General features: G+C 52.2%; 4 protein-coding genes and 1 long non-coding RNA gene across 8 annotated transcripts; 3 read left to right on the top strand and 2 right to left on the bottom strand.

Moving 5' to 3' along the window:
- The first annotated feature begins 339 nt into the window (after positions 1 to 339).
- On the top strand, positions 340 to 46754 carry IPO9 (importin 9). Of its 3 annotated transcripts, XM_081256170.1 has the most exons (25): positions 340 to 514; positions 4200 to 4308; positions 18072 to 18133; positions 18356 to 18442; positions 19174 to 19375; positions 21314 to 21402; positions 22106 to 22192; positions 22700 to 22819; positions 22932 to 23032; positions 23222 to 23280; positions 23887 to 24038; positions 24722 to 24820; positions 25701 to 25807; positions 26179 to 26318; positions 28566 to 28725; positions 38979 to 39205; positions 41094 to 41242; positions 41698 to 41826; positions 42437 to 42712; positions 42822 to 42988; positions 43538 to 43671; positions 44655 to 44777; positions 45098 to 45202; positions 45382 to 45458; positions 45805 to 46754. In XM_081256170.1, the coding sequence occupies exons 1-25, from the start codon at positions 371 to 373 to the stop codon at positions 45913 to 45915; spliced, it is 3216 nt and encodes a 1071-aa protein (XP_081112296.1). In that variant the 5' UTR covers positions 340 to 370; the 3' UTR covers positions 45916 to 46754. The 3 variants fall into 3 exon arrangements, with proteins under 3 accessions (XP_081112296.1, XP_081112294.1, XP_081112295.1); XM_081256168.1 differs by lacking the exon at positions 4200 to 4308 and having other exon boundaries at positions 340 to 533; XM_081256169.1 differs by lacking the exon at positions 340 to 514 and having other exon boundaries at positions 4201 to 4308.
- Positions 46755 to 57314: 10560 nt separating this feature from the next.
- On the top strand, positions 57315 to 60007 carry SHISA4 (shisa family member 4). The gene is made up of 5 exons (XM_081254434.1): positions 57315 to 57443; positions 57684 to 57855; positions 58582 to 58715; positions 59415 to 59582; positions 59756 to 60007. The coding sequence occupies exons 1-5, from the start codon at positions 57371 to 57373 to the stop codon at positions 59800 to 59802; spliced, it is 594 nt and encodes a 197-aa protein (XP_081110560.1). The 5' UTR covers positions 57315 to 57370; the 3' UTR covers positions 59803 to 60007.
- A 3914-nt stretch (positions 60008 to 63921) lies between these two features.
- LMOD1 (leiomodin 1) lies at positions 63922 to 96856 on the bottom strand. The gene is made up of 3 exons (XM_081226428.1): positions 96425 to 96856; positions 65243 to 66688; positions 63922 to 64662 (listed from the first exon to the last, which is right to left on the bottom strand). Exons 1-3 carry the CDS (start codon positions 96683 to 96685, stop codon positions 64636 to 64638), a joined length of 1734 nt encoding a protein of 577 aa, XP_081082554.1. The 5' UTR covers positions 96686 to 96856; the 3' UTR covers positions 63922 to 64635.
- A 1481-nt stretch (positions 96857 to 98337) lies between these two features.
- Positions 98338 to 103405, bottom strand: LOC308612384. The gene is made up of 4 exons (XR_014015104.1): positions 100708 to 103405; positions 99908 to 100194; positions 99289 to 99423; positions 98338 to 98513 (listed from the first exon to the last, which is right to left on the bottom strand). It is a non-coding gene; the product is annotated as an uncharacterized lncRNA (long non-coding RNA).
- Positions 103406 to 103560: 155 nt separating this feature from the next.
- Positions 103561 to 116398, top strand: TIMM17A (translocase of inner mitochondrial membrane 17A). 2 transcript variants are annotated; one of them, XM_081218769.1, is made up of 6 exons: positions 103561 to 103632; positions 106619 to 106718; positions 106852 to 106915; positions 111317 to 111445; positions 112175 to 112285; positions 114413 to 116398. In XM_081218769.1, the coding sequence occupies exons 1-6, from the start codon at positions 103607 to 103609 to the stop codon at positions 114496 to 114498; spliced, it is 516 nt and encodes a 171-aa protein (XP_081074895.1). In that variant the 5' UTR covers positions 103561 to 103606; the 3' UTR covers positions 114499 to 116398. The 2 variants fall into 2 exon arrangements, with proteins under 2 accessions (XP_081074895.1, XP_081074894.1); XM_081218768.1 differs by having other exon boundaries at positions 112148 to 112285.
- The last annotated feature ends 206 nt before the right edge of the window (positions 116399 to 116604 follow it).

Genomic DNA, 116604 nt, shown 5'->3' with positions numbered 1-116604 from the left:
TTCCGACCCTCTCCTTAAAGCCTCGTCCACCCATCCCCATCCCACCCTCTCCTGACTTGGTACCTTACGCGTGAAGGACCCGTGCATGTGGAGTCACAGGTCACGAGCTGCGCTCCCGGCAAGGCTGCCCAGCCGCCGTTAAGCCGCAGGAGAAACCCCACCTCCTGGCCCCCCGGCCAGGTTCCTGCGGAGACGGTGCAGTTCTCGTCCCCGCGGCAGGTGGCGCTGTCTCCGGAGGCTCGGGCCGCGGCCCCGCCCGCGCGCGCTTGCCCGGCCAGTGCGCAGGCACGGCCTCGCGGATTGGCCGCGCGCAGGAGCCGTCCGGCGGCGGCGGGTTGGGCCGCGGGGCTGGCGCGCGGCGCGGAGCAAGATGGCGGCGGCGGCGGCAGCTGGTGCGGCCTCCGGGCTGCCGGGGCCGGTGGCCCAGGGGCTGAAGGAGGCATTGGTGGACACGCTCACCGGGATCCTGTCCCCGGTGCAGGAGGTGCGGGCGGCCGCCGAGGAGCAGATTAAGGTGCTGGAGGTGACGGAGGGTGAGTGAGGCGGGCCGTCGCGAGGGCGGCGGGTCTGGGCCGCGCTGACCACTGGCCGCGCTTCGGCTGGAGGCTGGACCCGGGGAGGTCGGGGGCCGGGGAGGCCTGGGGCCGCTGGGGCCCGGCCGGGCGGAGCGCGGGGCCGGGGGCGCCGGGCCGGGGCGCGAGGCCGGAGTGGGGGCGGGGGCTGAGGCGGGGGCGCGTTCTCCGCCGGACGGCGGGCCTGGGCGAGGCTGTCAGCTGGGGGCCTGGCGGGGCCTCCGCACGTTTCCCCGGGAATCAGTCACGCCTGTGCGGCCGCCTCCCCTCCCCGCCGCGCCCCCGCCGGTTTTCGGAGCGGCCGGCACTGTTCGGAGGAGCCGATCGTCCTTTGTCTTTGTGTCTTTGTCCCCCTCCTCCTATTGGAAGCTTGAAAGTGATGGAGGAGAAAACAAGCCGTTGGCTTGAGGTTGTCCTTCAGTTCCTGCCGAGCGGGCCTTTCTCCAGGCCCAGGGCAGCCACGCTCCGAAGAGCATTAGATCCTGAAACAGGAGGAGGGAAATCCGCTCGGGGTTTATGTCAGGAATACGTCTGGCCTGTCGGGGCTTCGCTGGCAGAACTCCAAACCTGCGGACTCCTCCAGCTCAGCAGGACGGTCCCACCACCTCTCAGAGTGTCCGTAGGACTTGGCCCGCCTATGGACTGAGGGTTTTTATTGAAAAGAACTTAAGACAAAGCTCACTTAAATTTAATTTTATATTCTCCCGCAGCATGAGAGAGTTCTTGAAGAACTAAATTATCTCTGTTGGAAATACGTTGAGATTTGGGCTCTGGCAGGTTAAGGACCATTGTGAAGGCCCAGTTGTACTTGTCATTGTCTTGTGAAATGTCAGATCCTGTAAGAGGAGCTGTGCACAGATTGACCTGTAGGAGTTATTACAGCCTAGTAGGTGAAATTCCTTTATTCTCGCTGCCGTCCCTGCCTCCCTTGGGTGTGAAGGAGCAAGGGTGACAGAGCAGAGGAACCTCATCACATTCAAGTTGCTACTAGAATAAAGTTGAAGGTCCGGTACCTTCCCTGAGTGACACCCAGGGTTCCCGGTGCCCCAGGCATCGGTCTGGTGCTTTCCTACAAAAGGTGAACCTTCGCTCGTGTTTCAACTGTCCAGCAGCAGCTCCGATTGGGCTCTGATCCCTTTGACACTAGCCAACACCATGGTCTCATCTAGGCAAAGTCAGTTATCATCTTCTTGAGATCTTCTTGAAGTTCTACTCTCCTGCTTCATCTTTTTGGGTCTCAAAATAAGAAATTAAACAGAAGTACAGAATTTTGCATTTGATCTAGGCCACTGATGGGAATAGATTCTCTCTCTCCCTCTCACACACAGACACACACACCCCCCACACACACCCCATAACTTACCGGGAACCTGCTACCAGTGTGCTGTGAGCCGTGGAGAGGCTTTGACACAGCAGCCTGCTGTTGGTGACCCAGTAGGAAGGCATGTGACTCACAGGTTTGGGATGTGATGTGCAGGGTTGGATCAAGTCTGTGGAGTTGAATGTGGTACTTGGGACCCTTTGGGGGTTGTTTGTGTTTTTAAATAGTCTAATTTCTTTTGTTTATTGAAAAACTGTAGAAATCCACCCCTTTCAGTAACCTCTTTTTGAGATGGCGGACGGTGATCCGTTCCTCAGATACAGTACCTTGCTTCTCTCCTGTCCTCTTCTTGTGGCCTTTCACAAGTTGTTTTTTGCCATGGGGTCCAGAGTACCTCCTGTCTTCTCTTCAGTCTGAATGTCACACATTTCCTTTGCGCGGCCCGTTTCTTCTCCTTTAATGAAAGCAGAGCACGTGCCTCCCCAGCCCGGCTTTCGCCAGCAGTCTGGCCTGAGGAAGCACGCAGGGCATTGCTCCCACTGTTAGAACACCCTGCAGGCCTAGGCGAGCAGCCGTTCTTGCAAGTGAATGAATCTTTTCCACTCCTTTGGAGTTGCTTCGTGTTTTCATTTTATCCTAGTAGAAGAAACCTTGCTTTCTGGTCCTAGGAAACACACTTCCTTAAAACTTGGAGTTGATGGGGAATCTGGGAGTTGGTGTCTATTATTATGTGTGTTCTTCCGATCCTTTTTTGGTTCCGAGAGGCCCAAGATTGGATGACAACCAGATCTGGTTGTTTCTAGTCCCTCTGTCTCCTCAAATAACCACACTGTCTTTATGAGCCGTATTATTGCCTCGCGTGGGAGACTGGTCCCAGCCGATCCTTCAGATTAACCCGTCTATTCCCTTTGACAAAGGGAACAATTTCTAATTTAATTTGGGGGGAAAGACACAGGTCGGCTGTCAACTCTGTTAAGTGGACAGATAAGAGAGGTTACCGTGCTCTGACCAGATTCTGGAGTAGGGGAGATTTTAAGAAGCAGTTATCTTAGAAAACTGAGGTGCTGGAGCCCAAAGGACATCCAGGTCATTCGGTCTGCCAGCTGGTATTTTCCGGGAAATAACTTGCCTATTGTCAGTTACCATGTTTTCCAGAATGGGAACCTGTCCTCTTAAGCCAAGAAACGGTATGTATGTCAGAGATCCATCTGACTCGTATAGTGGGCTAATTCTGAAAGGATGAAGATAGGCTATGCCCACCAGCCTGGTGTCCTGGGATGGTTTTCTTAAGTCCCTGTGCTTGCTGTTTTCCCTAGTCACGTGGAATCTGAGGGAAACCCAGCAAACCTTTCTGACTAGTGAAAGCCTATTTCACAGGGCTAAGTGGCAGAGGAGATGGTGCCACTAGCCACCTTCTTCAGACAGCACTCACATCCTGAACTGAGAAACTTATTACTTGAAAGTTGGAGGTTCCTCTGCTATACAGTTTTCCAGCAGATAATTGGTACCCTTTTGTTTCCTTAGGAAGACTGAGATTTTGAGTTTTATCAACAGGGTTTGTAGGAGTTTAGTTCTACCTCAGTAAAGTAAGAATTAGTCTTTCTGATCTCTTAGAGCATTCTTCTAATTCCATTTTATTTAGTAGGTGGGATCATATCAAGCATCTTATAAACACGGTAATTAAAGAGGATAGTTTGTGAACTGCCGAAGGTCTCTTACGTCAAAGTCTAATGTTCTCTACTCAGCTTTATGAGCTCTTTTTTGGCGACTTATTACAAGATCATGATTTTTGACAATGTCAGCTCTTTTTTTTTTTTGTGGAGTATTTATGCTTGACTTTTTTATAGCTTAGAATGAAGTTATTTCCTTTTTTTTTCTTCTCTGTTTACTGTCCTCTGAGAGCAGCATCACCGGAGTGGTGGGATGTGTTGCTTTCGTTCTGAAGCTTTAATTCTCCAGGCCAGCCAGTGTAGCAGAGACTTTCTTATATGACTAGATTTAGACCCTAGGTCATTTTCTTCTTTTACTTATTTCTTTTGTCTGTTAGAAGTGAAGACATTTGGCCTTGACTTAGTCTTTTCTGTCTTGCTCCCAGCAGATATGTCACAGAAGATACATTTTTTCTTTCCTCCCACCACCATTATATTGAGCTGGGGAGGGGGGATTATCTCTCCCTCGCTTTTCCTGACATCCGACGCTGCCGAGATATCTGTGTTGATTCCCCGTCTTAGGTGCCTAGAGAGATGATCCTGCTGGTGGAAGTTTGCTTTCTGCTTCTCATGGGCGCTTTTCTGGCTCTCTTCCAGTGTAGCGTAAGCACTGTCACCTGCGAAGGGAGCCCTCCAGGATCCAGACGCACTCCTGGGCGTGTGGCGGGCACTGAGCCGAGCGGAAGGCGGCCACGCTCGGAAAAAGGCCAGTGGTGCAGTTTTCTTTTTCCTTTCAGCTGTGGTTTTGTGAAAAACCCTGTGAGAAAGGGGGACTTCTCCAGAGCTCTCCTCAGAACTCCCTCCTTCCTTGCCAGTCCCTGTCCCCAATTCTTCCTAGTAGGAGCCTTCCTGACTGTCCAAGCCTCATGTCTCCAGTCGACCCTTAAGACCAGGAGCATGTATTTCTCAGCTTATCCTTTCTCCTCCATGCTCTCCTTTGGATCTTCCCTTCCCAGCCAAGTTATAGAAGGATCGTGTTTTTGCCAAGTGGGGTGAAATGAGAGAAAGAGGAGCGAGGAAAACCAGAGAGGCGGCAGAGACTAAAAGGCCAGAGGATGATTAAGGAGACAGGCAAAAGATTCCTTAGGAAGTCAGAGGCTACCATTTTGGGTTGGATTAAAGGTTAATCCAGAACCACTTAGAGTCAGGGTACAAACCCAGGGTACAGGGTACAAATCGAACAGGTCTGTCTTTATTCACCTTGGGAAAGGGAACTAGAGAAGTTAAAGTTCTTAACGAAAATGGCTTTAGAAAGCTAACTTCATACAGCCCACTTGAGAATGTCCCCCTTTGGCCTAACTTCATAGATTGAATCTTAGTTTAATCTGGAATTGGTCCTTTTCAAGCAAGACAGAATAAAACAGCTCTGTCTGTCTATGTCTCTTGTATTTTCCCTCCCTTAATCATCCCAAAGTAAGTTATTCAGCTGTTCTTTCTAATGCTTTCTAAAGAAATTGTTCATTTCAGAAAAACTGGAAATCCCCCAACACACACTAAAATATAAGTACTTTTTTCTTTATGGATATACTTAGTTATACTTCATCAAAAAATATTGTATGATCTCTGTTAAGTGAATATCTGTATATAGGATTTTTCCTCCTTCACAGAAGTCATCAGTGCATAAGGCAGTGGTGTTGATCAGAGTTAAAGTAAGTCAGAGAACTTGAGGGTTTTTTCTGGCTTTTCATCCTGTGAGTTTTACAGAGCACAGAGTTCATCACCCGCACACCACCGTGTCACGTCTCGTCAGTGATGCTTCATATAGCCTTTAAGTAAATTAAAATTAAACTAACTAAAAATAAAATTGAATTTTATGATATGAAACTCTTTTATGGTGACTGATATCCTGTACTTCTAATGGGTATATGGTCTAGACAGACTAAATTAGGTTAAATAAAATAATAATTGATATTTTCCCTCATATCTCTCTATAACCTAATGCACATGAGCTCTTTGTCTTTGAATTTGGGGGGTTTCCAACCCAGAGTTGATCATGTCACTGTTTTTGAAACTCCGGGAGCCTGTAGGGAAGAAAATCTACTCTGTTTATCCATTCTGTTTTAAAAATTTGTCTTTAGATGATACTCTTTGAAGGTTTTCTTGCCCATTAAACCTTTTGAACAGAGAATCATGTTTTTCGAACTTTCGAGCTTGTAGTTTCCTACGTGGAGGAAATAAACTTTCAGAGAAAATCCATTCTGTAATGCTTGTTGTGGGTATGAATCCCCTGGCTGACTTAGGTTTCTGGGCTCCCACATGGATCTTAATCTTCTGATGATCTCTCCCTCTCACCATCTTTTACAGTCTCAGTGATGTGTGAAGCACGGTGATTGGTGGAAATTGGGGTGTGATCTCTGATAGGTTCCTGACAAGAGGAATTTAAACATTATGTTATAGAATGAAGAGCTCCCAGTTATTGTGAGATCCTCACCAGAGCACGACCACCTCCTGGCGCTCAGATGGAAAACACGTATTCACACTAAGCTTTTCTTTAAAAAGAGTGAACTTGAAGTTCTCAGGTTGATGAGAAAGGACCCCTGTGTAGAGTTTGCCCGGTCTTCCTGCTGTAACGACTCTTGTGGTCGGTGGGAGTGTGGGCTGACGGAGAAGGCCTGCTTCCTCCTCCCTTCTCTGAGCCTCGGCGCGGGCCCGACAGCAGCGTCTGTGCTTACTGGGAGGAAATTATTCAGATTTGGTTTAAGCTTTATAGTTTCCACTCATGTTTCAAACCTTCCTCAAAAAACTCCTATTTTATACCTCAGTATCTTTTTCGCACCTTATGATTAAAGATTTTGTTTATCTTGATCTCCTTACTTTGTCCCTGTAGTGGTGATCCAGAAATTGTACTCTTGGCAGGAACGTTAAAAATGCATATCAGAGTGCTCCATGCAAAAATTATTGAAACAGTGCTGTAAAAGAAAACACTGCGTGGCCTAGGTAATTGGTGAATATGTTGATAGTCATTCTGAAGGACCTCATATAGGCTCACCAGAATTGGTTGACAGTACCCAGGGAGCTGAGGCTCGGTAGACAATGACATTCTTAGCAGACTTAGGGCCATAAAGTTAGCATCCATTGTCACATCAAGTATCTGAAGTCAGAGGAAGTCTGGGAGCCTTACAGAGCATTACAAGTGCTCTTTCTCTCTCTCTGTTTTTTTGGGTTTTTGTTTTGTTTTGTTTTGTTTTTTTTGGCCACGACATGCTGGGATCTTAGTTCCCTGACCAGGGATGAAACCCATGCCCCCTGCAGTGGAAACTCGGAGTCTTAACCGCTGGACCGCCAGGGAAAACCCCACACATGCATTTTAGAGTGCTTTTTCCCATTAAACTTGAACATTGGTTGGTATCCAAGACGTCTTCCTAAATTATGTCTGACTCATCTGTGTTTTAGTCCATTTGGAAAGTTGATTCCCCTATCTTTGGGTTGTAGGCACCTACTGTTTATTCTGTTAAAAATGGGTTTTTTAGACTTACCAGAGGCTGAAGTAGCCAGATTAACCCTAAGAATTAGAATGGATTTCAGTATCTTTAGAGGTAATTCTGCAGGTGTGAAGTGTTTGCTTGCGATTTAATCGCTTAATAAATGCTTTAGAAAGAATGTGGCGGCTTTTTCGGTGGTCTTGCGAAAATTCTCCTCTGCTGAGTGACATGATAGGTGCCGTAAGGTTGTATCAGTAACTGAAGCTTAAAATAAGGGTGTAATAAGAAAGAGTTAAGAATCTTAAGAATTCAGTAAGGTAGCATAAGTTAAAAATACAAAAAATTAAAATATAAAAAACAATAGCCTTCATATACACAAACAGTGAAAGGTTAGAGAATATAATGGTGGTTTTTTAAAAAACGTTTACAATAGCAACAAAAAGATTAAATACTTAGGAACAAAATTAACAGGAAACGTGCAAAAACCTATTAGGGGAATCTTTTTAAACATTCCTGAAAGCCTTAAAAGCAGACATGAAATGGAAAGGTGTGCGCTGTCCTTGGATAGGACAACTCAGCCTTCTAGATGAGTGAGAAAGGTTGATTCTGAAGTTCATAGAGAAATAAGCTTGGAAGAAATAGCTCCAAAAACACCAAAAAAGGAAAACTGTGAGGAGGGACTAGTTCTACCAGACATTAAACCGTTATGTAAAGCCTCTATAATTAAAATAAGCAGTGCGGCACTGGCACACAAATAGGCAGATAGAACTGTGGAATAAAATAGAAAGTCCAGAAGTAGACACGAGTAACTATGGAAATGCAGTATTGATAAAGGTGGCATCTCATATCATTGGGGTAGAGATGGACCTTTTAATAAAGGTGCTGGGACAATTGGGTAGCCGTTTGGAATTAGATCAGTATCTCACACCATACAAAAAAATTAGCTTCAGGGCTTCCCTGGTGGCGCAGTGGTTGAGAGTCCACCTGCTGGTGCAGGGGACACGGGTTCGTGCCCCGGTCCGGGAAGATCCCACATGCCGCGGAGCGGCTGGGCCCGTGAGCCATGGCTGCTGAGCCTGCGCGTCTGGAGCTTGTGCTCCGCAACGGGAAAGGCCACAACAGTGAGAGGCCCGCGTACCGCAAAAAAAAAAAAAAAAAAAAAAAATTAGCTTCAAATGATTAGGAATCTAAATATTTAAAACATGAAACCATAAAAGTTTTAGAAGAAAGTATGGGTGAATTTTTCCTTATCCTTGGCATAAAGAAATGCTCTCTAACTATGACTCAAAATCCGGAGGCAGTAAAAGATTGATAAATTTGACTACATTAAAATTTTAATTTTCGTGACAAAAAACACCATATAAAAAGTCAGTACCAACAAACAAAATTACACCTAGGCCTATCATATTCAAACTGCAGAAGACCAAAGACAAAGAGAGTATCTTGAAAGGAGTCAGAGGAAAATAGTACCTTACCCATAGAGGAACAAGAATTAACAATTACATTGGACCGCTCTTCAGAAGCCATTATAAGCGAGAGAAGAGTAGAGTGAGATATCTCAAGTGATGATAGAAAAATATTACCACCTAGAATTCTGTATCCTCTGAAATCAGCCTTCAAAACTGAAGACTTTCTCAGACAAACAAAAATTGAGGGACTTCATTACTAGCAGACCTGCCCTGCAAGAGATGTGAACAGGAGTTCCTGAGAGAGAAGGGAAATTATACATTAGAAACTTGGATCTCAAAACAAGCTCAGAAGAAATAGAGATGAAATTTTTTTCAGTCAGAAGACAGCTGACAAAGTGAGAGATTTTCACAGCATATACCACAGACAAAAGGATAATATCCTTAATATATAAAGAACTCTTAAAAATTGGGAAACAAAGGACCAAAACCTCAATAGAACAGTGAGGGGGTGGGGCATGGACAGAGAACTCACCCCTCCTCCTAAGTGTCATTAAGAAGGCATCAAACACACACAAATAGTGTAAAGTCCCTCAGGATTTAGAGAAATACAAATTAAACAACATCAAGATATCATTTCTCCTCCATCAGACTGGCAAAATTTTTAAAGCATGTTCTGTTGGTGAGGTGGTGGAGAAACACTTTTTTTTCTTTTTTTTCTTTTTTAAACTTATTTATTTATTTATTTTTGGCTGCGTTGGGTCTGCGTTGCTGCGTGCGGGCTTTCTCTAGTTGCGGCGAGCCGGGGCTACCCGTCATTGCAGTGCGTGGGCTTCTCATCGCGGTGGCTTCTCTTTGTTGCAGAGTATGGGCTCTAGGCGTGCAGGCTTCAGTAGCTGTGGCTTGCAGGCTCTAGAGTTCAGGCTCAGATTCTTAACCACTGTGCCACCAGGGAAGTCCTGGAGAAACACTCTTTAACAGTGCTAGTGGGCATGCACATTGGTGCAGTCCTTCTGGAGGGAAGTTTGGCCACACCTGACAACACTACAAATGACTTACTTTTGACCCAGCAGTCCCACTTCTGGGAAAATACCCTGAAGATACACATTTAACAATATAAAAATACATACTGAACACTATTATTTACTGCAACATTGTTTATAAAAGCAAAATAATTGGAATTGCCCATATACAGGAAGATGGCTGAAAAAAGTATGTGTATCCATACAGTATATTATGCAGCCGTAAAAAAGAATAAGGAATCTTGAGGAACTGTTTTGGAATGGTTTCCAGATTATAATGTTTTTTTGTTTTCTTTGTTTTTTTTTTTTTGCGGTACACGGGCCTCTCACTGTTGTGGCCTCTCCCGTTGCGGAGCACAGGCTCCAGACGCGCAGGCTCAGCGGCCATGACTCACAGGCCCAGCCGCTCCGCGGCATGTGGGATCTTCCCGGACCAGGGCACGAACCCGTGTCCCCTGCATCGACAGGCGGACTCTCAACCACTGCGCCACCGCGGAAGCCCCCAGATTATAATGTTAACTGAAAAAAAGCAAAGTGCAAAAGAGTGTAATATACTACTTTTCATGTAAACAAGAGGATACAAGAAAATACACATGTATCTGCTTGTTTATGCAAAAGAAATACAGAAAAGATAAACCAGAAACTGATTGGTCACCTACGTGGAGCTGCTGGGGAAAGGATGGAAGGAAGTTAGTAGGGATGAGGAGGGAGCATATGCCTTTTTGTGTAGCTTTAACTCTGGAATCATAATAGAGTTTTACATACCCCCCAAAATAAGTAAATAATTAAAACCAAACAATGGAAGGGTGCAATTAGTAACAAATGAACCTAACTGTATTACAGATGAACAGTGTAACTACTACTAGGCATTGTGGGAGGAAAGAACTAACCTAAGTAACTGTGGAAAACAGTATTTTGGTTTTTGGTTTTTAAAATTTTCTTTATCTTTGGCTGCGTTGGGTCTTCGTTACTGCTCACGGGCTTCCTCTAGTTGTGAACAGGGGCTATTCTTCATTGCAGTGTCTGGGCTTCTCATTGCGGTGGCTTCTCTTGTTGCAGAGCACGGGCTCTAGGTGCACGGGCTTCAGGAGTTGCAACGCACAGGCTCAGTAGTTATGATGCACGGGCTTAGCTGCTCCGCGGCATGTGGGATCTTCCTGGACCAGGGCTCGAACCCGTGTACCCTGCATTGGCAGGTGGATTCTTAACCACTGCACCACCAGGGAAGTCCCTGGAAAATAGTATTTTGACTGCATATTGTAAGACTCAAGTCAAAAAGGACTGTACACAAAAATTGTACTCCAGTTAATATATCTGTTTTTCACAGGAGTGTTAATAGTTCTGTAATTAGCTTCTGTGTATACTAAGATTGAACAAATAAGTAATTTTACTGTAGATAATGAGAGCCAGATTTATCACTATCAGAGAAAGCATTACAAATAAGGAGGACAAGCAGGGTGAATCTTGAGATATTGGATTGGCATTTGCGTTATCAGTAGATAGATGGATGGATTGGCAGGCGGATGGACGGACAGATGTATGTGTAAGCGTAGGTTAGTATGCATACATATATGTCGTAGTGCTGTTCTCTGAGAGGGCCTAGGAGCAGTGACATCCCAGAAGCAGTGAGCACACGTAGCGCCCAGATCTTGATCTCTAAATAGCATTCTCCACTAAAAAGCACCAGGGCTCCTTGGAGGAATAGTTGATTCCAGGGTTTAGGCAGAGAAAATACAGGGTGAGCCTAGAATATCCTGTGATAACAGCATGTAAGGAAGGGCTTGAAAAACGATGGGAACATGTGGAAAGGCCTGTAAGAAGGTGTGCTGGTGGCCACAGTGGAACAGCTGGGCAACAGAACAAATAATGAGAGTGTTGGGTTAAAACTCATGGAGTGGGGCTTCCCTGGTGGCGCAGTGGTTGGGAGTCCGCCTGCCGATGCAGGGGACACAGGTTCGTGCCTCGGTCCGGGAAGGTCCCTCATGCTGTGGAGCGGCTGGGCCTGTGAGCTATGGCTGCTGAGCCTGCGCGTCCGGAGCCTGTGCTCCGCAACAGGTGAGGCCGCAACAGTGAGAGGCCTGCGTACTGCTAAAAAAAACAAAAAACAAAAAAAACTCATGGAGTGAAATGAACAAGCATGGGTCCACATGGGTCGAAATAAATGAAGGAGACAGGACAGTGCTTCCTTACAAAAGAATTGGAAGTAAGTAGTAAGTGTAAAGAGAATAAGAAATACAAAAGCACCACAGGACAAACAACACAGTAATAATTGTTGCAGGCAGGATCCACAGATGGATGCTAAAATCAATCAGTGAGTGTTTGAAGAGAAACAGGATATGAACATAATCTCAAAGTATCTCTCTGAAGATTTTTGTCATTTGTAAAGGGAGAGACAGTACCTTTATAGTGGAAAATCCAGCAGACCCCACATTACGAAGTGGTCATGGTTAACATTACCAATAAGAAAATTTATCAACATTATGATACGCTAAGGACACAGCATCACTTCCCTGATATTCTTTTTTTTTTAGCAGTACGCGGGCCTTTCACTGTTGTGGCCTCTCCTGTTGTGGAGCACAGGCTCCGGAAGCGCAGGCTCAGCTGCCATGGCTCACGGGCCCAGCCGCTCCGCGGCATGTGGGATCCTCCTGGACCGGGGCAGGAACCCGTGTCCCCTGAATCGGCAGGCGGACTCTCAACCACTGTGCCACCAGGGAAGCCCTTCCCTGATATTCTTGCCGAAAATGAATGACCTCAATCTGATCATGAGGAGACGTCAGTCGAATGAACATCAAGATGTGTTCTACAAAATACTGACCATTACTTACCAAAAGTGGTCGGGTCATAAAAAACAAGGAAAGAATAAGACTGTCACGCATTGGAGGAAACTACTTTAAGTCTAAAAATTATTTCAAAATTAAACATTAAAAAAAATAGGCATAGGGATTTCCCTGGTGGCGCAGTGGTTAAGAATCTTCCTGCCAATGCAGGGCACACGGGTTTGAGCCCTGTTCCGGGAAGATCCCACGTGCCACAGAGCAACTAAGCCCGTGCACCACAACTACTGAGCCTGTGCTCTAGAGCCCATGAGCCATAACTACTGAGCCCGTGTGCCACAACTACTGAAATCCGTGTGCTTAGAGCCCGTGCTCCACAACAAGAGAAGCCACCACAGTGAGAAGCCTCTGCACTGCAATGAAGAGTAGCCTCCTCTCGCCGCAACTAGAGAAAGCCCGCACGCAGCAATGAAGACCCAGCGCAGCCAAAAATTAATTAATTAATTAATTATTTTAAAAGGCATAGATTATTTTCAGTAGTTTTTCACCTGCTTACCTGGATAAGCCTTGAACATGGAACATTGCCTGGAACAACTTTTTCCTGATATTAAGCTTTTGTATTGCATAAATACCCTTTGGATGGCTATTTCAGTGGAATCTAGTTGTGATAGTTAGCACTTACCATGGAAAGTAACTTTAGTTACATCGATAAGAAAGCCAAACAATGTACTCATGATGGAACAATGTACTCATGATGGGCAATAAAAATAATAGCACAACAACTGATTTTTTTTTTTACGGAATTTTTGTTTTTCTTGTGATGAAAACTTTTAAGATCTAGTCTCAGCAACTTTTCAAATATGCGACACGGTATTATTAGCTGTAGTTGACATGCTGCATGTTACTTCCCCATGACTTATTTATTTTATAACTGGAAATTTATACCTTTTGACTCTCTTCACCCATTTTGCCCACCCCCCATCTCCAGCTTCTGGCAACCACCAGTGTGTTCTCTTCGTCTGTGAGCTTGTTTGTTTTGTTTGTTTGTTTGTTTTAAATTCCACATATAAGTGAGATCATATGGTGTTCGTCTTTCTCTGTCTGACTTACTTTACTTAGCATAATGCCCTCAAGGTCCATCCGTAGTGTTGTAAGTGGCAAGATTTCATTCTTCTTTATGGTTGACTAATATCCTATTTTGTGTGTGTGTGTGTGTATCTGTACTCATACATATACATACATACCACGTACGTATTCTTTATCCATTCACCTATCGGTGGACACTTGGGTTGTTTCCACATCTTGGCTATTATAAATAGTACTGCGATGAACATGAGTTGGACATATCTTTTTGAGTTAGTGTTTTCATTTTCTTTGGATAAACACCCAGAAGTGGAATTGCTGCCTTAAATGGGAGCTCTATTTTTAATTTTTTGAGGAACCTCCATACTGTTTTCCATAGTGGCTGCACCATTTTGCATTTCCATCAACAATGCACAAAGGTTCCCTTTTCTCCACATTCTTGTCAACACTTGTTATCGCTTAATCCTTTTTTTTTTTAATACTTATTTGGTTGTGCTGGGTGTTAGTTGTGGCAAGCAGGCTCCTTAGTTGTGGCTCCAGGGCTACTTAGTTGTGGCATGCGAACTCTTAGTTATGGCATGCATGTGGGATCTAGTTCCCTGACCAGGGATCGAACCGGCACCCCCTGTCTTATCCCCTGCACCTTCACGGAAGTCCCCTTATTGCTTATCTTTTTGATAATAGCCATTGTGACAGGTGTGAGTTTATCTCATTGTGATTTTGATTTGCATTTCCCTGATAATTAGTGTTGTTCAGCATCTTTTTCATGTGTCTGTTGGCCATCTCTAGGTCTTTAGAACAGTGTATATGCAGGTCCTCTGCCCATTTTAAAATCCAGTTGTTTTATTTGCTATTGAATTGTATGAGTTCTTCATATATTTTGTATATTAAACCCTTAACAGATACATGATTTGCAGATATGTTCTCCCATTCGGTAGGTTGCCTTTGTTTTTGGTTGATGGTTTCCTTTGTTGTGCAGAGCTTTTTAGTTTGATGTGGTCCCACTTGTTTTTGTTTTTGTTGCCTTTAATCTTGGTGTCAAATGAAAAAAAAATCACCAAAACCAATGTCAAGGAACTTACTGCCTATGGTTCCTTCAAGGAGTTTTATGATTTCAGGTCTTTTACATTCAAATCTTTAATCTATTTTGAATTGATTTTTGTGTATGGTGTGAGATAGTGGTCCAGTTTCATTCTTTTACATGTGGCTGTTCAGTTTTCCCAGCACCATTTGTTGAAGAGTCTCTCCTTTCCCCATTGTATATTTTTGGCTCCTTTGTCATAAATTAATTGACTATGTATGTGTGGGTTTATTTTTACGCTCTCTATTCTGTTCCATTGATCTGTATGTCTGTTTCTATGGCAATACTACACTGTTTTGATTACTACAGTTTTGTAATACAATTTAAAATCAGGGAGCATGGTGCCTCTAACTTTATTCTTTCTCAGGATTGCTTTGCCTGTTTGGGTCATTTGCGGTTCCATGCTGATTTTATTTTTTATTTTTTAAATTTTTTTTTTTTTTTTTTTTTTGTTACACGGGCCTGTCACTGTTGTGGCCTCTCCCCTTGCGGAGCACAGGCTCCGGACGCATAGGCTCAGCGGCCATGGCTTACGGGCCCAGCCGCTCCGCGGCATGTGGGATCTTCCCGGACCGGGGCACGAACTCGTGTCCCCTGCATCGGCAGGCGGACTCTCAACCACTGCGCCACCAGGGAAGCCCTAAATTTTTTTTTTAGAAGTGGGAATTTTTAATGTAATGGTAAAATTGTAAATAGTCACAATATTTACAGGAACAATTTGGCTGTACACAACCATAAAAAGCATTTATCGATTGCTTGCTATGTATCAAACACTCTTGTTAGTATATATATTAGCTCACATAATCTCATACCAATTCTGCGGTAGATACTACTACAGATGATATACAAATGAGAAAAATGACGTAGAGGATTTGTGACATGGTTAGTGAGGGGCAAAACCGGCTTTCTAACTGAAGCAGCCTGACCTCATCGTCCCACTTCAACATTAGTAGTCTGTTGCCCTGATGGGAGACGTTATTTATTTATTTATTTATTTATTTTTATTAGTTTCTTCTTTATAACAAAGTGAATCAGTCATACATATACATCTGTTCCCCCATCCCTTCCCTCGTGCTGATTTTAGAATTGTTTGTTTTGTTTCTGTGGAAAACGCCATTGGAATTTGGATAGGGATTGCCACGGCAGCTCAGGGCCCAGGCTTTAACCCCACTGATCACAGCTCTCAGGTGGGATGGTGAGCCTGTTGTAACCTGTGCACCTGCCATGACCAAGCAGTTCTGAAAGCTGCTGTGTCTGTTCTCAAAAAAGTGCTGTCCAGTAGGAAGAATGTGAGTCACATGAACGTTTTGATCATCTAGTAGCTAAAGGGTAAAAAAGAAACAGGTAAAATTCATTTTTAATACTGTAATCATTTAACCAAATGTATGCAGTGTATTATTTCAATATGTAATCGATACAGACTTCACTAAAATATTCCACAGAATTGGGTTTCATACTGCGTTTGCAGTCTGGTGCAAGTCTTACATTTCCAGCACATATCAGTTCTTGGAGGCCGCATTTCAGGTCCTCAGTAGCCACTTGTAGCTGATGGCTGCCATACTGGATCACGCAGCCCTGGAAGGCAAGATGCGAAAATTAGGGTGCGCTCTCGGTCTTACATTCTGCTTCCTCTTTTCACAAATATATATTTGATAATTTACTTCTTTGCAAGTATAAATTAGATCTAAATTCAAACTTTTTTTTCTTGTGGTAAAATACACTTAATATAAAATTTATCATCTTAACCTTCTTGAAGTGCATAGTTCAGTGGTATTAAATACATTCACACTGTTGTACAGCCCTCGCTGCCAACTATCCCCATTTCTTCTTGTAAAACTGAAACTCTATACTCGTTAAATAGTAACTTTCCAATTCCCTGTCCCCCAGCCTCTGGCAGTCACCATTCTACTCTCTGTCTTTATGATTTTCACTACTGTAAGTACCTCATGTAACTGGGTATGTACGTACTTGTCTTTTTGTGACTGGCTTGTTCCATTTCGTGTACTGTCCTCAGGGTTCATCCATCATAGCAGTTGTTTTAGCCTATTGCAGAATTTCCTTCCTTTTAAAGGCTGAGTAGTATTCCATTGTACATATAGACCACATTTTGCTTATCCATTCATCTGTCGATGGTCACTTGGGTTGCTTCCACATTTTAGCTATTATGAAATATGCTGCCGTGAACATGGCATACAAATAAATATCTCTTCAAGACACTGCTTGCCTGTCTTTCGGGTATATACCCATAAGTGGAATTTGCTGGATCATATGGTAATTCTATTTAAAAAATTTTAAGGAGCCACCACTGTACTGTTCTCCACAGCGGCTGTACCCTTTTGCATTCTCACTAACAGTGCACAAGGGTTCCAGTTTCTCCACATCCTCTCCAATGGCAGTTTTCTGTTTTTTGGATGGTAGCCATCCTAACGTATGTGAGGTGGTCCCTCAGTTTTGCTTTTCATTTCCCTAATGATTAGTGATGTTGAGCATCGTTTCATGTGCTTATTGGCCTTCATGTATCTTTGGAGAAATGTCTGTTCAAGTCTTATGACCATCATTTAATTGGGTCATTTTGTTGTTGTTGAGTGGTAGAATTTCTTTATGTAACTGGATGTTAATGACTTATTACATACCTATTTGCAAGTTTTCCCCTTCTGTGGGTAGCTGCTTTTACTCTGTGATAGTGTCCTGTGATGCACAACATTTTTTAATTTTGATGAAGTCTAATTTGTCTAGTTTTTCTTTTGTTACCCATGCCTTTGGCGTCACATCCAAGAAATGATTGCCATATCTAATGTCATGATGTCACGAAGCTTTTGTCCTATGTTTTCTTCTAAGAGTTTCATTGTTTTAGGCCTTATTAGGTCCTTGACCCGTTTTGAGTTAATTTTTGTTATGGTGTGAGGTAAGGGTCCCACTTTCTCCTTTCGCACATGGATATCCAGTTGTCCCAGCACCATTTGTTGAAAAGACTGTTCTTTCCGCATTGAGTGATCTATTCCATTGATCTATATGACCGTCTTTATGTCAGTACTGCACTGTATTGATTGCTGTAGATTTGTGTGAGTCCTCCAGTTCTGGTCTTCTTTTTCAAGATTATTTTGGCTATTTGGGGTCCCTTGAGATTCCATATGAATTTCAGGATGAGTTTTTCTGTTTCTGCAAAAAGATGTCATTGGGATTTTGATAGGGATTGCATTGAAGGATCTAAATTTTAATTTGGGAGTCGGAGTTGTTTGTAGCCTCCCAGTATGCATTTGTTGCTTGTTAGAAACTGCACACTTATGACAGTTGCATTTTTAGGACTAAGCCTGTGAAGCCAGATTTTCTTAGACTTCATCATCTCTTCTCTGGTGGTGTATATCTGGACAACTCCTGAAGTCTCACCTTTTAATTTTCCTTTGGGGTTAGATAGCAGCGGTGTTCGGTTAGATACTACGGGAGGCAAGACGGCTGTGCAGCGATTGGAGGAAGTGCGAGGTGCTGGACCATGCCTCGCGAGCAGCCCTGCCCCGCGCCTCCTGCTTGGAGGAGCCGGTCTGAGCAGCCATCGGCGCTCTTGCAGCCACTGAATCAGGCTCCTCTGAAGTCTTTCCTGTGGCATCAGGGTTAGAGCTCAGTAAACCGTTATGGCTTTCCTGGGAGCCCTTGGACTCACAGTAGACTTTTCCCTTCCAGAATTTGGTGTTCACCTGGCAGAGCTGACCGTAGATCCCCAGGGGGCGTTGGCAATCCGTCAGGTAAGTCGAGACTGATTGGCCCAGTTTATAAGTAATTTCCCTGTACTTGGTGGTGAAACTTTCTTATGGGAAAGTGAAAGAATAAGGCCACTTTATAAATAACTTAGAATTTTATACCAGATTTAGATAGACTTCAGATGAATATATCGGGCAGTGTGTATGGTTTGTATGTGGGAAGAGAGTCTTTTTCTTGCTGTGCTACTTGGCTTACTCTTTTCACAGCTGGCATCAGTCATCTTGAAGCAGTACGTGGAGACTCACTGGTGTGCCCAGTCGGAGAGGTTCAGGCCTCCTGAGACCACAGAAAGGGTGAGGAGAGGTACTCGATTTGTCTGCCTGTGGAGATGTGAGGGCTGTTCTCTGACCACAAGGAGCTATCAGAAGGCCGTGGGGTGACTGGTAGCTGGCATTGCGGGAGCCATGCTACAGTTGAGAGAGCTCGAGTGCCAGGCGGACCTGGGTGCAGATGCCAGTGTGCCTTTTCCTGGCTATGAAATACTCAAAAAATATTTTAACTTCTAAGCTTCAATTTCCTAAATATCTAAAATTCCAACTTTAAAGAGTTGTTTGAGGGTTACATGAAATAATATTTCTAGTTAGTCCAGTGCTGTGCAACCATGCTGGGCCCCCAGGAAATTTTGAGGTATAAGGTCTAGAGCAGCCCTGTCCATTGGAGCTTCCTGCCGTTATGCAAACGTTCTGTGTCCGTGCTGTCCAGTACAGCCGCTAGTCACGTATGGGTGCTGAGCACTTAGAATGTGGCTAGGGCAACTGATGAGCTGAATTTTTAACTTCATTTAATTTTAATTAATTTACATTGAAATGGCCGCATGTAGCTGGTGGCTACCATAATGGACAGCATAAGTTTAGAGACCATAGTTAGACTCTCTGGATGAATTACTTGTCCAGCTGGCGTACTGGAGTTTTCCATAGATATGTGGTGTCTTGTACACATTGCTTTTCCAGCACATGAACTGGATAGGACTCTGCCACTCACTTATAACCTGGTCTAATGGCAGGTGGGCTTTTCTCCTCTCCAGGCAAAAATCGTCATCCGGGAGCTATTGCCCAATGGCTTAAGAGAGTCGATAAGCAAGGTGCGCTCCAGCGTGGCCTATGCGGTGTCAGCCATTGCTCACTGGGACTGGCCCGAAGCCTGGCCCCAGCTCTTCAACCTGCTCATGGGGATGCTGGTGAGCGGAGACTTAAACGCAGTCCACGGCGCCATGCGAGTGCTTACAGGTATTGGAGACCATCCCCTGGTTTTGCCCCCTGCGTCCCACGCGTCACCCTCCCTGCTGCTCCTCCCAGCTGGCACGTCCATCGTACTGATCTGTTAGAAACCACATTGCTTTCTGTTTATATGAGTGTGCGGAAGTCTCACCCCGTCTTACCTCCTTCTCCGTGATCTGCTACCTTACCTGAAAGGTATTCTTACATCGTTAGGAATGTTTCTACCTTTTCTGAGTGTCAGTCAGTTTACGAAACTTGGCATTTGGGCCCAATTTTACTAGTCCATCTAATATTGATAGTAGATAATACCAGTTCTATGTCCAAAAGCAAATCACCCCTCTCCTTTTGTTTCAAACCCCCTCTTCCCGTGCCCCAGCTGCCTTTTTGCACCACCCAGTGTATTTTTATTGATTACATGTGACAGGTGCTCAGGGCATAGAGCTGACCTACTGAAAAGGTCAAACGCTCCTTGCTCAGATGTTCCCTGCCCTGCTTATCGCCCTTGTTTCTCTTGTACGGCATATTATTCAGGTGACTCCTCCTACCCCTCTCCGTGGAATGAGCCTTCTAGGATTCTTTACAAGCTCATGATGCCAAAATATCAATTAACAGACCCATTTTCTACTAAGGAAAGGAAGCCTATTCCCTTCCAGTCTTCCAACACAAAGTTCAGCTTCTTTTTTAAAAACCTGGAGAAAAGAATAGTTGTACATTTGTATATACAGTTGGCTTGCTCAAGAGCCCTTGTTGTGTTTGACTAAGGAAATCATTGTTCAGTGAGATGACTTTTCTGTCGGCCACAGGGAAAGAGCTAGGGGAAGTGTGCGTTCTTCTGCAAGTGGGTCGCTGCCAGCCTGCACTCCCGAATAGCTGCTTGACACGCCTTCACTTGAGGCTGGGCCGCGCTCCGGCAGCTACAGCTCAGGTGTGCGTGCGGGGAGCAGGGCACTGGTGTGGGGGCAGGAGCCCGGCAGGAGAGCGGGCCTGACTCTCGTCAGGGCTGTTTAAGGTGCTGTCCCAGTCTCTCCAATTTAATAAGGCTTCCCATTAAACTTCGCTGTTTATAAATGACAGCCAAGGCTAATGGTGTGAAGGAAATGCAAACACAGCCGCCAGGGGTTGAAATGAGTGATCCATGAGCCTCAGCTTTCTCTTCGCTTTCAAAGAACTTTGAAGACTGATGTCGCTGGCATCCCGTGCTTTTTCTGACCTAATGAGTGACTTCAGAAAACTTACTTTGGACTTAAGCTTGTAAAGTGTTGATAAATTGAGACTATCCAGAGTGATCATGAGAGTAAAGCAGCAGATAGACGAGAGGACACTGAGGCTCGAGGACTGTAGTCCACGCTCAGTGACACCGTCCAGAGCCCTGCTTGCTGTCTCGGTGCCTCGTGAGGTTTTGGAAGTGAAGGGAAAGCCAGGGCCCACATTTGCCTCACCTTCCTCAAGTCTCATTCCGCAGCCAGGGTGCTCTTTGCCGCCTTCATGCGGTATAAACCCCCTTCTCTTCCTCTGAGCAGTGGCCTGACCTCTAGGTCAGTAGACCCCGTGCCCATCTGCAGGGTGGAGCTCAAGCCAGGTAAGCCTGCACAGACTTTACTGTGTGCGTCAGAACAGCTTCTTGGGCGGGGTATTGAAAGTGGGACAAAGGTGAGACGCCTCCAGGTGCACCTGGATGGTGACAGTGGGCACAGACTAGATTAATTCCGAATTTTCCTAAGGCAGCCTCACAGGGATTTTTACACAGTTCCGTTACAGGTTTTCTTTCTTAATCTCGTGTATTCTCCTTTATCTCTGTGGTCTCTTTCCCTTCTGACCAATAATTGGCACTGCTTCCGTACGCCCAGGTACGTCTCCCAACCAGCGTCTCTCCCTGTGTGCTGCCTAGAAGCAGTTCAACAGTTTTCACACGGAATGTCTTTTTAAAGCAGGGCTTTCTTCTCGTAGAATTCACTCGGGAAGTCACGGACACCCAGATGCCGCTGGTTGCTCCTGTCATCCTCCCAGAGATGTACAAGATCTTCACCATGGCCGAGGTATGGGTCTCAGCCGCGCCATCCAGCAGGCAGAGCTGCTCGGGCTCTGGCCAGCTGCCCCACTCGGGGAGCCCGTGTGCTGGCTGCTGATCCCCAAACCTGAAGACAAGAACTGACAAAGGCTGAGTTGGGATGATGCTTAGGCGTTCACTTACAACTGCGAGGACAAGCCTGTGATGAGAGAGTGAAGTAGCTGCAGTCTCCCCTCACATCTCAGCCCTGCTGCCTTGGTGCTGCCTTGGCCTCGCATGGGGCAGTCCACCCGAGCTTGCTCGCCTCAGCCGAGTACTTGGGAACAATTCTATCCCTGCACTGTGCCTGATAAGCCCTTGCTTTACTCTGTATGTGTTTGGTTAACCTCCCTACTCCTCTCCGGCCCCAGCCAAGGGCTGTGTTTTGAAAGAAATATGTTGACTGTGTTGGGATTTCAGGCAGTACCCAGCTTCATATTTTTGTCAAATTAACCCACAGAGGCCTCTATGTAAGGCTGGTTCTAATAAGTTCTAACATCGTGTTGCCTTCCATTCTCTGGATTACGGAAGAAGTCTGTCTCCTGGACATGAGTGATTGACATTTCCTGTCTCTCTAGGGGATCCAGTCCCATGTCAGGATTGAGTAATCACAGTTTAGTCACACACGCGCACGCACGCACGCACGAATGCACACCCACCAGTCTCATAGCGACACTGTAACTTGTTTCCAGGTGTATGGTATTCGAACCCGTTCCCGAGCCGTGGAGATTTTTACCACTTGTGCCCATATGATCTGTAACATGGAGGAGCTGGAGAAGGTGAGTGAGCCTTTAGGTTGGTAACAGATGGCCTGCCTAGAGGTCTTCGGCACAGCAATGCCAGGTTGGACACTCGCTGTGTTGTGGATGCAGTGAATGTTCTGGTTAAATTCCTCATCTGCGTGTAGCTTAGTTTCCTTTCGTCTGAGCCTTATTTTTTCTAACACCTCCTCCTGCATCTTTTTCACGCTAGTCATCACCCAGAACTTCACTGCTCTTTTACCTCTCTCCCATGTGGAGCCAGCCTAGCTGAAAAATACCAGTCCCTGGGATTGAGAAGCTGGTCTTATGTAATAGCTTCGAAGAAGCTCCTGGTGAGGAGCTGCCAGTGTTGGATAAGGACACAGCAGGCCTTGGGGACACCTCCAGTGACCTTGTGGCCACACCCTTCTGATTGAGGCCCGAGCCTGAAGGGGTCTGGAGACAGCGCGGGTCTCGGTGTTTGGTGCGTGCACTGAGCCCTTGATTCGGGCTGCGTCCAGTACTGACTTTGGTTTCTGCCGCCAGGGTGCGGCCAAAGTCCTGATCTTCCCTGTGGTGCAGCAGTTCACAGAGGCTTTCGTCCAGGCCCTCCAGATACCAGACGGCCCCACGTCTGACAGCGGGTTTAAGATGGAAGTCCTGAAGGTAAATATTTACTGCGATGGAGATGCTGGGGGTTTGAAGAGTGGTCTGAAATCAGTGATTTTTCTCCCATATCACTTGTAACTCTTGGGGTTTTCTCTCTTTAACTTCTCAGGCAGTGACAGCCCTGGTGAAAAACTTCCCAAAGCACATGGTGTCCTCCATGCAGCAAATTCTGCCTATTGTTTGGAACACCCTCACTGAAAGTGCAGCTTTATATCCTTTCCAGAAGGTCGAAGGGGCCTGCCACCCCCATAGTTGGGAATCTAGCCTTGGGTCTTAACGTTCACGTGGTTCCACTTTCTTAAAACGCCTGCTCCTGGTGTTGGGGTGTGTACGGCATATGCCCTTGTAGAGCGTGTCTAGAGCAGCCTCCAGATTCTGTTTCTTTACTCTTCATTGTACTTATGTGAGGACAGAAGTAAACTACACAGAGGAAGTAGAAGACCCTGTGGATTCTGATGGTACGTGGCGTGTCTCATCTCGACAGGTGTACCCCTTAGTGGGAAAGGGAGCCAGGAAAAGACAGAACAGAGGCGGGAACTCAGAGGCTTCATGCTCTTAAGAGAGTGTTCTCACCGAGTTTCCTCTGAGTGTATTAGATGTGGGGAAATGAGAAGTGGAAAATCATTGAACTGTTCCTCATAGGCATTTGCGTGAGTCTCATGAATTGTAGAATTTCTGAGTAGAAAATATGTTCAGTGTTTCTGATTCCTTTTTTTGGGGGGCGGGGGCTGGGTGGGGGGGTGTGCCTCGCTGCACGGCTTTTGGGATTTTAGTTCCCCGACCAGGGATTGAACCCATGCCCTCGGCAGTGAAAGCGCTGAGTCCTAACCACTGGACCACCAGGGCATTCCCTGATTCTTTTCCTTGAAAAACCAAAGAGTCCTTAATGGCCTCAAGTCCCTTTCTTTGACTCCTCAGCCCCTTCTTCCATTCCCTGGAGAATAATAATTAGCAAGTGCTTTCACTATTCATTAACTTACAGAGATGACGTAGTTCCTTTCCAGCATCTGTGCTTTCCTGTTGCTTTCTTGTCATTAAAAGCTTCTCTTGTGTGTTTCCTGTAGGCGAAGTCCTGGGCTTTGAAAATCTCGTCTTTAGCATTTTTGAATTTGTCCACGCTCTCCTAGAAAATAGCAAATTCAAAAGCACTGTCAAGAAGGCCTTGCCTGAGTTGATTTACTATCTCATCCTATACATGCAGATCACCGAGGAGCAGGTAACAGCCTGTGGGCGACAGTGACCGGCTTGCATTCACAGAGTGCAGCCTGCATGTGGGGTCTAAGTCAGGTGACCAACTGATTTTGAAAGAGAGACACCTGAAGAGTAACTTCATGGGAAGTTCTAGAAAGCTTTGATGTCATTATGTTGCCGAATCCCTGGGTGTTGGGGTTTTATCAACTCCTGTACTAGGTAATTGGGCTTTCAGAGTACTAATACTTTTACATCTATAGGACCGCCAGCCAAAGGCCCAGATATCCAGAAGAGCCTACCTTTTCTCTATAAGTAGTGAGATATAATAGAGTTCAGATCATTAGCCTGGTTGGTGAATCATTAGACCAGAAAAGAGCATTAAAAAAATATGATAATGCCTGTCTCGTGTGAACAACACAAGGATGGACATGATTTTCCATTAAATACCCATCAGACCTACTAGACTCCGCAAATTGACGTATCTGGGGGTAACAGCCAACTACAGTAGGAGGGGCCAGCAGTCAGCCACCTTCTGCAGCGGCCTTTGCTGCTCAGCTTGTTAAAGGGTTCACTTCTCTGCACCAAAAAGAATAGCATTCTGTTCAAGATAAAAACAAAAGGCTGAACGATTCCAGTGTGTAGATGAAAAGAGGGAACATACGGAGCAAATGGGAGCCTCAGAGAGACCTGACTTCCTCATCCTTTCAGATTAAAGTGTGGACAGCCAACCCCCAGCAGTTTGTGGAAGATGAAGATGATGACACTTTCTCCTATACTGTTAGGATCGCAGCCCAAGACTTGTTGCTGGTAAGAGGGCCACCTTGATACTTCAGCCAAATGATCCTGAGCTATTCCTCTTCTTTCTAGATCTCTAACCCAAGCTGAGCAGTGTTGTTGGGTGACTTTGTCTTAGGCTTTTGGGGGATAAGAAGAGCATCTCGAGTGACGTCTGAGACTCCGGAGCTCCAAAGTCACTGCTCCCGGTTCTTATTTACGTGTAAATATCAGGTGTAAGAATTGTGCAGAGGATAGTGTTCTAATGGGTAAGGGTGGTTGAATCAGGGACTTCTCAGTTTAATTCACTCTTCAGCAAGAAGCTGTACCACCAACTAGAGGTTGGCAAATTTAAAAAACTTAGATGGCTGAGAGGTTGAACACCCAGATGGCTGCTCATGTTCCTTTGGCTCTGACTGGAGCCCAGGACTGTCTCTAGGCTGAGGGTCTGTGAAGAAGCTGCCACCTGCCGCCTGTCAGGGGCGAGGCTTGTTCTTGTTGTTTCCTTGTTGGTGAGCACTCCTTGTTATCCTGCGGTGTTTCTAAGGCACCTAGGAAAGACCACACCAAGTTTCAGCTAGTAGATGAGCCTTGTATTTCCACGGTCAGGCTCCCAGAGAATAAATATCTGGTCCCCTGCCATTCAAAGCTGAATCTCTCATTGACCCCTTAGGCTCTGCTGAATGTAGCCAAAGGGAGCTGTCCATTTTGTGAGCTTCACAGTGCTTGGGCACTGCGGAAATATGGATACTACTTTAACATAGAGACCTTAATACAATTAGGGGCTGTATTTTGAATGTACCTAATTGGGCTTAGCCGTGTATATGTGAAGGAGTTGGAACCATTCAGTGTGCAATGAAGCTTGCAGTTTAATTTGCACAGAAACATTTGTTAGCGCCTCTCCTCCCACCAGGCTGTGGCCACTGATTTCCAGAATGAGAGCGCAGCAGCCCTGGCCGCCGCAGCAACTCGGCATTTACAGGAAGCTGAGCACACCAAGAATGGCAGCACCGGACATTGGTGAGAGTGGGCAGCGGGCGTCCCACTGAGGGACGTGCTCTGGGCATCAGGTCGGAGGCAGGCGCGTCCTTGCTTTGCATTATCTGTTTTAAAGCACTTCTTCCCATCCTTAAAACAGTTGGCTAAGATGCTTTTATTTTACCCCGTTTTAAAAAGGTTTGAAAGGAAGGACTTTTGCTTTGTTTTTAATTAGGAAAACCTGTTATTATTAAATTACACTGTTTTCAGTTATAGGTTTAGATCGGAAGAGCAGCTCAATGCACTTTGGGGTCAGGCTGTGCTGAAATGCCCTTTCCTGAATTGGCTTCCCTCAAGCGTCTGTCTCTTTGACCGTGGGTCTGTGTGACCAGGCTGTGGTGTCCCTTTGGCAGGTGGAAGATCCATGAGGCGTGCATGTTGGCCCTCGGCTCGGTGAAGTCCATCATCACCGACAGCGTGAAGAATGGCAGGATCCCCTTCGACATGCATGGCTTCCTGACCAACGTTGTGCTTGCAGACCTCAACCTCTCAGGTAGGTTTCAGCACCGTGCATAGGCCCACCATCAGCTCAGTTCTGTTGTTCACTTAGGCAGGTAAACCTCGGGGTGAACATTCTTCTTCCACCCTAGAGCTTGAGCTCGTCTGAACCTCTAAACTGCCCAGAGACCTTGACTCAAGCTTCACCAACTGAGAGACTAGGATTGCCTCGTTCATAGTTCTTCCGTGCTGTTCTCTCACACTGTTCTCCCAATCAGCGCTCGAGTCCTGGATGTTTTCTGGCATCTGAATAGAGTGCAGATTTGGCTGCTCTGCCTTGAGACCTCTGGTGCAAGCTCTGTCGTTGCAAAATCCCCATGCCCTCAGGCAGCCTGTGTGTGGTTCATCCTTTCTGTGTGCTTCTTGTCAGTTTTCTCAAGCTCTTCTGTCTACATGATTAAAGTTTCCGTTCTCAGGTCCACGTTCACTACTAGCCTTAAAAAGTAGCCTCGACTACGTGAGCCTGATTTCTCAGCAGCGCAGGTCAGCGGCTGAGAGACGGCGTTGTCTCTGTGCGACGATCTCCGTGCCTTGTTCTCACCCTCAGAGCCCGCAGTGCTGTCTCTGCTTCCTCCCTGAGTACTTAAGTCGTGGGACCCCTGCGTCGTCGATGCCGTGTCAGTCCACTCACTGCTTCCTCTCCATAGGATGCCCTCTGGGTAGCTTAAGCCATTGGAAAATGTTCTCCACCTCTCCTTAGGCCAGCTGTTACAGGGCATCTCGGGCCTGAGTCACAGAATTAAAATGGTTGAGCGTCCAGAGCTCAGGACCCACTGAGCATGTTCCTATTTATTCTGCATTTACCACGTGCTGCATTATGTTGTGGTTGACAAATATGTTTTCTTTCTCCTACTAGAATGTAAGATATTTGAGTACAAGCCATGTCTAATATGTCCTTTTGCCCCACAGTGCCTGGCACCTAATGGACATAGTGTAATTACGTGTTAAATGACAGTGTTGGAATTTCTCAAACTCACCAGCATATTTTTTGTAGAACTTGCCCTAGCAAAGTTTTTCTGTACAAGCCATTCTCAAACTTTTTAGTCTCAGGACCCCTTTACACTTTAAAAAATTATCAGTGATCCCAAGGAGATTTTTTTGTGAGTCACATGTAGCAGTATTTAACATAATAGAAATTAAAACTGAGAAGCTTTCAAAATATAAGAAATACAAGCATACGTTCCATTAGCTGTCAGAACCATGGTGTCACACATCAGTAACCTCTGGAAAATTCCACTGTATACTCGAGAAGGAATGAGAATGAAAAAAGACAAATAATGTCTTGGTATTGCTATGAAAATAGTTTTAACTTTTGGGACTTCCAGGCGTTCCTGGATGGTACTCTCCATTATATGAATTAGTATGTAGTTATTTGGCACCGTTTGCTGGGTTCTGTTGAATAGGTCCCATCAACTAAATGTTTATTGTACAGGTAACTAAGTTAAGCCCTATGACAGCTGAATAAGTATAGTCTCTGTCCTCAAGCATCTTATAATAGGCAGGGGGTAGTAATCCTTACACCAGTGCCTAGAATATCAAAAAATATATTTGTATCCTGTTAGAAAGCTAAAGACATGGGCTTAAAGTGGCAGAGATAGTTAGGATTACTTCAGCCCAAGAGATCGGTTAGATAATGCAAGGAGAGGTGAGTGTGTTGGCTTATAAACAAAGCACAGAAATGGCAAAGTAAGATGTTGACTTCCTAGGGAGGGGTGTGTGCCTGAGTTTGGAAGGCACAAAGGGAAATGAGAGGTAATGCTAGAGTCACTGATCTGAGGGGGCCTCGAATGCCGTGCGAATTTAGATGGGCTTTATTTGGTAGGCTATGGAATTTGCTGACATTTTAAATAAAAGCATGACAGAGCTATAATTTATAGTATTCCAATAGTGGTCCAAGAGTAGGAAAAAACTGGCAGTGGAGAAGACATCTAGAGGACTGACTAGCAGTGTGGTAAGGGGTGGTGAGAGCTGTGGTGGGAACAAGGGTGGGGGGCTTTGTAGTCTAGGAATATTCAAAATGTACTTTGAAAATAGTGAAAAGTGAAACTAGGGAAATGATTCTGTGCCATAGGTCATACATTTGCTTTTATCTTTTAAGATCATGCTTTTTCTCTCCATTACGTTATGTATGTTAGGTGGTATCCAGTTACTGCAACTAACTGAGGAATAGAGGTGGGGAGGAGGGCGGGCAGTAGCAGAAACTTGTATTATCCAGCCCCTAACTGCTCTCTCTTCCTCCCAGTGTCTCCTTTCCTCTTGGGCCGGGCCCTTTGGGCTGCCAGTCGGTTCACTGTTGCTATGTCCCCTGAATTGATCCAGCAGTTTCTTCAGGCAACAGTTAGTGGTCTTCATGAGACACAACCCCCATCAGTTCGAATTTCTGCAGTGAGAGCCATCTGGGGGTGAGTACGCCACCTTAGGACAATGGAAACTGTTGTAAGAGAAAGTTGCTCAGGGTAGAAGTCCCAAACAGCAGTTGTCCAGTGGATTATGTTGCTTGGAAATTTCTGAAGATCTCCTGCAGAATGGATGTTGGAAGGACAGGGAAAGAAACCATACCAGAAACATGGCTTCTGTGAGTCCCGGATACATCCTGTCCCCTTTTACTCCTCGTTCCTTTTCAATTCACTCCCGCTCTGGAATCATCTCGACCAACTCTCTGTCTTACAGAGAAGCAGAACCTGAGGCTCCGAGAGATAACTAACTTGCCTCGGGTCACACAGCAGCGGGTCTTAGAAGCAGGCTTAGAGTCATTTGGTTGATTGATTGCCTGTGTATTGGAAACCAAATTTGGGAGAATGTAGCCTGGGAACACTGCTTGTTTTTCCCCAATTTCACCTCTCTTTGTCGCAGCTCGTGTACCAGTGGCTCTCTTAGTTCTTTATTTATATTCCTTCTCAGACCACAGGGAGTATTGATGTTTTCAAGAGTATTTTCAAGTCCAAACTTACAGAGTCTCAGTTGAATCCTAAGAATTGCTTGAAACCCTAAACACGCGGAGTTCACCTTCCACCTGCCTGCGCTACCTCCTTACCTTTTGAAGCAGAGATTGAGGTGCTGGCATTACCATGTGTCTTTAGAAACCATTGCTGGGTGGGGGGAGCGGGGGGGGCGTGTCGGCAAGATGTCTGAATAAGATGTCCCTCGCTCTTATCCCTCCCACAACAACAATTTGGCATCTGTCCAAGTGAGGAGAGTGTCAAACTCAGTGACATCTAAGGACAAGGAGAGCTGTTTTGAGAAGGCAGGCCCACATCCCAGCCACTGACTTCCGACCATAGTCCCGGCTACAGCCCCACTTGGCTTTGGTTCTGTCATCGGCACGGTACACCAAGGGACCCAGGGGGAATCTCACCCACCTGTATGTCAGATAATAGAAACACAGACCTCGGTCCCAGCTGTGGATCTTGACGCGGTCCAGGACCTCCTGGAGAACACTGACTGAGACAGTTACCCACAGATGAGAGAGCCTTTGTCGAAGTCCAAAGCCCAGTGGAGAAGTTCTAGCACACCACTGGAGCAAAAAAAAATCCAAGATTGGACACTTGGAAGAGGTCAGTCAGTAAAGCCTGGAGGAGGCGACTGCTACTTCAGATGTGCAGACAGCAGTGCAAGACATAAAGGAACATGAAAAACCAAGGAAGCGTGACATCACAAAAGAAACACAATAATGTTCCAGTAACCAACCCCAAAGACGTGGAGATCTGTGATTTATCTGATAAAGAATTTCAAAACAGCCATTTTTAAGGAGCTCAGTGAGCTACAAGAAAACACAGAAAGACAATTCCATGAAATCAGAAAAACAACTCACAGACAAAATGAGAAGTTCAACAAAGAGAGAAATTATAAAAAAAGAACCAAACAGGGCTTCCCTGGTGGCACAGTGGTTGAGAGTCCGCCTGCCAATGCAGGGGACACAGGTTCGTGCCCCGGTCCGGGAAGATCCCACATGCCGCGGAGCGGCTGGGCCCGTGAGCCATGGCCGCTGAGCCTGCGCGTCCGGAGCCTGTGCTCCGCAACGGGAGAGGCCACAACAGTGAGAGGCTCATGTACCGCAAAAAAAAAAAAAAAGAACCAAACAAATTCTGGAGCTGAAGGATACAGAGAATGAAATAGAAAATGCAGTAGAGAGCATCAGTAGCAGAATGGATCAGGCAGAAGAAAAAGCCTGTGAAGTAGAAGACGGAACCTTCAAAATTATCCAGTCAGAGGAGGATAGAGAATAAAGAATGGAAAAGAAGGAAGAAAATGTGAACTATGGGATATCTTCAGGAGAAGCAGTCTACAAATTATTGGAGTCCCAGGAGAAGAGAGGGAGAAGGGGCAAAAAGCTTTTTAAAGAAATAATGTCTGAGAACTTTCCAAATCTGAGGAGAGATTTTACCTCCTAGTTATAAAGCTAATATATCACCCCAAAATTTCAATCCAGGGTGATCTCCAAGACAAAATGTAGTAAAAACTATCTAAAATCAAAGACAAAGAGGGAATTTTCAAAGCAGCAAGAGGAAAAAACTTTTCTCTCATACAAGGGAACTCCCATAAGGCTAGAAACAGATTTCTCAGCAGAAACTTTGCAGGCCAGGAGACAGTGGGATGATGTGTTCTAGGTGCTGAAAGAAAAAACTGCCAACCAAGAGTGCTTTAGCTAGGAAAGTTGTCCTTCAGAACTGAAGACAAGATAAAGACTTTCCCAGACGACAAAGCTGAAGGGGTTCTTCACCACTAGACCTGCCTTACAAGAAATGCTAAGAGGAGTTCTTCAAGCTGAAATGAAAGGGTGCTAATTAATAATGTGAAAATATATAACACACTGGTACAGCTGAGTATACAATCGATTCGGAATACTCTGATACTGTAATATGGTGGTGTGTTAACCACTTTAGTATAAAGGTTAAAGCATGAAAGTGTTAAAAATAACTAGCTAAAGGGCTTCCCTGGTGGCTCAGTGGTTGAGAGTCCGCCTGCCGATGCAGGGGACACGGGTTCGTGCCCCAGTCCGGGAAGATCCCACATGCCGCGGAGCGGCTGGGCCCATGAGCCATGGCCGCTGAGCCTGCGCGTCAGGAGCCTGTGCTCCACAGCGGGAGAGGCCACAACAGTGAGACACCTGCGTACTTCAAAAATAAATAAATAAATAAATTAAAACTAGCTAAATACTTTGTGATTATTATTATGAATACACAGTATAAAAGGAGTTAAATCATGACATCAGAAACATTAAAGGAAGAGAATAAAGGGGTAGAATTTTTGTATGCAGCCCAAGTTAAGTTGTCAGTGTGAAATAGACTATCATATCTATAAAATGTCTTATGGTAGCCACAAAGCAAACATCTATGATAGACGCACAAAAGATAAAGATAAAGGAGTCAAAGCATTCCACCATGGAAGATCACCATTCACAAAGGAAGACAGCCAGAGAGAAAGGTCGGGGGAACAGGGGACTACAGGAGAGCCAGAAAACAATAAAATGGCAGTTAATAAAATGGGCTCACTTATCAAAAATTACTTTAAATGGATTAAATTCTCCAATTAAAAGTCAAAGTAGCTGAATGGATTGAAAAAGAAGACCCAACTATATGCTGCCTAAAAGAGACTATGGGTTTTAGTACACACATAGGCTCAAAGTAAAGGGATGGAAAAAGATATTCCGTGTAAGTAGAAACCAAAAGAGAGTGAGGGTATCTATACTTTTATCCGACAAAGTAGACTTTAATTCAAAAGCTGTAACAAGAAACAAAGGTCATTATATGATAAGGGGGTTAATTCATCAGGAAGATACAACAATTATAAATATATGTGCACCTGCCATCAGAGCACCTAAACATATTAAGCAGATATCAATATCTGAAAGGAGAAATAGACAACAGTACAATAATAGCAGGAGATTTATATCCCACCCTTAACAATGGATATGCTCATCCAAACAGAAAATCAATAGGGGAACATTGGACTTAAACTATACTTTCAACCAAATGGACCCAATAGACATACAGAACATTCCATCCAACAGCAGCAGAACATACATCCTTCCCAAGCATGCAGGGAGCATTCTCCAGGATAAGTCATGAAGCAGGTTTTAGTGAATTTAAGATTAAAATAATACCAAGTATCTTTTCTGATCACGTTGAGATGAAACTAGAAATCAATTACAGTAGGAAAACTGGAAAAATCACAAATATATGGAAATCAAACAACACACTTCTAAATAACCCGTGGATCAAAGAACTCAAAAGAGTGATCTAAGGATATTCTGAGGGACTTCCCTGGTGGCGCAGCAGTTAAGAATCTGCCTGCCAATGCAGGGGACACGGGTTCGAGCCCTGGTCTGGGAAGATCCCACAAGCTGCAGAGCACGTAGGCCCATGAGCCACAGCTACTGAAGCCTGTGCGCCTAGAGCCCGTGCTCCACAACAAGAGAAGCCACTGCAATGAGAAGCCCACACACTGCAATGAAGAGTAGCCCCCACTCACTGCAACTAGAGAGAGGCCGTGCACAGCAGTGAAGACCCAACACGACCAAAAATAAATAAATAAATAAATAAATAAATGATTTTAAAAAATAATAAAAGATATTCTAAAACACACGAAAATGGAAAATACAAATACCAAAACTTATGGGATGCAGCAAAAGGAGTTTTAAGAAGGAAGTTTATAGATAAAAACACCTACATTGAGAAAAAAGAAAGATCTCAAACAACCTAACTTTATACCTCAGGAATTAGAGAACAAACTAAGCCCAAAGGTAGCAGTAGGAAGATGAGAGCAGCAATAAATAAAATAAAGAGCAGAAAAATATTAGAAAAATTTAGTGAGACTAAGAGCTGGTTTTTGAAAAGATAAACAAAATTGACAGACTTTAGCCAGACTAAAAAGAAGAGAGAGAAGACTCAAGTACAGAATCAGAAATGAAAAGGGAAACCGTACAACTGATAACACAGAAAGACAAAGGTTCATAAGAGACGACTATGAACAGGTGTATGCCAACAAATTGGATAACCTAAAAGAAATGTATAAATTCCTAGAAACATACAGCCTAACAAAACTGAATCATAAAGAAATTGAAAATCTGAACAGACCAATAACTAACAAGGAGAGCGAGTCAGTAATCAAAAACCTCCCATAAGAGAAAAGCCCAGGACCAGATGGTTTCACTGGTAAGTTCTACAAACATTTAAAGAAGAATTAATACCAGTCCTTCTCAAACTCTTTCCAAAAAAATTGAAGAGGTGGGAACATTTCCAAACTCATTTTACTAGGCCAGCATTCCCTGATAACAAAGCCATACAAGGACACTACAGGAAAAGAAAACTACAGGCCAGTATGCCTGATGAATATAGACGCAGAGATTTTCAACACAATACTAGCAGACTGAATTCAACAACACAGTAAGAGGATCACACACCACTATCAAGTGGGATTTATCCCTGGGATGCAAGGATGGTTCAACATACATAAATCAATAAATGTCACACACCTGTTAATAGAATGAAAAATAAAAAATCACATGAATATCTTAATAGATGCAGAAAAAGCATTTGACAACATTCAATACTCATTCATGACAAAAACTTTCAACAAAGTGTATAGAAGGAACATATCCCAACACAATAAAGGCCATATATGACAACCCCCCCAGCTAACATCATATTCAACAGTGAAAGGCTGCAAGAAAGCTTTTTCTCTAAGATGAAGAACAAGGTAAGGGTAGCCACTCTTAGCACTCCTATTCAACATAGTACTGGAAGTCCCAGCCAGAGCAATTAGAAGAGAAAAGAAGAAGTAATGAACTATCACAAAGAGAAATTTAAAAAACAATCTCCTGTACAATTGCATCAAAAACAATAAAATGCCTAAGCATAAATTTAACCAAGATGGTGAAAGATCTATACACAGAAAACTATAAGACATCAATGAAAGATTGAAGAAGACACAAATAGAAAGATGTTTCATGTTCATGGATTGGAATAATGAATATTTTTCAGATGTCCAAACTACCCAAAGCAATGTACAGATTCAGTGCAACCCCATCATAATTCCAGTGGCATTTTTCATAGAAGAACAAACAATTCTAACATTTGTGTGGAATCACAAGAGACCCTGAATAGCCAAAGCAATCTTGAGAAAGGTAAACAAAGCTGGAGGCATCAGACGTCCTGATTTTAAACTATATTACAAAGCTACAGTAATCTAAACAGTGTGGTATTGGCATAAAAACAGACACAGAGATCAGTGGAGCAGAACAGAGAGCCCAGCTATAAACCCACACTTATATGGTCAGTTATTTTATGACAGAGGAGCCAAGAATATACAGTGGGGGAAGGACAGTCTCTTCAATAAATGGTGTTCGGAAAACTGGACCCTTATCTTACACCATGTACTTAGGTCAACTCAAAATAAATGAAAGACTTGAACCTAAGACCTGAAACCATAAGACTCCTGGAGAAAAACATAAAAGTTAAACTCCTTGACATTTGTCTTGGCAATGATTTTTTGTATTTGGCAACAAAAGCAAAAGTAAACAAGTGGGACTACATCAAACTAAAAAAGCACAGCAAAGGAAACCATCAGCCAAATGAAAAGGCAACCTACTGAATGGGAGAAAATATTTGCAAACCATTTATCTGATAAGCAGTTAATATGCAAAATATATGAAAAACTCATACAACTCAATAGCAACTAATCTGATTTTTTTAAATGGCAGAGGACTTGAATAGACACTTTTTCGAAAGAAGACATACAGATAGCCAACCGGTACATGAAAGGGTGCTCAACATCACTAGTTATCAGGAAAATGCACATCATAACCGCAATGAGCTACCACCTCAAACGTGTTAGAATGGCTATCGTCAAAAAGACAAGAAATAACAAGGTTGGTGAGGGTGTGGAGAAAAGGGAGCCCTTGTGCACTGCTGGTGGGATTGTAAATTGGTGCAGCCACTGTGGAAAACAGTATGGAAACAGTCCTAAAAAAAATTAAAAATAGAACTACCATTTGATCCAGCAGTCCCATTTCTGGGTATATATCCAAACGAAATGAAAACAGGATCTCGAAGAGGTGTCTGCACTCCTGTGTTTATTGTAGTAGTATTCACATTGGCCGAGATATGGAAACAACCTGAGTGTGCATCGGTGGTTGAGTGGATGAAGGAGATGTGTGCATGTTCAGTGGACCATAATATAACTCAGCTGCGAGAACGAGGGAAAGCCTGCCATTTGCAGCAGCTTGGATCTACCTTGAGGGCACGGTGCTGAGTGAAATAAGCCTCACAGAGGAAGACAAATACTGCATGGTATCACTTATATGTGGAATCTTTTAAAAAGCCTAACTCAGGGCTTCCCTGGTGGCGCAGTGGTTGAGAGTCCGCCTGCCAATGCAGGGGACACGGGTTCGTGCCCCGGTCCAGGAAGATCCCACATCCCGCGGAGCGGCTGGGCCCGTGAGCCATGGCCGCTGAGCCTGCGCGTCCAAAGCCCGTGCTCCGCAACGGGAGAGGCCACAACAGTGAGAGGCCCGTGTACCGCAAAAATAAATAAATAAATAAAAAATAAAAAGCCTAACTCATTGTAAAGGAGAGCAGGAAGGTGGTTGCTGAGGGTGGGGAACATGGAGAGACTGATAAAAGGGTACATGCTGTCGTTGGTCAGATGACCAAGAGCTGAGGATCTAACGTGAGATATGGTGACTGCATCGTTTAACGGGACCTAGAAATTAGTGTTCTCACCCAGAAGAAGGTAAATCTGAGATGATGGACCGTCAATGACCTGGATGTGGGAAATCTTTCACGCTGTGCATGTACGTCCAGTCATCTCAGTGGACATAGCTAACCATTTTATAGGTCGGTCACGCCGCAATAAAGCTGAAAAGAATTTAAATTTAGTTTAAATTTTATATTACTCTTATAATCAGAAAAAATATGTGAAGAGAACTCTTTTTTTTGTAATAGTTTTCAGTTCTCTGACTACATGGGCATTGGTTTTCTGGAAAGGTGTAATGGCTGTCTCTGGAAAAGTGACAAAAGCCATGAACATGCACAGCAAAGAAATGGACACTCATACCTGTTTATAAAATTTTACATCATGTGTGGAAGAGTGGACCCCAGGTTAAAAGCTTCCTGTGAAGGGGTGCTAGCTGTGCTTTCTTTCACAGCCAGGATTCTCCATTTGGCCATTTCCCTCTTCAGTTTTCCAGCCAGTTTCAATCTGGCTTATATTCTCATCATGTCATTGAAACTGCTCATTCTCATGTCACTAGCAACCCTTTCCTGGTCATCGTACCACCTTGGCTTTTCTTTCTTTTACCCCAGTTTTAATATATTCATTCATGTCGTGGTGTATGTATTATTGCAAACTGCCTTAAACCATTTCTGAAACAAGATATTTATTGACAGATACTTCCACTTGTGTCTCATTTCTCTAATCATATTTATGCCAGCCTTTCTCCAGAGCTCCAAATTAATGTATGTGCTTACCGGCTATGCCAGGATGGGTATCTTACAAGCACCTGAAAACTAACACATCCACTACTGAGCTTACTGTTTACCACCTCCAGGCCTACCCTACCTGTAGCCCCTGTGATAGTAAAAGTACAGATCTTGTACCTTTAGATCTTATACCTAAAGACAGAGGTCTGTACTCCCAGAGATGCCAGCTCTCTGCCAGGGCTTGGTTCCTTCGCCTCTCCTCCCTTCCTCCCTCTCCCACTGTGGCTGCCCTGGCTCGTGTGCTCAGCTTCTTGTGCCTGAAAATTAAAACTCATGGCTCTGGTTGTGCTCTTCGAACTCTGGGATACAGGTACCCAGAAGAAAGTCAGAGTATACCGGACAGTCCATGAGGCCACAGGAGAAATATAGAGCATTTTCCTGGGATGTCGGTTTTCCCTGAAGACTGTGGGGTAGGGCAAAGAAGAGATTAGGTGTTAGGAGTAATTTGTAAAAAAAAAAAAAACTTTGATATACACTGGCTTCCAGGATAAAGTCTAACCTCCTTAGCTTGGCATAGAAGATCCCATATGATCTGGCCAGATGATGCACTCTGTGGTCTCCCGGACTCTGTAAACCCTTAAAATGAGAAGCCACGGGAAGAGGTAGGGCACAGCCCAGTCCCAGTGGAGGCGGATGCAGAATCCAGTCTGACGAGCCAAGAGCTGCCCACGGCCAGATGCTGGGCCAGCCCTTAAGGAGGAGTTAGGTTAGAGCACGGTGGCATTGAACACAGAGATGTTAGAGATGAGGGACTCCCTGACAATCCAGTGGTTAGGACTTGGCACTTCCACTGCCAAGGGCCTGGGTTCGATCCCTGGTTGGGGAGCTAAGATCCCACAAGCTGCGCAGTGTGGCTTAAAAAAAAAAGATGTTATGGACCAAAAAACAAAGAATCTGAACAAATCTGAGATCTAAGCCCACAGGTTTACTAGTCACTGTGGATCTTTGAACCCAGCAGCTGACACAAATAATATGGTTGTAAGACACTTAAAAATTAAGTTAAGAAAAACCATTTATTGAGAACCTGGGGTCGGGGGGCCTTGTTTCTGCACTAGGTTTTTTTAACATAGAGAAACAATGTTTTTATTGACTTTTATTACTGTTCTGAAAATAACAGAAGTAAAGACTTAGATGATATATTTTTAATAATTGTATCCCATTGGACATGGTAAGCAGCACCCAGTAAATATTTATTGATTGAATTAAGAGGCGAATAAGATAGAACTATGAATAGAAAACAAACTTTTTTTAAGAAATAAAATTTCCTTTTTTAAAATTTAAAAATTTTTATTTTGTATTGGAGAATAGTTGATTAACAATGTTGTGTTGGTTTCAGGTGTACAGCAAAGTGATCCAGTTATACATCTACCTGTATCTATTGTTTTTCAAATTCTTTTCCCATCTTGGGTATTAAAGAGTATTGAGCAGAGTTCCCTGTGCCATACAGTAGGTCGTTGTTGGTTATCGATTTTAAATATAACAGTGTGTACATGTCAATCCCAAACTCCCAGTGTATCCCTCCCACCCCCCCGTAACCAGAAGTTCGTACTCTTAAGTCAGTGAGTCTGTTTCTGTTTTGAAAACAAACTTTTAAACCCTGCAAATAGTACACCAGTTTTGTAAGTATGTGTAAAATGTTTATATACATTGATCTCATCTTAGGATGCAAAAAAACTCCAAAAAGTATAAAATCTTTATAACATGGAAGTTAAAAAATAGTCTCTTACTAAGTAACAGTTGTATTGGAAAAGATTTTAAAACACTGTTTGGAAAATTATATATATATATAATATATATTATATATATATATATATATATATCTTAGGAATGTGACTAAAACAATAGTCTGAGGAATCATAATCACTTAATCACTTAATATCTTAATAATTTGGATGTAACCATGACTGGGATTTGCTTCAAAACGAAATAGAGGGATGAAAGAAATTTTAAAGGAAATAACAAAGACCAAAGCAGAAATAAATTAGAAAACATAGAAATGGTGGTGGTGATAGTTCTAAAAAAAAAAGCCACAGAAAGATGTAAAAACTTAATGGGCTCTAGAAGTAGCTTCATAAAGCTTCCCATGTAAATGCCGTCACACGTGATGCTGACTGGAAACACCAGGAACTGAGGGACCACTGGTGAGCCGTGCTTGCTTCTTTCTTGCCCTCCAGTTACTGTGACCAGCTGAAGGTCTCGGAGAGCACCCACGTGCTGCAGCCCTTCCTCCCCAGCATCCTGGATGGCTTAATGCACCTGGCGGCTCAGTTCAGCTCCGAGGTCCTCAACCTGGTGATGGAGACCCTGTGCATCGTGTGTACGGTGGACCCAGAGTTCACGGCGAGCATGGAGAGCAGGATCTGCCCGTTCACCATCGCCATCTTCCTGAAGTACAGCAACGGTACGCGCGCGGCGGCGGGGGGCGGGGTGGGGGGGCGCACGAGCCCTGCCCTGGCTCTGGTGGTCTCAGCAGTAGAAGCGAAGAGTGTGACTTTGAGTCAGCGAGAGTAGGGTCGCACTGTAGATCCAGCAGCACAAACAGCAGAGAACCTGTGCCTGTAACAGTCGCCGTCTGGTCATAACTGGGAAGAAAGCTAACCAGCAAGATATGCATAATCTAGGACTTTGACAGGAAAGTAAGGGGATTGAGCAGCTAAATCAAAAGCTTCCTAAAAGAAGCGGCCTAGAACTCTAACTAGAAAAGGAAAAGTGAAGGAGGAGATACATGCAAAGGTTTATGAATAAGGTGTTCATTGCGTGTTTTTTATAGTAGCAAAAATTTGGAAATAATGAGAGGTTAATTAATTATGTCCATAAAATGGAATGCTTTGCAGCCGTTAATAATCAAACCTCAAAGGAATTGTTAAAGCCACGAGGAAGCGCTCACCTTGTAGTAAGTGAATAGATTGTTTTCCAAAATGCGTAGAATATAACCCCAAGTTTTGGTTTTGCTTTAGAAAAGGATGTTTGTGTGGTTATGTATATAGAAAAAACACCAGAAGAAAATGCATCAAAATGTTAAGAGTAGTTATCTCTAGGTGGTGGAATTACAGGTGTATTTTTTCCTTTAATACTTCTCTGCATTTTAAGTTTTTCTGCAGTGAGTGTGTATTAGAAATATTAAGGACATTTGTATCTGAAGAGCGAGTGTTGAAGCTTGGAAGGGGGTTGGTTATGTAACGTGATGTCGTACTAAACATTTTATTCAATTCGTTTTTTCACTTAAAAATGTGTCCTAAGGAGGGTTCCACACTGCACTCTTAGATAGTCCTCATTTTCTCTGCCCATCACATAGTATTTATTCCATAAATATCATTTATTTACCCATTCTGTTCATGAACCTCTGGGTTGTTTACAGTTTTTGTCTATTATGGACAATGCTGCAGTGAACTTTTAATGTGTGTCTTAGTGCCCTGCACACTGCATACGTTGTCTCATGCTAGATAGAGGAGGGCATTTGTATTTTTCTTACACAAAGCAGGTCGAGCTGAAGTTGCATTTCTTCACGAGGCTCTGCTTTTGGAAGGCTTTACCTCTTGCCCTCCAGTGGCTGTGGGAGTTCTCGGGCATGGTGACCACCCCCAGGAGATGTACGTGGTCCTCGTCGACACGTGGGAACCTGGGACGAGGCAGTGCTTGGGCAGTTTCTGAGACTGATGTCGTCTTAACACAGTATCAGTGGGGGCTTTTTTTCCCCCTTAAGCATTTGTTTTCATAATCAGTCCAAGTTTCACAAGAATACAGACGTTAAAGGTTTGTCCCAGAAAAAGAGGCAGGTTTTGTTTTAGGGATCGCTGTTGCTGACTCGTCCCTGACTTCGTGTGATCACACACATGCTGTCTCCCAGACAGCTAGCGGCTCTCCCTGCTTTTCAGGTTACTCAGGTGGCCCCAGTAGGTCCCGGGTCAGTGATGTGTAATCAAAGCAGAAGTTGTAAACGTATGGACACCAAGGGGGGAAAACCGTGGTGGGGCGGGGATGGTGGTGTGCTGAACTGGGTGATTGGGATTGACATGTATACACTGAAGTGTATAAACTTGATGACTAATAAGAACCTGCAGTATAAAAAAACAAACAAACAAACAAAAAATAACTAATACTAAACTCTCTTTGGGTTATTTGTATGGAAATATGTTAATATAAATGTTTCAGACATTACATGAAATTTCTAAAAAAAAAAAAAAGCAGGAGTTGTTCACTTCGGTTAGGGCCAAACAACAGGCAGCACTAAGGCAGAAGCACACACAGACCACCAGGCGGGGGGACTCGTGTTGCCTTCTCCACTTCAGATCCTGTGGTCGCCTCGCTGGCTCAGGACATCTTCAAGGAGCTGTCCCAGATTGAAGCCTGCCAGGGCCCCATGCAGATGAGGCTGATTCCCACCCTGGTCAGCATCATGCAGGCACCAGCAGACAAGATCCCTGCGGGGCTCTGTGCGGTATGGCAGTCGTTACGGGGCCAGGGTGGGGATGAGAGAGCGCGAGCGAGCCCCGCACGAGCCCCCCGAGATCCCACCCCGCTGACGCCGACCAGCAGCGTGATATGTTCACGGGGTGATGTTCCTGGGCTACTTCACCCACAAGGACAGTGGGTGGTTCTCGAGGCTTTCAGAAGGGAGCTCTTGTTCCCAAGGTGCCCTCGGTGATTGGACAGTCCCGTGATGACACTGTCCCTGGCTGTCCAGTCAGCCTCCGCCCCCGCCCACCCCTGTGGCTTCTCAAGTGATGAGCTGCCGCCAGGAGACTGAGAGTACCCTCTGCTGTCTTCTTCTTCCAGAAACGTGCCTTTCATGATGAGTGTCTCTGGGTTGGTGGGTGGGCTCCTCACAGTGAGGATCTTGTTGTTGGGCCCCCTCCGCCCACCCCGGAGGCAAGCCCGACTTCTCTCCTGCAGACGGCCATTGACATCCTGACCACCGTCGTGCGGAACACGAAGCCCCCCCTCTCCCAGCTGCTTATCTGCCAGGCTTTCCCTGCTGTGGCCCAGTGCACCCTCCACACGGACGACAACGCCACCATGCAGGTATCTCCGTGCAGGTATCACCACGCAGGTGTCTGAGCCGCGGTGCGTGTGCAGCAGGCTGAGAAGTCGGACACCATTTCCTGCCTTTGAAATAGAAACCCCTCAAATCCGTATTTTACCCAGAGGACCCAGGAAGGGTTCCGACTGCTAAAACCAAGACGTCCTGTGCGTCTCAAAGGTGTGAGTGCCAGCCATCCTACTGTCTGTGTCTGGGTGTTGCTGTGGCGGAAGAGATGATAGATAGACGTGCAGACTAATGAAGTCAGCAAAGGGATCAGCCTTTGGAAATCTGTAGGCAGCGTGGTTGGTGTGAGGTCTGCTTTATTCTCACAAAGACCTGCAGTCCCCCCAGTTACTGCTGTGTCTTAGCTCTGTTTGCTCAGTACCAGAGGTAGAGCTTTACGGTTGGAACTCTGTTTGTGTGTCCATTCTCCCTTTGATGAGAAGCGCGCGTTTCTGAACCGGCCACTGTGGCATGGCAGAGACAGGGTGGTGCGCGCCTGTGTCTGCAATGGCGTGGCTCCAACTCCAGCGGGATGAGCCCCCCAGACCCTGCAGACGGAGGGCTTGTGTGCCCGCGGCTGACCTAGTCCCCTCCGTTGTCTCCCAGAATGGCGGTGAGTGCCTGCGGGCCTACGTGTCGGTGACGCTGGAGCAGGTGGCCCGGTGGCGCGACGAGCAGGGCCACAACGGGCTGTGGTACGTGATGCAGGTGGTGAGCCAGCTTCTGGACCCCCGCACCTCCGAGTTCACCGCCGCCTTCGTGGGCCGCCTCGTGTCCACCCTTATCTCCAAGGCAGGGCGGGAGCTGGGGGAGAGCCTGGACCAGATTCTCCGTGCCATCCTCAGCAAGATGCAGCAGGCGGAGACGCTCAGCGTCATGCAGGTAGGACGGCCCCAGCCCCAGAGACGCTGGCGAGGGAGCGGCCACGCCGCCCTCTGTTTCCTGCCTGGCTGCCTGAGTCCCTGAAGCAGGTGTCCTCCTGTCCCCCCAGTCCCTGATCATGGTGTTCGCCCACCTGGTGCACACCCAGCTGGAGCCCCTCCTGGAGTTCCTGTGCAGCCTCCCGGGGCCCACCGGCAAGCCTGCCCTGGAGTTCGTGATGGCCGAGTGGACCAGCCGGCAGCACCTCTTCTATGGGCAGTACGAGGGCAAAGTCAGGTGGGGCCTCCTCCTCCTCCTCCTCTGGGCGTTCTGCCTCTTTCCCTGACTTGACCTACCCAGCTGCCCGTTGCATTCCTTTTCCCTCTGTTTCTTTCTGGCTAAACTGTATATTCAAATAGCTGCCATCTTGAAATTCCCAAAAGATCGTCGTTGCAGGTAGAGTGTGTGTTTTTGATCTCTGCTGGCTAGAGACCCTCCCCTGCCTGCACCTTCACCCAGCCAAGTGCTGCTGGCGGCTTCCTCTTCTCCATAAACCCAGCTTTCTGACTTTTTATCCTGGACTTAATCCGCGGCGTCTCATCGCCCCACACTCCTTCTGGTGCGGACACCGCTGTGCTGCTCACCCACTCCGGCTGTGTTCAGGGACAGCTCTCATCTGACCGTCCTTAAGAACACGAGATCCCCTTTTCAGCCAGACTCTCTTCTGTCCCCTAATTAGTTGTGAAAGCACCCTCACCCTCCACGTGTCGGGACATAACTGCTGGTCTCCTTGGAGTGAACTCCAAGGGGGCAGCTGATCGGCCTTTTCTGTCTCTTCCTCGCCAGCTCTGTGGCGCTGTGTAAGCTGCTCCAGCACGGCATCAACGCGGATGACAAGCGGCTGCAGGACATCCGCGTGAAGGGGGAGGAGATCTACGGCCTGGACGAGGGCACCCGCACCCGCTCCAAGGCGGCCAAGAGTGGGTGACGCTGCTCCCCTTACACACACACCGCCCCCACCCCCGCCCCCACCCCCGGGCCTCAGGACACCTGAGCTGGGAGGTGGTTCAGACAGTGGTGGGTTTGATAAGAAGCGGCAGAAAACCCCAGGTGAACAGTGGAGCGGAGCGTGTGGGTCCTGCTGCTGCTGAAAGTGGACAGGAGTCCCAGGTACAGGATCCCCAGCGTCCAGCTTCATTCTGGGCCTCGGATACCCACTTCTAGTGCCTTTGTGTCTGATTGCCTTTGGCCCATGACTCCGGTAATGTGTGGGCAGAGCATAGAGCTGCCTTCTTTTTTTTTTTTAATTTACCATCTTGACCTTTTTTTTTTTTTTTTTAAATTTATTTTTTCTGCATTGGGTCTTCGTTGCTGCACACAGGCTTTCTCTGGTTGCGGAGTGCACAGGCTTCTCACTGCGGTGGTTTCTCTTGTTGCAGAGCGCAGGCTCAGTAGTTGTGGCTCACAGGCTCTAGAGCGCAGGCTCAGTAGTTGTGGCGCAGGGGCTTAGTTGCTCCGCGGCATGTGGGATCTTCCCGGACCAGGGCTCGAACCCGTGTCCCCTGCGTTGGCAGGCGGATTCTTAACCACTGCGCCACCAGGGAAGCCCTAGAGCTGCCTTCTTTAACTGCAGGTTTACACTCACCTGTGCTGTTTCTCTAACTGCAATTCCCAGGGCCTGGAGTGCTCCACCCTATGCAGGTCCGTGGTTTCCAGGCTTTTTTACCAGCAAAACCTGTCTCCTCTAGTCCCTGAAATCTCTCATCTCTCCTGACTTCTAAACTCCTGTAACATGGCACAGAATGAAGTTATTTAATTTTCCGTTGTGCCTCAGGGCTGGGTGTGGTCTGGGCAGTGGAGAGCCAGGGGGCGGTGCACTGTGTCTGGTGAGCAGCCTTGCGGTGTGGGTTGGGGGGAGCGGCCCAGGGACAGTGGGACATGGAGCCTCCTCTCTCCTTCGCAGACCCTGAGCGCTGGACAAACATTCCTCTGCTGGTCAAGATCCTGAAGCTGATCATCAACGAGCTGTCCAGCGTCATGGAGGCCAACGCCGCCCGCCAGGCCGCCCCTGCAGAGTGGAGCCAAGGTGCCCGCCCTCCCTGGAGACTGAGCTAGCAGCCGGGCCCGGGCTTGCAGGTTGCTGACTGGGTGTGCTCCTCTCCAGGGTCCGCCTGCAGCACCTCGGGGGCGGCCGGGAGGCCAGCCCTCCCGGCTCTGATTGTTCTGAAGAGCCTCTCGGCCTGTTCTCTCCCCACCAGCACGCTCAGTTTTTCCAGTCGGACTTGGTGGGGGGGGTCTGGCCTGGTCCTCCACCACTGGGGCCCACGGGGCTTTCGTGTCCTGGCCGGTCTGGGTGTGGGAGGGAGACGCGTGCGTGTGCTACAGCTGCTTCTCGGCCCCGTGCAGATGACTCCAGCGACATGTGGGAGGACCAGGAGGAGGACGACGACGAGGAGGAGGACGGCCTGGCGGGCCAGCTCTTGTCCGATATTCTTGCCACGAGTAAATATGGTGAGCGTCGAGGCCAGCCCTGCGCACGCCAGCACCGAGAACCGGGCGCCCAGGGAAGGGCGAGCGGTGGGCCCGCGAGGGACGTCCCTTGGGCTTGTGTACCCCTTGACCTCAGCCATGTGGGTGCTGCCTGCCCCCGTGCCTGTGCCCTGACCCTCCCTGGCTTGGTGTCTCTCCAGAGGAGGATTACTACGAAGATGACGAGGAAGACGACCCTGATGCCCTGAAGGACCCTCTCTATCAGATCGATCTGCAGGTGAGGGTGTCCAGAGACACATCTCGCCAGCAGCAGGGCTCAGCACCATTCCGGGTTGACCTTGTCTTGCCCGGTGGGCAGGGCTGGGGGAGGGCGGGCTCTCTGCTCCCAGGGGCTTCCCGCCTCTGCCCCGTGCTGGAATCCAGCTTCCTGGGGCTGTGTAGTCAAAGTCCTAGGGGTGGATTGCAAGGTGTGGTCTTGGGAAATCCCTGTGGAATTCAGTCTCTGGGTTGAACCTTCCCTAGAGCCAAGGACAGGACGGGCAAGCATCCCTCGGGGCGCCGGCACTAGTGTGAAGGCCAGTGGTTCCCGCCCTCAGGGACGCCTCCCTCCTCGTTCCCTCCAGGCGTACCTCACGGACTTCCTCTGCCAGTTTGCTCAGCAGCCCTGCTACGTGGTGTTCTCAGGCCACCTCAACGACCACGAGAGGCGGGTTCTGCAGACCATTGGCATCTGAACCGGTCCTCCTCCCGCCCCGACGCACACCGTCTTGCGGCCCTCACTGGCCTTGAGATGCACTTTCTTCTCAGCCGAGAGCGGCCTCTGCAGAGTGACACTGACAGTACAGACCAGGCTCACCAGTGCCATCACCTAGGAATGCTGGAACACAGGACATTTCCCAAAGTACACTGAAGAAGCCCGTCTCTGGAACCTTTTTGTCCCCAGCTGTGCCCGCCTCTGCTCCTAGAGTCCTCTGCTGGCCGGGCCAGAAACATAGTGCCCAGAAGGGTTATGTGTACATGGATTATTTGGCCTCACCTGAGGAGCACCGGAAGTCACGACCGTTATATTCTAAAGTGGACCTGTTTCCTTTCGCAGGACATCTGACGTGTTCAGATAGGAATACCCTCGGGAGAGAATGGTGTTTTCTGCCCCCCACCGCAGACGCGCTGGGCCTCGTAGGAGCGAGGGGAAGCCGCGCCAGGGACCCCGTTCCTCCTGCGACACTGAGACTCCCCGTCGAAGGAGGTCATCTTGGTTTTGCCTCGTTGCATGACACAGCCCCTCCCCGACGCTGTTCCTCTGTATACGTGCACGCACACGGGATAAGCCAGTCAGATGGCAATTTGTTTTTCCTTTTTTAGAAAAAAAAAAAAAAATGGGGGAAAAACAGATTTTTTAAAGAAGTCCACCTGACCCAACCGTATTTAACATGCCTCTCACACGCATCCCCACACAGTCTGATATCCAGAGGCTCCCCCTCTCCCTCAGGAATTCTCTAAGGTGGGTAAGTTGTAGCCCTCAAATTTGCAATGTGTATTTTTCTAGGAGAGTAAAGTAATCTTTACAAATGAATTTAGTCTGCATGGTATAAGGTGTCTCAGCACCTCTGCCTTCTATTCCTTTTAGAAGGAAAATTAAAATGAGGGGAAAGGCTTAGGTAGAGCCATGTAGTAGACACCCTTGTATGTTTTAGCTGACCTAGAGGAAATGATGGATTCTCCTAGTTGGGAATTGTCTGTGGTGGGTTCCAAAGTGAATGAGGAGAAGAAATCAGGGGGAGGAAGGTGAATTAGCCCGGCAGCCCCTTTTTTGGTACTGCCCACACCCAGCGCCCCATCTTTAATAGCTGCAGAGTATTTCCTTTAGGGTGGTGGTCTCAGCGGGAAATAGAATATAAACGGAATCTAACTCTCTCAAGGAAAGACCATCCCCCACGGGCACGGATTCTGTGGGGCTGCCTTGGGAGCCTTGGGACTCGTCGCCACTAGGTGCCCCTGCTGGTCACTGCCCCCTACCTGCAGTGGAAGGCCTGGGAGGGGGGTAGTGTTTGTGTGCCCGGGGCTGCCAGCCAGGCCCTGAGCTCATGCCGCCTCTGACCACTGCTCATCCCCCCGTGGTTCTGGTGAGAGGACGGCAGGTCTGGCCACTGGTGCTCGGAGACTCGCCCACGGCTGTGGGTCTGAGGCAGGGCTTGGTGCTGATGGTCCACCAGGCCGGGATGTCCCGGCTAGGCACAAAGGTGTGGTCTCGTGCCCGCAGCGTGGGAGGCGTGGGGCGCTCACACCGGCCGGGCCTGCTCCAGGAAGATCGCCTGCACCCAGTGCCGCAGCGACCCTCCAGCGAGGTCCTTTCCTCCTGCTCTCCGCTCGCTGGTTCTGGGGAGGACCGGGCCTCCCGCCTCAGAACTCGAGTCCTGAAGGAAAGGGTCGCAGCAGCATTTAGGGGGCTACCCCTGCCCCGCAGACTTCATGCTGGGGGCGAGGGCAGAGGCAGCCCCCGGCGTGCAGGCCCTTCCTCGTGCTTCCGGAGCGTGTTCACACACGTCATCCCGTTTACCTGACAGCTGGTTCCCCTAGACGTTTCCATTCTATCCTTGAGGAAGAGAGTTCAGAGACTGCATCCGTTGTCAGGGCAGGACGTGAAAAAGACCTGCCGGAGGCCCGGGGAACTGACAGAAAGTCACTCTCTAGCTCCTCCTTTGTGTCTGTCTGTTTGGCCAAAGAGAGCCAGCTCCAGTATGGAAAGGGTGGGGCTACCTGTCTGCAAGGAGTTGGAGTTCAAGATCAGACCGCTGGAGAATAAGAGCCCTTGGCTGTTCTGAGATCCTTCCAGCCCCCTGACCCTGAAGAACAGCGGCCAGGACACCAGGGCCTCGCCCAGGGCTTCACAGAGCTCTCGGTGGCCAGAAGGGCACGGGTACGAAAGCACACAGGCGGGAAGGGAAGCCGAGGAGCGCACGCCTGGCCTTCGAGCGCACGCCTGGCCTTCGAGCGCCGCTGCTTGGGGAGCACGATGAAGTGCAAAAGAACAAGTGACGCCAAACTGGCCTCAGTGTCTAATTTTAATAACACACCACAGGACATCTGGACACGGTCAAAGCAAAAGCATTAGGAAAGCAAGAGTGGGTACCTGTCCACCAGCTCTCTGCAGGTTAACCCATCGGGTGGTTTACGGTGTGCCCCAGGGCACTGTCCTCAGCCCTCCTTTGATGTAAGTGGCTGATGAGGGTTTTTTATGCCTTACCTTCCAGAAGAGGGTTTGAGGCCATTTACAGAAGAAATAGGTACTAGGCAAGGGCGGGGGAGGCACTGATCCTATTCTCAGATAGGGTCCAAACATCTCTACAAGCTGCAAAAAGTGGGCAGAATCTCTGTGTAAGGTTCTCAAAAGATGCGGATTGACAAGCGCATCCATGAAAAAAGCCAAGCATTCCAAAGCACCGCTGTTGCACAATCCTGTGCCAGTACTGAGTGCGATGCCAGGAGCTGTTCACGCGTCTCTGCAAAACCCCAGTATAGACGAGGGCTGGGGTCGCAGCGCAGCGTCCCGAGCGTCACGTACGGCCACCTCGACCTTCCTGTGCCTGGCAGCGGGCCTGCAGTGCTCAGTCCCGTCTGGTGCCCAACGAGGACTCCGTGACAGAGGAGGCCCATCTGCAAGGGGAAGGCCAGCTGGAGGACCTGGATCGTGTCGAGGAAAGAAGCTGGAGGGGCTGGGGGACTTGCGCAGACAGGACATCGCTCCGGAAGGTTAAAGGCCTGTCCCGTGGAAGACACTAACCCGGCGGACCCGTCACCACTGAGGAGATGGTAACACAGCCGATTCCTGGCTCCTCTGTTTGCATCGTGTTTCAGCAAACATCAAGCCTCTCTCACATGCAAGGCCATTGCGGGGTTCGAGGGGCTTGGCCCCTTCCCCAAGGAGCCAGTCTAGTAGGGGATGAGAAACAGTGCGGTGGCTCTGGGGATGTTATGAGAGAAATTAGTTCTGGGTTGAGTGCCCACTGCCCGAAGGGAACGGCTAATGGCGATGGGGGAGGCCACCCTTGTAGGGTGGCTGACAGCTGCCAATGTTTCAGAAGCACAAGATGCAGGGCTGCTCTACGTGTCACCTGTTGATCTCGTTTAGACCCTCTGCCGTGGATCCTTGACCGTGGCTCGGGGGGAGGGTGTTCGGGGCAGTTGGAAGCCCACTTAGGACTTACAGGAGGCCCTCGGTTCTCCGTATTTGCGATTCAACCAACCAGGGACAGGGTGATCCTGTAGTAGTTACTGTTGGAAAAACTCACATCTTAGCGGACCCGCACCCCACACGATTCAGACCCATGTTCAAGGGTCAGCTCTAACCTTACAGAGTAGGTGCTGTGTCCACCCCGTTGACAGGCGGATGAAACAGGCTGAGACAAGCGACAGCCTCCGGTCCTCGGTTTCCTTCTCTGTGAAACGGGGAACTGACCCCTGCCTCAGGGCTGTGGTTACATGTAAGGAGGACCGGCTTGAAGACCCTTGGGCTTGGGCGGGGGCGCGCCTGCTCCTTGCCTCCCCACCCTACAGTCGCAGGCGCTGGGAGCTGTGTTCGGCGGTCTCCCTGACTCACTGGGTTAGAGTGACTCAGTTTCACAGATGCTGCTGCTAAATTAGGGCCTTGGTGAGCCTTTGGGAAGACAGCTCTGTGAGGGTCCTGCCGTGGGCGCGGGGGACAGAAACGGAGGTGGCGGCGGCAGCTCCTGCCTACCACCTGCTAAGCAGAGCTTTTCCATGTTGGTCTGCGTGACATTATATCGATGTATTAATCTGCTTTCACTAGGTGTTTTTCCCTCCACTTACTCCAGGAACATAGCCGAGTTTTTGCACTTTCCTTGCCTTAGTTGCTTTTGCACGGGGAAGGCAGAACTGTTTGAGGATAAGCGGCTTCTGGATCCTTGATTGAAGGGTTGCATCAACTGAGATTAGGCCCAGGGTCTTGGAGGAAGAGAGGGGGAGGGGTCCCAGAAGACAGGAAGGGAACTTCTAGAAGTCCGCGGGTCTGTGAGTCGTGAGGACCCTGCCCTGATCCTGGCGGAGCACCTGGAGATGTGAGGGCTGGACACGGGGCGCCGGGGCTCCCAGGAAGGTCCCCGTGCCTGGGCCGTGTAAGTCGAGGCCGCTGGACATGCAGGCCCCCCGAACTCACATCTGCAGAGCCCGCCCCCGTGTTTGCACTGTGTGAGGTCCCGGGACCTTTTCACGATCCTGGCAAGGGGAGCAAACCATAGAGACAACAGACTGAACTCCCCACCAGCTGGCAGGATAGAGACTCAGTCTGATCTCATTGGACTGAAAGAAAGAAGCATGGCCTTCTTGCACCCCTGGTTCCCAGCCTGGCTCCCCTGCGCTCACCGGCTGCGGCAGGAGGGCCAGTTCCGCCCAGGCCCTGCCTGTGACCTGCCAGTGACCTCCAGCAAATCCTTTTTCCATTGAAGAGAGAGAGAGAGAGAAGGACCGGAGTGCCTCTGCCGGCTGACCTGCGGTTCTGGTGGGTCTGACTGAACCCTAGTCCGTTTACAGCGTGGAAGCCGAGGCCAGAGGGGCTGGGCAGTTTCTCCAGTTCGCAGAGCCAGGAAGTGGCAGAGCGGGGCCCCTGCCCTGGCCGGTGGTTCGGAGCGGGGACCCTGCATCCTGCATCCCAGCTCCGCCGTTCATCCCCTGGGGCCGCTTTGGACGAGCTGCTGAATCCCCAGCTGCCACCTCCCGGTCCGAGGAAGGCCTCCTGCAGCGATTCTGACTGTGGGGCTGCCTCACCGCTGCTACTGTGGGGGCCATGATTAGTCTAATCCTGAGCCCAGTGGTGTTCTCAGCACCTGGAGCCGCCCTTCCACAGCCGATCTTGCCGAGGAAGACCGGCCGCTTGCATCTGTGCAGATGGTTCACACGGGGTCAGGCTGAAAACCACCTGGGGTCTGTTTTCAGGAAGGGTCAGTGAAGCCTTCCCCAGAGAGGGAGTGGGGACAGACAGGAGAGCTGTCAGCGGAGCCTTCTTCCTCTCTTACCCTCAGTCCCAAAATAGCACTTGTCTGCCCCACCCTGCCCAGCTGGCAGGGCTGCAGGCTGAGTAAGGTGCCATTTAAAGACAACCTGGCTCTACCCGTCTGGCCCGCTGGCCGGACCTGGACCTCTGCTGCTCCTCCAGCCACGCAGGGCAGGCTGGCTACCCCAGCCTGCTTTCCTGAGACCCCGGCCGCCCAAGTGCTGCCTAGACTGTCCTGGGACTCTGGGAGAGGTAATCCTGCAAAGGCAGTGACAAAAGTCCCTCTAGAGAAGAGCGCTCCTTCCTACCTGGAGCTGGAGCAGCGGTGAGGCCCATCCCCATTCCCCCTGCACACACACACATCCCTCCCCCACCGAGAGGATGAACACAGGAGACAGCATTCCGTTCACGGCAAGAAAGAGTCAAGCCTGGGTCTTCCCTGGTGGCGCAGTGGTTAAGAATCCGCCTGCCAAGGCTGGGGACACGGGTTCGAGCCCTGGTCCGGGAGGATCCCACATGCCGTGGAGCAACTAAGCCTGTGCGCCACAACTACTGAGCCTGTTCTTGAGAGCCTGCGAGCCACAACTACTGAAGCCCGCGTGCCTAGAGCCTGTGCTCCACAACAAGAGAAGCCACCGCAGTGAGAAGCCCGTGCACTGCAATGAAGACCCAGTGCACCCAAAAATAATTAATTAATTTAAAAAATAAAGAGTCAAGCTAGACACCAGGAAAAACCTGATGAAGGAGAAATGTGTGTTTATCCTGGGGCAGGGGGAGCCAGAAGACCCTGTTCCTTCAGTGCAATGAGATTGTATCAGGCAGAGGAAAGGGTGTAATGACCTCTCTGGAGGAGCTGGGTGGACAGAGGCCCGCGGGGTGGAGGAGGGCCCAGTGCCCGCAGGGCTCTCCTGAAGGAGAGCCTGACTGCCCAGAGGCGAGGGAAGGAGGGAAGGGAGTCACTCTGGTCTCTAGATGGCTCAGCTTGGACCATGAGCCAGGCGGTCGGGAGGGGCAGGAACCTCTGGAGTGGAGGCCCCAGTGCCCCAGGGCCTGGGGAGGTAAGGGGGGCCTCAGGGATGCCCAGGCCAGTCTGCTCTGATTTGAAGAGGAGCGTCAAGCAGCAGGGAGGAGGCCCTGGTCATTGCCCCACGGTGGGATGACTCAGCAGAGTACTGCCACAGCCCCGGGCCAAGCCCAAACTGGGTCACGGGCTTGCCCTGCCCTCTCCCCCGCCCCCCCGCTGCCCCTGCTTCCCACACAGAGTACTGCTGGGGATAAGGGCTGCGCACCAAGGTCTCCCCAAATACTGCTCTGGCCCGGCGCAGAGCATCTTACACATGTTCAAGGAGAAGCAGGAGGTGAAGTGGAAAGGCCTGGGCTTTGAAGTCACAAAAGTCAATTCTAAATCCCAGCCCCCCGTGAGCTGGGAAAATTAACTTCTTCCAACCCAAGTATCCACGTCGGTACAATGGGACAAACTTGAAACAGGAGGGAAGGGGGCAGGGCACAACCTCTGAAAGTGGTTGACAGAGCCCGAGGACATGACATAAACTGATTAGAACCAAGTGGGTCCAAGATGGCGGACGAGTCGACTCTCACTAGACCTTGAGCCTCAGGATTCGCTCACTGTAACACATCAGCAAGCTGAATGACACACCCACAGGTGCCATGACAGTTCCAAGACGGACCATAAGGATCAAAAAGTGGGCGGTGGTCCACTTCCTGGAAATCCCCGCCCCTTCCCCAAATAGCTGGAATACTCCTCCCGCTCATTAGCCTATGAACTGACCCACCCCTATAAAAGCTGACAGCCCCATACCCTGGTGCCTTTCTCACCTTCTGAGATGGCCCACTCTCTTTCTGTGGAGTGCGCTTCTCTCTAAATAAATCCACTTCTTACCTATCACTTTCTCTCTCACTGAATTCTTTCTGCAACGAGACATCAAGAACCTGAGCTTCATTAAGTTGTAAAACCAGGTGTGTGATCTCAGTTGGAAGACTGTGGGTTTTGGCCGGGTTCGAGTCCCGGCACGTGGGTTCGAGTCCCAGTCTGAGGTGCACGGTTTCAAACTCACGTGCAGTTAGCTGTTAGTATCGCCATGATTATCACACTCAACGCACTCTGCCTCCTCTGGTCCAGGAAAGTGTCTGTCCCGCTCACTGGGGGCCGGGAGGCCAGCTTGTTGAGGGGACCATGCTCCCGTGTGCTCTTGCCTGCAGAAGGTCTGGGGAAGCCCCTCCAGGCCTAAATATCTACCTTCCAGGGCCCCCAGCTTTCCCACCCAAGCCTCTCCCTCACTCCCTCCCAGCCCGGAGGCCTGGCTCAGCCCGCAGGTCCAGGTCCAGGTCGGTCACGGCCACAGAGCCGGCCTTAGCTCCCTGCCTCCAGGCTCCAGCATCCCCTGCTGAGAAGCGCCAGCCCTCCCATGGCTGCCTCTGGCCTGCCCGCGGCCCCCTCCTCACTCTCTGCCTTTGTCCAATCACCTCCCATCACCTGCACTGAAAAGTTTTCCTAGAATTTTGCAATTAGAAAATCACTGATGTTGGACTTCCCTGGTGGCACGGTGGTTAAGAATCCGCCTGCCAATGCAGGGGACACGGGTTTGAGCCCTGGTCCGGGAAGATCCTGTGTGCCGCGGAGCAACTAAACCCGTGAGCCACAACTACTGAGCCTGCGCACCTAGAGCCCATGCTCCACAACAAGAGAAGCCACCGCAGTGAGAAGCCCGCGCGCAGCAACGAAGACCCAACGCAGCTAAAAAGTAAAAATTGAAAAAAAAACAAAAATCACTGATGTTGCTGAGAGCTGGGTGTCCTGATGAGCAGGAACCAGGGGTGTAAACTTTGAAGAGAACTACTTGGAGAAAAAAGGAGAAAAGCAGGAAAATAGCTAGAAAGGGATGAGTTTCGGGAAACAGGTTTTGTTTTGCTTTGCTTTATTTCGTTTTAATAGGAGAGATTTAAGATTTTGTTTCCTAAGGAAGGAAGAACTAAAGACACGGAAAGAGGGGATGCGGAAGAGGGGCTCCAGCAGATGCGCTCTGAGAGCACGTGGGCGCGCAGCCGGGGCAGGAACGGGACAGCCCTTCATCGGAGAGTCGCTCGGCAACCACGGGGGAGCCCCCGCAGTGAGGGCTGTGGGGTCTCAGGGAGCACAGGGCCCTAGGGTCCCCGCACTCACAGAGCCTGTGGTCTGGGAATGGACACACCGTCAGGCGTGGGGACCTGGGAACTCTCTCCATACACCCGTCTTTGTGGCATTTTTCACGGCTTCTGCGTCAGGACAGATGTACGCTGCCCCCCACCCCGCCCCCATCAGACTACCAGCCGCTTCCTGGTCCTCACTTCCATTCTCCTGGTGGGGTGCCAGCGCCCACAGGGGCCCAGGACGGGGCAGCGCCTTCTTTGGCCGCCCTTCCCTAACCTGTTTAGATTCTGTTGGGTCTTCCACACCTGGGACACTGGAGAGACTCGCTGTCTGCTGTTGGGCATGGGAGCCACCTGGATTGCTGGACTGATGGACCCTTGTGATGAGAACTCAGACTTTAGCCTCTCGACAACTTTCTTATATAACTTACAGCCGTGTTCGTTATATTGATCATGCTGTACATTACAGCCCTAGTGCTTATCATCTTACAGCTGGGCGTTTGTACCCTTTGACTGCCTTCATCCAACTCCCCCCCTCCCCTGGTGACCACAGATTTTTTCTATGAGTTTGTTTGGTTGTCTGTAATTGACCCACAACACTCACTATGTTAGTTCCTGTTCACAACATAGTGATTCAATATTTCTTTTTTTTTAAGCATTATTTTTAAGTTAATTAATTTATTTTTGGCTGCATTGGGTCTTCGTTGCTGTGCACGGGCTTTCTCTAGTTGTGGGGAGCAGGGGCTACTCTCCGTTGCCGTGTGCGGACTTCTCATTGAGGTGGCCTCTCGTGGCAGAGCACGGGCTCTAGGCGCGCGGGCTTCAGTAGTTGCAGCACGCAGGCTCAGTAGTTGTGGCACACGGGCTTAGTTGCTCTGCGGCATGTGGGATCTTCCCGGAGCAGGGCTCGAACCCGTGTCCCCTGCATTGGCAGGTGGATTCTTAACCACTGCGCCACCAGGGAAGTCCTGATTCAATATTTCTATACGTTCCAAAATGATCACCATGATAAGTCTAGTTACATCTGTTACCATACCAAGATATTACATGGCTATTGACTATATTTCTCACACCATATTCCTCATCCCCGTGATTCATTTATTCTGTAACTGGAAGTTTGTGCCTCCTAATCTCCCTCACCTATTTCTTTCCTCTCCCCAAGCACCCTCCCCTCTGGCAACCACCTGTTTGTTCTCTGTATCTATAACTCTGTTTTTGTTTTATGTTTGTTCATTTGTTTTGTTTTTTTAGATTCCACATATGGGATATCATACAGTATTTGTCTTTCTCTGTCTGACTTATTTAACTTAGGATAATACCCTCCAGGTCCAGCCATGTTGTTGTAAATGGCAAAATTCCATTCTTTTTTATGGCTGAGGAGTATTCCATTGTAAGAATACACCACATCTTCTTTATCCATTCATCTGTCGATGGACACTTAGGTTGCTTCCATATCTTGGCTGTTGTGAATAATGCTGCAATGAACATGAGGATGCATAAATCTTTTCAAATTAGTGTTTTCATTTTCTTCAGGTAAATACCCAGGAATGGAATTGCTGAATCGTATGGTAGTTCTATTTTTTATTTTTTGGAATCTCCATATTGTTTTCCACAGTGGCCGCACCAATTTTCATTCCCACCAACAGTGTACAACTGTTCCCTTTTCTCCGCATCCTCACCAACAAATTTGTTATTTGTTGTATTTTTGATGACAGTCATTCTGGCAGGTATGAGGTGACATCTCACTGTGGTTTTGAATTGTATTTCTCTGATGATTAATGATGTTGAGCATCTTTTCATGTGCCTGTTGGCCATCTGTATGTCTTCTTTGGAAAAATGTCTATTCAGGTCCTCTGCCCATTTTTTTTAATCTATTTTTTTTTATGTTGAGTTGTATGAGCTCTTTGTATATTTTGGATTTTGACCCTTATCAGATATATCATTTGCAAATACCTTCTCCCACTCAGTAGGCAAAGCCAGCTGGATTTAGAATGCCTCTGCCACTTACTGGCTCTATTACCTTGAACAATCCCTTCAACACCCTTGAGTCCTAGAAATCTCTGTCTGTAAAACGGACTGATACAACCAGTGAGCTTAGTTTCGCTCGTGGGATTCCGGGGAGCCCCAAATGAGGGGCCTGTCTGAGTGCCCTGAAGGATGCACACAGAGGGGCTAAGAGAAGCTTTGGATTTTCTCCACAGCTTGGTCCCCTGCATGTTCCTGGTCAGGGAGCCCCTGGAGCAGGGGCACAGCTAGCAATACTCAGTACAAATTTGCAAGGAGATTGATGACCCACTATGGGAGTGGGGGGCAGGGCCTCCCTATGCCCTCTGGCTACTGCAGTATCTCAGCGGGGCTGCTTTTTGAAGAAAGGGGTTTTCACTGTCAAGGGTGTCGGACTGGATGGTCCCCAGGTGGCCCCAGCTGCCTGCCATCCGGACTGGTGAGGCCATAGGCTGGCGCATGCCAGGGCTGTCCACTCGGAGGGGGAAGGGGCCACTCAGGGAGCCAGCGCAGCTGGCAGGGTCCAGGCCTGTGGGCCCGGCGGGGACAAAGCTGCTCTGAGCTGCCTCTCAATGGGCGCCTGTGTTCTGAGGTGGGGGCGGGGTGACCCCCGCCTCCTCGGTCTCCTCCCGCCGCCGCAGGATGTCCCGGGCTGGACACTGGGGCAGAGGAGGTCCCGCACAGGGAAGGTCAGAGTTGGCCGCTGCGCCTGAGCACTCGGAGGTGGCACCAGGATCCGGGCTTCTGGGGGCCGGGACGCCGATTGGGCCGAGGCAGGGGGCGGGCCCGGCCGGCCGCAGCACCCAGCAGCCACTGGTCCCGGGGGGACTTGGAAGGAGGAGCCCGCTCGGGGCGTGCCCGGGGCGTGTCCTGGGCGGAGCCCGGACGGGCGGGGCGCGGGGGCAGGGTCAGCGCCGACCGGCCGAGCCCCGCCCAGAGTAGGCGGAGAGGAGCCCGCGGGCGCGCTGGCCCCGCGGAGCTGGGCGGCCGGCGTCGTCCTGCGCGCCCCGCGCCGCTCCCCGCGCCCCGCCATGCCGCCCGCCGGGCTCCGCGGGGCCGCGCCGCTCGCCGCGATCGCGCTCCTGGTGCTGGGGGTGCCCCTGGGTAAGGGCCGGGGGCCGGGGGCGCGGGGGAGGTCTCTGCGCGCGGTCCCGGAGACCCTGGGGGATCCCCGCGCCCCGGCGTTGCGGGGTCCGCGGGAGGGGAGGGCGGCGGGTGCCGGGCGTGGGGCCGACCCCAGGGGCCGCTCCGGGCAGAGGCCTCTGGGCGCAGGGACCAGGGTGGAGCTCCGGGGAGTGGGAGTGGGGCTGGGTGGCCACTGGGTACCCCCGTCCGTGCCCGCAGCGCTGGCCGGCGAGGACTGCCTGTGGTACCTGGACCGGAATGGCTCCTGGCATCCGGGCTTCAACTGCGAGTTCTTCACCTTCTGCTGCGGGACCTGCTACCAGCGGTACTGCTGCCGGGACCTGACCTTGCTCATCACCGAGAGGCAGCAGAAGCACTGCCTGGCCTTCAGGTGGGCTCCGGCCCCTCCCCTCCTTGTCCGCCTCCACATTCTTAGCCCACACCCAGGGCTCCAGCTTGGGCACGAAGCGGGGCTGTAGCGCCGGGGCTGGGGAGTTCCAGGAGGGGCCGGCTAGTTACCGTCATGTGGTCACCGCTGGCTGGGCTGAGCCCTCCCCTCGCTCCGGGCCTGCGCACCCGGGCGCAGTGGAGCTCTGGGCGCAGTGGAGCTCTGGCCGGAAGGTGGGAGACGGGGGTCTGATTCCCAGGTCTTCTGCTCACCAGCTGCATGGTCTTGGGGAGGACATGTCCCGGGTGGGTCACTGTTTCCTCTCCATGAAAAAGGGGGGACACAATGAGTGGTTTTCAAACTTCTTATTGGAGGGGACGCTGACATATAGAACAGGTATAGGGAGGCTGTGATGAAAGTGGGATCTGAGAAAACAGCTCTGGATCATTTCCCAGGGGGCTTTCAGGGCTCCCGTGCTGGAGTCTAACCAGTTAAGTCATGGACGGGGGCACACACTCCACATTCCCGCCGGCCGCTCTCTGACCAGCAGGCCGCCTGGCCTTCCGGGAAGAGTGGCCCCCTAAGATCTACCCACACCGGTCGGGCACAGCCCCACCAGGAGACCCACATCTCGGTTTGTGGTGGCCCCCTGCTGGCCAGGGGTCCGAGCCCAGTGTTACTGTCGGCATGGTGAGGTTGGAAGGTGAGGGGACCTGTTCTTTGTCTAAGTCCCAAGACCATAGCGGGCATCGCCTCCGCCGTGATTCTCTTCGTGGCCGTGGTCGCCACCACCATCTGCTGCTTCCTCTGTTCCTGCTGCTACCTGTACCGCCGGCGCCAGCAGCTGCAGAGCCCGTTTGAAGGTGCGTCCGTGTGGGACGGGCCAGGGGAGCCTGAGCCGGGCCAGGCTGAGACCCACGGTGGGTACCAGAGGTCAAGGGGGTGGGGTTCTGCAGCAGCGTGGGCTTCCAGACACACACCTGCCAGCGTGTAACCCCAGAAACAGGAGCGTGCAGGGGCATATGTGAATGCTGAACTGGTATACACGAATGCGCCTGCGCCGTTTGCCGGCATCAGTGTGTATGCCCTGGGTTTGTGCATGCTCTTGGCTTTTAGGAAGCTCTTGGGGTGGGGCCTGGAGTGTGAGCATCATCGGTGCGCTCCGTGCTCGAAGGACGTGTGCCTGACTTGGCGTGTGCCTGACTGCACATAAGCCCAGACTGGTGGGTGTGGGAACGGTGACTCCCGGGCAGGGGATCAGTGTGGGGGGACCCCCACTGGGGGCAGCTCTGCTAGGCTGCAAGATTCCAGCCCCACAGCGGCCATCTCCTTGCCCAGGTAAGACGTTCCCCAGGCTGCGCTCTCTGGCCCAGGAGGTCTCTGAAACCCCCTGAGGGAGCAAACTGCTGAACCCAGACTGACCAGCCAGGGCCACCCGCAGGCTTTCTGCTGGACTCGGCCGAGCAGGGTCTGGGAGCAGAGGCAACAAGGCCTCCCGGGCCGGAGGGGGTGGCTTCCCATGGAGGCAGGGCCCTGAACGCTGGTCCTCGTCCCCCACCTAGGCCAGGAGATCCCAATGACAGGCATCCCAGTGCAGCCGGTGTACCCGTACCCCCAGGACCCCAAAGCAGGCCCTGCAGCCCCACAGCCTGGCTTCATGTACCCACCCAGTGGTCCTGCACCCCAGTATCCACTCTACCCGGCGGGGCCCCCTGTCTACAACCCTGCAGGTAAGTGAGCCCTTTGCTCCCACCTGCCCACCCCCGCCCCCTCACAACCGGAGTCCTTCTCCCACACCTCCAGGCTGCCTTGGCCCCGTGGGTCCTGCGTGGCCCTGCGGTCAGGGGTTCCTTTGCGCCCTCCCGTGCCGCCGTGACCCTCATCCTGTCTCTTTGGCTTGCAGCTCCTCCCCCATATATGCCACCCCAGCCCTCCTACCCGGGAGCCTGAGCAGCCAGCTGCGTCTCTGCCTCTGCCGTCCCTCAGGGATGCCCCCTCCTGAACCTCCATCCGGCCCGGGGGTGGGCAGGGTCCTCTTCTCGCCAGGCCCAGACCAAGCCACGCCCTGAGACCTTCTGCGAGCAGAGCCCCAGGGCGAGCAACAGGAGCTGAGCTGGAACTTGGCCGTGAATGAGGGGTGGGTGGGGAGGGCCTGGGACGCGTGGACTATTTTTATCCGGGGCGGGGGAAGGACAGGAAAGCCTGGGTCACAGCCCCTGCTTTCTTTTAGTCCTTCTCCCAGGACCCCAGCCGGGAAGGCTGGGCCGCTCCTGTTTGCCCACCGTGGGCTGAGGGGGCTCCACCGGCCGTGGGCAGAAGCCCTCCTCCTGGCGCCCCCACGGGCCGTGCCCCGGCTGCTGGATTAAAGCTGTAATGACATGTCATGTGGGTTGTGTCATTGGGCCACGCACAACTTCCTGGCTCTGCCGGCAGCCCCACAGCCCTGAAGCGGGGGGGGGGGGGGGGGGGGCGGGCGGGTGCCAGGGCTGGAGCACAGGCAGAAGCCCCCAGGCTGAGGGCTCCTCGGGCTGGTTCCCAGAGCCGGGGAGGTGGATCTTGCCACTGCAGGGAAGAGGGGGCTCGTTGGTTACACATTCCCCGTGAGGAGCCGGCGAGTGAGGCACCGCTAGCCGCCCAGGGACCCCTGCCCCCATTCGGTCGGGCCCCTCCCCCGTCGGACCTGGGTGTGTCCATGTCTCCCAAGGTTGCCAGGTCTCAGCTTCCTCATCTGTAGAATGCAGATGTTGCCTCAGGACTGTCCTGAGGGTGAACCGTGTACAGGAAGCTTGGTCAGGTCTGCCCTTCCCCATCAGAGGAGCCAGGCTGGGCAGGTGCTGTCAGCTGCCTTGGAGCACCAGGGGAGCCCAAGGCACGAGGCCCCTAGGCCCAATTCTGTGTCTCTACTGGGCCAGGCAGGTCCCCTCCCCCGCCCCCCTGACCTCGCCTGCCGAGGATGTGGGCCAGTTTTTAATACAAGTGGGAAAAGTGCCAACTCAGCTTGGAAAGCCACCTAATCCGCCATCTCCCCCTTACCAAGCCCCTCAGCTCAGCCCCCTCCCCTCCATCCGTGGTCCTCCAGCCCCACTGCAACCTGCTTGCCTTTCGGTTTCCTCAGGCCTCTGGGCCCTGGCAGCCTCGTCTGGATGGCCATTGTGCTAACCATGCCCGGGGCCCACTGGAGGCTCTCATCACACAGTCCAGGCGGGGAGCTCCTGGGCCAGCTGCCTTGGGGCCAGGGTCAGACCTCTGTCCCTGGACCTGACCCAGATGGAGGGGAAGCTAGAGCTGCTGGGGCCAGAGCTGGGACTACAGCTGCAAGTCCACCTTTTCCTTGAGGATGGGGCCGAGACGTGCCAGGGGCCGCGAGTGTCTTGGCTTCCGGCCGCAGACGCTGGGAGAGGAACTCACCAGGTCACTCCAGGGTTCGGGCCGTCCCCCTCTCTCTCTCTCCTGAAGCTGGGAGGTGGAGGAGGTTTGCAAGATAAAATTTCTGAGTTTCCCTAAGAAATGACGTGTAAATGAACGCAAGGCTGTGCCGGTCAGAACTAATTATACTTATGTCAACAGCCTGGGGCCAATTAAAAATTGCTCTGTAGTCTGGGAGGGGAGTCAAGTTTATCCCAATCAGAGCTGCCTCCCGCGACGCTGCCCCCAACACTTCCAGTCAATTAACTCTGCAGAGCTCTGAAAATAAGAGAATTCTCAGAAAAGGGGAGACGGTGACAGAGGGCAGCTTCCACACGTGGGGAGCAGAGAGGAGGGCCCCTCACGTTCTCTAGTTTTTAGAACAAGACAGCACCCTGTCTCCAAAAGTGCCACGTCCTCTGTGGCCCAGCTCCTCACCAGGGGACGGGGCACAGCTGCTCCTGCACCAGCACCCCGGAAAACCGGCAGACACCCTACAACGTGGGGGTGGGGTGGGAGGAGCCGTGATCCTCAGGGATCGGGCGAAAGTGGGGTCCTGCTAGGCTGGGAGGGACCGGCGGGGACCCTGAGGGGAGGTCTGGGAAGCCGAGACGGGGAAGGGTGGCGTCTTACACGAAGCCCGCCGGCCTGCACTGTGGGCGCAGCGGGGGATGCTGTGGTGTTGGCATGCTGAGCCCAGCGCAGGCAGACAGGGAGAGGGCTAGGGCCCAGGTACTTGGAATACACTCAGGCCAGGAGCCAGAGGTCATCAGGAAAGGGGAGTGCTGGTGGGGCAAGGGGAAAGCTGGGGGGCGGGTGGGATAAAGGAGGGGGTGAGGCCTGCAGAAGGGGGCCGAGGGGTGGGAGGAAGGTGCGCGGCCAGGTAGGGCAGGTAGAGCACGGGCAAGGCGGCTGAGGGGGACCTCCCCAGGCCAGCAGCCTGTCCCCCTCCCCAGCAGGCAGCTGGCACATGCCTATCCAGGCTGGGTGATCTTGGTGGGTGACCCGCGTTCGGATCTTACACTTCTTACAGAAGCCACCTGAGTGGCCTTGGTTCCGACGCCCGGCCTGGGCCTCCTACGACAGGAAGTGGGCCCAATAGCCCTGCAGGCCCGGTGCCTCCAGGGCCTGGGCCCCAGCTTGTACACACAACCCCCAGGCCCGGCGAGGGGACGGGGAGGGGAGGGGGGAGGGGGTCACTTTTCCTGCGGGCGGGGCCTGGGGCCAGGGTCTCAGATGGACCCCTGGACGGGGTCGGGGAGAGAGTGCGGCGGCCGGAGGGCCCTGGGGGAGCCTCCTGGCCCAAGTCGGCAGGAAACCTGGGTTTGAATCCGGATCCATCAGCTGTCAGGTCGTTTGCCCCGCCTTGCAACCCCTCCCCTCAATTCAGCTGATCCCAGAGCACCCGCGCCCCGAGGACGCTCCCGATCGCCCCCCCCCACGCCCCCAGGCCTCCCCGCAGTTGGGCCGCGCCAGGTCCAGCTGCCCACCCTCCGGGCTCGGAACGCTGAGCGGCAGAAGGCCCGGGGCCGCGGTGTCCGCCAGGTGGCGCTGCGCCCCCACCCCAGGCTCGGAGGGGATGACGTCATCGGCCTGCGGAGGCCACAGCGGAGCGGAGAGGGGGGAGGGGGAGGGGGAGGGCGGTGCCCCCTGGTGGCCCAGGAACAGCAGAAGGTGGTTTTCTGTCGGCTCATCTTGAGTTAAGTGTGTCACGTCCTAAAGCGACAGGTCCAGCTGGAGCTCTAGGATCTGGACCCCGGCGGGCGGGGTCGCTCAGGCCACCTGAGCCCCTTCACCTGCCCTTGCCGGTGCCGGAGGGGGCGTCACCAGGAGCAGCTCGGGGGCGGAGCTCGGGCTCCTGATGAGTTGAGTGGTGGCGGCCCGTGTCACACTCTGGGCCAGGCTTTGTCTGCGACGCGGAGGTGACGTCGGTCCGGCTCACAGAGCTGCAGCCTCGGCCCGCAGACTTGCTGCGCTTAGCTTGGGGGCGGCAGTATGTCCCCCTCCGGCCCGGCCTTGGTTGGGTTTCTGGGGGACAGGCGCGTGGGTGGGGGGAGGGGGCAGGGTGCGCCCTGGGATCTGAGCTCTCTGCTTCCGGGACCAGGCTGCGCTCTGTTTCTGGCCAGACCTAGCTCAGGGGTCCCGCTTCGGCGCAGGGACGCCCCACCTCCGCCCTGCAGACGGGAAGCTGAACCCACACCCAGGTGGCAGTTCCACAGCGACAGGGGTGCAGCTCCTTTAGCGGATCAAACCAGAGAGATGCTTTTGCTATATCGGGGATGGAGGGCGTGGGGCAGAGGGGGCACAGCGGTGCGGGCACTGCTCCCCAGTGGCCTGGGGCTGCTGGGAGGAGATGCTGGAGCGTGCGGTTAGGAGGCGTCGCGGAGGAGCATCCAGGACACGCCTAATATAGTCATCCCAGCGCCCTGCGCTGCGCTCTGCCTGCCACCCCGACGCGGCTCTGCCCAACGACCCCAGGGCCCGGGCAGCCGGGCCAGCGGGAGCCCTCCCCTCTGTCTGAGTCTTTCCCCCACACTCTGCTTTCTGCGGATGGGAGCTTGTGTGTGGCAACCTGGGGGGAGCATGGCAGGGAACCTGAGCTCCTGGAGCCCTGCCCGGAGCCCAGGTGAGCATCAGGACAGCACAGAGGTGAGCACAGCCAGGCACAGCTAAAGGCTCGTATATATTATCAAAATCTTATGGAAAAACAGATACACAGCTATTTATACAGCAGCAGGTGGGTGTGAGGAAATGTCTGCTTTGGCATCAAACCTTCAGGTCCAGCTGCTGTGTGTCCTCTCCTCCTGTCTGGAGCCCACTCCCCCCCAGGCTCACTGCCCCTGCCATGTGCTCTGATTAGCTGGGAGGGGCTTGGGGGTGTCCTCAGCCCCTCCTCCCTCTTCCCTGGGCCCTTGGCCCTCCAGTGTTCCAGGCTTGCCCCACACAGAGAGCCAGCAGCCCAGCGGCCTTGCCCCAAGGGCTCCTCAGAGGCCTGAATCCTGGCCCTAGCGGGGCAGTGGGGCCCGGGCGGGTCACGTGGTCCCTGGGAGACATCGTTCCTGGATCCTAGGACTTTGGCAGCTTGCCAGCCGCATGGGCCCCAGGCGTGCTGTCTTCTTGGTCACGTGCCGAAAGGACTCTTCTTGTCCAGAAAACTCAACTCCAGGTGTGAGACATTTGTGGAGAGCCTCAGAGACAAGAAAAGGAAAGCAAGGAGAGAAGGCATCCTTCCCGGAGCTGGCCCAGGCCTCCAGCTCTCCCACGGCAGGGCAGGGACGTCCAGAGCAGGTCAGCCGGCGTGGCGGGCGGGGTCTGTGCGGCCCTGGGAAGCGGGGCCTGGGCAGGCGTGGCGTCGCGGATGGCGCCTGCAGCCCGGTCCTACTGCAGCAGCTTGGGCACCTCCACCTGTCCGGGCAGAGCAGAGCCGGTTTAGAAGAGGGAACCCAGCGGGGGCCTCTGGAATCCCTCTCCTTTCCTGCTGGGCTCAGGAAGAGCTGACGTGTGGACAGAGGGGGCCCTTCCCCTTTTCTGTGAAAACCCGAGGCCATCGAATGACCCTGGAATTACAGTCGAGGCTGTGCGGTGTCTCAGGAGTGACCGTGTAGGGCTGGGGTCAGCCGGGCAGAGGACCGAGACTCCACCGCCCAGGGAGGCCGAGCCTTGAGAAGCAAGGTCTCCAGGGACGGAGTGCTTCCCAAAGACCTTTGGAATAAACTGACCTGTAGGACTTGGCTGGTCCTGAGAGGGAATTAGGAAAACAAAGACCATTTGGGGAATGGGGGGAGGGAGGAAGGGTCTGAAGCTGCTTCTCCATTTCTGGGAGAAACGGGTTTCACTGCAGGGTGAGGGGCCAAAGGGAGCCCCCAGAGGAAGGCCAGGCTCCCTCGCGGGCGAGGCGGGGCGGCCAGCCTGGGGCAGAGCGCGGTGGGATGAGCCAGCCCCCTCCCAGCCCCGCGCTGCGCTGCGGCTGAGCGCGCCCACTCACCTTCTTGAGCTGCTTGAGGTTGCTAGAGCGGATGGCGGCCAGCAGCTGGTCCCGGGAGTTCTTCTCCTGGGCGGGGAGGACCTTGTCGCCCATCTTCCGCTGGGTGGCCGGCGAGAGCGAGTTCTTCAGGTTCTCCATGAGGAGTGGGGGGGCCAGGGGCGGCGGCGGTGGGGGGGGCGCGGCCGGGGCGCCCCCTCTCCCCGGGGAGTTCTTGGGGGCGGCCCTGGGGGACAGCTGCGGGGAGGGTCTGGGGGAGACCCGGGCGGGGGCCCCGGCGCGGGGCCCCTCCAGCAGCGCCTCCGCCCCGCGGGCCTCCCGCGCCTGCTGGCGCTCCTGCAGCCGCTTCTGCCGCTGCCGGTCCATGTTGCGGCTGAGCAGGTTGGTGACGGTCATGCGGGGCCCGGCCAGCTCGAAGTGGTAGCCCAGCTTGAGCAGCGTGGTGTTCTCCTTGAGCAGCTTGGCCATCTCCATCTCGGTCTTGCCACCACAGATGTGGCGCTGGTTGTGGAAGCGGAGCTCGGTCAGCGAGCTGTTCTGCAGGAGGGCCCGGAAGATGGCCAGGATGCCCTTGCCAGTGATGTGGTTGGAGTCCAGGTTCAGGCTGGTGATGGTCTTGTTGGCCTTGAGCATGATGGCGATGGCAAACGCCACGTGGTCGTCCGCCCGCGTGTTGGCCAAGGCGAACACCTTGACGGCCGTGTTGAACTCCAGCGCCTCGGCGAAGCGCACCAGGATCTCGGTGGTGATGCAGTCGGAGTTGTTCACGTTGACCTCGGTTACCTCCGGGTCGTTGCTCTTCACCCTCTCCAGGGGCTCGTCAAAGATGCTGGGGGCCACCTCCTCCTCAGCCTGGGCGGGCCCGGCGGCGGGCTCGGCGGGGGTTCCAGGGGCTGATCTCTCTGGCGCCGGACTCTTGATCTCTTCGCGGGGGGCCGCTGCACGGCGGGGCTCCCCCTTTCTGGCCTTCTCGTCCTCCGGCCTGGCACCCCTGTCCCTGCTCCCTCTCTCCACCTCCTGGCCCTCCGTCCGGGCGTCCACGTCCTTCCTGTGCCCCGTCACCTCCTCGGCCTCGTCTCTCTGGCTTGCTTCCTTCCTCTCTCCCTTCCTCCCCTTGTCTCCGCTCGCACTGCCCTGCTTCTCCTCGTCCTTCCTGGGGGCTGCCGTCCCCTCCTGCGCCCGCCCCTCCTTCCCGGCCTCCTTCTTGTCCACCGCGGCCCTGACCCGGCCCTTCTCGAGGCCCCTGATGAGCTTCTCCTCCTTGGGCCTCTCTGCGCCTTTGCATTCAGCTTCGTCCTTGTCTCTTGAGAAGCTTTTCTTCAAACCGCCCCTCTTTGGCTCCTTCCCCAGGTCTGAATCCCGTCTGGGGCCCAGGGGCTTTTTGCTGGCATCTCTGCCCCTTTCCTCTCCCTTCTTGGCATCTGTCTTGGTCTCCACTTGCTTGCCCTCCTAAGAATTCAGGAAAGAAAAATAAACATGAAGAGCTGGCCTCGGAGGCAGAGGAATGAGCCTGGGGACAGCGTGGGGGTCACTTATGTAGCCGCCTGGAGCCTCCATTGAGGACGCCGTGCGGGGGCCTGGGGTCACGTGCAGAGACCGAGCTGACGTCGGACTCACAGAACGTCAGGGTCGTGAGGCCCCAAAGGGAATTCCTGGGCGGCTGTGGCCCTTCCTCCCCAGAGGATCTCAGAGCCTGAAGTGCCCTCCTCTGTCGTGGGTGACTGGGAAGGTGGACCCTGCTGAGCCTTGCTGGAACATCCCTAGAAGTGGTCGTGTCTTTGTTTAAAATTTTAGATTTTTGTCCATATTGCTTGCTTTGTGTTAAATTTGATTTTTTACAGTATTCGTTAAAACATTACTTGTCCTGATCTCTGGGCTCCTGGGCTCCCCTTGCCTCCTGTGCTCCGGGCGGGAGCCTCAGGGCCTCGCCCTGGCCTCCAGGAGTAGGTCAGTGATTCTCAGATCCTGGGGTTTTTACAGCCGAGAGCTTTTCAGAGGAAAAAAAGGTTGGAGGGACCAACAAAGGACTGCTTATGTTTTATTTTATCACTTAGGAGTATTTGTAAATTCTGTCTACCATCCTCATCTCATTGAAATAAGGAGACAACAATAAAGAGGGAAAGTAGACATAACAGAATAAAGGACATACCTTTGCATCAAATACATGTGGCTTTTTGAAAAGTCCACATTATTTCCCTTATTTTTTAGTAAGCACTTTGCTAAGGCCCAGCCCTCTCTGTGAGGAGCCCAGGACCAGCCAGGTCAGCTGACCTCGGGAGAGCTGGACCCATGCTGCGGCGGCGGGGCGGTGGCGAGGATGCTGCGTTGAGCTAGAGGCTGGGGCGTGAAGCCTGCCCCTTATTCTGAGAGCCACGGGAGCAGCTGAATTGCCTAAGATGAGATATGAGATTTAACCCTGTCCAACTGTGATTGGGTTGGACAGGGACAGCCCCGCTGTCCTTCTGAAGGTTCTTAAGAGGAGGAGGCTGTGGCCCGAGTGGTGGGAGGTGTTCTGTCTCTCAGGAGCCAGGTGGCTCTGGGGACAGAAGCCCACTCGGCCTACGTGGCCCTTCCTCACGTGTGTCGCGGAGGGAGCGGGGTGCCGGTTGGCCCTATGGAAACAGTGTGCACCTGGACCACAAACACATGCCCTCGGGGACCAGCCCCAGGGTTCATTTAGCTCCGCTGCCAGAATCCCATCAGGCAGCCTCCGGGCACGGGGCCTGGTGAGCCAGGGCCTTGCAAGGCACCACTTCCCTCCTCCTGCCTCGCAGGCCCAGGTCGGGGCTCGTGGGGCACAGAGCCCTCTCCCACTCACTCCGGCTCCCAGCACTGGGGTGACCCTTCAGAGCACCTTCCAGGGCTGGGCCAGGAGGGGTGGTGACCGTGCCTTGATTTGAAAGGGAGAGAGGAACTTGCAGGTACGAGGCCAGTGAAGGGCCCGGTGGCTCAGCCCTTTTAGGACATTTGTAAGAACCCACCCACCGTCTGGCCAGGGAGCCCCTCTCCCCCTGCCTGTCCCCCCGGGTTCAGAGTGGTTCCATCACAGATGCCGGCCCCTCAAGGAGCTGTGGGTGAGCTGGGGCCATGGCCCACCCCCCAGACGGAGGTCAGGCCCCCGGCCGTGCCCATGGTACACGGTCCCGCTGCCCTGTGCAGCGTTCCCATGCCGCTCGCAGGCCTCGCTTGGAGGGAAACTGGGGATCCAGAGGGATGATAACTTAGCCAGCTTCAGCCAGCATTCGCCAGAACCCGACTTCAGACCTGTCTCACTAGCGCCCCCGTGGGGCTGCGGGGGGAATGGGCAAAGGCACCACCCGCTGCTGCCCGCAGAACCTGCACGCCCGCACCCAGCCTCTCAGGACTGTTTTCCAACATTCTAGCCCTCTCTCTGCCCCCGCGTTGTCTTCACGGGGATTCTCCCCCGACCTCACGCGCTCCCCGCACCGGCTCCTAGTGGGCCGGGATCGGCCACGTGTCTGCTCTACAGGGGGGGCGCCAGCCCTTTAAAAAGAACCTAATGAAAAACAGGCCGGGGGTGGGGGGATGCGGGGTGGCGCTGAGTAATCATCGTTGCCTCCAAATAGCCAGGAATGAGTGGGGCTGGGGCCGAGAGCTCAGACGTTGCCTTAAAAGGAGAAGCAGCCCAGCGTCGTCCCGGGGCCGGGCTTCCGTGGAGCCAAGTTCCTCGGCCTAGAGCACACTGACTCCTTGCTTGTGTGACGCGGACGCCAGGCTGACTTCTGCTGCTGGAACTGGGGCTGCATCCTGGTGACCTCTGGGGGTGACTCTGTGCTCCTGTCTCTAGGCCCCTCGACGAAGAGGGTTTAGGTTGAGTTGAATTAGGGACCTCCATGGAGCAACGGTCTGCAGGCCTCTGGATGAGACTAAGCAGAGTTATTTTCTTCCTTTGGGAAAAGCTTTCAGGTCAGGGGAAGACACAGGCGTGGTCTGGGACTTCCTCGTGGATGCAGGGGAGTGGAAAGGATGACCTTGGACAATCTCTCAGGACCTGCGACACGTGGCAGGGACCTGCCGTGAGTCCGGGGTCAGGGTCAGGGAAAGCAGCAGCTCCCGGCCCCCGGCCCCTCCAGGCCATTTGGCCTCATGACTTTGCTGTGTGCCTTCACACGGTCAGGATCCAGGTGACGCGTCTTTGGTGGGTGTGGACGGCAGGATGCAGTGTCTTTCCCCACCTTGGGCCTTGCACTACTTCTCCAGGAAGTCTCGTCTGATTGGACAGGGGAGAGCACTTCCCACTTCTGCTGCCAAAGCAGGAGAGGGAAGGAAGTGCGTGCCTGTCAGGAAGTCCCTAAAAATGAGGACCCCCTCCCCGCCTGGTGTGCTGCACTGAGCCCCCGGGCCACCACTGCCCTGCGAGCTCACGCTGACTGCCACCGAGGTCCTCTCTGTCCTTCCTGTGACCCATCACCTGAGGAAGAGTAATCCTGGCCCGAGGCATCTGCAAGAAGGGGTCACAGACCCCCAGAGGGCAGGTGTAGCCTGGGAAACGCCTCAAAAGGGGAGGGAGTGCAGAACAGACCCGCGAGCCTAGGAGGGGGCGGAGCGAAGGGGGCAGGGTGGCCGCGGCCTTGAGTTCAGGTGCATTTGCTCCTTCCCCACAGCAAGAGCAGGGTGATGCCCACCCAGAGGGTTCTGTGTCCCCAGGGCTGCGTGGCGAGGCCCCTGAAGGTCTGCGTCTGGAGCATCCGGGCTGCGGGCAGGGACACGGCTGCCAGAACTCTCTCCCCAGACTTCACTGAAGTTCTGGGGGCGCTGACAGCTTCAAGGCTGTGGAGCCGAGCCCCTTAGGAGACAGCATTTCCCCTTGGCCTTGGCTGGGGCTGCTGCTTGTTCCTCCCTGGTCAAGGTTCCATTTCCCGGGAAAGCATCAGGGGGCATGTCCTGCTCCCGTGCTCAGAGCGCCCCCCCAAACACCTCTCCTTCCTGTCCTGCACCTGCACTTCCCACCAGCCCCTCCGTGTCTCACAGCCCAGCTCGCACCCCCCTGCTTCTCCCCTGAAGCCGGCTGGCCGAGGGCTGGGGCCCTGGCCCCCACTCTCTCCAGGCACCTGGTGACCTCTGATGTCAGGCAGTGCAGCTGTCAGGGCCGTCTGTCCACAAGGGAGGGCAGGGAGGAGCCGGCCATGGGCTGGGGGCGCCCGAAGTTCCCCTGGGAGGGCAGCTCCCTTACAGGGCTGGCGGGCGTGAGGGCAGCACAGCGGCAGGGCCAGGGTTCACGGGGGCCCGGAGAGCTCACTCCCTCCAGCCTCCTGCTGCACGGAGGGCCAGCTCTCTCCCTGTTTTCCACCAAGAAGAAAGAGTCTAGATTCTCCCAACAAGAAGTTTCAGCAGAGTCCGTTGCCTTTCAGGGGACGCGGTATTCCTGGGGCTGGCAGTCCTGGGAGGGACGGCGGTGCCCATTTCCCTTGGTGGTTCGTGGGCAGGAGCCTCTACTGAGGCTTAGGCCAGCTCATTGGACTGAGCTTCAGGTCTGTAACAACTGATCATCCCCTAGAAAGCTACCGGTTCCCTCCAGGGCTGTCTGGAAACTGGGATTGTTCAGGAAAATTCTGCCTATAGTTGCATGGGCGTTCTTTGGCTTTGCAGGCAGCTGGCAGGAAACCGAGACCCAGAGAGTGGCTTGGAGCTGGGAGAGGGGGAGGGGGCACGGAAGGAGGGGGCATAGGGCTTTGACACCCCTTGGTTAACATTCCCGGAAACATACTTTTTGGGGGTGTTCAGGGCTCATACAGACACTCAGCTCCTGCCCATAACTGGTGCCTGGTTAGTCCCCTGAGAACGGGGGCTGGGAGTGGAATTCCCATTGCTGGGCTGGGGTCTGGACCACTCACTGTGAGGGCAGCATGGTGGCTTCTCGCACTCTCTGAGGCCCAGGACGCTGCTCCCAGCTCTGCAGCTCCCAGCACAAGGCCTGCAAGTGGTCAGTGCCTGTTGGGACGATGGCCATGCCAGGCGAGGATAGGCCCAGGCTCAGGGCCCTCCGTGCTCCCAGGCTGGAGCCCCATGGGTGGATAGGGTTAGCACCAGTCCGCGCCCGCGAACACAACAAGCTGTGCTGGAGGCTGTGCCGCTTGACCCCCAAAAGAAAGCCTCCTGCCTGCTCAGGACACCCAGGGACGTGTGTGCCTGGTGGGCCCTGGGCCCAGGGGCCCAGGTCAAGAGGTTAAGAGGAGCCAGCCCTGACACCCAGGCTCCAGCCCATCCTGGGGACCGCACACCAGGGACGGCGAGGCACCCACTGTCCTGCCCAGTGAGGAAACCAGTCATTTCCCAGCTTTGGCAGCGTCTGGAGAGGGCACCACGCCCCCTGCCCCTCCCAGAACCCTCAGCCCCAGTGCGGTCCTCTGCGGGGCTGTCATCGTCCCCATTTCACACAGGACGAAACTGAAACCCAAGGCCGCACAGCTACCCCCAAGGAGGCCGGGCTTCCAGCTCTGGGGTCTGAACCGTTTCCTCCACAGCCCACCGTCCTGGGTTTCACTGGAACGCTGCTCTGAGGGCTTGGCTTGAGCCGTCCCTCCTGTTACTCCTGACCATCCGTCCGTCCATCCATCCATCCAAGCAGGCAGAGCGAGCTGAGCTCCGGGCTTAGCAGGAGGAAGCTTGGGGACGTGGGGGTGAGGGCCTCACCCGCGATGACCTTCCCTGGTGTCTCACGGGCTGCCTTTCGCTGTCCCTACAAGCCTTTATCACGCCGTCAGAGTATCTTGGAAACAAACACGGAAAACCCACCGCCGTTGGGCAGAGTGTGGGAGGGGAGCGCATGGGCGGGGGGCCAGTGCTAACGTTTTCCTGGCTCTGCAGACGGCGTTTCGGGGGAGGTGAGAGGCTGGAGGTCAAGCTCGGGTCTCCCGAGCTCTTCAGTGCCCTTCCTGTCATCCGAGGAGTGGGTGCCACCCCCGCCAGGAGCTCCTGGTAAAGCACATGGAGCACACCTGACGTTCATCCCCTGGGTGCCCGCTCGTTGGCACACACAGACGGACAGCTCTGCACCGGGCTTGGCCCCTGGGGTGCAGAGAGGGCAGGGCGGGAATCCCCCAGGAGCCCGGGACGGGGGTGGGGCGGGCAGCCAGCATTCCCTGGTTCCCCTGGATCTCACGTCTAGGCTGGCAGGCTGGTGGGGAAACAGCCTCGTGGGAATGAAGGTCAAAAGAGGAAGGCTCCCACCTGCTCGGGGCTTGTGGGGACGTGTGCACCTGGGGGCACTTCTTATTTAGATGCTGAAGGACTCAGCGTCTGCAACCCCGGGCCTCTACTTCCCGTGTTGGTTTTCCCACATTACTTGACACTGAGACTGAAATTCAGAGGGCCTGTGTGCTTGACAAGGGCCAGAAATGAAATAGACGGAGGCTTGGAAGTCAGTCCTGAGGACCCTGACCTGCCTTCCCGCCCAGCCCCAGCCCTGCAGCCCAGAACCGCTCAGGCAGACCGCTGAGCCCGGTCAGACCGGCGGGGCAGTGTGAGGCCCGGGCTGCTGGGGGAGGACGCAGGTGACCCCTTGTCCCCTGGAAAGACGGCCCAGGCTCTGCCTTCCAGCAGGGCCAGCGGGGAGCACTTCTACGCTCCCCACAGCCTCTCCTGAGGAGGCCAAGCCCGAGACGGGGCCCAGAGGCCCTCGGGGAGTCTGCTTAGGCCCCCAGCCTCGAGGATGTCCGGAGCTGGGGAGGGAGGTGGGAGCCAAGAGGCAACAAGACAAGCCGGCCAGCACCAGAGCCTGCCCCCCAGGATGGCTCTTGAAGGAAGGCGGTAAATAGGGAGCCGGCCCTGGGGACCAAGGTGGGAGGCTCGGGGCGGGGGCCACTGACAGCCACTTTATTCCACCTTTATGGCTTCACTCTCCACCTCTACCACTTTATCCCAAAGGACGGAGCAGCTGGGGAGAGGCTGCGTTTGCTTTTCCAAACCAGAGACCGGTTACATTCAGGCCAAGACCTGACCCCCAGGACTGGCACCCATGGGCTAGTTTCCGGCTGCTTCCCCAGTGGCTTCCCTCTGGGCCACCACTTGGAACGTGGTCCTTCAGGACAAAGCTGGAGCCCCCCACTGACTACTCAGTTCTCACCCCGATCACCGCGGACCCTCTTGTTGCTGAGGAAGGTGCGTGGGTGAGAGTGAGACGAGGTCCTGCTAAATGGAGGGGTCACCTGCCGGACAGGGACCCTCGAAAAGCTCAAATTCAGAATTTCTTCCTTTTTAAGGCTAACATCCCATTATGTGTGCAGACCACATCTTGTCTATGCACTCATCCTCGGATGGACCCTTGGGTTGCTTCTGCCTTTTGGCTGCGTGAATCAGCTGCTGAGCATGGCTGGGCAGGGGTGTGTCTTGAGTCCCCGCTTTCAATCCTTTTTTTAAAAAATCCTTTTCACATACTTTATTATTTATTTATTTTAAAAAATAGTCCTCAATTTTTTTTTTTTTTTTGTGGTACGGGGGCCTCTCACTGTTGCGGCCCCTCCCGTTGCAAAGCACAGGCTCTGGACGCGCAGGCTCAGCGGCCATGGCTCACGGGCCCAGCCGCTCCGCGGCATGTGGGATCTTCCCGGACCGGGGCACGAACCTGCGTCCCCTGCACCGGCAGGTGGTCTCTCAACCACTGCGCCACCAGGGAAGCCCAGTCCTCAACTTTTAGGTTGTGCATTTTTTTCTTTTTCTTTTAAATTAATTTATTATTTACTTATTTATTTGGCTGTGTCGGGTCTTAGTTGCAGCACGCGGGAGCTTTGGTTGCGGCGCATGAGCTCTTTGTTGTGGCACACGGACTTCTCTCTAATTGTGACGCACGGGTTCTAGAGCGCGGGCTCATTAGTTGCAGGATGTGGGCTTAGTTGCCCCGTGGCATGTGGGATCTTAGTTCCCCGACCAGGGATCGAACCTGCGTCCCCTGCACGGGAAGGCAGAGTCTTAACCACTGGACCGTCGGGGAAGTCCCCTTGCTTTCAATCCTTTTGGGTCTGTACCCAGAAGCAGCATCCCTGGAGCGAAACCCAGGCTCTGGCTTCTCTACACCTGCTGCCTTGACTGCTTCACCACCCAGCCCTCCTTGTACCGAGTGTGTCAATCACATCCTTATAAAACCCTCTGCCGTGGTCACAGCCACCGTGCAAGCCCCGCCCGACTCTCGCCCACTGCACGTCTGTGCTGCTCTCCATCAAGGCTGCTGGACACACCCCCTCCTGAGCCCCAGCTCTGACGGCAGAATGCCCAGGTCCAGCCTTTGCTCTCACGTGAACTTGGGGACCACAGTCCTTCCCGGGCTGTCCAGTGGCTTCAACGAATTTGCATGAAGCTGTAACAGTGCCCAGCGGTGCACAGGAGCTCCTGGTAAAGGCAGGTGTCCTCACCGAGCGCATGTGCCCAGTCTACAGCCCCTCCTGCCCTCCTCCGTATAAACCTGGCCCCTGACCCGCCCCACCCCCAGTCTCAGCAGAAGCCTCCTCCACTAAAGTCCCGGAATAAACAGAAACCGACTGTGGGAATCCTCCCCCTCCCGCTGTGGCTCCCCTCCCTCCTCCTGTCCGGGGCTCCCCTGCCTAGGGCTCTGGCTCAGCCCCCACTCCCTGCACCTCCGCCTCCCAGAGCCCTAACCTCTTCCCTTCCCCGGCCCCTCCCATCGCCTTGTAAAAGTGCTCACACCTCTCCCAGGACAACCAGATCCTGCCTCAAGCCCACCATCCCGCCCAGGTGCCCTCTGTCTCTATCCTTTTGCCCCAGCCTCCCCCAAAGAGTTCTTTGTAAATCCCTGTTCATCTCGGGATCCAACACAGTTTTGCCTCAACCCCCAACATTCCATGGAAATGTCTCACCCAGATCATCGCTGACCTTGTTGCTAAATCGGATTTAGGCCTTTTATTCCTTATCTTGCTTAGTTGCTTGGAAAACATGTGACACTCTGGACCAGCCCTTCCCTGCCCCCTCGAGCCACCTCCTGGCCCTCTGGCAGCTCCTTCTCAGTCCCCAGGCTGTCCTCCTCTGCCTGCCCCTTAAACGTGGGTGTTTTCAAGGTTTCCCTTGAAGCCTCCTTCATTTGCTCTTTTAGACTCTCCCTGGGTCACCTCGTCCACTCTGATGGCATCAGCTGGGTTCTATGTCCTGGTGTCTCTTGAAGCTGTACTTCCAGGCCAGAACCCCCTATGGAGGTTCGGACCCTAGGATCCAACTGTCTAATGAACATCTCAGCTTACGAGCCCCAATGCACCCCCAAACTCCTCCTCTCTCCCCGCCACCACACCTGCTCCATTTGGTGGGTGGGTCCCCGAGTCCATCCTGATGACAAGGGGTGGAGCAGCCTGTGGGAGCGGCGTGGACCCCTCTGCCTCACTCATCCCTGCTCCCCACCCCAAGGGAGTCAGGGGGAGGCTGTGAAATCGACCTATTTTACAAAAGACAGCTTTATACACACACAGCCCCCTTCTCCCACAGGCAGATGAGGCCGCATCCTCCACACCTCCTTCTGCATCCTCCACACCACCTTCTGCATCCTCCACACCACCTTCTGCATCCTCCACACCACCTTCTGCATCCTCCACACCACCTTCTGCATCCTCCACACCACCTTCTGCATCCTCCACACCACCTTCTGCATCCTCACCAATGCACCTCTGGTCCAGGCCCCGCCACCTCTCACCTGGGTCACTGCAGACCTTCTCACTGGCCGGCTCTCTGCCAGGACACTCTTCCCGCCGCAGCATCGGGACCTTTCTGGAGTACAGATCTGCCAACTCACTCCCTTCCCTGAAACCTTCTGGTGGCTCCCCAGTCCCCCAGCGTAAGCCTTGACTCCCAAGACCTCACCCCAACTTGCATTCCTTCCCGCCAGCCCCACCTTTGCCTTCGCCTTCCAGGGACCCAGACTGGGCTTTTGCGACGATGTTCTCACTGCTTGGAAAGCTATTCCTCCTTTTTCCTGGTAAATTCTTACCCTAATTTTTAACCTTGAGGGATCTTAGCTTAGATCTTTAAATCAGCTGGGATTTATTTTGGAGTATGTTAGGAGGTAGCAATCTAACTTTTCCCCCAAACTAATGTCTGAGTTATCTAATGTCTGGATTACTTTTATGATAAGAAAAAACAAAAGTTGTTGCAGAAAAAGAAAAGGAAAGAAAATTGTCCTTAAATATTTCAGTTTCATAGCAAAAAAAAGGAAAAACAAAAACAAAACAAAAAACCAAGACCTCTCAGGTCAGCAGCAGGTAGCAGGGACGGATAGGGACAGAGACGGGCGGTGACTCCCCATCACGCAGCCCAGCGGCACTGTGCCAGGACCCACCACGGAGCCTGACCCTTGCCCGGTCTCGTTCCAGCAACTATGAGGTCAGCACAGTGATAAATATGAGGGCTGCACAGAGGGCGGGGGGGCTCAGGCACCGCCTTCCACCCCAGTGTAAACAGTTCATCTTTACCTCCCGGGGTGGGGGCTGCTTTGTGAACCCGGGACACAGCGCACTTTCTGCTGGCGTCCAGCGCGAGGCCAGGCTGCCTCTGTGTCCGCTTTGCCCTGTGTGTGGAGGGAGGGAGGGCCGGCGTCTTCTGGAAAGCGGGTGACGTGGAGACTCGGTGGTCCAGCCCCTGCACCGAACACCTCACCAAACTCTGCCCCGTGGCTGCTTGCGGTCCTCGAGGGCAAGGACTTCGTGTGAAAGAGACGTGAAGTGCTGCCCAGGGGAAGGACACCTGCCAGCGGGGACGGGGGTGACTCTGGGGCCCTTGCCCCCTCCTACGAGCTCCAAAAGCCACCCAAAGAAGGGAGGGGCCTGTCTGCGGCCACCGGCATTTCCCTGCAGGGAAGGGGGCACCAGGTCAGGGGTGGGTCGCGGCTGCACTGCGCCTGCCCTGGCCAGACCCCCGTGGGCCGTGTGAGGCTGGAAGGAGCCACCTCCAGGGAGGAAGGAAGGGTCCCGTGGTGGATCTTCTCTGCCCTGAAGGCTCAGCGGCAGTGTCTCTGTGGACCTAAGGGACCTGTCTCTGGCCTCTGGGTCTGGTGACTCAGGGTGGGAAGCTTGTAGCAAACCCCATTTTTGGAGAAGCTGGGAAAGCACACGGTAGAAACAAACAAGTCGCTTTGGCCCTCTGCTGTCCGCCGGGCTGGGCTGCCCTGAGTGCCTGCGATTTGTCCCAGGCAGACGCAAGCCAGCGAGTCTGGAGAAGGCTGTAAAGTGCTGCTTAGATGGGAGCGTTTCCCTCCTGTCCCTCCTGCCACCCCTGGGACCTCAGTGGGACCCAGGGAGTGAGATGAGCAGTTTAGTAATTTTTAAGGAGCTTGTCTCAATTTTAGTACTTATGACTATTAGAAGAGACCAACGTTTCCTTCAATTTTGACATTGCTCTCTCCCAGTTATCTAGGGTTCATATTCCAACTTTCCGTGGCAACTCAATTTTACATAGTATTTTTTTTTTTTTTTTGTGGTACGCGGGCCTCTCACTGCTGTGGCCTCTCCCGTTGCGGAGCACAGGCTCCGGACGCGCAGGCTCAGCGGCCATGGCTCACGGGCCCAGCCGCTCCGCGGCACGTGGGATCCTCCCGGACCAGGGCCCGAACCCGTGTCCCCTGCATCGGCAGGCGGACTCTCAACCACTGCACCACCAGGGAAGCCCTACATAGTATTTTGAAAGGTAATTGTAACATCCCTGGGTCCCACGGAGGTCCCAGGGGTGGCAAGAGGGACACGCCATCCTCCTGCCCAGTTGTGAGAGGGGGCCTGGCTCTCCCACAGCCCCTCCCGCCTGTTCTGGACAGAGGCCTGGACTCCGCTCTGCCCCAGGCCCCGAGCCCGGCTTCAGGCTTCCAGTCACCATCTTGAAAGGCTTAATTCCTGGACAAGGGGCCTCACACTTCCGTTCTGCACTGGGTCCTGAAGATTCTGGAGCCAGTGCCAGGCCGAATAGGGAAAGAGGAGGGAGGATGGGGTGGCAGACACCACGTCCCCGGAGCGGACCCGGGACCCTGCTCCCTCACCTGCCTCCCTGACACCTCAGCACCCTCGGCACCGCTCTGCTGGGGCCACAGCTGGGCCCCTGCCCGCCTCACTGCCCTCTCCAAGCCACCTGCACCTGCAGCCGGGGCCATCTCTCGGAAATGTCACCTGGTCAGTGGGTCCTGGCTTTTGGGATGAGACCCAGACCCCTGAGCAGGCCCACAGGTCCTTGTGACGTGGCTGCTGCCCGCGTCTGTGCCCCGCCCCCTCCTGCCCGCACTCCGGTCTCCGTGCAGGACACAGGGCCTGGCTGCCTTCGAGGTGCTGTTCATGCCGCCCAGTGTCCCGTCCCCCTCTGCCTGCCTGACTGTCCTCGTCCTTCCCCCACCCTTCTCCCTCTCCTCCTCTGCCTCATTCTTCATTTTTGTTTTAATTAAAAAAATGTTTTTAATATTTATTTTTATTTATTTGGCTGCATCAGGTCTCAGTTGCGACACTCAGGATCTTTGTTGCGGCACACAGTCTCTTTTATTGTGGTGTGCAGGCTCAGGAGTTGCGGCACGCAGGCTTAGTTGCCCTGCGGCACATGGGATCTTAGTTCCCTGACCAGGGATGGAACCCCCGTCCCCTGCATTGGAAGGCGGATTCTTAACCACTGGACTGCCAGGGAAGGCCCCTCCTCCTTCTTTTTAACTGTTTATTTGGGGAAACTTCAACGGTTCACAAAACTAGAGCATAATGACCTCTTGGCAGCCCAGTCATCACTGTCTGCCCACCTGTGTTTCTCTCACCCTCACATTATTTCAGGGCAAATCCCAGGTATATCGCTTCATGCATAAACGAATCAGTATGTATCTCTAAAAGATGGCAACTTTTGAGAAAGAGAGCTACGATACTGTTCTCTTCCCTAAAAGGTTAATAATAGTTAATTCCTCTGAATGGTCCATCAACATGCAGCCCACGCCCTGGCCCGGGAGCCCCTCCTGGGTGGCTGCCCTGTAGCCCTCTCTGCGTTGTCCTGGGACTAGATGGTGAGCGGCTTGAGGGCAGGACCGGCCCTTTATTTCTGTCCCCAGCATCTGGCCTGGCCGAGTGCTTTGCATGTAACAAATGCTTGCTGGGATGGAATGAAATATTTCAACCTTACCTATAATGTCCTCACCACGTAGGTTCCAAGGACAGAGAGCTCAGTTCTTCCTGAGGAACCCAAGCCTTTGTTGTTTTTTTTTCTCCAAGCTGACGCTATGGCCGAAAGCCCTCTGGTCCCGCCCCCAGGGTCCCATGGAACAAGGTCCCCTCCTCTGAGGGCTCTTTCCACCTGTTATACTGAGCCCGTCATCCCAGTCTGACCAGAACTTTGTGGATCCTGGCTCCGCTGTTTCCAAGTTCACGCTCCCTCTGGGCCTCAGATAATCCACAGGTCTGGTGGGTGTGCCTCCCAGACCCCCATACCCACAGGACAGGGCAGAACGGATGACAGCCCTGCTGGCCTTGGGGACCCCCACGTTCCAGGCCACGTGTGCCATCCTGGGTGCCGAACCACCGTGAGGGGTCTCCCGATGCCTCTGGACGTGACGGGACCATGGGGATGAGGGACTGCTGGCTTCAGTGCCACCTCCCCGGCTGCTGACTCTTCCTGCAGATTTTACCCCAGGAAAATGCCACACCCGAGCCTCCATTTCTCAGGCCTTGGGCACCTGCAGGTCGTTCTGGAAAGTTCCCTCTTTTGTGCTGCGGGGTCGTCACGACTCCCAGAGGCAGCTCCTTTCCCGCAGTCGAGGCCAAGGAGCTGCAAGGGAACTGGGACCCCCTTGTAGTAGAGTGAAAAGGCTGGGTCTTCCCGTTTGAGACATGCTGGTGGGGGGAGGGTCAGAGCTGGGGACCAGCCTGAGCACTGAGCTGAGTCTTTTTTTTTTTTTTTTTTTAATTAGTTTCTGCTTTATAACAAAGTGAATCAGTCATACACATACATCCGTTCCCACATCCCTTCCCTCATGCATCTCCCTCCCTCCCACCCTCCCCATCCCACCTCTCCAGGCGGTCACAAAGCACCGAGCTGATCTCCCTGTGCTCTGCGGCTGCTTCCCACTATCTATCTACCTTACGTTTGGTAGTGTATATATGTCCATGCCTCTCCCTCGCTTTGTCACAGCCTACCCCTCCCCCTCCCCATATCCTCAAGTCCACTCTCAAGTAGGTCTGTGTCCTCATTCCCGTTTTACCCCTAGGTCCTTCATGACTTTTTTTTTTTTTTTAATTCCGTATATATGTGTTAGCATACGGTATTTGTCTTTCTCTTTCTGACTAACTTTAGACCTAGAGTCTGTCATACAGAGTGAAGTTAGTGAGCTGAGTCTTAAAGCCCCAGGACAGCTGGGAGGTGGGGCTAGTCCTTCCACTGCAGCGAGAGAAGTCGAGATCTAGCTGCAGGGGCAGGGGGGACTTCCCTGGTGGTGCAGTGGGTAAGACTCCACGCTCCCAGTACAGGGGCCCCAGGTTTGATCCCCGGTCAGGGAACTAGATCCGACATGCCACCACTAAGAGTTTGCATGCCACAACTAAGGTGCCCGTGCGCTGCAACTAAGGAGGTGGCGAGCCGCAGCTAAGGAGCCAGCCTGCTGCAACTAAGACCCGGTGCAACCAAATAAATAAATAAATATTAAAAAGAAAAAAAAATCTAGTGGGGGGAGTTATCATAATCATATCAGTTATCAGTTAATTATGTTAGTTATAATTAATTAATTATGATAATTATCATAATCGGTTAATTATGATAATCAGTTATCATAATCATAATGGGAGTTCTACCAGCAATTTTAAATGGTCTAGTAGCCACATTAATACAAAGGAAAAAGAAACAAGTGAAATGAATTTTAATAATGTGTTTGTTGAAGTTTCAGTGCCCTTGAATTAGAAGGGACTGAGTCACTAACCCTGCAGATGGAATGTCTAAGCGCTGACTAAACTTGACCTTGAACCCATCACAGCCTTCCCTTTCCCAGCGTCCCAAGAATATGCTCACGTGTGCACGCACACATGCACACACACATGTGCACACACACCCAACACCACGTCAGACTTCCCTCTGTGAAGATATGCATTCGGGACACACGCAGGAAGGGTTGATGACATGATTTCCTAACAAATCCTGTGTTTTTTTAAATAAAAAATACATGTTTTGAGCCCATCTGAAAATGATTTCCACATGTGATCAATGTAAAATTACTAGTGAGCCACTTTATTCTTCCCGACAGGTCTGGGGAGTCTGTGTGGCTCACACTTGGCTCCCAGTGGCCCCACCTCCAGCTCGTCAGCCCCACGTGGAGGGGTCCGCGTTGAGTGACTGCACTTCCCGTGTGGGCTGCTTGCTTCCCTCTGTTTATTCCCACTTGTGACGAGCAATAAAAGTCCTAAATAATAAGGGCTCCTATGATCCACAAAGACTCTTAGTGACCCAGCATCCTGGGAGGGGGCGAGTGGAGAGACCACGGCCTCCTCCGCAGCGGCTGGCTGCAGGACCTGGGGTGGAGGGGGTGCGGGGTGGTGATTCCGGGGCCGCAGGCTGGGTGAGCGATCCCTGGGTCTGCATCAGGGAGAAGCCATCCTGGGACCACCGAGGGCAGGGTGGGCCGGGCCAGCTCCCTCCCTAGAGTGCAGAGGGCTTCCAGGCATAGGGTGCACGGCAGGCATCCGCCACTCGATGGGGGGCTCAGAAAGGAGGCTGAGAGACAGACTCTTTTTCTGTGAACTTGAAGTCAGAAGGAGGCGTTCGAGAGCGTCCCTGGTCACCAGCAGGGTGACCTCCTCAGCCCCAGCTCCTTTGTCTGTCAAGCAGGTTAAAGCCTGTCTATCCCATCTACACTGCAAGGCTGACGGGAGGGGAAATCAGACGGCGCCTGCGGGAACCCACAAGCCTGGACAGGCCGGCAAGTGTGAGGTTCCCCTTTGGAGCCTGGACAGCTGGGGCTCGTGAGCGGATTTCCCAGGACAGCAGCTGAGTGCTCACCTGGGTCAGCTGAGCCGAGACACCCTTCCTCTGCTTTTCTGGGGGAGGGAACCGGTACCACGAGGACGTGGTACCTTGGGATGCCTTTGGGGCAGGGCCTCGGAAGCAGGAGGTTGGACAGTGCCCTTGCCTCCTTGACATCCTGCCCACACCTGCAATTTCCCAGGCTGGAGACTTGATTCTCTTTGTCAGTAGGAACGACTCTTTCCTCCCAAGTCCAAGGGAAGCCGGGCACACCAGTTCTGCCACGGTGCACGCAGGTGACTGCTCCTGGGGGGGCGGAGGGCTGCCCTGCCTGGCAGATGTGCCAACATCAGGAACCTGAGCCTCGAGAAGGAGCACGGGTAGTCTCGCGTGTCCCTGTCCCGGGAGTAACCATCAGGGAGTCTTTTCTCCCCTTTCCTAGTCGGTCTCGCCCATCTGGCCACGAGTCTCAGTCGGGAAGTGTGTCAGTGGCTCTGTTTATCATGGGGTTTGGCTCAGTCTCTCTGGGGACAGGCGCCAAAGGCCAGGGGAAGGAGCCTGCGTCTGGGGATCCACTTGGGGACTTGGAAAGTATATTTATTGGAAACCATGTAAGTGTCCAAATATAGGCAAATGGCTTAACCCAGCCATACGATGGACCATAATACCCTCTGAAAACGATGCTCAGGAAGAATTTTTAGTGACATGGGAAAATGACTACTATAATATGATAAGCAAATAATAATAAAAAGCAGGAGACAGAATGTATGTGAATATGTGTGTTTGTGCATAGAGTTATCTCAGCTACAAAAGGAAAAGTGTGTACACACGCCTGCACTCAGGAAATGTGACCATGGCTGACACCTTTAGCTAATAAGACAAAGAATTATTGGTTATTTTCTCTCTTTTTTTTTTTTTTTTTTTTTTTTTTTTTTTTGCGGTACGCAGGCCTCTCACTGTTGTGGCCTCTCCCGTTGCCAAGCACAGGCTCTGGACGCACAGGCTCAGCGGCCATGGCTCACGGGCCCAGCCGCTCCGCGGCATGTGGGATCTTCCCGGACCGGGGCACGAACCCGTGTCCCCTGCATCGGCAGGCGGACTCTCAACCACTGCGCCACCAGGGAAGCCCTATTTTCTCTTTTTCCCCTATGTTTTGATATTGCCTATAGAGCCTTATGACATTACAATTATAAATTATTGTTTGAAGAAACAGCACCTCCGTGCTCTGGGTACCACTGTGTCCTCCTGCCTTTAAGGCAAGGATTACAGGGACGGAGAGTAAAACAGAAAGTCTCTCTGACCCCTGACCTGAAGGAACCCTGACCATTGGGACACTGGCGTCTTCAGCATCTGGGTCATCAGTAGACACTTTCCCGGTGATTTAGAAATACATTCTTTCTAAATAATACACAGGGATAGGCAGGCAGAAGACTCTACCGTTGGCGTAGGGGAGGTGACCCATCCTGGGGACACTTGGTCCGAGGACATGGCCTGAAGTCGGCCCTTGTCGAAGGGGATTCCAGGAGAATGCCCTGAGGCGTCCACTGTATGTACTGAATTTCTTTCCTCTGTATTTAGAATGGGACCAGCTATTTAGCATCTTTGGGGGAACTGAGGAAAGCGTCACTCAGTTTTCTGCAGGGCTTGGTTCCCTGCAGAGCCCTGGGGAGAAAAGCTGACCGTTTATCTACAAGGACCTGCTCCCAGCTCTGCTCTGGCCTCACAATCCTGGCTTCAGGAGGGCCCATCCACAACCTTCCCGGTTATCACACCCCCGTGTTCAGACCCCCAGCCTCCCCACAGGCGGGCCTGCGACACCGTGACGGGGGCTTCGTTCCCGCTCCAAGGGGAGACCTGCGTGGAGCCAGTTCTCCGCAGGAGCCATGTCACTTTCTCTGGATCGAGAGGCAAAGCCGCAAACTTCTCCAGATATTTTAGGGGAGAAACCACATGGTGGGCGCTGACAGCCCCAGCTGGCTGGGTCTGGAGCTAATCATTAATATGCTCTTTAGGGTGTATCAATGGCCCCCAAGATACAGGCGAACTTGACTGGGTCAGGCTAAAAATGTCAGCCTGTGATCTCAGGTCCCTGGAGAGCCAGCAAAGAGAAGATCCAGAGAAGAAAGAAAAATGGAACAACTTAAAAATGAGTCCTTGAGTCTCAATCTGTCCCGAACAAACTGAGGGGGAAATACGGCTGTGACCTCTCCCAGCGCTGGGGCCGCAGGGTGTAAACTTGTGGACCGATTTCAGTGGCTGTTTACAGAAACTGGAAAAAAGGAATCACTGCCAAATCTCTCTCCATTTGAGGATCTGGACACAAAATCATATTTTCCAGTAGTCTCCGAAGAGCATAGATGAATAAATAACTTCTGCAGGTCCAGTCAAGTAGGACGAGAATGGTATTTGCAAACTATCCATCCTCTGTTCATTCAACGTTCAGATGTGTTCTGAGCTGGGCCCTGCACTCACTGCTGGGGAGTGGGGCTGGGTGAGGGTCAGGCCTCGCCCTCTAGACGTGCGGGGAAACACGGACACAGGCGATGCGGGAACACGGCGTTCCACGTGTGTGGGAAAGTCACGGCTGTCACCGGAGCCGAGCCTCCAGGGAGGAGGATTATCTGGGCTGGCAGGTCAGCACAGGCACAGAGGAAGGACAGGAAGCCCCTTTGTGGGCCACCGTCAAGTGTAGACATGGCAAAGGGTGAAAGTCAAGGGGAGGAGCATTAGTAGCCGGGGTCAGGGAGGTGCCGGCTTCCCCAGGGCGCCCTGGGCCGCCACGGAGTGTGGGTTGGTGGTGGAAGCCGTGCGGAGCAAGGGGGTCTCACGCAGGACAGCGTCGGGGTCAAGGTTGCGTTCTATGATAAGACGCTGGCAGCTCGGGGAGGACGGATTCCACGGGCAGAGGAGGGGGTGGGCGGCGAGGTCCTGACGCGTGATCTGGGCGACAGGGAGGTGGACCGCAGGGGAGGACGGCGCATCAGGGTTCTGTCGCCAAGAGAACCCGGGACACGGGCAGAGGGGCTAGGCGGCCCCCCTGCTCACCAAAGTACAGAGGAGGAGGAAAGGCGGGCCCGGGGTGGGACGATGGTTCATTTATTTTTGGACTAGTTGAACTTGAGACACTCGAGGAGCACAAGAGGCAAGTGAATGCTCTAGACTCAGAATGGAGATCTAGGCCAGAGGGAGTGGGTGGGCAACAGGGGCTGCGGCCAGAGCCCTGGCCACAGCGCTGCCTGGACACCAGGGGAAGATGGGGAGGGGGCAGCTGGGGAGGGAAGGAAAGCAGCGCGCTGGTCAGGGTGTCAAGGGACCGAGGTGGCGTCAGATGGCACAGAGGAGGCACGCGGGACGAGGACTAAGAAGCCAGCCCCCCAAGGCTGAATGTGGAGGGGCCAGGGAGCTGCGGTGAGATGGTGACTGTGGGGCTGCTTCCTGTAGTTTTGTTGTGAAGGAGGAGCGATGGGGCCAGAGAGAGAGCAGGGAGGGAGGCTGAGGAGAGACGGACAGAGACAGAGACGGACAGACAGACAGAGAGAGACACAGAGGGAGGGACAGACAGAGACGGACAGAGAGACACAGAGACACAGAGAGACAGACACAGAGAGACACAGAGAGACAGAGAGACACAGAGGGTGGGACACAGACACAGACAGACAGACAGAGACAGAGAGACACAGAGGGAGGGACAGAGACAGAGACGGACAGAGAGACACAGAGACACAGAGAGACAGACACAGAGAGACACAGAGAGACAGAGAGACACAGAGGGTGGGACACAGACACAGACAGACAGACAGAGACAGAGAGACACAGAGGGAGGGACAGAGACAGAGACGGACAGAGAGACAGAGAGAGACACAGAGGGAGGGACAGACAGAGACGGACAGAGAGACACAGAGAGACACAGAGACACAGAGAGACACAGAGGGTGGGACACAGACACAGACAGACAGACACAGAGAGACACAGAGGGAGGGACAGAGACAGAGACGGACAGAGAGACACAGAGAGACACAGAGGGAGGGACAGACAGAGACGGACAGACACAGAGAGACACAGAGAGACAGAGAGACACAGAGGGTGGGACACAGACACAGACAGACAGAGAGACACAGAGAGAGAGAGACAGAGAGAGGGAGACAGAGACAGAGAGAGACTGACTGAGAGAAAACCGGTGTTTAAGGGAGCAAAGGTTGCAGAGGACACAGGAGAGAACAGAATCCGAACAGTGCCTGGTCCAGAGGAGGGCCGTCTTTTCCGTGCTGAGATGGGAGGGAAGGGGGTAGATTACATACATGGACGCCTACAAGTTTTCAGGTAGCAGAAGAGGAATTTGAAGGTATTCTCACCCGAAGCCCTCAAGTTTCTCAGTGAAACCTGGCGCTAGGTCATCTGCTGAGGGTGAAAAAAGAGCTGGGACAAGAGGGTTCCTAGAGGAAGGCTGACTTCTGGAAGAAGAGAGGGAGGTGCGGAGGTTTTCCAGGCAGCCTGAGGGCCTGGCCGCGGGCACCGACGATGTACCCGCTACGTCATTCTCTCCAGGTCTGGGGAGCAGCTGTGGGGCGGGGCACATATACCAGAGGGTTAGTCTCCTGCCGGCCCGGTGATGAAGGTGGGGGCCGAAGCATGGGAACCCAGGGTCATGCTGAGAATGACCGAGTAAGACGGAAGCTAAAGGGGCAAATGAGCAAAGCCGGAAAGGCTCCAAACACTGATGAGACGTCTGTCCACGCTGGGGCCAAGGATGGAAGGGGCCACAGTTTCTGGGAAAGTTATAGTCTCGGGGTGGAGAGACCTGACCCGGGCCTCACTGCGGCATCCAGGTCTGAACAGAGAGACTGGTGGGCGTGTGGGAGGGCAGGATGTGTCCCAGGACGTGAAGGCAGGCGGCTGCCCTCAAGGATGGGCCCCAGGAGAAATGACAACGGTGGCTATCACTTAATTAAATGCCTACTGTTTGCAAATTGCTATGTTAGACATTCTGCAAACTTGTGTGCCCCACCCTCATACAGACTCCAAATTAGATAGGATCACCTCTATTCACAGGCAAAGAAATGGAAACTTCATTATGCGTTTTCTGTGTGGCAGCAATTCCACTCACAGGCACATCCCCAACAGAAATTAAATCATAAGTGCACCCAAAAGTGTTCATAACAGCATGGTTTGTAATATCCCCAAAACTGGAAACAACGCATATGTCTACTAACAGTGAAACGATCAATAAGTTATGGCATATTTATACAAGAGGTTACTACATAGCGGTGAAAGTAAACAACAACAACAAACAAAGCTACAGACAACATGGATGGATCTCACAAACATAAAGACGAGTGACAGGACACACACTGTGACTCTAAATACATGATTTTAGACAGGCAAGACTAAGCCCGGGGTTAGAAGTCAGGGTGGGGTTCCCATGGGGAGGGCACGGGAGTGGCGATGGGGAGGAACATGGGGCGGTGCCGCTAACGCTCCAGTTCTTGTTCACTTTGTGGGAATATGGGAAAGTCTGTATTTGTGTTTTGTACACTTTTCTGTATGTATTTTATATTTCAATAAAGACGTGTGCTAGAAAAAACATCCACTCTTGTCAATGAGATACAGGTAAGACACTGAAGAATAAAATGAAAGAAAGTAAAGCTGGCAAACGTTCGGAGCTCATCTGAGGCTGCGCGGTTGGTGAACCGTCTGGCCGGGAAAGGAGCCCGGGGCCCCTGCTTGGCCTGCAGCCCAGGGCTCGCCCCACCACCAGCCATGCCGAGAGGCCCGGAGCCCCCCACCTCCCGCTGGGCACGATGGCCTTGGGGACAAAGGATCAATGTCCCGGAGTGACTGTCTACTGGGTCTTGGAACAGCTCTGGCAGCTGTTGCTGCTGATGTTCAAGGCCGGGTTTCATGTCTGGGGCGTCTTGTGTGTCCCTACCTCACCAGGAAGCACTGAGCATTTCTCTTGGGACCTGAGGCATAACCTCTGACCTCTGACCCCAGCCTCCCAGCTTCTCCCCTTCAATCCACCCCCGCTTGGCTGCGCCGTGTCTTCCCAGAGCAGCCCGGGTACCTGGCCCCATGTGAGAGGCCAAGCTCCCCTCCCCCTCCCCCACTTGCCTTCCTGCCGCATCGTGCCCCGCTCCGCGCCTCCCCCAGTGTGGGAGGTGAGGCCCCACCGTAGTGCGTCCCGCCATCCAGGTCTCCCTCTCTACTGACCCTCCCCAGCAGCACCGAACACACTGTCATAGCCCGTCTTTTTAAACCTCCTCTCGTGATCCGTGTTTACCTCCAGCTGCTTCCCATGAGAACAAAATGCAGAAAAAACAGAGAGCCGTGTCTGTGTGCTCCATTTGCCGGACCCGCCATCCTCCTCGAGGCTTACCGTACGGAATCTCTCAGCAGGAACAGACGTGGCAGTCCCCCCCCCCCGCACACACACACAACTGAGCCCCTTTCACCTGCTTCTAAGAAACGGCTCCGTGCCTCCGCCCTCCTCCCCAGCCTCCTTCAGGGCTCCTCCCCATTCTCCAGCGCCTGAAGCATTGGGAGGGGCGGAGACGTGGTCCTCGGCCCTGGCTCTTCCCCGGCACTCGCTCCCCAAGTGCCTCTTCCCGGCTCAGGGTCTTCAGTATCACCCTCTACACTTCGGGCTCCCAAACGGGCTCTCCCCACTGAGCTCCAGACTCGCACCTGCAACCCAGCACTCCCCTTGGGGGCTGCTAAGCTCCACAAGCATTCTTCATCTGCTCAAATCCCCTCCTCACGTCAGTAAGCGGCACCAGATATACCCGTAGCTCAGGCAGGACGGGTCACCTCACTCCTCTCTTTCCCCCAAAATGTCAGCCAGTCCTGGCTGTGCTACTGTGAAGTATTTCCTGAATCCGACCAGTTCTCCCTGAAACATCCTTGAGCTCTTGCCCAGCCCTCCTCCTCCAGTCCTGCCCTCCTGCCCTCTGTGCATCCCACAGCTGGCAGAGGAATGGATCTTTTCATTTTATTTTTCATGGAAAGGCATTTTATATTAAATATGGCAGTGTGTACATTTCCTTTTGAAAATGGAGATCAGACCACATCTCTCCCCTGCTCAAAACCCTCCAATGCCATCGCACCCCACTTGGAATAAAACTCCAAGCTCCCACTGCTGCCCTGTAAGGCCCCGCATCACCTGAAAACCACCCCGCATCTCCTGAACCCTCCACGCATGACCTGAACCCGACCTGAACCCGCCTCGTATCACCTGAACCCGCCCCCATATCACCTGAACCCACCCCCATATCACCTGAACCCACCCCCATAGCCCCTGAAAACCACCCCGCATCACCTGAACCCGCCCCCGCATCACCTGAACCCGCCCCCTCATCACCTGAACCCGCCCTGTATCACCTGAACCCGCCCCCATATCACCTGAAAACCACCCCGTATCACATGAACCCGCCCCCATATCACATGAACCCGCCCCCATATCACCTGAAAACCACCCCGTATCACCTGAACCCACCACCATATCACCTGAACCCGCCCCCACATCACCAGAACCCGCCTCCATATCACCTGAACCCGCCCCGTATCACCTGAACCCACCACCATATCACCTGAACCCGCCCCCGCATCACCGGAACCCGCCCCCATATCATCTGAAAACCACCCCGTATCACCTGAACCCGCCCCCGCATCACCTGAACCCGCCCCGTATCACCTGAAAACCACCCCGCATCACCTGAACCCCCCCCCCGCATCACTGGAACCCGCCCCCGTATCACCTGAACCTGACCCGTATCACCTGAACCCACCACCATATCACCTGAACCCGCCCCCGCATCACCAGAACCCGCCCTCATATCACCTGAACCCGCCCCCGCATCACTTGAACCCACCCCATAACACCTGAACCCGCCCCGTATCACCTGAACCCGCCCCGTATCACCTGAACCCCGCTCCATATCACCTGAACCCGCCCCGCTTCACCTGAACCCAGCCTACTCCTGGCCTCATCCCCCGCTCGACTGCTCCGGTTACAGGGCCTGGCTCGCCCTCTGACAGGCTACACCCGCTAGCAGCACAGGCCTTGTGTTTGCTGTTCCTTCTAGACCGTCCCGTGGCTGATCCCTCAGTCCCTCCCAGGCCTGCTCCCACGTCGCCTCTGGGCAGTGTTTTCCCCGACCCCGGGCAGGAATCTCCCCCCACCGAGGCTGTTGGTTATATACTCTTTCCTGAAACTGGGTTAGTCTTCTTTGTAACAAACAGATGTTACATGTGATGTGTGCCTATGGTCTCTATGAGTATCATCTGTCTCACCCACTAGAATGTGAGCTCAGGGCCAAGGGCCTCTCCGTCTTACTAGTCTCCTAGCGCTTCGAAAGTGCCTGTTGGGGACTCACGAAATAGCTGGAGAGTCAATGATTTAGCGGAATCCTTACTTAGGAACACAAACATGATCCATGAACCCTGCCTAAAAAGAGTGAAGGCGGGACAAAGCTCCAGGCCCCACCTCCAGGCCCCCAGCCCCCAGCCTGCCAAGCGCCTTCTTTGTTTTGGCCGCGCTGCACGGCACGGCATGCAGGATCCTAGTTCCCCGACCAAGGATTGAACCTGTGCCCCCAGCAGTGGAAGCTCGGAGCCTTAACTCCTGGACCGTCAGGGTCAGGGAAATCTCCCTGCCACATGCCTTCCGTGCCCTATTTTGCCTAAACCTCACAACTGCCCTACGGTGGGCTTTACTTCCATCTTGAGGATGGGCATCTCAGGCTCAGAAAGGCAAAGGGACGGGGTCTGAATCCAGGTCCAGCTGCCTCTGGAGACCCTGTTCTGGCCTCCAGACTCGCTACCTTCTGCGCCCGGGATGTTCCACTTTTCAGGTCAGGACGGGGTCCTGCTGGCACTGATGCGACCGCCTGAAGGGGCTGTGGACCCTCCTGGGGGAGGCAAGAAGGGGGTGGGAGGGAGAGGGTGCGGGGCAGGAGGCCGTTCTACTCCTGTTTGTAAACAGCATCCGGACGGCCAGCTGGTCTTCTCTGCCCTGGACCCCAGAGACCAGGACGGTTCACAGGCCCGAAACCTCCCCCATCTCCCTTCCCCCAGCAGCGTCCAGCCCTGCGCCTCAGCCCTTGAGCCTGGGGGTAAAATAATTAGGCAGAGGCTGGAAGAAACCAGGCCACAGGATGGGGGTGGGGCCGGAAGTAGTTAACCCCACCCCCCCACCCCACCCCTGCCTCCCTCTTTACTGAACTCCGGGCCACTCTCCCCGCGTCCATCAAGTCCTCACCGCCACCCGCAGGAGTTTTTAACCTCATGAGACATTAAGAAGAAGTCGATTTAGCGAATACGCAGGCATGAAGTCTGCAGGATTCAGGGAGAGGAGGGAAGGTCCCTGTGCCACTTTCAGCACCTGGTCCAATTCAACCTCACAGTAACCCTCCAAGGTCACCTGACAGGTAACGGGGTCGACTCAGGAAGCCACGTTAACGAGGCCTTCGGTCCAGAAGGTCCTCAGCACCGTGAGTGTGCTTCCTTCCTGAGGGGACTCGCCGAGTTCTCTAGCTCGTAAGGGACAGGAGCTGGGTCACACCTGGACACCTCGGGCTCCAGACACCGGGGGCTCCCCCCACTCCCATGTCCTGGGCCAGCAAGCCCTGGGGGGACAGACCCCGAATCCAGACCCAGCTTCCTTCTCCCGTTATGCCAGGAGAGGTCTGGTAAACAAGCTCAGGCTGGTCTGGAAAGGCTATTCCTGTTTATCCGACTTGGCAGGCATCGAATATCAACTACCCCCCCACCCCAGATGTCTGACACAGATGCTCCAGTCTCTTGGGTGGAGGGAGAGGCTGATGGCAGCAGATGGTGGGTGCGGGCTCTGGCCCCACCCTTGCCCCTTCCTGCCTCAGCCTGGGGACCCCGAGCCCCCAGCCTACCTGATCCGGTGGCAACCTCCCCTTGGTCAGTGGGATGCTCATCCCAGCCCCGCCCACCCGCATCCCCCAGCACTGCTGCGCTTTCTGCGTGTTCGGGTCTCCATGGTCCTGCCTCCCTGTCCGCCCGGCCCATCGAGCCAAGCTGCGTCCCTGCTGACTCACTGAGGAGAAGGCAAGCGCTCAGGGGCAGCCCAAGGCTGGCAGCAGGAGCTTCACTTGCTGAAAATTCATCAAACTGAACATTCTATACATACAGAAGAACCTATATAATACATGAGTAAGAACAGCAACTAAGACAAACACACGTGGATCCCACCACCTAGTTTAAGAAGTGTGCTTGGGCTTCCCTGGTGGCGCAGTGGTTGAGAGTCCGCCTGCCGATGCAGGGGACACGGGTTCGTGCCCCGGTCCGGGAAGATCCCACATGCCACGGAGCGGCTGGGCCCGTGAGCCATGGCCGCTGAGCCTGCGCGTCCGGAGCCTGTGCTCCGCAACGGGAGAGGCCACAGCAGTGAGAGGCCCGCGTACCGCAAAAAAGAAGTGTGCTTTTTCACACTCCGGATGGACAGAGGCAGCTTTCAGATCCAGGGTGGGATTCTGAGCTGGCCGGGCCATCGCTGGTGCCCGCTGGTGCCTCCCCATCACCTCTCCTGCCCCCTCCGCCCGGCCTCCGGGGCTATTCTGGTTGTGTACCCACTGGGGTTAATCTCCTTAAGCAAGGAGCCATGCTGCCCAGTGCACACGGCAAAGGGCAATGGGACCTGCTGGTGCTGCTGGGCTCTTCCGCTTTCCCGTCCCTGCAGGGAGACCACGGATGCTGGGCTGGGAGCTAAGGCTGCGGGGGCAGGGGCCACGGGGAGCTCAGAGGCTTGGGCCCAGCAGCTACTGGCTCGTGGAGGTTCTCGAGTTTTCCCCGAGGGAGAACCCAGAAGGGCTTCCTCCGCCCTGACTGAGCTGCCCCTGCTCCTGCCTGGGCGCAGGTGCTAATCCCAGCCCCCGGCAGACCAGGGAGGAGGACGGGGAGGCAGGCAGCAGGTCTTCTTTCCCACTTGGGAAGGAAAGAGAACACACAGCTGACCCGCTGGGATCCGGTTCCTGAAACCTGAGCCAGGACGAGGGTTTCACTGAACCCTGGGCTACACACCTGCCAGGGCCGTCTTCCACCTGGGCGGGAGGACCGGGATGGCACACACTGGTCGAGGGCTCTGCCCCTTTAGGGGGAGGGAGGGGAGCCAGGGGTCAGCTCTGTCAAGCCCACCCTGACCCCCTGCTCACCAGGCCGAGCTAGCACGTGTTCTCCAGAACCACACCAGCTGCACAAGAAAGCAGACTCGGCAACACTGTGACGGGAGGACAGGAGGGGTCGGGGTGGGGTTGGCACAGGTGGCGTTGGAGCGCTCAGATCAGGCCAGGTGCCTGACACTGCCAGGGGCAGGGAAAGTCAGGGAAGACTCCCTGGAGGAAGTGGTACCTGAGACCCAAGGACAGATAGGAGCTGACCTGGAGGCAGCAGGGGGTGGGGGAGAAGCAGAACGAGGTCCCTTCCACAGCGAGACCCACCCAGTCTGCATATGAACCTTGGGGACCCCGCCCCAAGAAGAGCCAGAGTTTAGGACCCAAACTGGGCCTGCCTTCCACTCTTGGTCTCTATGTATTAAATAAAAAGACAAACAACATTTTACTGTGGAAGATCTGAAACATATACACAGAAGTAGAGAGATGAGTATAATAGCACAGTGCGGACTCACCACCAGCTTCAACACGTCAGCAACTGTCTACCAGCGGGCAGTCTCATGTCATCTATACCCTGCCCACTCCCCCCGGCCACAGTACTTTAAAGCAAATTCCCTAATCCTAGCAGTTTTTTTCCCATAAGTGTTTTAGTGTCCACATCTAAAAGATAAGGATCCTTTAACAACTATGTCCACGGGCTTCCCTGGTGGCGCAGTGGTTAAGAATCCGCTTGCCAATGCAGGGGACAAAGGTTCAAGCCCTGGTCCGGGAAGAGCCCACATGCTGTGCAGCAACTAAGCCCGTGAGCCACAATGACTGAGCCTGCGCGCTACAGCCCTCGAGCCACAACTACTGAGCCCACGTGCCATAACTACCGAAGTCCGCGCGCCTAGAGCCTGTGCTCCGCAACAAGAGAAGCCACCGCAATGAGAAGCCCACACACCGCAACAGAGAGTAGCCCCCGCTAACCACGACTAGAGAAAGCCTGCGCGCAGCAACGAAGACCCAACACAGCCCAAATAAATAAATTAATTAATTAAATACAAAAAAAGAAAAAAGTGTGCCCACAACACCGTGATCAAGTCAGGTGACGCCGGCCCCTTACTCTCTGCTTAGAGGCAGCTCCAGCACCGCCCTCCCAGCCCCATGGCTCCTGGGCTTCTTGACCCAGAGAGCCGACGCGTTGGAGCTGCAGTTTTCGCTTCGAACCAGCCCGATGAAGTCGATGAGGTGGACGCTCCAGCCCTCACTGTGGGGATGAGGAGACCAAGGCAGGTCACAGTGCGGGACACTGGTCCTCAGACCATGTGTTTCAAAGCAGAGTTCGTACCAGGCTCGAGTTTTGCTAAGGGTGCTGACAAAGCCGCGTCCCCGGGTTTGTGCCCCCTCCCCAGGTGACACAGGTGACTCTGCCCATGGCCCGGGAGCTGCCGAGCTGCATGGGCCCCCGGCCTGGGGGAGGAAGCGGTGTGGGGTGTGGAGGACCGACAGCCTCTGCCCAAGGGAAAAGGCCTTGGGGTGCCTTCCCCACAGCCGTCACCGTGTCCCCTGACTCGGGCTCTGCCTGCGAGACAAGTGTCCACCTGGTGCTAACCGGCCGGCCGGGAGGGAGGCCTGGGAGGGTGAGCCCCTCACATGCTCTGCGGCCCAAATGCCTTGCTTTGGGATCAGGAGTGTTTCCTGCTTGTCTTTCACCTCCGGGGACCTTCGCAGCTGTGGGCTCAGAGCCTGGGGCCTGGGTGCCAGGGGTCCAGTGGGGCGTTGGCAGAGGTGCCAGCCCCCAGGGAGCGGCTTGCTCCCTTCCCTGTGTGTCCCAACAGCAAGTCCCCACATCCTCTCATTTCCCATCCAGGTGGTAGGATCTACCCAGCACGTCAGAGCTGCACCTGGACCGTGCCCACAGGCTAATAAACTATAACTGACCTAAAATGCTACCGCTATGTTAGTTCCCGGTGCACAGCATAGTGATTTGATATTTCTGTGTGTTACAAAACGACCCCTACCCTACCAGTGTTTTGGCAAAGCTTTAAACACAGGCCGGGGTGGCAGGGGCATAGCTGGGCGCCAGCTCCCCCACTTGCCCCAGCCTCTGCCCCTCTGCTGTTGCTCCCCATCCTCGAGGGGCCATGCATGCCCACCGGCGGGCGCTGCAGCTAGTGTCCCCGCCAGACACCTTGCAGGAGTTTCAGGTAATGGCGCACAGGGAGGTGGCCGGCGAGGTCCAGGCGGGGGGGGTGGGCAGGCAGCACACAGCAGAACAGTCTCCCCAACAGACACTCCTGACCTGGAGGAAGGGTGTCTGTGAAGTCGTCCTCCGGCCGAGGCCAGCCTACTTTGTCCCAAGAAAACCCACGTATGAGCACACGGCGGAAACCCGGGAAAAACCCAGAACGCCACTTTGCTTAAGCCCATCCTAGATGTGCGCAGACGCTTCCCCAGCGGTCACCCCTGCCCCTCCTCTGTCCCCTCCTGGTGGCAAAACACCTGATGGCTGGGAAAGAGCTTCATCCCCCAGCCAAGGGGCCTTACCCCCAAAAGGGGGGCTGCTCCCTCAAGAGGCTCCTCCAGAAAGTGCAGACCCCACCTCCCCTGGGAATGAGACGGACGGAAGCTGTGGGTGAAGGCACGGACCCTGGCCTGTCTCCACTGCCCTGGGAAGCCCATCTGACCAGCTGCCTCACATGGTCCACATGCCACGAGATGCCCAGAGGCCTTGAAAGAGAGCTGTTCTGCACAAGGAGAGGCTGGCAGGAGACTGCAAGCCCAGTCTCTCTTCCTGCCAGGAGGGTGGGATGAATGGGAAGGAAAAAAGCCAGGTGTGGGCGTCCGGGTGGGGTCAGCCCGACAGTGACCACCCCAAGGGCGTCCCCTCAAGCTCCCAAGTTGCTAGCAGCCCCGCATGATACGTGGGTGCAGGTCCCCCCAACACATCCGACCTCTGCTTCATGAGACAGCAAATAGGGGTAAGGAGCTCACACGGCCAGTTCAGGGGATGACAATCGGTTCTGAAACATTAAATCCTTTGCCAGCGAGAACTCTTCTTCTAAGGAAAGAGCATCCTCATCGTGGCGTCGGGGTCTCCCCCCTCCCCCTCCCTCCCCCTCCCCCTCTTCTCCCTTCCCCCCCCCGCCCCCCCCCCACTCACATCCATGGACATCTCCCTCTGGATGAGTTTCTTGGTCTCCTTTTCACAGAAGTTGAGCATGGCCTCCCGGTTGTACACGCCTGTGGACGGCTTCTCCGTCTGGTTCCTCTGGCGCAGCCCCACGGGGACGCTCCCATCTGGGTCCACCACGTCCAGCTCCTTCTCCAGCTCCGCCATCTCCTCAGGAGACAGGGTGGACAGCAGGCTGTCGATGTCGGGGTCCTCGCTCACCTGCCGGCGATACTTGGCTACCTTGGACATCTTGGCAAAGTGGGCTGCTGCTCTTGCGAGGGCTGCGGGGAGGTCCTGGTGGGCCGGGACGGGGTGCGAGCCGATCTGGATGGAGCAGACCCCCAGCTGGTCGAGGACCTCGGCTCCCTGCCCTGCCTGCTGCAGGTGCCCAAGTGTGAACGGGGGGCAGCAACCTCCCCAGTCCCAGGGCTAGTGGACCCGGGCTGGTCCAGCCAGCAGCCAATAAGGCCCCAGGACGGCCCGGCCCTGAAAGGAGAGGCCAATCCCCGGGCGGGGGCGGGCTTGCCTCGCTGTCAGAGCTGTTTGAAACTTGAGGACATTCCAGGGAATCTTGGAGCGCTGTGTGACCAAATTTAGCACAGAGCATTTAGCCTTTTAAAGACAAGGGGGCCACGCAATGAGAAAAAGATATAATACAAAAATGCAGAGGCTGGCAGAAGCAAGCAAGAGCCACGGAGAGCCAGAAAAGCAAGCAGACGGGACGCGGGCTTCACGAGCGGCCAGTCCCAGGCCTGCCCTGTTCAAGTGCACACGTGACGCCTCCACCCGGGGTGGACGGCGCTGTGGTCAGCACGTGCTCCACTGACTCCTTTCTACTGTATTTGGTAGTGTGCTGGGGACTCCCCAGTGTCTACGGCCCCAGGAAGGAACTCGATTCCAGAAGCCCCGAGCCACCCGCCCGTTCTCTCCTGCCGAGGAGGGCCCAGCATCAGAGGCCCCTGCCTGCCGTGGCCACTTCTTGCGAGCGAGCGAGAGAGAGAGAGAGAGAGAGAGAGAGAGAGAGAGAGAGAGAGAGAGGGAGAGAGAGAGAGAGAGGGAAAATAAATCCTCACTGTGCTCCTAGACCAAAAACTGGCAGGCTGTTTGGGCAAGAAAGTGTGAGGTGCAGAAGTCAGGGAACTCTGACAGGGCGGTCGGCCTCCACGAGCTCTTTGGGAAGAGGGTTCCCACCTCCCTCCGTCCCGTCGGCTCCTTCCTCTGCCGGGGCACCTCCCGTGGGGGCATCAGGAGGGGCAGCAGGACCCCACCATGTGCAAATCCAGGGAAATATAACTCTGGGCTGTCGCGAGAGACCCTATTGCAATGGGTCTGGCAGGTTTCGTGAAAGGGCTTTCACTGCTCATCTCTCTTGCTGCCCTGTACAAGGCGCAGGGACATTCAATCTCCTGCCACAAAATCCCTCCAGAAGCTCTGCTGTAACCCACTGCGTAGCGGCTTCGATCTTTCCTGGCGTCGGTCCACCCTAAGCCAGAGAGAGTCACCCATTGGCACTTGCTGACGCCAGGGATGGTCTGGGAGAAAAACTTGGCCCTGGCGTTGACGACCGGCTGGTCCCGCTTCAGGATAAGGCCGGGAGGAGCTGGGGCTGGCTGGTGGGACTGGAGGGCAGAGGCGAGCAGGCGGGCCGCGGGGAAGGGGGAGGAGGGGCTTGGGGGGCTCCTGGGGTTGTTTCTTTTCAGAGGCGGGGCGTCTGTGGGCGAGTCGTGAGCATATACTGATGAGCACAGACCACGTGGCAGGCACCGGGCCAAGAGCAAGGGATGAAACTAAGGATAGAAAATCCATGTGGTCCCTGCCTTCCTGGAGCTTACAGTCTATCAGTGAAGACAGTTAATAAACAAGTAATTTCAAACAGTTTATGAAAAAAAAAAAAAGAGCATACAAAATGCCTCAAACGAGAAGTGCAGGGGCCGCGGGGAGCACAACAGGGAGGCTGGCTTCACGGCTCAAGCTCGGGCTCCCTGGGCGGCCGACAGGCTTAGGTTCTGGGCTCCCTGCTCAGCCGACGTGGGGTTCTGGCCCAGCCACCTCCTTCTCTGAGAGCCAGCTTCATCACCTATAAAATAAGGACAGCGCTGGTGCCAGGCTCAGAGAATGGCTGTGAGCGTTACACGTGAGCCACGCGGCTGATACGCCTGACGGGCAGCGGGCACACGATCCCTGTCTGTAGGCGTCGTAAGCCCTCACTTTCTCTCCTGGCCCAGGCTTTGTTCTCCACACCCCACCTCCTCGTTCATCTTTGTCTCTCCGTCCTTCAGCAGAAACCACCTTCCACACACGCACGCACGCAGGCGCGCACACGCGTGTGTATGCACACTCCTCTCCTCACCTCGTTCTCATCATTCACTCATTCATTCATTCAAGGGTGCTATGTTTACTTCCCACCCGGCCAGGCGCTATAGGGAGAGAGACGCAAGAATAATTAGTGTGGTCGTTCTCTTTTAAATGTGTCCTCTATTGAGGTAGAAAACTCCATGTACTAGAAGGCAAGGTGAACCAGGAGAGCAGGAAGCAACTGCCTAGAGCACGAGGGAGACACGCCAGTGGGCACGCCGAGGCCTCGGGCTGGCCTGGGGCTCCAGGGCGTGTGGACAGAACCGTCTCCCCCCAGAAGAGGCATGATCTCTGGGGCCACCCCAGCCAACCTCTCGACCTCGCCAGCTGAAAGCGGCTCTTTCCTGCCCCCCGCAACTCTCCCTTCTCCTCCCAAAGCCAAGTCACTCAGCCCCGGGCCACCTGGTTTCAGCAGCCCTCTCCTCCCCGCTGGTTCTAAACTCAGAAAACAAAGCCAGAGCTTCCACACTTCCAGGCAGGACTCCCGGCCTCCTAACCAAAGGTTTCTGCACAGAAGCCCAGCATGTTCTCTGCTTCGGTCCCACAATGCCAAACAGCTGGCTCTCCTGGTGTGACTCGGTCCAAAGCCTCTTGCTCCTAGAACCCGGGCTCCGGGCGCCGGCCCACAGACCCTGAAAGCCAAAAGGCATCACCTGTGGGGCTGGAGGACTTGGGCCCCTGCGGCGAGGGGCCACCGCCCCACGCACTCTCCAGGGGCAATGGTTATCCAAGCTCAGAATCCACTTCCATCCACCCAAAACAAATTCATCTTGAGTATCGGGATTATGGGATGGCCTAGTCCCCAGAGAAAACCCAGTACTGCTGTGCCAGACGGAGGAAGGGAAAGGGACCCCAAACTCTGGCCAAAACCTGTGTACATGTCAGGAGACAGAGACCAGAAGCAATTAACTAATGCTTAGGGTGGCTCTCAGCTGGGCCGAGTGACCCCAGGAAAGTCACATTTTCAGGAATACAGGGTGGCAGTATAGTGTAGCAGATTAGGCCACGGGCTCAGGAGTCGAATGACGTGGGCTCAAATCTGAGATGTGTGACTTTGTGTAAGTTATTTAACCTCTCTGAGCTGCAGGAAATGGAAAACGAGAATCTTAAAAGTACCTTGAGAAAAAAACATACTGCACAGGGTTGTGAAGGTATTAAACATATCAAACAAGGTGATGCGCACAAAGCGTGCGGCAGAGCGTCAGACGCTGTAAGCACTCAGTCTGTTCACGCTCAGTATATGACCACACCGGCTTTCTCCTTTTCAGGGAGCCTGGAAGTTTCTCTGGGGTAGCAGACTTTGTCTCTGAAGCAAGCCGCCGGCCTGGCCCCGCGCGCCTGGGATGGGCAGAAGTGGCCAGAGGAGAGCTCGGAAACAGACCACAGGCCGGACACATGTCTTCCTGCAAGGAGGGCAGGGGGAGGAAAGAGGGCAGAAGAGAGACAAGAGACTGCCTCCTCCCCCCACCACGGCGCCCCCACCCGGCTAAAACCCCAAACAGGCCCCAGTTACAGACTGCAACCCCAGACCCAGAGCTGGCTGTGGAGCCAGCCCCACTTGTCCATGGCAATCTGACGGGCCAGGTGGGGCTGGGGGTCTGGAGCCACATACATGGCCTGTGACCTCCTGCTGTGTGGAGCTCTTGAGGTCCCCAAACCTCTGGCTCAGTGGAGCCCAACCCACTGGGGGCCAGGACCCCCTAAGTGGCAGGCGGGTTCTGAAAACGTCCACCCCTCTCCGAGGGTGGGGTCTGGGTGGAGAGAAGGGTTCCTCCCTCGCGCCCCTCACCCAAGCTGCTTCCAGCCTGTTCTTCTCCCGGTGAGCTCACTGTCTACCGAAAAGACAGCATCCTTCTGGAAGGAACTCCCTCAGCTACTTGAATAAAGTAGATAAAACTTTAATACATCATTATTACCTGGAAGGTAGACAGTCAGCTCCAGGGAGGGGAGGGAGAGAGCTGACCCTTCACTATCCTGTAGCATAAATACACCTGCTCCAGAGGAAGTCACGTCTGGAGCTGTCCCAGGCGACCTGCTTACAGCAACGCTCTCGGACAGAGGTGAGCTTCTGATGCTCGGATGTGTAGAAATGGGAGAGGCCTGTGGAGGACTGTCTCCCAACACACAGCAGACCCTCCCTCTGGCTCAAATTCCCCACCTCCATGGCCGGGAACTTTATCCCCTGAGAAAGCCTCATTCTCCGGCTTCTCGTGTTTCCTACCCTCCCAGCAGCCCACCTGGTGACAACTGCTGAGTCCTTCCTGCTCCTGTGCCTTGTCGCTGGCATCCCCTCTCCCTCCGACCCCCCTCACCCAGCAGAATCCTCCCAATCTTCAGGCTCCAGCTTGACTGCCATTCCCCCAGGACCCTTTTGCCAGCACACGCCAGCCCCCAGGGCTCTCTCCTCTCCGAATGCCTCTAGCATTTAGCACGTTCTCTGTCACATGCTGGCATTTTATAATTTTGACCCAATAGCTATCTCTCAAGTGCTTATTCTTTCTCTCCAAGTACTTTTGAAGACCCCGAGGGTAGGAACCACTTGGATATTTTTAGTATTCTCTCCATCCCGGTCCTTACACTAAGGCAGCTCTGAGCACAGGGGAGGGTCTTACAGTTGATTTGGGATTACCAATCCCTCTTGTTCCTTCCTCGGGTCAGCACAGCCTTTGCACCCTTAATATCTATCAAATGGCCCTGTCCCCAACCCTAGCCTCTGAAAGTGGTCCTTCCCCAAGAAAAAAGACAGGTTCTACTTGTCCAAGAGCAGAAGACGAATGGAAGCTCATTGTGGGGTGAGGGACGGACGGGGTGGGCAAAGGCATCAGAGTCACCGCTGGATCCGCCACCTCACGTCGCTCCGCGTGGTTTCTGAGGGAGGAGCTTCCTTCCTTCACTTTGTTCGGTTGGGGGAATCTCATAGCAAAACGGGCCCCAGGTTGCAGCTCTTTCAGTTCACACAGGGAGCTGCTTTCCCCAAAGCAACACCCAGAGGACCTGGGGCGCAGGGTTCCAGCGCAGCCTCACAACTGGGCCCAGCACACCGACTGTCACCAAACGTGCCCAGGGGTGTTGGGTCACCATCTCAGACTCCCCTCCCCTTCAGGCCAGGTCCCTCAAGGACCCCACTCCTTTCCTCTGTTGGTCTTGATGTCATTCCTTCATGTCACTGACCGTCCAGCTCTGCAGACTTCTCGAAGACTCACTACGCTCTTTTCTTCCAAGATGGATGGGGATATTTTCCGGGGGTGTGGGGGGCATGGGGGCAGCTTCCTTCTCTAGCCAAAGGCCAAGTCCTAGGCCTTGCCCAGACCCAACTGTCTGCTCCACCCTGTTATCTGCTGCAGTTACAGAAAACAGAAGGTGAGAAGTCCAAGAATGCTTGCTGGCCACGTGAACAGTGCCCTCTAGAAATGTAGGCTGCTCCAGGAGAGGGACTGTTGGGATGAAGTGAGCCGGGTAACCACAGCCTAGAGTCTGGCCCTCAGCTTTGCAAACTCAGCAACTTGGTATGATCACCGCTCCTGGTGACTGATTTGATTCAAGGGAACCAACCTCACAAGAGGTGAATGCATAAACCAATATAAACACCGAGTGGACAGGAATAGTTATGAGCATTCTCTCTTAAAGGAAAAGCCATTCAGAAACCAAATAACAATCAGAAGACTGCATAATGAATATGGAATAGGAGCTAAGGGATAGTTCCTCTGGGTCCTGGTGAGACCAGAACCTCATGAGAACGCATATCTCTAGTTACTGAAATACTTATGCCCACTAGGACCCTTGCTGCCTGGTGACTCTTTCCAGGTCCCTGGTTGCCCGTCTCCCACATTCTCTTCAGGCTGTCAATTAATTAGATTGAAGCGTTCTTAATCACAGTCACATTCCAAATAAGCCCTTTTGGACTTAGGCATCCAAACCACGGGACTGGTTGGAACTGTTCTTTTCAGTATGAGACACATTTTACTGACAGTCTTCATTTGGTTCTACGGAGGATTCAGTTTATTTGCTCACCTTATTTCCAAGATTTTGGAGAGAACGTCACTCTTCCTTGCAGTTTCCTATTATTTATTACACTCACTTTCCCAGGAAAAAAATATATACAAGTTTTAAAGTCAACCTCAAAAGTGCAGGGTGGGGAAGGGGTCCCGTAGCAGCTGTCACATGACAGGTTTTGCTGGCTGCAAGCTCAAAGGGCCCGGGGTCCCCAGCCTTTTGCTACCTCTTCTCTGAGCTAAACACCCCTCACGTCTCCCGGTGATCATTTGGAGTGAGGTCTGAAAGAGGCTTCGTTGTCGCTGTCCCTCACGTCGAGGGCCCCCACGGGACACGGCGCTCCAGATGTTCACAAACATTTATGGAACATCCACTACAGTCCGGCCCCGAGACTCTAAAGGACTCGGGCACTGCCCGCCCTAAAGGAGCTCCAGGTAGTCGGTGGGGCTTCACCAACTCTGACGAAGTAGGCAGCATTTAATCCACACTTGACAGCCAGGTACTAGAACAAAGAAGCGTGTTCGGGAGTTCTGGTAACCCTAGCGCAGCAATACCAGTTTTGTCTTCGGCCTGCCCCGCGGCTTCAGTGACGAGTACCTCACCGCACCTGGGCGCCCCGGGCGTCCCGCCCCCGCCGGGAGGCTTGCCTTCCGCCCGGAGCCCCGCCTTCCGCCCCGCAGCCCTATTCCCGGCTCCCATTGGCTGCGGGAGGAGGCGGCGAGCCAATCCCCGCACACTCTAACGCCCTCCGCCTGGGATCACTTCCGCCGCCGGGCCAGGCCCCGCCCCGCTCGCCCGGCATCGCGGAGCGGCGGAGTCAAGATGGAGGAGTACGCGCGCGAGCCTTGGTGAGCCTGCCCGCTGCCCGCCGCCAGCCCCTCTGCCACTGCCCGGCCCCCGGAGCGAGGCCGCTCTCAGCCGCTCTCAGCCGCGGGCTCGGCGGCGCCGGGGGCTTTGGGCACCCTGGCGTGAACAGCCGGCTAGTCAGCGGGGCCGCGGGGCCACGCCGGGTGACCTTGCGGCAACTCGAGGGCGCCCCGGCTCGGCTGTGTGGCCCCGGACCCTGCCCGGCCCGCGGGTCGGGAGCAGCCCCTCTGCCCGCCGGCGACCTTGGGCTCGTCCTTGCGCTCGGGCTGCTCGGCCTGCGTGGGGAGGGGGCGGTGCCCGGGGAGGGTCCGCGTGGGCGCGGCGGCCGCGGTCCGGGATGGGGTTTCCCCGTGGGGGAGGGCCGGCGCGGTCGGGAAAACGAGGAGAGTAGCGTGTGTTCTCGAAAAGCCGGCGACGGGGGTCCGTTCATTCGGCATTTAGCGAGGTGGGGTGGTCTGTGCCCCGCGCTTGGTCGGTCCCAGGAATGAAAGCACAGAGGAGTCAGGCACGCACACAGTTTAAGGCTTCGGAGGTCATGAGTGAAAAATCACATCTTGATTTTTGGGTTAATCACCTGTGGTTTTTTTTTTTTTGTAAGAGCAAGAACCAAGGTGTTCTCCAGCTGTGTGAAAGGGCCCAGGGCTTTACATTCTGACCTTGCCAGCATTAGCCATGTTGCCTGCTTTGTGCTTTTTTTCTTCCCTGAAATAAGATACAGAGTGTATGTTTCAGCGCCTCCCACCTCTTTAAATTTACCTTCTCCAAAGGTAGTGGTCCCCCTTCCTGGGTTGTGCTCAGGTGTGCAGGACTCAGCATGCTCTTGTCACCTGCTCTTGGGTATGATATCGTGAAACAGGTTGGCATGAGGGGAAAATACTTGACTTTCTTGGGTTAAGGATGTTATGGGAATCATAAATTTTCATCTACTACTAAATTAGGTGGCCCCTTTGCTTTCTCATATGTCCTGAAGCAGTACAGTCAGTTGTCTGGTTGGTTTTATACTCAAAACTGCTTTGATCTTCTGGACTAGCCTGTTTCGTGAAGTCATCCGAGCTCCAACTATAAGCATCTTTCTCCTTCCTCTGCACCTGCCCCAACGCCATAGGCAGCCTGAATTCTTTCACACCTGCCACCTTTCATTTCCTGTTGTCAGGATCTTACCTGGCATCCTTAATGCCTTTTACAGTAGTTTCCTAATTGCCTTCCTTCTGTTCAGTCCTTTTTAATACATCATAGGTACTTAATCGTCCTAAATACTTTTTAATCATGTGTTTTGTTTTCAGAAGCCCTCGTCTGTAGGATGTAGTGGAAGGAATTTGGGGCCTTTGGCGTACTAGATTTTGTATTTAAATTGGGTCTACCAGTTATTACCTATATGACCTTGGGCAAGGTACTTAATCTGAGCCTCTGTTCATCTGTAAAATGGAGAGGAGACAGGAATACTCTTCTGCAAAGTTAAAAGATGAGGGAGTCTATAAGAAAGTAAGGTAGCTTCCTTGAAATCAGGTTATTTGCACTCTAAGGCACCTAAAACATAGTTGATACTTAATAAATGATAACTTTAATCTTGTGGTTAGTTATTGGTTCCCTGTTGCCCTGTATTCGTCTGGCATTTACATTTAGAGTCTGGCTTCAACCTTCCTTTTGTGTATCCGTCGCTTCCCTGCAGGAACCTTGATTTAGCCAGACTTAGTTCAGGAACTGTTTCCATCTTGCCGTTGTTTTGGACGTCCTCTCTTGGAATACTTCTGAATCCTGCTATTCTTCACTGATTTTTTAAATACTCATTTTCATTCTAACTGATTATAGGATCATTTAGGTTCGATCATTTAGAGTTAGTGACTCTCCTTTGTCTTTCCTTTTTACTTTTTTTTTTTTTTTTTTGGCTGCAGCATGCAGCTTGTGGGATCTTAGTTCCCCAACCAAGGATCGAACCCGGGCCACCACAAGTGAAAGTGCCGAGCCCTAACCACTGGACTGCCAGGGAATTCCCATTCACAGACTTTTTAATAAGCCAGATTCCTAGAATAGTGGTTCTGTTCTACTGATCAGATTACTCATGTCATTGTGCAGCATGAGTTGGGGTGCTGCATTTGGAAGCCGGGTTTACACATTTAACCTCTAATTATCAGATGTTAGAGGTTACTAATGTGTTAAGTGGATCTGATGCAAAGTTAAGTTCCAAATGCTAACTTGGACTCAGTAAACCCAAAAAGAAGTTTTAAAATTTAAATAATGTGAGCTTCCCTGGTGGCGCAGTGGTTGAGAATCCGCCTGCCAATGCAGGGGACACAGGTTTGAGCCCTGGTCTGGGAAGATCCCACATGCCACGGAGCAGCTAGGCCCGTGAGCCACAACTACTGAGCCTGCGCGTCTGGAGCCTGTGCTCCGCAACAAGAGAGGCCGCAATAGTGAGAGGCCCGCTCACCGCGATGAAGAGTGGCCCCCGCTTGCCACAACTAGAGAAAGCCCTCGTACAGAAACGAAGACCCAACACAGCCATAAATAAATAATTTTTTAAAAATTTAAATAATGTGTCTTCTTCTGCGCCTGCTGAAATTTTATTCTTTGGGTCTCAGCTTTAAATTTCGCTACAGCTGGAGAGCTTTCCTTGATCCCCAGGCAACTGGGTCACCGTTGATTATAGTGTAATTTCCTAATGCTTGTTTATTTGCTTTTCACGGTGCCTTAGAATAGATGCACTAGTAGTTGAGCGAATGAATAAAGTGCTGTGAGCAGTAGGGAGTTGAAGCCAGTTCCATTCCCCGTAGCTTAGAAGACTTGGGCTGAATAGATGTGGATCTATTTAGAATCCTTAATCTTGGTCTGTATTTTATGGGCCAGATGTTACTGGTTGCAGTGAGCCCTGCCCTGGAATCTGTTGTATATCCCTTATTAACAAAGAGGGTTTTATGGTTTATAAATGAGAAATACGCTCATTTTTTTTTTCCTCTTTCCTGTTCTTAGCCCCTGGCGCATTGTGGACGACTGTGGTGGGGCCTTTACGATGGGAACCATAGGTGGTGGGATCTTTCAAGCCATCAAAGGTTTTCGCAATTCTCCGGTGGTAAGTGGGTGGATGGTCTCATATCATCGTTGCTTGAGACCCGTTTGCTAATGTCACTTGGGCCCCATCAGTGGATTGGAAATGTGTTATGCTCCTAATGTATTTTTGGTTGCTTCCTTTTGTTTTCTTATAGGGAGTAAACCACAGACTACGAGGGAGTCTGACAGCTGTTAGAACCAGGGCTCCACAGTTGGGAGGTAAGCAGAGTGCTTCCATTTGTACTTCAGATGGTTTTTTCCCTGTTTTTTTTTTTTGGCGGTACACGGGCCTCTCACTGTTGTGGCCTCTCCCGTTGCGGAGCACAGGCTCCGGACGCGCAGGCTCAGCGGCCATGGCTCACAGGCGCAGCCGCTCCGCGGCATGTGGGATCTTCCCGGACTGGGGCACAAACCCATGTCCCCTGCATCAGCAGGCGGACTCTCTACCACTGCGCCACCAGGGAGGCCCTTCCCTGTTTTTTTGAAGGTGAAATTCTGGGGGTTTTTCTTCTTTTTTAGATTATACCAGTTAGTGATTTTAGTTTGGTCTAAATAACAGCTTGTCACAAGTTAGTATCTATGCAAATTCTTGATTTATGATTTATTTGGCAAGTTAACTTGAATTGTTGCATCCATTTGAAAATCTGTCCTTCAAAAGCTCAGTGGGGTTTTGTTTTTGCCTGGTTTCACTTGATTTTCCCCTCTTATCCAGACAGTGTGTCTACAGCTTAGGTTTGTGAGGGTCAGGAGTGATAGCTTCTGGCTTAGCATGAAACTGAAGAGGATGTGAACGGAAGGATCAGGGTGTGTGAGAGGGGTTGATGGAACTGATGGGACTCCCTCCAGGCTTAGCTTTTGGACATTGTGCCGAGGTCAGTGCAAAGGTGGAGAACGATTCTGTCCATCACACTCTTTAAGCTTGGTAATTCAGAAGCTGGGAGAAGAGAGAATAAGAAATCTCGGAGCTTATGTTTGCTTGCAAAGGTACAGTCAGGCTGAAGAGACCACGTATAACACATGAAATGGACTTAGCACTTTCAGTCGTTGCTTAGTGATTTTGTGCATCAGAAGAAATAATCTTCTCTTTGTTTTTATAGCATTTGTTTTCTTTAGAAGATAGTAGCCAATGTCTGTTGTTTATTGAGTGCCTGCCATGTGCCAGGCACTCCAGGTGTTTTACAGGATTATTTTATTTAGTCCTCACAGCAACATAGGAGGTGAGTACTATTATCTCCATTTTCCAGATGAGGAAATTGAGGCTCCGAGAGTTGAAATGATGGTGTATCTGTTTCCTGTTTTCTCCCTGTAATAATTGTACACCCTGGAAAGTAAACAGTGACTAATTTTCCTTTGTTTTAATGGTTACCGTGTTGTTTAAGAGTGATAAGTAGTAAAAAAAAAAAAAAAAAAAGAAAAAAGTACACACCAAACCCTGAACCTTCGATAAATGCAGAAGTCATACAGGTTTTAACAGGTTTCTTGAGAGGCTGTTTCTATCACATGCATTTTCAGTGAATAAAAAAAACAATCAGGTAACTGTCACAGTCAAGAAGAGCCTAAGGAGGTATGACTACTAAACGTTATGAGGGGTCCTGGAACAGAAGAAGGACATAAAAACTCAGGAAATCTGAATTAAGTATGGACGTCAGTTCATAATATGTCAGTATTGGGTTGCTGTGACAAACGCACGGTGCTGATGTTAGATCCTGGGGAAACTGGGTGTGGGGTACGTGGGAGCTGTACCATCTTCACAGCTTTGCTGTGACTCTGAAACTAGTCTAAGAATAAAGGTTTGGTTAAAAAACAATCAGGGTGAAATAGAGGAAGAGTATGTTGTGATGTGAGTGAATTGGGATCAGCCTTTTTAAGGAAACTACTGAGGAATCTTTATGGAGTCTTGAATTTTAAAAGTACTGGGATGGCACTTCCAGTTTAATTCAGTGAGCATTTACTGAGCTCTTCCAGTTAAGCTCCTGGGAAAAAGGCAGTGTGGGAAAGTCATAGTTGTGTCCTGAAAGGTCTTGTATTTTCATAGTGGAAATGAGACATGCTTTTGATGTGTCCCCATTATGCTTCCAGCCCTTCCTTGCATTTTGGAACAAGGTGTTCCAGGCTCATCTTGTACTTTCCCTGACTGAGTGTGGAGTCAGCCGTCCCCAAGGAGCCGTGCTTCCTTCTAGTTGAGAATGGTACTTAGAAGCCAAAATCTGGGCACTAAGTGTATCATTGCTGTGGGGCATTGCTGTTCCCAGGCCTTCTTAGGAATGTACTGTATATATATGAACACATACGAACCATGTACACATACACACACAAGTTTATATCTATGTTTCTCTATATCTATACGTATTAGGAATCATGGGTTCACACTGATACCTCTAACTCCAGTCCAGCCCCACAGGTTCATTCTTCTTTCTCTTTTCACATAAATACTTTCCTCCTTGCCTGACTTGGGCTAGGGCACCCCGTAACAGGCCCCCCTTCCACATGGGCACGCTGATCTCCATGCTTGGGAGTGTCCTTCCTGCGGACACTTCCTCGCCCTGCTCTGGCTGTGGCTGCCACACGGGGCCAGACTTTTGTGTGGACTCAGTCTCCACTCTCATCAGCCACCATAGCTTACTCTGGCAGTCATTCTTGGGGTGGGGAGATATCAGACCCTTGGGAGGGAGTGGGAGAGCCTTGTTTGAGGAATTTGGTGAGACAATTCTAATATACCTGGACATATCTCTCTCCCAGGGCACAGAGCCACTGAGTTAGGACGGACTGTTTCATCTGTATGTAGCATGTGGTATTTAGTGTTGGACCGAAAATGAGGAGGCTCATGCATAGTTTATTATTATTTTTAAAACATATTTATTTGGCTCCTCCAGGTCTCAGTTGCGGCACATGGGATCTTCGTTATGGCACGCAGGATCTTTTTAGTTGTGGCATGCGGGATCTTTTTTTTACTTTTTATTTTATTTTTTTAAATTTATTTATTTATTTTGGGCTGTGTTGGGTCTTCGTTTCTGAGTGAGGGCTTTCTCTAGTTGTGGCAAGCGGGGGCCACTCTTCATCACGGTGCGTGGGCCTCTCACTATCGTGGCCTCTCTTGTTGCGGAGCACAGGCTCCAGACGCTCAGGCTCAGTAGTTGTGGCTCATGGGCCTAGTTGCTCCACGGCATGTGGGATCCTCCCAAACCAGGGCTCGAACCTGTGTCCCCTGCATTAGCAGGCAGATTCTCAGCCACTGCGCCACCAGGGGAGCCCGGGATCTTTTTTTTAGTTGCAGCACGCGGGATCTTTGTTGCCACATGCTGGATCTTTAGTTGTGGCATGTGGGCTCTTTTAGTTACATGTGGGATCTTTAGTTGCGACACGTGGGATCTTTAGTTGCGGCATGCGGGATCTTTTTTGTTGCAGCATGTGGGATCTTTTTTTTAGTTGTGGCACGCGGGATCTTTGTTGCCATTATGTGGGATCTTTAGTTGCAGCATGTGTGCGGGATCTAGTCCCCTGACCAGGGATCAAACCTGCGCCCCCTGCATTGGGAGCGTGGAGTCTTAACCACTGGACCCCCAGGGAAGTCCCTCATGCATACTTTAACTGGTTGTATCTGCTGGATTTAACTCACAGGGTGAGCTCTGGGGAAGGGTGCTGGTGATGGTCTGGTTCACACAGTTGGCAGAACCCAGTTTATTGTCCTTATTAATACACCCCTGCTTCTGTGAGGTTTCAGAGGGTGAAGGATAACCTGACAAGGGCTCCTCAGTGCAGTTTTTCTTCTTTCTTTAATCTTAATGTAAGAACTCTTCATAGAGTGTAAGTCACGTGTATTCATTTTAGAAGATTTGGAAAATAAAAGCACAAAGCAGTGAAGTCGTCTGTTATCATCTGTCACCCAGAGATGCTGACAATTAAAATCTTGGTGTTGCCTTTCTATGTTTTGTGTGTACTTATACACGTGTATGTGTGGGTGTTTGTTTTTTATTTTACAGGATAGTCACTGTGTTTAGGAAGAGTTTAAAGTGCAAAGTAATCTGATTTAGGGTTGCTTTTAGTTTCATGCTTGAGGAATAAAGAATAGAAATGAGAGAGGAAAGGTAATTCCCATTCCCTCGAGGTTCCATAATTCAAACTGTTTGTATCACCCTTTTGCCCTTTATGTGTATTGGCTTAGCGCCTGTAGTACATCCCCAAATAGCCCGGTTTCTTTTGTGTTCACATCAGTGATTTTCGCAGAGCAGGTGCTCAGTGGCACTGACTGAAGAAAAGAAAAATAGAGGTAAGGTGAAGCTTTAGTAAAAGAAAAGCAGGAAGGAGGACACTTTTTAAACAGATACACACTCTTCTGAAAGGGGGTTTGACTGGGTTTAGCCCAACTCTTTTAGGCCTGGCTTATTTCTTTTAGGCTTTGGGCCATTGCTGATTTCCCTGCTGATGTAATACAAACCAAGCTTTATTAAAAAGATAAGTATTCTGACTCCTCTTCGGTGCTTATTCAAACTTGTTTGCATGTGTTTGTGAGAGTTTTAAGAATATAGTGAGTGTTGTTATTTAAGCTTGTTTTTGACTATTACATTTAAAGACTAAAATATAAAAAATGAAATTTATTTGTTTTGTTTTTAAATAAAACAGGTAGCTTTGCTGTTTGGGGAGGTCTGTTTTCCATGATTGACTGCAGTATGGTTCAAGTCAGAGGGAAAGAAGATCCCTGGAACTCCATCACGAGTGGTGCCTTAACAGGAGCCATCCTGGCAGCAAGAAGTAAGCAGTCATAGACACACACATTGCAACCAGCCTCTGCCCGAGTTTAGGGACGTCTGTAATAGATAAACTGAGCATTGGGTAACTTGGTATAGTGTGAGGGTATATGGTGTTTTGGGGGGAAGAGTAAAAGGACATCTTAACTTGGAGTGTTGAGAACGAGAGAGCCTGGGGCTCTAACCGGTAACCACCGTGGTTAAGAGCAGTTCAAGTTCTGGTTCTGCCACTTACAGCTGTGTGACTGGGCGGTTTCTCTCCTCAGCCTCTGGAATTAGTCACTGTACCTGTCACACAGCACTGTTGTGAGTGAAGAGCTTAGATCCACCTTCTGGTCTTCGGGACACAGAGCGACCTAGAGTTCCTCTGGGCGTGGTGGGTGGGCCCAGGAGTCAGCACCCTCTTCTGTGAAGGGCCAGGTAGTAAATGTGTGGGCCTCGTGGGTTGTGAGGGCTTCCGTCACTTGTCCTCAGCTCTGCTGTCATGAGCGCAGCCTAGACAATACGTGAATGGACGCGCATGCTGTCCCAGTACAACTTTATTTACACGAGCAGGCCGTGGGCTGGATTTGACCTGCGGGCCACAGTTTGCTGACCCCGGTCTCGGTCAGCGAGAAAGGGTGTTTGGGAACGGGGGGTAGCATGGAGCCCTATGGACAGGTCTTTGCTTTATGGTATCTTACATTAACCTGGATTTCTGTTAAAGTAATCTCTCTGTTCTCAACGTGCTCAGACGGACCGGTGGCCATGGTCGGGTCAGCCGCGATGGGTGGCATTCTGCTAGCCCTCATCGAAGGAGCTGGTATCTTGTTGACAAGGTTCGCCTCTGCCCAGTTTCCCAACGGTGAGTCGTCTTTCTGCCTAACAACACAGCTCAGACGTTTGACATGGGTTCCCAACGTCTGCTAAAATGTGGTGGTTTGACATCTCTGCATCACATGTGAATACGCCGTGCTTCGTGAGGGTTCTGGTAATAGGCCACGGCTCTGCACGGCTGTGGGTGCAGTTAATTGTGTTTAATCTCAGTCACAGAATGCTTTGGCTAGACAACTTGCTGTCGCTCTTTCCTTAGAGTTCTTAGGTTTTATCAGTGCTCACTTGTTCATTCTAAGAAATTGCCGATCATTTCAGCGGTGCGGGAAGAAAGGTCCCTGCAGACGTGGAGCAATGATGGCCGTCAGTCGCCAACTTATTACTGCCTGTGTGTGGGGCAGCGCTGTAGCTGCCGGGGGCAGTGGGAGTGTCAGGCTGACATGCTCACAGATAAGTGAGGTCAGCTGGTTGTGCTGCTTCCTTGAAGAAAGTGAAGTAGCGGGAGAAGGTGACCCGTGGGTGGGAGGTCACTTAGGGCTGGAAGGAGAGTTCTTCTGAGACACTGGTGATGTAATGCGTTGCTCCTCTTGCTGGTGCAGGGAAGGTGAGATGGTGGGTGGTTAGTGGTCCACAGGTGATCACGACGTGGCCAGGGAATGTCTGCTCCGCGGCCAGTGTGTGCAGATCCTTGTAACTTAGAAAACGGGAGGTGTCTAAATGGGACTATTTCTTGGCATTGGAAGGGAGCAGAAGGACACCGAGGATCATTGCGGGGAAGAGCTGACCTGGCGTCTGGGGAAGGAAATACGCACAACCGTGAGACTGGTTGGAAGTTATTTTTGGAGCTTGGAAAGGATTCGGCATAGAGTTAGGGACAGGTCACAGCTCCCAATTCTATTTGATTTCCCTGAGGCACCAGGCGAGGGATTCGGTGTCTTGGCGCGGTTCTGAGGCCTGCTCCCCGTGGCCAGTGGATGACCCGGGTGGCTCCTGGGCCCTCGGTCCTCGCTTCTGCTTTCAATCATCATTTCTCACTGAATACTCTGTCGTGATGGCCACTTTCTTAATTTGCTTTTTAGTTTAGCACTTTAGTGTGAAAGACTTCATATAAGTTGTGAGAAAAGTTCCATGTTTGCAGAAATTCAGAAATTGATAGAACCGTAACTCAGTCACACTGTCTTGTAGGGTTTAGCCTTGTTTGCTTGGGTTTAGGCTTCTTTCCTCAGAAGGAGTTCTCTAAAAGAAGTGCTTTTTATTTTAGACAGGAAGAGTGTTTCTGAAAGGCTATGCGGGGGCAAAAATCTTCGAAAAGTTAATCATATTTTTCCAGTTAACTTACATGAAAGAGTTCTTAAAACAGAAAGATGAGATAAAACTGTATCGAAACGGTAACAATGGTTATTTTTGGTTTATCTTTTTCACCCAGTGTCTTCTCCAGCTTTCTGTAATGAACAGATATTTTTAGAATATTAAAAGAAATCACTGGAGTAAAGTGCTGGAAAGAAAGCCCTCTTTACCACTGTCCTCTTTCTCTCTTCCAGATGTTTTTTAGTCTGCCTCAGTTTCCCTAAAAAAAAAGAGAAGTGCTTATTCCCACTAAAGTCTTTTTAAAGAGCCACATTTTTTTCTTAGGTCACAGGCCGTCCCATCCTTTGAAAGCAAATACTACAACACTTAGTTCTGTGCAAGCTAGGGGATGGCGGTGTCTTCCCATTTCAGGACCCATTCCTTACTTAGTTGTATAAATTGTGTTACTGAGTTCTCTTGAAACATGACTAAGGTACTTAAACTTTGTGAAAATAATTTTAAATAGCTACTGAAAAATACATCAGGAGGTGTGAGAGGTTCATCCAGTCCTGATATGGCAGCTTGTTCAGCAGTTGCTTTAAAACTGGCATGTTGTTTCTTGCTGTAATTACTCCATCTGACTTCGCTGGTGTAGCGTTTGAGAGCTGCTCAGTCTGGAGCAGGAGGGCCGCCGGCTGCCGTACGTTAACACGGCGCTCCCGTGGGAATCGGGCAGCTCGACAAAGAAATTCAGGTTACAGCTCTGAGGTAGCACTTTGTTTTCTGAGTTGACTGATTTGCTCTTTACAGAGACTTGTCCCTTTAAATTACATAATGTTCAGGTGGTGTTTAAATTCCCTCTTAATTGCAGGTCCTCCGTTTGCTGAAGACCCCTCCCAGTTGCCTTCAGCCCAGTTACCATCCTCACCTTTCGGGGACTATCAACAATACCAGTAGGACCTCTCTCCCAGGACTTCTTTAACAGAATGAGCTGCGGTTCAAGGAAGGATTTCAGAAGATCAAATTCAGTCTGTTTTTAAAACTGTAGGTGGGACAACTATGGCCAAATAGGCTGTGAAGAGACATTTAGCACATTTTTCTATTTAAAGGAATGTGGGGGGCGGGGGAGGGTCTTAAAAGATAATACATTTATTTATTCACACTTGGATTGCGTTTGTGATCAAAATGTCTGAAATCTTTAGAAGGAAAAACAGTAAGTGCTTGGAAGATGAAGGACCAATGGCAAACAGCAACGAAGCATGACCAGCATTTCCTCGGGGACCTCTCTGCCTGGTTTTGTTCTGTTAGTGAAACAATAAAAAACGCCAGGAGATTGCTCTTTCTGTTAAGATAAGTTGCAGAGTTCTACTTTTCATCCTTGAATTCAAATAATGCAGAGTGCATTGAAAGTTGCACGTGGTACAGTCACCAAGGATTGGTCCACAGCAAACACTTCCGGGCTGGAAGGCTGCGGGAAAGTGCTTAGCCTTCTCCTTGCAAGTAAAAAAATAGGCCACGTCTTGGTTTTGAGGGTGTCGGATACAAAACTCTCTTCACCTCTGAGGCTACTGTGTCTTGATTCTTGATCATCAGAAAAGCTTCCTTCTGGTGTACCCAGTGCTGTATGAGAAGGTGCCTGGAGGGCATAATAGCCCTGGAAAAGCTTGGTGTTTATGGGGTGCTGGAAAGTAAAATGCATGCTATTTTTAATGTGTTGCAAGTCCCCTGAAGCTGATCTTCGTGGAGGGTGTGTTCTGGGGTCTGGCCGGGCCTGTAAAATGGATTAGCATTTCAGAGTAGGCCTTTTTACTGGCTGTGGTGGAGATGCCGTGCGGCCTTACAGGAGGCAGGCTGTTACTCCCCATTTGCCCGCCTCTGTGTGAAACGGAGAGCAAATCCGTGTGGGCGTGGTGAGCACACGCGTATTTTGGCCCAATGCCACGTGCATAGTAAGGATTTAATTTACTGGTGCTGGTTTGATCTTTCTTTGTGTGGTAAAATATACAGGAAATCATATTTATCATTTTAACCATTTGTAAGTGTGCAGTTCAGCGGAATTTAAGTACAGTGTAACAGTCACCATTGTGTATCCCAAAACTTCCTCATCGTCACCGACAGAAACTCCCCATCCCACCTTCCCCCAGCTCCTGGTAACCACAGGTCTGCTTGCTGTCTCTGAGTTTGCCTATTCTGGGTACCTCGTATAAGTGGAACCGTACGATACTCGTCCTTCTGTGTCGCTCTTACTTCATGGAGCATCGTGTTTTAAGGTCCCTCTGTGGTGCAGCATAAACCAGCACTTCGTGCCTTTCGATGGCTGAGTAATATTGCACGGTGTGCAGAGATCACAGTTTATTTCTCCGTCCATCCATTGATGGACACTCGGGCTGTTTACACCGTATGACTCTTGTGAATAACATGGGCATACAAATGTCTGAGTCCCTGCTTTCAGTTACTTTGGGAGTAGACCTAGGGGTGGCGTTGCTGGGGCATGCGGTAGTTGTGTTTAACTTTTGGAAGAAGCACCAAACTTTTCCACAGCGCTGCACCATTTGACATTTCCAGCAGCAGTGCACGAAGGTTCCCACTTTTCCACATCCTTGCCAACACTTTTATTTTCCTTTAAATAAAAACATTATAGCCAGCCTAGTATGTGTGACGTATCTCATTGTGGTTCTGATTTGTGTTCTCCTGGTAACAAACGGACTGCGCTTATTGGCCATTTGTGAGTACTTGGGATTTCTCTTTCAGTCTGTAGCCCTTTTGACTTCCAGGAGTGAACGTAAGGAGATGTTATCAGAACAGTTCAAAGCTGAGGGCATGTTGAATCGCAGATAAAATGCTTTACGTTTCTTAAGGTCTCCTGAACTTCTCTTAAATGGCGTATTGGTGTGGAAAGTAAGTTTCTTTCTTGTGAATTCGGAGTCTCTGACGGGTGTGTGTATGTGATGCTGGCGTGTTTTTGCCATTTTATTGGTTAACTCAGCATATCTGAAGCAATCCTTGGCTACAGGTGAATTTTCTGGGACGAGGGGTGGGGGGGAAGAGAAGAAGCTTGAAAAA

The sequence above is a fragment of the Mesoplodon bidens genome (genome assembly GCF_964165515.1).
Source record: "Mesoplodon bidens genome assembly, chromosome: 2".
Taxonomy (NCBI): Eukaryota; Metazoa; Chordata; class Mammalia; order Artiodactyla; family Ziphiidae; genus Mesoplodon; species Mesoplodon bidens.
Note: the sequence above shows the minus strand (reverse complement) of the source record. Positions and strands in the feature narration are given on the sequence as shown.

Bases quoted from the DNA above. Each gene is read 5' to 3' on its own strand.
- IPO9 (XM_081256170.1), top strand. From the start codon at position 371: ATGGCGGCGGCGGCGGCAGCTGGTGCGGCCTCCGGGCTGCCGGGGCCG. The intron at 43,672-44,654 runs GTGGGTGACGCT...TCTCCTTCGCAG, and splicing joins CCGCTCCAAGGCGGCCAAGA to ACCCTGAGCGCTGGACAAAC. The intron at 45,459-45,804 runs GTGAGGGTGTCC...CGTTCCCTCCAG, and splicing joins TCTATCAGATCGATCTGCAG to GCGTACCTCACGGACTTCCT.
- SHISA4 (XM_081254434.1), top strand. From the start codon at position 57,371: ATGCCGCCCGCCGGGCTCCGCGGGGCCGCGCCGCTCGCCGCGATCGCG. The intron at 57,856-58,581 runs GTGGGCTCCGGC...TCTTTGTCTAAG, and splicing joins AAGCACTGCCTGGCCTTCAG to TCCCAAGACCATAGCGGGCA. The intron at 58,716-59,414 runs GTGCGTCCGTGT...TCCCCCACCTAG, and splicing joins GCTGCAGAGCCCGTTTGAAG to GCCAGGAGATCCCAATGACA.
- LMOD1 (XM_081226428.1), bottom strand. From the start codon at position 96,685: ATGTCCAAGGTAGCCAAGTATCGCCGGCAGGTGAGCGAGGACCCCGAC. The intron at 66,689-96,424 runs GTGAGTGGGGGG...CTGAATTCTTAG, and splicing joins AGAGGGAGATGTCCATGGAT to GAGGGCAAGCAAGTGGAGAC. The intron at 64,663-65,242 runs GTGAGTGGGCGC...CTGCCCGGACAG, and splicing joins ACCTCAAGCAGCTCAAGAAG to GTGGAGGTGCCCAAGCTGCT.
- TIMM17A (XM_081218768.1), top strand. From the start codon at position 103,607: ATGGAGGAGTACGCGCGCGAGCCTTG. The intron at 103,633-106,618 runs GTGAGCCTGCCC...TCCTGTTCTTAG, and splicing joins GAGTACGCGCGCGAGCCTTG to CCCCTGGCGCATTGTGGACG. The intron at 106,916-111,316 runs GTAAGCAGAGTG...TAAATAAAACAG, and splicing joins CAGGGCTCCACAGTTGGGAG to GTAGCTTTGCTGTTTGGGGA.